Source organism: Brachyhypopomus gauderio, chromosome 2, assembly GCF_052324685.1.
Source record: "Brachyhypopomus gauderio isolate BG-103 chromosome 2, BGAUD_0.2, whole genome shotgun sequence".
Taxonomy (NCBI): domain Eukaryota; kingdom Metazoa; phylum Chordata; class Actinopteri; order Gymnotiformes; family Hypopomidae; genus Brachyhypopomus; species Brachyhypopomus gauderio.
In genome coordinates, this window is record NC_135212.1 from 13,004,060 (window position 1) to 13,148,238 (window position 144,179).

At 41.9% G+C, this 144,179-nt stretch overlaps 1 protein-coding gene and 1 long non-coding RNA gene across 4 annotated transcripts; both read right to left on the reverse strand.

The window, feature by feature from the left end:
* Positions 1-25,138: 25,138 nt before the first annotated feature.
* Positions 25,139-26,331, reverse strand: LOC143508781 (uncharacterized). The gene is made up of 2 exons (XR_013129465.1): positions 26,177-26,331; positions 25,139-25,289 (listed from the first exon to the last, which is right to left on the reverse strand). It is a non-coding gene; the product is annotated as an uncharacterized LOC143508781 (long non-coding RNA).
* Positions 26,332-33,327: 6,996 nt separating this feature from the next.
* mgat5b (alpha-1,6-mannosylglycoprotein 6-beta-N-acetylglucosaminyltransferase B) lies at positions 33,328-108,308 on the reverse strand. Of its 3 annotated transcripts, XM_076987499.1 has the most exons (17): positions 107,761-108,305; positions 106,419-106,531; positions 83,471-83,615; positions 80,380-80,471; positions 78,235-78,311; positions 77,671-77,838; positions 75,623-75,799; positions 73,640-73,809; positions 51,926-52,057; positions 48,798-48,931; positions 48,159-48,289; positions 39,209-39,364; positions 37,033-37,179; positions 36,558-36,674; positions 34,741-34,815; positions 34,373-34,644; positions 33,328-34,145 (listed from the first exon to the last, which is right to left on the reverse strand). In XM_076987499.1, exons 1-17 carry the CDS (start codon positions 107,826-107,828, stop codon positions 33,947-33,949), a joined length of 2,373 nt encoding a protein of 790 aa, XP_076843614.1. In that variant the 5' UTR covers positions 107,829-108,305; the 3' UTR covers positions 33,328-33,946. The 3 variants fall into 3 exon arrangements, with proteins under 3 accessions (XP_076843614.1, XP_076843604.1, XP_076843595.1); XM_076987489.1 differs by having other exon boundaries at positions 34,373-34,815; positions 78,235-78,308; positions 107,761-108,308; XM_076987480.1 differs by having other exon boundaries at positions 34,373-34,815; positions 107,761-108,307.
* Between the last annotated feature and the right edge of the window lie 35,871 nt (positions 108,309-144,179).

A 144,179-nucleotide genomic window follows, 5' to 3' on the forward strand; every position in this document is an offset into this window, starting at 1 on the left:
TGGCTGGATCCCCTGTGGTCAGACAGTCCTGTCACGGAGCTGTCAAATCATAGACTTATACATGGTCAGCAACAATATTCACATCGTCTGTGGCATTCATTCAGTAGTACAAAGCAGTTTATATTTCCATTTCCATTTAGGGTTTTTATCAGACGCTCTTATCCAGAGCGACTTACAAAGTGCTTTGCATCTGTTCACAGAATGCATCCTAATAGTAGAATAGATAGGTCTGAATTCAAGATACCCTTGAGGCAGACTACTACTAAACTACAGGAATCAATGTCATCACCTAGTGTTTCAATTAAACAGGCTCACTTAAACACACACATTACGAACAAGGACAACAAGTGCTGTCTGCTGAGTTACTGCTCATTTAAGGACTCAAACAGGTGAGTCTTCAGACTACGTTTGAAGATGGCAACAGACTCAGCAGCATGAGCAGCTAGTGGAAGATCACTCCACCATCTCAGAGCGGGACAGACAAGAGTCTGGAGTTTTGTCTTCTGTGAGACTTTAAGCATGGTGTTTTGACTCGAGCCATGCTTGATGTTCAGAGTTCAGTGGGTCAACATCAGTGTCAGTATTCCCACACCATTAAACCACCAACAGGAGGTCCAGGGATTTATGCTGTTTATGTCAATTTATGACCCTCATGTAGCAGCAGAAATTGACATTCAGTGTTTTCTCATCTTCAACTGTCCAGCCTCAGTGTGCCAGCAGTTCTGATGTTTGGCGTGAACATTATCTCTATAATAATGTTGTTTCTTAGTTTACATTGAGATATTTTCACATTGCTTGATCTATACACTTAAACAGTGCGGTGATTAACATTTAAACACTGGATTTGTGATAGAAATCCAACAATCCAAAATCAGAGTAAAAAAACACAGTAGACAAAATGACGAGTCAAACAAATCTGATAAGGGGCGGGGCAGAGGATAAATCAATGTAACAAATACGTGTAATAGCCACATATAAAGACAGCAGATACAATGCTTAGTATGCACAATATGAATCAGTGGAAGTCAGGACAGGCCAGACAATATAAAGGCACGATGAAATGGATATCAGGTATATTTAATAATCAGGCAATGAGGAACACTGGGATGCTCTGTGATAACTTTCTTTGCTCAGTTCAGCATTCTGGGAGTTGTAGTTGGGGAGGACCTCCCCAGATGAGGATGCAGCAGATGGCGTGACAGTAACGCACCTGGGGAATCTGGTCAGCTGTTTTACATCTGACTGGATGTTGACTCAGCCAAGCCAATAACAAAGGTCATGATCTCACTGGAATTCTCCAAATGCTGTTAAATTCCATAATGGAATAATTGTCATGATCTCCCCCTCCTTGGTTTTGTGGTTCCCATGACAACACCCCTCCTGTCTTTATTTTGGTTCTCTTTCTGTTTTTTCTTTCCTTGTGTCTTGTGTTGTGGCCTTGGCCTAATGCCCCAGGCCTTGTTTGTGTTTACACCTCAACCTTGTTTCTATCATGATTACGTCTATGAATATAAACACTGCACACCATTTTCCTGGTTGTCAGTCACTGACAGGTAATCATTATTTCTTGATTGTTGTGTCCTTCCTGTTCTTTGTATATGTACATGTGTTTTTTTTTTCTGTTATATCGCCAGCACTTTCAAAGTCGTGACGGGCAAGGAGTGCAAAAATCAAAAGGAAGTGATCACGCCAGTCTCAAGGAAAAGGGGGGATTTAATGAATAAAGTGCACAACACAAAACCTGTGACTTAATCCAAATCAAGGATACAATAACCAGCAGTCAACTGGTACAAAGACAAGACACTCACCGGCCACTTTATTAGGTACACCTGTCCAACTGCTCATTAACGCACGGCACATGGCAGCAACTCAATGAATTTAGGCATGTAGACATGGCCAAGATGGAAAGCATGAATCCATCCTGCCTTGTATCATCGGTTCAGGCTGGTGGTGGTGGTGCAATGGTGTGGGGGATATTTTCTTGGCACACTTTGGGCCCATTAGTACCAATTGAGCATCGTGTCAACACCACAGCCTACCTGAGTGTTGTTGCTGACCATGTCCATCCCATTATGACCACAGTGGACCCATCTTCTGATGGCTACTTACAGCAGGATAACACGCCATGTCATAAAGAGCAAATCATCTCAGACTGGTTTCTTGAACACGACAATGACTGGTTTCTTGAACATTGTACTCGAATGACCTCCACAGTCACATATCTCAATAGAACACCTTTGGGATGTGGTGGAACGGGAGATTCTCAACATGGATGTGAAACTGACTAATCTTCAGCAATTGCGTGATGCCATCATGTCAATATGGACCAGACTCTCTGAGGAATGTTTCCATTACTTTGTTGAATCTGCTATGAAAGATTAATGCAGTTCTGAAGGCAAAAGGGGTCCAACCTGGTACTAGCAAGGTGTACCTAATAAAATGGCTGGTGAGTGTATATATATATACAGACAAACAACCCTCTAGTGTCGGGTATCCTAATGGGTCCTGCCCAACTGAGGGCTGAACATACTGCACCAACAACAAGACAACAAGAAGTACTGCCACAACAGACGGAGGCAGCCAGCACCTCCGCGCCATGACAAGAGTCTTTTATCTTCTACTGTAGTCTGTTATTCTGAATCTTTGTGTTATTTGCCTTTGCTTCTTGGTTAGTATTCTCCATTGGTATATTCTTGTCTCTCTAGTCTGTTCACGTTCTTGGTCTGTTCCTCTCCCTAGCATGTCGATATGTCTGGTGGGTTCATAACCCTTGACTGTTTCTTATTGCATGTTACATTCTAAGCTATGTGAGTTGTTTGGTGTTGCATCCTGTTTAGCCCCTGTGGAGTTTTTGATAATGTTTGTTTCTAGTTTGATTCTCCCCATTGTTCAAACCTTGCCCGTATGTCTTTAGGATTTATTCTTCAATTCACTTCTGTGTATTAGCTTGTTGTGTAATTATTAAAGACCCTCCTGCATCTGCACATTCTGCTTCCTTAAGACAGCACAAGAGTTCATGCTCAACGTGCCTTAACCATCACATTGATAATCTTAATCACATTTTAGCTTAATATAAACACTGACGTTTTCTTGTCAAGTAGTGCTTCATTATGAACCACTCAACCATGCCCTCCAGTTCTGTAGAGGATTGTTTACTGGAAAGCGGTTTTGTTATTATATTTTGCAATAATTCCTTAATGTCTAAGAGGTGATAAATTGTACCAGCTACATATTTGTATGAGCACACACAAATATATGAAAAAGCTACCTGAGCTGGGCTGAGCAGTTAAATGATTACATTTTATTAAATTTCCTCAGCTAATCAGTGTGCTGGAACATGCTGGCGTATATGTTCTGAGAGACTTTAGTTGCAGGTACTTGAGCTTATTAGGAGGTGGAAGTCCTGTATGTTCACTACCCAGAGTAAAAACTCTACGGGTGGACACAACTCTTTTTATCTCTAGATCATTGGTTTGGAAGAGTGAGAGTCTGGGATGTGGTAAGGGTTCCCTAGAGGGACAGAAACCATGTCATTTTCATTCCAGGAATCCCTGAAGTCAGACTGATCCATATGCATGATGCCGAATGATTTTTTAGGAAAAATATGGTATATAGATAGAGAGAGAGAGAGAGAGAGAGAGAGAGAGAGAGAGCGAGAGAGAGAGAGAGAGAGAGAGAAGAGGACAGGAAGAGAATTTCTGGTACATAAGCCAATAGCTGACACCATCTCTTACATTGTATATTGTTAATACATAGCTCTTAATCCTCTTAATCATTATGAATTTAATTATTCAACCTCCTTGGGCAGTGTGTCAGCAGAACAAAACACACAACGTACATAGGAGCAATGTGACACCCATTATGCTTCCACTTTATATGCAGTCCTGCTGGTACCACTGCTGGAGAGAGAGAGAGAGAGAGAGAGAGAGAAGAGAGAGGGAGAGAGAGAGAGAGAAGGAGAGAGAAAGAGGGGGAGAGAGAGAGAGAGAGAGAGAGAGAGGGAGGAGCGAGAGACAATATGCAGACAGAGCCTTATTTCTGAAAGTAACAGCAATGACATTGTGAATGTTTTAATTCAAGATGCCAAATTAGGAAGGTATAAACAAATACAAACAAAGACAGAGACAATACAAACAAAGGCAACATAAACAAAGACAGAGACAATATAAACAAAGACAAAATAAACAAAGATAGTCTAAACAAACACAACATAAACAAAGACAACATAAAGACAAACAGAAGATAAACAAAGACAACATAAGCCGAGACAAACACCTGAACATGTTGTCAACAGAAGTGAGGAGGTCACCCATGAGGTCACTGCTCATGTTTGGGTCAGTGGATACTGATCTGTTTTCTGGGGATGTGGAAGTACGTTTCACTTCATTATCCTGCAGTAAGATCTGACCCTCTTAGCCTCATGGCAGAAAGAACATCTGGTCCACAACCATCAACAATACAGCAGGTCATAATTCATAATACAGACCCATCATTACACTTAACAGTGAGTCTTACATTACAGACCCACCACTACACTTCACACTGAGACTTACATTATAGACCCACCACTACACTTCACACTGAGACTTACATTATAGACCCACCACTACACTTCACAGTCAGTCTTACATTACAGACCCACCACTACACTTCACACTGAGACTTACATTATAGACCCACCACTACACTTCACACTGAGACTTACATTATAGACCCACCACTACACTTCACAGTCAGTCTTACATTACAGACCCACCACTACACTTCACACTGAGTCTTACATTATAGACCCACCACTACACTTCACACTGAGACTAACATTATACACCCACCACTACACTTCACACTGAGACTTACATTATAGACCCACCACTACACTTCACAGTCAGTCTTACATTACAGACCCACCACTACACTTCACACTGAGACTTACATTAAAGACGCACCACTACCCTTCACAGTCAGTCTTACATTACAGACCCACTACTACACTTCACAGTCAGTCTTACATTACAGACCCACCACTACACTTCACACTGAGACTTACATTATAGACCCACCACTACACTTCACACTGAGACTTACATTATAGACCCACCACTACACTTCACAGTCAGTCTTACATTACAGACCCACCACTACACTTCACACTGAGTCTTACATTATAGACCCACCACTACACTTCACACTGAGACTAACATTATACACCCACCACTACACTTCACACTGATACTTACATTATAGACCCACCACTACACTTCACAGTCAGTCTTACATTACAGACCCACCACTACACTTCACACTGAGACTTACATTAAAGACGCACCACTACCCTTCACAGTCAGTCTTACATTACAGACCCACTACTACACTTCACAGTCAGTCTTACATTACAGACCCACCACTACACTTCACACTGAGACTTACATTATAGACCCACCACTACACTTCACAGTCAGTCTTACATTACAGACCCACCACTACACTTCACACTGAGACTTACATTAAAGATGCACCACTACCCTTCACAGTCAGTCTTACATTACAGACCCACTACTACACTTCACAGTCAGTCTTACATTACAGACCCACTACTACACATCACAGTCAGTCTTACATTACAGATCCACCACTACACTTCACACTGAGTCTTACATTACAGATCCATGACTACACTTCACACTGAGTCTTACATTACAGATCCACCACTACACTTCACACTGAGTCTTACATTACAGATCCACCACTACACTTCACACTGAGACTTACATTACAGACCCACTACTACACTTCACACTGAGACTTACATTATAGACCCACCACTACACTTCACAGTCAGTCTTACATTACAGACCCACCACTACACTTCACACTGAGACTTACATTATAGACCCACCACTACACTTCACAGTCAGTCTTACATTACAGACCCACCACTACACTTCACACTGAGACTTACATTAAATACACACCACTACACTTCACACTGAGACTTACATTATAGACCCACCACTACACTTCACACTGAGACTTACATTATAGACCCACCACTACACTTCACACTGAGACTTACATTATAGACCCACCACTACACTTCACAGTCAGTCTTACATTACAGACCCACCACTACACTTCACACTGAGACTTACATTATAGACCCACCACTACACTTCACACTGAGACTTACATTATAGACCCACCACTACACTTCACAGTCAGTCTTACATTACAGACCCACCACTACACTTCACACTGAGTCTTACATTATAGACCCACCACTACACTTCACACTGAGACTAACATTATACACCCACCACTACACTTCACACTGAGACTTACATTATAGACCCACCACTACACTTCACAGTCAGTCTTACATTACAGACCCACCACTACACTTCACACTGAGACTTACATTAAAGACGCACCACTACCCTTCACAGTCAGTCTTACATTACAGACCCACTACTACACTTCACAGTCAGTCTTACATTACAGACCCACCACTACACTTCACACTGAGACTTACATTATAGACCCACCACTACACTTCACACTGAGACTTACATTATAGACCCACCACTACACTTCACAGTCAGTCTTACATTACAGACCCACCACTACACTTCACACTGAGACTTACATTAAAGATGCACCACTACCCTTCACAGTCAGTCTTACATTACAGACCCACTACTACACTTCACAGTCAGTCTTACATTACAGACCCACCACTACACTTCACACTGAGACTTACATTATAGACCCACCACTACACTTCACACTGAGACTTACATTATAGACCCACTACTACACTTCACAGTCAGTCTTACATTACAGATCCACCACTACACTTCACACTGAGTCTTACATTACAGACCCACCACTACACTTCACACTGAGACTTACATTACAGACCCACTACTACACTTCACACTGAGACTTACATTATAGAACCACCACTACACTTCACAGTCAGTCTTACATTACAGACCCACCACTATACTTCACACTGAGACTTACATTATAGACCCACCACTACACTTCACACTGAGTCTTACATTACAGACCCACCACTACACTTCACACTGAGACTTACATTACAGACCCACTACTACACTTCACACTGAGACTTACATTATAGACCCACCACTACACTTCACACTGAGACTTACATTATAGACCCACCACTACACTTCACAGTCAGTCTTACATTACAGACCCACCACTACACTTCACACTGAGTCTTACATTATAGACCCACCACTACACTTCACACTGAGACTAACATTATACACCCACCACTACACTTCACACTGAGACTTACATTATAGACCCACCACTACACTTCACAGTCAGTCTTACATTACAGACCCACCACTACACTTCACACTGAGACTTACATTAAAGACGCACCACTACCCTTCACAGTCAGTCTTACATTACAGACCCACTACTACACTTCACAGTCAGTCTTACATTACAGACCCACCACTACACTTCACACTGAGACTTACATTATAGACCCACCACTACACTTCACACTGAGACTTACATTATAGACCCACCACTACACTTCACAGTCAGTCTTACATTACAGACCCACCACTACACTTCACACTGAGACTTACATTATAGACCCACCACTACACTTCACAGTCAGTCTTACATTACAGACCCACCACTACACTTCACACTGAGACTTACATTAAAGATGCACCACTACCCTTCACAGTCAGTCTTACATTACAGACCCACTACTACACTTCACAGTCAGTCTTACATTACAGACCCACCACTACACTTCACACTGAGACTTACATTATAGACCCACCACTACACTTCACACTGAGACTTACATTATAGACCCACTACTACACTTCACAGTCAGTCTTACATTACAGATCCACCACTACACTTCACACTGAGTCTTACATTACAGACCCACCACTACACTTCACACTGAGACTTACATTACAGACCCACTACTACACTTCACACTGAGACTTACATTATAGAACCACCACTACACTTCACAGTCAGTCTTACATTACAGACCCACCACTATACTTCACACTGAGACTTACATTATAGACCCACCACTACACTTCACACTGAGTCTTACATTACAGACCCACCACTACACTTCACACTGAGACTTACATTACAGACCCACTACTACACTTCACACTGAGACTTACATTATAGACCCACCACTACACTTCACACTGAGACTTACATTATAGACCCACCACTACACTTCACAGTCAGTCTTACATTACAGACCCACCACTACACTTCACACTGAGTCTTACATTATAGACCCACCACTACACTTCACACTGAGACTAACATTATACACCCACCACTACACTTCACACTGAGACTTACATTATAGACCCACCACTACACTTCACAGTCAGTCTTACATTACAGACCCACCACTACACTTCACACTGAGACTTACATTAAAGACGCACCACTACCCTTCACAGTCAGTCTTACATTACAGACCCACTACTACACTTCACAGTCAGTCTTACATTACAGACCCACCACTACACTTCACACTGAGACTTACATTATAGACCCACCACTACACTTCACACTGAGACTTACATTATAGACCCACCACTACACTTCACAGTCAGTCTTACATTACAGACCCACCACTACACTTCACACTGAGACTTACATTATAGACCCACCACTACACTTCACAGTCAGTCTTACATTACAGACCCACCACTACACTTCACACTGAGACTTACATTAAAGATGCACCACTACCCTTCACAGTCAGTCTTACATTACAGACCCACTACTACACTTCACAGTCAGTCTTACATTACAGACCCACCACTACACTTCACACTGAGACTTACATTATAGACCCACCACTACACTTCACACTGAGACTTACATTATAGACCCACTACTACACTTCACAGTCAGTCTTACATTACAGATCCACCACTACACTTCACACTGAGTCTTACATTACAGACCCACCACTACACTTCACACTGAGACTTACATTACAGACCCACTACTACACTTCACACTAGACTTACATTATAGAACCACCACTACACTTCACAGTCAGTCTTACATTACAGACCCACCACTATACTTCACACTGAGACTTACATTATAGACCCACCACTACACTTCACACTGAGTCTTACATTACAGACCCACCACTACACTTCACACTGAGACTTACATTACAGACCCACTACTACACTTCACACTGAGACTTACATTACAGACCCACTACTACACTTCACACTGAGACTTACATTATAGACCCACCACTACACTTCACACTGAGTCTTACATTACAGATCCACCACTACACTTCACACTGAGACTTACATTACAGACCCACCACTACACTTCACAGTCAGTCTTACATTACAGACCCACCACTACACTTCACACTGAGACTTACATTAAAGACACACCACTACCCTTCACAGTCAGTCTTACATTACAGACCCACCACTACACTTCACACTGAGACTTACATTAAAGACACACCACTACCCTTCACAGTCAGTCTTACATTACAGACCCACTACTACACTTCACAGTCAGTCTTACATTACAGACCCACTACTACACGTCACAGTCAGTCTTACATTACAGATCCACCACTACACTTCACACTGAGTCTTACATTACAGATCCACCACTACACTTCACACTGAGTCTTACATTACAGACCCACTACTACACTTCACACTGAGACTTACATTATAGACCCACCACTACACTTCACAGTCAGTCTTACATTACAGACCCACCACTACCCTTCACAGTCAGTCTTACATTACAGACCCACTACTACACTTCACAGTCAGTCTTACATTACAGACCCACTACTACACGTCACAGTCAGTCTTACATTACAGATCCACCACTACACTTCACACTGAGTCTTACATTACAGATCCACCACTACACTTCACACTGAGTCTTACATTACAGACCCACTACTACACTTCACACTGAGACTTACATTATAGACCCACCACTACACTTCACAGTCAGTCTTACATTACAGACCCACCACTACACTTCACACTGAGACTTACATTATATATGCACCACTACACTTCACAGTCAGTCTTACATTACAGACCCACTACTACACTTCACAGTCAGTCTTACATTACAGACCCACCACTACACTTCACACTGAGGAAATCACAGATCCACTGCTATGCTTCACATAGAGGATTACATCACAGATCTTCAATAACACTTCACCTTAAGAATCATCTCACAGATTCACCATTACACTTGACCTTGCGAATACATCACACATCCCTGATTAAACTTCACAATGAAGATCACATCCTCTGTTCTCCACTTTTGCTAAATTTCTGGCATTATTTGCAGCTCATGTCTCATGTTTGCTGTTGAGGAATGCAGATCCTGTTTATACCACTGTTTTAGAACATTGCATCTGCTTCTAATATGCTTTCCAATACATATTAATGAATCCCTTAGTGATCAGGTCCTAATATTTGTGGTTTGACAACACCAGAGCCTTTCTTCTGGGAGGCCTTCTGGTCAGGTTGGAGATTGTTGTCAGATTTCTATGTAGATGCAATGTGCACAATTCCAATAATGTTTTATTAAACTGGATTAATTGGTTCTGCTCTTGGAACCATCCTCCTCTAGTTCTTTACTCTCTGGTTTAACCCTGCGGGGTACATTATTCTACTATAACCCTGCTGGGTACGGTATTCTACTATAACCCTGCAGGGTACGGTATTCTACTATAACCCTGCGGGGTACGGTATTCTACTATAACCCTGCAGGGTACGGTATTCTACTATAATCCTGCGGGGTACGGTATTCTACTATAACCCTGCTGGGTACGGTATTCTACAATAATCCTGCAGGGTACGGTATTCTACAATAATCCTGCAGGGTACGGTATTCTACTATAACCCTGCAGGGTACGGTATTCTACTATAACCCTGCAGGGTACGGTATTCTACTATAACCCTGCGGGGTACGGTATTCTACTATAACCCTGCTGGGTACGGTATTCTACTATAACCCTGCAGGGTACGGTATTCTACTATAACCCTGCAGGGTACGGTATTCTACAATAATCCTGCAGGGTACGGTATTCCACTATAATCCTGCTGGGTACGGTATTCTACTATAACCCTGCAGGGTACGGTATTCTACAATAATCCTGCTGGGTACGGTATTCCACTATAACCCTGCGGGGTACGGTATTCTACTATAATCCTGCTGGGTACATTATTCTACAATAATCCTGCTGGGTACGGTATTCTACTATAACCCTGCGGGGTACGGTATTCTACTATAATCCTGCTGGGTACGGTATTCTACTATAACCCTGCTGGGTACGGTATTCTACAATAATCCTGCTGGGTACATTATTCTACAATAATTCTGCTGGGTACGGTATTCTACTATAATCCTGCTGGGTACGGTATTCTACTATAATTCTGCTGGGCACAGTATTCTACAATAATCCTGCTGGGTACAGTATTCTACTATAACCCTGCTAGGTACGGTATTCTACAATAATCCTGCTGGGTACGGTATTCTACAATAATCCTGCAGGGTACGGTATTCTACAATAGTCCTGCAGGGTGTTGTATGCTAATATAATTCTGCAGTGCACAGTGTTCCAGCATAATTCTGTATGTGTAAGTATTCTAGAAGAGCTGTAAAATCTAGAGCTGCCATGATGATCCTCTCTAAACAAACACATTAAACAACACTGAGTTCTGAAGCAGCACTTGATAGTGTCATTTTGTCTGAAACTCTGAGTCTTAGCAAAATGGTATGTGAGATATGTCAATTCACCCCTCACCTTATTAGTCTCTAAATAGATTTCTGTGTTTTGTTGCCATGGTGTTTGGAAGATTGGTCATAGACCCAGGGGCCAGAAATGAAATAAAATGTGGAAAGGGCACTCTTCTGCAATTTCTCACCTGTCAATCAAAGTGAAAAATGCCCTCCCACTCAGCCTAACAAAACAAGGAAGCAGGGCTTTATAACACAGGTGAGAGATAAGAACTCTTCCTCCTGTCCCCAGCTACACCAGCAGAATAGCCTGATAGTGATAACATAGTGGACCCTCACAGTGGATTAACACAGTGGATTAACACAGGGGACTCACACAGGGGACTCACACAGAGGTTTAACACAGTCGACTCACGCAGTGGATGAACACAGTGGATGAACACATTGGATTAACACAGGGGACTAACACAGGGGACTTACACAGTGGTTTAACACAGTGGACTCACACAGTGGACTAATAGTGGATTAACACAGGGGACTCACACAGTGGATTCACACAGTGGGTTCACATAGTGGATTAACAGTGGTTTCATACAATGGACTCACACAGTGGACTCACAAGGTAGACTGACACATGTAAACTGACACTGTAAACACACAGTAACATAGAACACAATATTGCACTTGACTGGAATAGTGATATTGCACAATTTGTAAATTACTCTGGAAATGTAATTATATAATGAACATCAGTTATAATTGTTATGTGTTAGTAAAGGTAGATATGTTATGCATTTCATGGTGTCAGTTATGTGTGGCTATGGCTCATGTGGTTTTGGTGAATGTAGTTTAGCAGGTAATGTGGGATGTACAAGGCCTTGGTAACACCAAGGATATGAATTCAAATCCCAAGGAACCCACCTACTATCACACTAAAGAACGTATGTATATATTCATCTGAGATGGAGTCATTTTCCATCTCAACCAACTAGACTAATTGCATGTTAAAATGTGTCAAGTGTTGCCTGTGGTTTGGGCTGTTTCAGTGTCGATTCAGTAGGTCCATTAAGAAATGCATGACTGAATGAAGAGGCTTATTTCAAACACATTTTCTGCTTGTGTGCCTCCCATAGCTGTTAGTCTCACATTTCTGGAGCACATTACACAAAATACACCCATCAAATTGCATTCAATCATCAAAATAAATTTCTGGAACAAAGAATTCTATGCCACAGATAGCATTTTGGTTTAATAGAGTTGATTGTAGTTTTTAATGTGATTGAAAGTTTTTAATACAGAATAAAAGAAAGTAGTTGACATGGCCTGTAGATCTATGCTTCAGGTCTACTTCTGCAAGTCAAATGTGAGACTTACTTTACCTCAGATGAACAAATAAAATTACAAAGGACACAAACCATAAAATTGGAGAGAGGGACAATCTATAATTGAAGAGTAGTCTTTGTGCAAAACAAATAAGTCAAACAATGGATTCCACCAGTGAACATGAACTCAGAGGGTCTGTCACAGTAGCAGAGGGGACAGGGGGCTTTTCTCCATAACCTGAACATGTAGTAAAGCATCATAACTGGAAAGGACATGCTCTCTCTCTCCCCTTTCCCTCTCTTCCCCCTCCATCTTCCCCTCCCTCTCTCTTCCCTCTCTCGTTCACCCTCCCTCTCTTTCCATCTATTCCATTCTCTGGTCATTTCTCTTCCTGACATACTAAGAGAAATGCAAAACTGCTACGCCTTAGTTAGCAGCAGTTAAAGTGTGGTCTCTAGATAACGTGGCTGTACTGTGTAGGATACGTTCAGAGTGGAATCCACTCATGAAAGACACACAGTGAGGAAGTAAAATGAGAAACGCTCAAGAAAGTAAAATAATGGATTCAGTTCAATACGAACCTTGTGCATCCCTACAAAATCCATTACATGTTTTCATACTTGCAAACCACTGTGTCACCAAGAATGATCTTCTCTGTGCAAAAGTGCTGGACATTTTATAAGCCTGATGTAAGACTGCCATGAGCTGTGCTCTGCCATTAGCAAACCAAAGTTTAATTGCACAGTTTAGCTGAATTGCACTGTTTGCTGCCGATATTACCAGAGCATTCTGGGAAAAGCCATTGGAAATAAATTAAAGCCAATAGCTGTTGGAAATAAAAGCCAAGGTCCTCTCCACCTCCAGTCTTCCCAACAATCTCAATCCGGTTCCATCTGCTCATTCTGAGAAGAACACTACACCTCTCTGGTCTCCTCCTCCACCACCTACGTACCTTCAGACAAGCTGCTTGCAGTATTCAGATCAGCCCACCTGGTCCTGCAGATTCAAAATAACAGAAGATAATGTTTATTAAATACCTCAGACCTCCTGCCCTAAAATCTGCTGACCATAAAAGTACGTGAGCCTAGTTGTTGGCCAATTAGAACTGTGCACATATGGATTGATTGTGGTTTGGCTATTGAACCAGCAGGCCTGTTATTAATGTCGGGCCCCATTCTGCAGTACATGTATTCTCCCAACACCTAGGCCTGCATTCATCAGTTCATTACTTAATGCAGATATGCTTGTAAAAACAGTTTTTTTTCTATACCAGGACAAGAAATCCACATAATCTTAAAACAGCCACTTTTGGGCATATAGTGATATGACTCCTCAGTGCTTAGTAACTATAGAGCAATCTAACTTTCAATTTCTCACTGAAATTATTAAGGCAAGGCACGACGGTTTTTTTATATGGTATCTTTCATACACAACAGCAATTCAAAGTGCAGGTAGTTTTGTTTGAATTCTTTTCAGTTAAATGTTTATCATAATGCCAGTATCATTAAATCAATTTTAAGCATAGTTCTTAGGACTCCCACAGATATATAACAAGACATCTTAGGTTTAAATGATTTATGAGTTATTAGTGACTCAGCTGCACTCTCTGTCATATTACTTCTAGATGTCAGCACTACCTTTGATACAAGATGCAAGATACATTTACTGCCACTGCATAATTACCCTGAGAAATAGTTTGAGGCAAAGTTATAGATTCATAAAGTAAGAAAGTTTTATAAAACAAGAAGAAATACAAATTAATTCAGCTGTTCATTAATTAATCATTATTTAATCTAATCATCTTCCAAACAATCTGTAATGCCAGAAGCGTTTTAGAACACAGACACTTGCAGAAGTTTTGGTGATAGTCATAGTCATAGCCAGCAGAATCACAAAAACAGTCCAAGTCAAAATACCAGCAGATAATCAGAATCAGGTAAAAGCACAGAGGCCAAAAGACAAAGTGAAGGAACCAGATAAACCGATGATGGGCTACAGAGGCTCAATATGCTTCTCAAACAGCTTTGTCAGCAACACTTCACAATGAGTGTGAGAATGTGACTAAGTGCTATAGTCTGTGCTAACCAGAAATAGGTGTAGACTAGCAATTAGGGGAGGATGAGGGCAAGTGGTGTTGGGAGTTTTGATACTTGGAGATCTTGGGGTCGGGTTATGACACCCACTATATCCAATCACGGTTGCTGTAGGTTACACCCACTTTATCCAATCACGGTTGCTGTAGGTTACACCCACTTTATCCCATCACGGTTGCTGTAGGTTATGAAGTGCTACAGAAATAAAACCTCAAGATATTGCATTTAGAAAATATAAACATTTTAATAAAATGCACATAGGACATATAGGATTGTACATGGGTGTGTTGAGAATGGGCTGACGTTTGTTCTTCAGAGCATTGAAAGGTGTAATTGTCATGGTAGGCGGGGCCAACCCCACAGGGGAGCCGCCCACTCCACTTCATTCCACCTCCCGTTCACTCCCACAGTCTACCTCACCCACTTATTCACTAATCACTTGCACCTGTTCCACATCAGTCTCACGCCCTGATTTAAGCCCACAAGCCAGTGCTGTTGGTTCCTTGTGCCTGCTGGAGACGTCTTCTGCTGCACCTCTTCCTGAGAGCCAAGTTTAGTGACTCTGTGCTTGTGTACTGCCTCATGCCGTTTGTGTGTTGTGCTCTTTTGCTTTCTCACTTGTATTGAACTGTTCTATGGATATTAAAGAAACCATGGCAGTGTATACCACGACTGCTGCTTCTGTCACCCCGTCACAGTTATGATGGAGGGCATCAAGCAAGATGGTGGTAAGAAAATTAACAGCTCTGGGGAAAGAAATCGTTTTTCAGTCTGGCTCTTCAGGTATACAGGGCTCTATAGAATTTTCCAGATGGCAGGAGGATAGAGATTCTGTCGCTGGGTGAGTTGTGTCCTTGGAGATGCGAGTGGCTTTGTGGGTGCAGTGGGTTCTATAGATTTCTTCTGAAGATGGAAACAGCAACCCACTGATGCTTTGAGCTGTATTGATGATGCGGTAGAGTGTGTCCTGTTCATTTAGGTGCACTCTGAGTACCACATTCTTGTACAGTAAGTAATTATAGTAATTATGGACTCATTGGTACTTGGGTAGAGGTTAACAAAATATACTTTTACTTCATCAGCTGTGATTCTCTGAGGAATATAGTCAAGGACCACCTCAGTTACACCGTTGATTGTGATGGTGTGGTGATAACTGTGTGTGTTCTGATGTCAAGGATTTTCTTTTGTTTGAATCCTAGGTTGCTGTCATGTGTTCAAGTTTCTGACCTTCTCTGTACAGAGAGAATGATTTGTGGCCATAAACAAAGCATTCAGTCTGGCTATAGATATGTCCATAACCCCCGTCCAAATGGTCGTGGAGGTGTTGTCGCTATATGACTCCGATATAGGCGTCTCTCAAAAATCAGACTACAAGTTACTACTAGTTCTGATGAATACCTCATTTTCACTGTGTCCAATTTGTACCCAACTAAGAAAGCATCAATTATGTTAATTTGTCTTTACTGCCCCCCTGTCTAATAAAGTGCTATCGGCTGATAACATAATTATAGTTGATGATTTTAATATCCACTTTTCAAAATGCACACGATTCTTTTAAAATTTACCTTTACGCTATTCTTAATTCAATGGAATCACTCAGAATGTGGAGGGGGGCCTATGCAAAATTATAACCATACTTTAAACTTGGTCTTATTGTTTGGTATTGACAGCCAGATTCCTCAAAGTGAAGCAGGTTCTGATCACTCCCTCATAAGATACGAGTTGTGTGTTTGAACGATTGTATTCATTGGCTATCCTGATATCAAAGTAAACAATGTTACATCTGCTACCACAGCCGCTTTACAGGATGTGTCCAACGATGATCTACCTGTTGCTACTGAAGAGCTGAAGTGAATAACTGGGGATGTTGAGAATCGTCTCCGTGAAGCCACAGACAAGGTGGTGCCATCGTGATCTGAGTGAGAGCGAGAGAGTGATTTCTTCTAAAGCCTCCACATGTATGCTGGATGCTGTACCAACTCGTCTTCTACTGCCAGTAATATAAATCCTTTGCTCACTATAATTATCTCTTCTCTGAACCTAGACTACATCCCCAAATCATGTAAACTTGCAGGCATTAATTATAAAAAAACCTGGTCTTAATCCACATGAACTAACTATAGGCCATCTCTATAGGACTATCTCTAATCTGTCCTTTATTGCAAAAGTTCTAGAGAGTACTTTCCTCACAACTGTCATTTTTGCAGAGATGTTGAGTTTTCACTGTGAATTTAGACCCCACCACAGCACTGAAACCACATTGACCAACACTATGTGTTAAATGGTCTTGTCCCACAATGTCTGAGTGAACTCATTGCGTACCATAACCCATCTCACACTCAAAATGCTGGATTTCTCTTAGTTCCTTCAACTACATATGAACATACATTTGGTGTGAAGCTCAAGGGTCATTGAGTCTTCTGGTAAGCTGAGATGTTGATTCTGTCATCCAGCCATGTCATGTGTTCACTCTAGTTGTGATAATGATTTGGGTGTAAAGCAACGTCTCAGTGACCCTCATGACTGTGGTCACTTCCAGGCCCCTCCCTTTAGTTATGCTGCTATAGATTAACCTGCCTGAGCCAGATCCAATTCCATTAACTGGTCTGGCTTGCTAGTGCATGCTGATTCTGTGAATGAATGTGCTGATGCCACCAGTGGACACGCCGGTGCTGACTTTTACCTGAGAGATAATATCCTCATTGAAGGGACTGTGACTGCTTGGCCTGACTGATGGCTTCCGTTTTTAGTCTGGAGTCCTCCCAAGGTTTCATCCTACACCACGCCTAGGGAGCTTCTCCTAGTCACCTTCACCCTTGGCTCATCTTTAATTATTGTATTGAAGATGAGATGTTTGTGTATTAAAATGTCAATATTTCTAAGTAGACCTTTAGTTCTTATAGCTATTGACCCTAAAGGTACAGGAATTTTTAAAGACACCTCTCTGTTGCGAAACATCATAACCTGTTTAGTTATTTATGTACTCCAAACAAGTGTTTTTACTGTTCCATAATCATGAGGTTAGAGAGACAATTATATTTGCATATCATCTGCATAACTCTGACATTTTGATGTCTTGTAGAATTTGGTCTAGTGAGAAGATAAAGGGAATGAACAAACAAACCCTGATAGCTGATTCTGCATGTTACAACCATCCCATCAAATTATTAACTGCTGATCCTGACAAACTATGAACCTTATAAATATGACTTAAATCATTTACACACAGTTCCTGATAGTCCCGCTTAGCTGTTCTGACCCGAATAGAATTATTCAGTGCTGTGCAGTGTCAAAAGCAGCAATACCAGAACTGACCAGAACTCTCATGGTAGAGGAGTCAGTACTCAAGCCTGCTATTTAATACCTTTTATAAGGCAGCTTCTGTACTTTGAAAAAATCCAAACCTCTTTCTAGAGTAGCTTATGTCCATCTCCCCGTCCCTCTCGCCTAGATGATGGCCATGTGCCTTTGTGTTTGTGTGGTGACTTGTCGCTTATTGCCTACCACGTTTGGATGTGTACATTGATGTAAGAATGCTCCTAGGTGTCTTCTACTCTCGTTTTCAATTAATCATCTTTTTTGCTCTGAGACTTGCACCTGCATCCGGCCCTATCCCCAGTCCCTCATGGTGCTTCATAGCTTGAAGCCAGTTTTTTTGTGATTTTGGGAACGTTCCCGCTAAGGGTTATTAACTACTTGCAGCAGCTCAGCAGCTACTTGAGTACTTTGTGAAAGTCAGTTGTCAGGTTGCCATGTTTCTTAAGGTAAAAAGTAAAAGTTTTGTTTATTGATGTCAGTGGATTTGAAGTTTTTTTTTTTTTTTTCCATTTAGACCTTTGTGAACTTTCACTGCTATGGTCTTTCAACATGGAGCTTTCTCTTCTTTGCCTTTACCAGTTAAGCAACATCAATGACATTCAAAATGTTGAGTCAAAATGATCCAGCAGTAATAGAGGCTTCCCTTATGGTGATAAAGCATTCACTAACTGGTCATGTTCTCAATTGTACACCATTATTTACAAACGGAGCTGTTTTAAATGCCATGATTCTATTAGCATCTTGGTGTGTATATAATATATATATATATATATATTATTGCAACTTCTGCTCTTACAGGAACGGTTTATCCAGGAGTTTTTCAAAGAGGTCAGACGTCATCTACATCTTCTGTGTTTAGAATCTAGGGTCTATGTCAGCCCAGACCTTCACACAGAGGATCCTGGGATAGTTTGTTTGCATTAGAAGTTACTGAATGTCACGTCCCCTCAGCGACATCCATTTGTATTTTCAAGTATGCTAGTACCCTTGATATTAAGAATATCAAAAATGAAGCTTCTAAATTAATCTCTGAGCATTCTCAATCACTACATCACTACACCCTCTTCCTGGTGGAACTTATACCAGACACTTAAGGAACAGTTAAGGAACTTAACTCCTAATACATTTTACTCCAGAGACCTTAATGTCACTTTTCTGTTTTACCATATTTTTTCCAAATAAAATTTGGGACATAACATTTTACATTTGCACTTCTCAGATCAGACTACAATATTTACAGTCACTGCTGTGTAAAAATTAGCTATTTTTCATTTAACAAGGACACACAAAGTTCTTTGTCATCTATTCAGACACTTTTCAAAGCACAAAAGTTCTTTGTCTTCTATTCACACACACACACACACACACACACACACACACACACACACACACACACACACAAGCACATACAGTGTGTGTACATTTAATACAGCACTCCTTCATCTAAATCTTCATGTTCAGGATGAGGGGGATGTGGTGATTGTTTTGAGATGAAGATTTTTTTAGGATCATCTTATAATGACAAAAATGACTTTCAAACGTGCATTTTAGTGTTTAGAAGGCTGGAGCAACTTTGCTTTACTACCGACCATCTCTGCCAAACCCAGCAGGCGTCTTTACCTACTGAAAGTTTCACCAACAATTCTTACCTTAAATAAGAGTTGTGTGTGTTTGCGTGTGTGTGTGTGTGTGTGTGTGTGTGTGTGTGGGTTGAACTGCTCTGGATGATCAGCTTTTGAGGAGTTGTTTAACTCTGGTATTTTCAGAGGTGATGAGTTTGGCATGTTGTTGCTGCGGTGTGTGCAGTGAAGAACAGAAAACTCATGAGATCTTTCTGACATCCTTCACTCACAGGAACATGATGGCTCCACAGAACAGCCAAATCCAACTTCTGTGCATGGATCAACAGACAGTCTATTCTTTCACATCCCTCTTTTTACATCCCTCTGTACATCTCTCCCTCTTTACATTCCTCAGGAGCGCCACACATCACTCCTTCCACAGCCCATTAAATAACTCATGAGAGCAAGATGGCAGCCGACATGCTGACTGTGAAAACTTCAAGACCAACTTTGATCCCTCTCATACTTTCACATCAAGGCAACACCAACCACTGATTCTTTATGGAATATGTATGATTTTCTGAGATGTCCACAGAGGCCATGATAACTTTTTTCTCTCAGCTGCACAGGAATTCCCTTACTACAGTATTTTATAAGATATACTGGGTTGGGAGATGTTCTTCAGAGTTGGAGAAGGCCTTCAGAAGAACATCTGCTTTGGCAGAATGCCTGCATAACTTTGAGGTGTGTAAAGGTTAATTTCCAAAATGAGCATCAATATCTTCCTACAGCTATTTTCCAGAAAGTCTTGGGTTTCTGAACTAAACCATTAAGTTCCTCTCTCCATTTTTCTACATTTGCTTAATTTCTAGGTAGATAAACATACAAAGCAAATAACATAACAGTAAATAAAATGAAATTAAGCAATTATAAAAAATAGTGTACATATAGTCAATGTAGAACAAAAACAAAAGCAAACAATAATTCGAAGGATAAATGTAACGGACCCTACTGAACAAACCAGGAGCAACAGTGGCAAGGAAAAACTCCCTAGGTGGGGAATAGGAAGAAATCTTGGGAGGACCAAGACTAGGACCCGCTAGTACAAGTCCATATTTATTTTTCCATTTCTAGGCCAAACAGTCACAGTCCCTCCAATGTGCATGTTGAGCCTCAGGTAGATTCGACATCAATTCATCCACTGGTGACATTGGCACATCCATCCACGGCCTCTGCACATCAACTGGCAAGCTAGACCATCTTATAGGTGCTTTTATGAAATTGTCTATGTAGGAGCATGTAACCAGAATATAAAATACAGGATAAGTATGTAAACATCAAATTACACATCCATATGTGCCAGTGATTAGCATGTGGCTCCTGTAGGTTCATCTATAGCAGCTTAAAGGGATCTGGAGGTGACCACAGTCATGAGGGTCACTGAGACGTTGCTTTCTACCCAAATCATTATCACAATTAGAGTGAACGTGTGACAGGGCTGGATGACAGAATCAACATCTCAGATTACTTGAAAACTCAATGACTGGGGGCTGCAGCATTCTGTACAAATTCTTTAGTGACTGTTTAGAGTAAGAAATTAAGACAATTACAGAAGTCAAATCTTGATGAGACAAAGCGTGTACCAGTTTCTCTTTATCTGCACTTAGTTGAGTCCTTCAAAAAGTTGAACAAATATGTGAAGAAATATATGAAGAAACTTAACTAAGTGTTTTTTTTTGTTTGTTTTTTTAAAGTCAGTTTTCTGCTGAAAATAGAAATGAAAATAGAAATGAATGAATATTACATCTGCAATTTAGAAGAACTACGTAATGAGAAAGTGGTTGGACCACAAAGCATCATAACGTGATTTGTGTTGCTCAGTTTTAAATAAAACAAGAAACATTTAAGCTTTGTCTTTTTTTATATACTTTAGTATTTGTAATATATTAAAATTTTTCACCTTAGTAACATATTGCAGTGCCTCCCAGATGACAATTCACACCATATCTTCCATAGAATGTTACAATTTTCCTAATCTAGTGGAAAATATATTTTTTATTTTATAGTATGAAATAGCTCTATCCATGATTATTGATTGACATGTAACATGTAACAGTTTTTGGATAATTACTTAATTTAAGACTCAAACATTACATTGAGACCACTTCTTGTGGATGGCAATGAAACACCTAGAACTAGTTTCAAAAAGTCGATGAAAAATGAAACTCTTAAGATTGAGAAAAGAACTTGAAGAGGCAAGATTGCCAGTTGTGGGCACATTTGAAGTATACTTGTACAAAGTATGACAAAACCCAGGATAAGTGTTTGAAAATATAAGTAGGACCTCCCAACCTGTGGCCAGCCTCTATGAAACATGAACATGTCTTACAGAGTGTGTGCCTGAACATACCATTTAAATGTCATGTGGATTGGTCAATTGAAAACCTAAGAAATATGTGCTGAAAGCTGATTGGCTGATGGTGTCTGCCATTTTGTAATCTCATGACCTTATACAGTCCGTGTCAGACCTGAATTAAAGAAGCTGGGAAGTATGGGGAAGTTTATTGGATGGTCTAGTGCAACATAGTAATGGAGGTACACCAAAATTGTAACATCTGTAACACTGTAAAACATTGGAAACAATTGCAAAGTTTTCACCAATGGAAAGCATTTTAGTACTACTAAGAAAGCCAGTGTATTCATCGCATTTGTTATTTAAGAGTTCTGAGGGCATGGGGTGAGGGGTTAACTAATGTATTGACTTTGCTAAGGAGGAATATAGGGTGGTCATTGTGGTTGTTACTGGTGCTTACCAGCATTAGTACTTGAAAGCATCCCAAACACACAGCTGAGAACTGAAATTACAAATAATAAAAACCTTTATGGTATCATGCTGCTCCCCATCATAGCATCACCAGACTCTATTTCTCCAACTGTCCCAACAGGTGTAGAACCAACTGACTCCACCAATAGACGCCCTAAATCGACATGCCCAGACTTCTGATTATCACAACCTGTTAACTACTCAGCATATCTAAGCACCTTCATATCAAGTATTACCGTTGTTTTGTCTATGCATACTAAGCATTACTCCAATATACTCTGTTCAGCTGTACTTTTTGTTCTGCTAAACTGTTTGTTCTGCTATACTCTCTGTTCTTTGGCTATACTCTGTTCGGCTATACTCTGTTCCGATATGTTTGTTGTGCTATACTCTATTTGGCTATACTCTGTTATGCTATACTGTTTGTTCTGTTATACTCTCTGTTCTGATATAATGTTGTTGTACTATATTCTGCTATACTCTGTTCTGCTATACTCTCTGTTCTGATATAATGTTGTTGTACTATACTCTATTCTGCTATACTCTATACTGCTATACTCTGTTCTGCTATACTCTCTGTTCCGATATACTGTTTATTCTGCTATACTCTGTTCTGATATAATGTTTGTTGTGCTATACTCTATTCTGATATACTCTGTTCTGCTATACTCTTTGTACTGCTGTAAGAATTGATTAGAGCATTAAACCCAGATGTACAACTGCCACATGAACCATTCTTCTCCCAGCATGCTCAGCTGTGGCGTCATTAGTTGTTTGTACTATCCTATGCTATTTATAAACTACGGAAATTATAAACTAAAATTTGTCTCTGTTGTCTTTACAATAGATTATATAGCCTGCTAATTTGTATGAACAATTGATCACATTATAAAATGTTCATTTGGTTTGTTATTTAATGAGATTTTCACAGTAGTGGGTATGATTAGCTTATTGTGTGTCTCTATTTCTTTTAGTGAATTAGTTTGCTTTTTCACAAACATGTGATGGAGAGGGTCATGTAGATTTAGTTTCTTCCTGATGAGTACTTTGTGTAGAAGACAGTAGGGTCTGTTGACACTACTTCTGTTTGTTTCTGTTTTGCTGTCTCTCTCGTTCTCTCTCTCTCTCTCTCTCTCTCTCTCTCCATCTGTCTCTCTGTCATGCTGTTTATCACTGTCTCTTTCACTGTCTCTCCCTTCTCTCACTATGTCTCCTTCCCCCTCTCTCTCTTTTTATCTATCTCTCTCTTTCTCCCTCTGTTTCTCTCTTAGTCACTCTCTCTTTCCCTCTCTCTCTGTCTCTTTGTGTGCCCTCACACTTACACACACATGCACAAAGCCAAACATTCTCTTCACTCTCTCCCTCACACCTGCATGGCCACTTGCTCTGTATGTACATCCATTCTTTTACACAAGTATTCAGCTTAGTTCGGTTTAAATCCAGGAATTATTCAAGATTCTGTTTCTCTTGTGATATAAGTACCAGTTTTGGATCATTTTCAAATACAGCTTTCATTACACTGCAGGATCTCTGAACAGGAACCTTGACTGTGTCACATCACTGCTACTGTCATTAATAGTGTTTCACTCTGCGCTAAGGTGTTCAGTGGCAGAGCAGAAATCCATTTGCATCTCATTCAAAATTCAACAGCCTCTTCAGTGTGAGTCAAGCACCTTGGCAAGGATCCCGGTCAGGGGTCCAGCACAATAGAAACTGTATTGGAGAAAATAATTAACTCATGACAAACAGAGCAAGATGCATCACATGCTCCCTGTTGAATGGAGGGAGGGCTGTTGAACAGAGATGTGGCTGCAGCTTACGCCAAGTCCAAAGCCTCTGGCCAGCTTACTGATACTTATCTGAAGCCCCGGGCAAACTTTTGCACTGGCGCTTTATCTAACACACCTGCAGCCATGACCAATGCACAGACTGCTAGCATGAGTTCAGCACCATGGACAGCGGTTATGTATCTTACCCATACCTTCAGTCAAACAAAGTTAGTGTCAAGGACATGACACATGATACTTATGTCATGACCTATGTCATATCTCAGGTCGACACTCCTGCAAGTGATTGAGTAAAGTGCAAGTAATGAATGTGATTGAGAGTACTCGCAAAAAAAGATAATGTCGCCACCAAAAAGGTCACACACTAATATTCCATTGAACCGCCGTTAGCTTTGATTACGACATGCATTCACTATGGCATTGTTTCAGTAAGCTTCTGCAATGTCACACAGTTTATTTCAGTCCAGTGTTGCATACATTTTTCACCAAGATCTTGCAGTGATGATGGTAGAGTCTGACCACTGCACAAAACCTTCTGCCTTCTCCAGCACAGCACAAAGATTCTCAACGGGGTTCAGGTCTGTTTGGGCAAAAATGATGTCATAATGCAGGTTAAATATGAAAACATTCAACATTCAAATATATATATATTCAAATATAACATTCAAATATATATGGCACACATACAGGTTTATCTATAACATCAGGGGCCGTTGTGCAAGTGACACTGCAAAAGTTGTATAGGCCAGTGCACTGTATATATTATATAATATGTGTGTATGTATGTAGGTGAGGCAGTTTGTGTTGCAACATACAATGAGCCTCCTAGGGAAGTGTAGTAGTTCAATAGTGAGGACGGCTCAGTGATCAGGATGTCAGTGATCAGGATGTCAGTGATCAGTATGCCAGTGATCAGTATGCCAGTGATCACTATGTCAGTGATCACTATGTCAGTGATCAGGATGTCAGTGATCAGTATGCCAGTGATCAGTATGCCAGTGATCACTATGTCAGTGATCACTATGTCAGTGATCAGGATGCCAGTGATCAGGATGCCAGTGATCAGTATGTCAGTGATCAGGATGCCAGTGATCAGTATGTCAGTGATCAGGATGCCAGTGATCAGTATGCCAGTGATCAGTATGTCAGTGATCAGGATGCCAATATATATGCAGCCTTGGAGCCAATGGACCCTTGAGAACAATGTTCCCCAAAAACAAATCCATATGATTCTCAGCCCTTCACCCTCTACAGGACACAATATAATTACAACCAATACATTCTGTGTAACACAGTGTAATGTTGCCTATGAAATCTCCACTAGACACGCAGGGCCCAGATCACCCTATTCACTGGGAATGGTAATAGACATCTATAGGAGACTAGCACATAGCCGCTAGCATAGGTTATGACAACAGTCTGAGGTCAGCAGCATGGACAGGGTCAGATGGCCTTCACATCACTTACATGACCTGATATGTCCACTCTTCCTTATGGGCAGATCTGATGCAGCTGACCTATTGGACAGCTGTTCTCAGCCCCCAGGCCCTCAGAGGAGGACACCCCATGCATGGATGGAAGGTTCTCGTCTCCGTTAGTTGGAGAGACTGTGGAGCATTTTTGGATCTGAGGACAGAAGAACTAAATGACTGCAGCTCTTATTCTGCAGAAGCCCATCAAACACATCGCTGCTCTGATTTCATCCTAAACGAATGTACACCCAAAACATGAAGCAATTACTCAACTGAATTATTCTGTGTATGATTTTTTAATAATTATGAATTTCAAGGAAAAATGCAAAGTGTATCACCAGCATAAAGCTGGACCTAACTCATATATATATTCATAAAAAATATTGTATGTATTTGGTTGATATATTACTGGAGACCAGCAGAAATAAATCCCGCCCCATTTAGGCTATACAGTTCATTATAGTGGTGACTTGTGTTTACGAAATCCTTTTGAAACAATTCAACAAATAATTTCAGAACTAGATCTGATCTATTTTCTCAATGATGCAGAAACTGTCAGCATCTTTTTAAAAATCAATTCAGAGAGTCAAATCTCCTGGAGTGTAGAACAAAGCGCCCAATTAATTTCTGTATTTCCTCTAACAGCAAGATCTTTTAGTTGGAAAATAAAATGCACACTGCGGGTGTACTGGGAGTTTCGTCTTTACAGAAAAAAAAAAATAATATTAATCTGTGAGATTTTGTGAACACAGTGACAGTGTCCATCTTTTAGTATAATGGCTATGTCTACCCATGGGACAGCTGAACTCATTTGACACAATGTTTTAGTCATGGCTGCTTTTGCATATCCTGTTTAACGGACAGAAAGGACCAAGACCATCCTAACCATGAACGGTCTCTCAGCCCTGCATAAACATGGTTTATTCAGCTGAAACCCGCTTGGTAACTTGAGAGTTACTGATGAGCCAATTTCTCCAATTAGGGAAAAACAAGCACAGTTCATTCTCATACTCAGAGAATGGGAGATAGGAAACCTCTCACAATCTCACCTACAGACTGTACAACACACCTCTCACAGTCTCACCTACAGACTGTACAACACACCTCTCACAGTCTCACCTACAGACTGTACAACACACACCTCTCACAGTCTCACCTACAGACTGTACAACACACACCTCTCACAGTCTCACTTACAGACTGTACAACATACACCTCTCACAATCTCACCTACAGACTGTACAACACACACCTCTCACAATCTCACCTACAGACTGTACAACACACACCTCTCACAATCTCACCTACAGACTGTACAACACACACCTCTCACAGTCTCACCTACAGACTGTACAACACACACCTCTCACAGTCTCACCTACAGACTGTACAACACACACCTCTCACAGTCTCACCTACAGACTGTACAACATACACCTCTCACAGTCTCACATACAGACTGTACAACATACACCTCTCACAGTCTCACCTACAGACTGTACAACATACACCTCTCACAGTCTCACATACAGACTGTACAACATACACCTCTCACAGTCTCACCTACAGACTGTACAACATACACCTCTCACAATCTCACCTACAGGCTGTACAACAAGCATAAAAGCCTCTTATGCCATGTGAAAGTTATCTTAGCCAGGTGTTAGTTTCATTGGTGTTTACTGGCAAGCTTTTGTCACTTACCCAACAAAGCCCCAGGGATAGTTAGATAAATATTGTGGTCAGGGGAGCATGCAGAAACATCAGCCCCTCAGCTATAGCACTTAATCCTCTTTACAGATAACAGTGAAAGGTTTAAAGGACTCTGCGCAATTTCTATTTCTGCTTCACTTCTTTATTGTACGTTAGGTACATGCTGACAAGTCCATTGACTTTTAAAGGAGAAAAAAACATATTTTGTGAATCTCACATCTGCTGTATGACATTTACCCTTGGGGTGTTTTTGCACTAATTGACTGACTGGGTTGAGAAAAAAGCCAATGTTGTGTCCTCCATGCTAAATATATAGGATGTGTCCTGCCCTCATTTTAACCATTAAACAGGAAGTGAGGTAGGAAAGTCAGCATGACTTTACAGTCTGTGCTGCTGCCATGAGTTCCTGGACTGTGTATCGTGTAACATGGCGAGATCGTCTTGAAACACGCAACGTTTATTTTAATACACGGAAACACAACAGCGGCACGAAGTCAAATAAAGACTGACAGAACGCACACAACACGAACACGTTTATACACTCACAATAACAAGAACCAAGTGTCGTACATAACCATAACAAGAGACGAGTGTGACGAATAATATGAGTATTCATGTAATACAAAGAACATGACTGACACAGTCCAAGAAAAATGACCATATACACTCGAAAATGACCATATACAAACAAATGTAAATGCGTAGACATGCCCGGGGGAGAGGGTGAAGGGCTGTACCATGACACAAAAACATTAAATACCTGTACATTCCTCCCCCCAAATAACAATTCAAATGTATTAATTTTAATACATAGAATTTAACATTCAAAATGAGTTTTAAAGTGACCGTATGCTTTATAAAGATCACACTTTTTAATCTTTTTTTCTGTAACACACATTATGGTAATTTCAAGCATGTCTCTGTCTCTGTCTCCATCAGCATGAAGTCTTTGAGAGATGTATAATGTCACAGTTCCTGAACGGACACCAAAGGCTCCTTGTCAATCTGAGACATGTCTTTGTCTCTGCCGGAGACGGAGCCCCTCCATATTCAGGATGCTACCGGAGCTTTGCCCACTCACACACAGTGATGTTTGACAGATCACAGACCCCTAGAGAGCACAGTGCACTCTTAAGCTCACAACTGAATGTAGGACTTGGATATTGTTTCTTGGGGCCTGAGGATCCGCAACTTGAGATCCGCTCTCCAGGGAAAAGGTTTCATACATCAGTGGACCTCAGCTGCAGGAGGACAGGAGTGCTCCTCTTATTCCCACTCCTTACCTACTGCGACTGTAACTGTACCTGAGATCACATCTCTGTAGCTTTATGGCCAGGCAGTAAACGATGGGCAGGTGAGATTCTGTGACTTGAGTCCTTCAAGTCCAGAAGTGCAGGAGCTGAGTGGCCAGTTGAGGGTGCAACCCCAAACAACGCTGCCAGATGCACAGTGAAGTGAGATGCTGGCGTGATTTGTGAAGCCTTGAATTCCACCAATGTCCTTATTCTGCAGTTAATTTGTTTCCAAGTTCAGAAATAAACAGAAATAAGGAAAAAATAAACAGCAAAAATAAGTCATTTTGTAGAACATTAGGTCTATACACTAGCATTTGAATTCCAGTAAATGATTCAGTGAATGATTCAGTGAATGATTTAGCGAATCAGTGGGCAAGGAGCGTGTGAACACGTTGAGTCTCTTGGGGAACTGAAAGGATCCACAGGCTTCATATTTAAAGGAACGACATAAACCCCCAGCAGACTCACTCACTCTCTCCTCATGCACCAATATTTCACCACTGCATTTTTATACCCACAAAAAGCACAGCCAGGTCTTCATGCTTTTGTTAAGAGAGAACAAATAAGGTGAGATAAGTGGACCAGTCCTGTGATTTATTTAGATTGATCAGTTCAGTGCAGGTGTGTTAGTGTAGCTCCATGTTGAGTACAGTACTAACACTCTCCTATCCTGTCTCTTATCTCAGAGCAGACCGGCAGATAATTTTTTCCTGCATTTTAATGATAATGTGTATACCTGTGAGCTATCCAATATAGAATATGATGAATATTAATAAATGTTTATATTAATAAGAAAGGCAAGGCACAATAAAAAAAAACATTACATGGAAATTATGTGTCTAATAATAATAATAATAACAATAATAATAATAATAATAAATAATAAATTTTATATGATGGTGCCTTTCTGACACTCAAGGTCACCTTACATAATCAAAAATAAAAAAATATGACAATAATAATAGATACAACAACAAAACAGAAAGAGAGTATTCAACAAAAAAAGATAATGATTCTGCTCACATTTTCATGTGCATCTAAACAAGTGTAGAGTAGATGTATTAATGGTGATGGGTGCAGGGAGGCACCGAGTTTGGACCGTCTTTATTCTCCATTAGTGAAGCTAAACAGAGCCAGTCGTGCACTGGCCAAAAATAGAAACGGACACAGTGATGGCGGTAGAACTGGATGCAGTAGAGACGTTCTCACACACACACACACACACACACACACACACACACACACACACGCACACACGCGCACACACGCGCACACGCACACACCCACACGCACACACCCACACGCACGCACGCACACGCACGCACACACATGCACACACCCGCGCACACGCACACACCCACGCACACGCACACGCACACGCGCACACACGCACACACGCCATGAGGAGAGACGTTCTCGCACGCACGCACGCACGCACACACACACACACACGCGCGCGCGCGCGCACGCACGCACGCACGCACGTGCACACGCACACGCACACAGACGCACACACACACGCCATGAGGAGAGACGTTCTCACACACACGCCATGAGGAGCGATTCACATCACTGGACAAGCGCTCCTGTGGGATTAAATAAGGTGGGAAATAAAAGGGCAAATGAGGGACAGGTGGAAGCAATCAGTAATTATGGGCCTGGGAATGGGAATGTGTGTGTGTGTGTGTGTGTGTGTGTGTGTGTGTGTGTGTGTGTGTGTGTGGCAGCAGGCGTGTCCCTCACGCATGACTTTGCGTAGGTACAGAACCAAACCACTTCTTCATTCAGAAGTGCCAAACTTATCACTATTGGAGATTATTATGAAAATAACGTTTGATCATATTTTTGAGTGTGGTCTTCTATTAAAATCTAAAATAGTTTGTATTGAATTTGCATGAATTCAGATCCTGGCACAGATATTTGCTTTTGTGGAGATTCCCATGAGGTTTGACTCGCTTAGAAATGAACGCCCCATTTTATATGGTCTTTGAAACATGCATCCAAGATACAAAATGCAGGTAAAAAAATATATATATAATTAATTTTATGCAAATTGTATGCTAATCACATGCCAGTGATTAGCATGTGTCTCCTGCAGGTTAATCTATAGCAGCATAAGTAAAGATAACTGGAGGTGACCACAGTCATGAGGGTCACTGAGACGTTGCTTTACACCTAAATCATTATCACAACTACAGTGAACGCATGACATGGCTGGATAACATAATCTCAGATTACCAGAAGACTCAATGACCAGGGACCTCTGAGTCAGACACATTTAAATGAAGTATATTAACTGAAGGCTTGAATAAATAGTATTTAAGACTAGATTTAAAGTTTGCCACTGTGTCTGAGTTTCAGATTGGAGCTGGAAGGTTATTCCATATTTGAGGGGCTTTAAAGGAGAAAGCTCTGCCTCCAGCTGTAGTCTGGCAAATTTTCAGAACTAAGAGAAATCCTGCATTTTGAGAGTGCAGCAGGTGAGATGGGTTATGGTATACAATGAGTTCACTCAGATATTGTGGGGCAAGACCATTTAATGCTTTATAGTTCAACAAAAGAATTTTAAAATCAATTATATATTTATCAAATGTAATGCAGCCAATGTAATGCAAATAGAGTACGAATGGGATTGAATGTTCTACCCTTAGTTAGGACACTGGCTGCTGCATTGAGTATGAGATGGAGTTTAGGGACGTTTTAGACCATCCAATTAAAAGACAGTTACAGTAGTCCAATCTTGATGAGACAAATGCGTGGGCCAGTTTCTCTGCATCTGATAATGAAAGCATGTCTCAGCTTGTCAATATTATGTAAATGGACAAAGGCAGCCTTGCACATGTGTGTGTCAAATGAAAGATCAGAATCAATAGTGACACCTCAGCTTTTGACAAAACATTCCAGGATGAGAGGAACATTAACACAATTGCTTCTTGTGGCTTTGGATCCAGGAATTAACACCTCTGTCTTATTGGGATTTAGCAGAATGAAATTAGATGGCAGCATTCAGCATTCATTCAGCATTTTTTTTTCCTGGATGCAGGTCTGGATTAGAGGACAAATACCACTGAGAATCACCTGCATATGGAAGCTACTTTCATGCCTATGAATGACTGTGTGTAATGGTAGCAAATATAATAAGAATAATATGGGGCCCAATACTGATCCTTGTGGGACATCGTATTTTACTTTTGAGCTGAACATTTATTATTTACAAGCACAAATTGGTATCGATCCATCAGGTAAGGTTTAACAGTATAAGAAAAGAAATGTATCCTTTATCAGAGGATATTAAGATATAATTAACTATTTTAGTCAGTGTAGATTCAGAGCGACTGACTTGAGGACATGTTCTGTCTGTAAAAATGTAGAGTTGCGGAGAAATTACATGGTGAAGGACAGATTGGCCTATAATTTGACACTTCATAGGGATTAAGACCAGTTTTTTTTATTAGTTACTTAATGACTGCAAGTTTAAATGAATTGTGGATGTAGCCTAGGCTAAGAGAATAGATAATTTAAGTGAACAAAGGTTCTACATTAATAGGCAGTAGTAGTAATTGAGTAGACAAGGTGGGATAGCATCCAGTACACATGTGGAGGGTTTGGAAGAATTTAGTTTCAGACTTTCTTGAGTAGGACTGAACACTCCTGTTTCAGACTGTTACTGCTAAGACTGAACACTCCTGTGTCAGACTGTCAATGTTGAGACTGAACACTCCTGTGTCGGACTGTTACTGGTAAGACTGAACACTCTTCACAGTCTCAGACTGTCACTCCTACACTTAATAGATGATGACAGTACTGTGATGCATCTGTATTCACCTCCTGCTGTGTATCGGTTTATAATGAAAAATCAACAGAGAACATTTACAATTCAAAGCTGATTGCAGAGGCTCTACATAACGCAACTTACTGGCATGTGACGTTTGATCTGTGAGCCACTCGCTAGTCTTAACCTCATTATGGAGACAGGTCGGCAGGTCTGATGTACTCAAACCAGCTCAGGCTCCAGATGACATTTATAACTGGGTTTTCCCAGCACATGAAAACAACTTTAATTAATGTTAGACTAAAACAGAAGATAACAAAGGAAATGTATCTTTGCCCGTAAAAAAAATGCAATAATATTGTTCGATTATTGTTTGATCATTTATTTTCATTTCAAAATGAAGGCATTCATGTCATTTTGATATAACAATAGTCAAAGAAAAGTAGTGAAAGACACAGTAGTGACAATAGTTTGTTCCTCTCTACATTAAAGAATTACAGAACTTTCAAACTCTCTTTAGCAGTCCACCTCCTATGGCTGGTTCATGCTGAGGTTCTCACAGACCTGCACTGGTAGGCTGCTAGCCGATCGCATGTGTGCCATGTTCCTCTGACCATACTATACAGATCAGTGGTCTGCCATCTGACCTCAGGACTGCTGTGCTCCCTCTGTCTGTGGTGTAGATGTAGAGATCAGTGGTAGTCTGCCATCTGATCTCAGATCTGCCGTGCTTCTTCTGTCTGTGCTGTAGAGATCACTGGTAGTCTGCCATCTGATCTCAGGTCTGCCATGCAACCTCATGCACAGATCCACATGATAACAGGAGAAATTCACGGGCCTTCAAAACATCTTGGATGTGACCGGCCTCAATCTATCAGCATGTCCACCCTTGCAGACCATGTCTCTCCTGGGAGGGCTGTCTCCCGCCCCCAGCTCAGGCCTGGCCTCGGTGTACCATGGCTATCCGCAGGTGTGTGCAGCAAGGTTAGAGGCAGTCCCTGCACAGCGCCACCTGGCCGCGGAGGAAGTCCCTGCAGGGACAGACACGTCGGTGCTTGGGACTCTCTCCAGCACAGCTGAACAGGAGTGACTCCTTCTGCAAGAAACACTCGCCCCTTTCCACAGACACAGCTGGGAACACATGCTTAGTCTCTACTTCCAGAGCCTGACACTGAACACCCAGACTACCCACACACACAAAGAGAGAGAGAGACAGACAGACAGAAACAGACAGTGACAGACAGAGAGAGAGGGAAATTTGCTGTTTGATCATGTCTAAAGCAAGAGATTAGAGGTTTAATAAATAATATTAATGTTATTAGGAAACAGCACAACAAACTCTGATGAATGTATAGTAGATGGGTGGACTGTACTGTTGCATTGTGGGTAATTTGAGGTATGAGGTACTCACCCACTGAAGGCCTCCATGATGTTGATGATGGGGAAGAAGACGGGCTCACAGACGAGACCCACATCCTGGCATGCCTTCACACACGAGCAGGCGTCTGGAGCCAGGAGCAGCCGCAGAGCGCTGACAGGAGGCCAGCAGGGGGCAGACGTGGCGTTTGAAGCCCAGGCCAGCACCGTTGAGTTTGGCAGTGGCGTGAAAGGGCTGGGCGGATTTCCCGGCCACGTCCTGGACTCGTTGGCCGAGGGAAAGGGCCCGTCCAGGTGGCAGAAGTCCTGTGGGTAAAGGGCAAACCCAGGGAGGAGGGGCACTTCCTTCAAGGTGAACCAAGAAGTGTGAATTTGTGTGTGTGTGCCTAATTGTAGGTATACCTGATGTTGGATGTAGGCATTGACTCTTTCTAGCATTCCATCACAGGTGTACTCATAGGGCAAGAAGGGTTCTACCTGTAGACACACACACACACACACACACACACACACACACACACACACACACACACACACACACACACACACACACACACACACACACACACACTTCTAGAGAGTAGGACTAAGCCACAGACACACTGTGAACCAACTGGTGATTTTGGGTGTCATTAAGGACATAATACCTCTGATGTAATTGTGAATCATCACTTTTCACTGTAATGGACTGCTAGTACACAGACTGCTTGGCCTTAGATGATGACTGATAGCCCACTATAAAGTATCTCTCTAAATTACTTTCACAGTAATTGCACTCATTCAGGCTTTGATTGAAATCGATATTGCCAGCGATGGATTAGGCTGAGAAGCAGCAGTGAGTGTAATTATACGTTAAATTAAAAGAAGAAAGTGGCTGCAGTGCTCAAGTCCCACAAGTCTGTATTTTTAGTGCTCTGAACTGTCATATGCTGACTGGCAAACACAGAGATCCTTCAGCTCATGTGGATTTCCATGCCATAAAATACGAGCACATAACAGTGATCCATGTCCTGTAAAGACCTCAGAAGCATGCGGGGACTAACAATTTTCTTTCCTGTTTTCACAATGTAATGAAAAGCATCAGGTGCTTTATCAGAGTGTGAGTCAGCAGGGAGGCAGCGTGGACCGGAGTGGTAGCTGGTGGCAGCGTCTCCACATGAGGAGATAGTGACTGGACTGGTTTGGTTCCTCCTCAAAACAACATGTTGTAAAATGACCTTTACAGTGATGCGACTTGTGCCCTTCTTCGTGTTTCATGCTGGGCTGATTCTGAACATATCGACCGGTTCTGTGTAACAGCATCGACTTGTAATGCACAATTACTGCTGCAACTATTACTCCAAAAATAACTGCAAGTTGTGCCTGCTTTCCAAAAGGCACGCGGTGTCCAGTCAAACTGCCCCAGAAATGTCTGTACTAACATCATACACTGCTTAAAGGATTTCACAATGTAGAAAGAATGCCAATTAGATACTAAAATATTGTTCCCACATTCATATGTACCATCAGTAAATTTGACATATCTATAAAACTATAACAACTCTGATTTCATGTTTTGTACAGTCCACTGTAATTATATTAAAGCAACCGTATTGCTCTTTAAGAAACAACAGTGATCATCTCAGCTCACTGAAGGATAGTTTTAATGATTAACTCAAGCTTAGATTTGAATAAAACACCCAGCCGTGTGCAATGTAACAAACCATAAACACCATAATGATGCAAATCATTTCAGTCATCTTCAGATTTAGAATGATGACTCTTATTATTAATTCATTACTACTGCAGCGTGTTCTGTTTACCAGGCAGGGGTTGCTCTAGAGCTCAGCCTGTGTCTCCCTGCCATGGCCCTTAATTACTGCTCAGTTCCTGCAGGCTGCTGTGTGTCTGGGGTTCAAGCACCTGGGAGGGGAGGCATCCATCACTCCTCACAGGGATGGATTGATTGAGTAGGCCTGCTGGTTGCAGAAGACAGAAGGAGCACTCTGTGAGCGATTAGTGTTACTGGCCTCCCACAGGTGGAGTTCAGGAGGTAGAGAGAGCCTGGGTGTGGGTGAGTGTGGGACGAATGGGCTAACGGTGCAGGTGACATATCACCAGGGGCTGGCAGTGTGTGGGTCACGGGGTGGTATATCTCACTGGGAGTGGGCAGAATCAGAGCTGGATCAGCTGATGTGTGAATTCCATTGATTATGATAAGGCTGCAAATTCAAGGACACCTTGGCTTTTAGGATTTCCCGAATGGCGGCTTCGACCTCCTCTGAGTTGTTGTAGTCCACGGTGATGACGCGAGGCTTGCCGATGTACTGCTCCGCATACGGATGTTGAGACCCCACCTGATTCAACATGAGGGATGGAGGTTGGTGATATCAGCTGGCCACATGAACATGGGGCAGACATCTCTCTGACTCCTCCTCCCACTTAGCATAACAATGACTACTCCCCCACTATTAGAATAAACATGACTCCTCCCCCACTATTAGAAAAAACATGACTCCTCCCCCACTATTAGAACAACATGACTGTTGCACTTAGCATAACAAATAGGCCTGAATGTTCTCTCATAGCAGAGTGACTCCTGCAAGTGTCTGATAATCCCAGCATCCTTGTTTACTGGATGTTACAGGTGTCTGATAATCCCAGCATCCTCGTTTACTGGTTGTTACGGAGATGGTGTTGCGGTCTGATGCTCACCTCTCTGGATGTTGGCTTCCCTCTGAAGAACTCGTTGTTGAGCGAGGTGCGAGGAGGATGAAACTTGGGCTGCAGGAAGATGCATCCATTGGCTATGGCCTCCAACGGGGCGGGTCCTTCGTAAGGAAAGCCAAATCCTACAAAAAGCTGAAACACATTTTCAATGAAGAAAAATACAAGAAGGCGCAAACAGCTGTAAGGCTTAAATTTTAAGTGCTGTAACAGAACACGTAACTATTAACACTCCATATTGCAGTTTCACCTCTGACTGACCTTAACAACACGCTTCTTAAATGATCTATTATCCCTTCAAAAACCCACAATGGGCCCACAGAACTTTTATTATCAGACTCACCAGGGTCTTGGTATGAGGAAATAAGGCTTCCCCCAGGACAGAGGGTACCTGTTTAAGGCCTGTCTTGTTTAGCTTGGTGCATTCCTAACCATAAAGCATCACCTTTGGAATTCACAAACAGACCTATATCCAAGAATGCCCAATTTGACCATGATTCTTATAACTATATATTCCGAGATAGAGATATAGAGATAGAGATTTAGAATAGAGATATTCTAACCATTCCCAGAGGAAACACTTCAAAATTGGAAATATTCTAATAAAGAAAAGGATAACTGTTATAGATTAAGAATAGAAGATCATCAGATAAAATCCTGTATCATTATTATTTAAATGCTACCGTAAACTGTGTTCCATATTGATGCATATTGATCATATTTCCCATGTTATTCACTTATACGACTATCATCACATCTTTATTCCTCCTATTAGTGTAATGTTCAGTATGTGTATTGATTGTTACTGCTAAATTGATTACCTCCTCAGCTCCAGTATGGTGAGTTGAAGAAGCCTGTTAAGTCATAGATGGCTTTAGTAGAGTGCCATCTATGCCACTGAAATGCCTTCACTAATATATCCTGACAAACCATTTCCTCGTTATGTCTAAATGATATACCTGCAGACGTATACACATTTCAGTGTCTGTTGATATGTAATTTGGCTTTTTCTATCCTTGGCATACTTGTGTCTTTGTTGTTTCATTCTTTTGTTCCCCCCTGGAGGGAAGTACCTTGAATATTCATAGGCATGACAGCTAGTTCCTCTCTTCTCACAACACCCCCGGATCAACGCTTAAATATCAAAACCTAGTACAGAAGAGTGGTTCTCACCCCAAAAGATACGGGCCTGGACTTCTGTGGAGGCGGCAAGAGTAATGGAAATCCAGGAATTAAGAATTTATGTTTTTAAAAGACTGACATCTGTTTAGTCCAAGAGTTTGTTTAAACTTACTTAACTTGCTCTACCGCGTTGTCAGTAAAGTTATCTTGCCTCCCGTTTTCATTTGTAGAGTTCGGGTTAGTTCTGTTCTTCGGTAAGTAATTCATATAAATTCTACAGTAGCACATCAAAGATTCAACTCTACAAAGGCCTTACTTACTCAATCAAGTGGATAGAGGTTCTGGAACGGACCCATTCACACATTGTCGGCAGATCTCAAAATACGGCAGATTCCTACCGGCAGAAGTGGAGAGCCACCCGAACCTAGAAGACTCTCACCCTGAGTACGGCGCCTTCATTCATCATGCCGCTTTGATGTCAGCCTTGATGTTCGCTGCTCTTATTATAATCCTCACTACAAGATTAGCTATAACGTCAGTTGGTTTGTTTCTTCCTCTCATTCTGTTAATGAGCTCTGTGGACTAAGCCAAGGTCTTACACGTTCTATGCATTATAATGTTAACTGATATCCATTAATCAATACAATTTACATTTATTTACTAAACTAATCATTGTGTCAAATCTTTTTTAACCAAAGGTATCAGGTCACTGCACAGACTATGAATTTCACCCTGAAGTAATGAGACTGATATAACATTATTTCACCTCCCCCATTATCAAACACTTCCCTGATAATCAGGGTGGTGCCTCTTATAAAAATGTATAATTGATCAATATTGCTAGACAGTACAGAGAAGTACAACAGTGCACAATTAGAGCAATGCTTAGATCAGTACTCTCTACAGAGAACTACAGGACTTCACTGTTAGAGCAGTGCCTGGATCAGCCCTCTGTACAGACAACTACAGGACTTCACTGTTAGAGCAGTGCCTGGATCAGTGTTAAAGCACAGAGATGAAATTCCGGCTGAGCTGGTAGCACCTTGGCTTTCCGCAGGAGCTGTTGGAACTCGTGCTGGGGCAGCAGGCCATGGTTCCTGACAAAGGCGGGAACCTCAGGAGGGCGCTGTGTTTCGTAGTAGACTGTTCCGTGAATGTCCATGTAGCGGTGTAAGATGGTGAGGAACCTGTTCTTCCCCTGCAGGAGGGATGAGACTGGATTTAGTCATGAGCTTTGGTGGGAAATGTCATGGCACAAAGTGTGAATCTCAGTATGGAATTGAATATCAAAGATCCAGGATGAACTAACAAAGGTCTGCCAAGTTGCATCACGTTAGATTTTATACCCTTTCTATAGACTGAATTTCACTCCATGGGTTTGCCTGATAAATATTTTTACAATGATAACTGCATGTTCCCTTAAAACCACTTACATCTTGTTTCAATGTCCCATGCATCCCAAATTCAAACGAATTCAAAATGTGAATGAAGTCAAATTAATCATAACAAATAAAGATGAAGACATTTATTATAACATACAACCCCTCTGCTGCTGTCAATCATGTTTGTGTCTGTGTCTCGCATCCGTGTGTCGTTTCCATTCGTGTTTAGTTCTTGTTTTCACGCCCCTCCTCTCCTGTTATTCTACTGACTCGTGTCTTGTTTAGTTCCCCATTTGTCTGTATATTTACACCCCTTGTTTTGTTCATGTAGTTTCTTGACTGTCGAGGTTTTGTTGCAGAGCCTCTGTTCTCCTCCACATCAACCCCCTCCTTGTACTTCTGTGTTTCCAACTCCTGTTTTATTACACTGCCCTCATATTTTTTGTTCATATTTTTGTTTATTTTCCATGCCATATATTTCCCTGTCTGGCTCGTGTTCTGTCAATGTGAATTTCCGACATACTTTGGATTTTGTTCATGTCTAGTTTTGGGTATGTATTCATTCATGTGTATTCTTAGTTATTTTTTCTACGTTATGCTATACTTCGTGTGCCATCTTGTTTAGTTAGTTTATTTACTTTCATTCTGCCACATCATTCTGTTAACTTTGTGTCTGAAGTGTCTGTCAGTCATCTGTCTCGTTCCTCCTCTCCTTTCCTCCTCTCCTTGTAAACCTGCTTTCTCTCCACGGTTGTGTCCACCCCCCTACACTCCTTGATTTACTCTGGAGAACACAGTTTCCTAAATGTCAAGATCATTGTGTAGTCCTATGTGAAATTATCTTAACAGGAGTGAAATAACAGTATTTTAAGCTTATTTCATAAATTGTAAATATTCTAAAGTAAAGTAAAAACTTAAATTATATTATTAAAGAAAAACCTTGATCAGGTTGTCCAGATGACTGTCTCATCATACAGTGTCCCAACGTTTAAGAACATTTGGACTGAAAGCCCACACGCTGCAGTGACCAAACCTCTCATTAGACTCAAAAAGCTAGACGCACCTTTGCTGAGGAGCATGTTGTGTGGACAGAAGTGATGAAATCAGGTTAACTTTATTTGGGTTTGATGGGAAACATTTGTCGACAAACTGGACAAAGACTGAACCCAAAGTGTGTAAAGAAGAAGTGAAAGGTGGAGGAGGACGTGTCATGGTTTGGGAGATCTTTTCAGCAGGAGTTGGACCTCTCATACATGTACATGGCAGAGTGAACGCAAGTGTGGATCAGAACCTTCTTCAACAACACATGCAGGATAAATCCACCCATCACACAGCCAAACGGGTAAAGCAGTTCCTTGAAACTGAAAACATTGAAACAATGAAATGGCCCAGAGTCCTGATCTAAACCCAATAGAAAACATTTGGTCAATATTCTGGTCATTCTGGTCAATATGGTTTGTGTATTTGTAGTGCAATGATTTTGTAGTGTGATGGGTCATTCACCGTACTAAGGCACAGACAGCTGCCACAGTATGGGCCAATAGGAATGAAACATCTGCAGCTGACCTCATGATGTGGACCCGAGTGATCAGCCAATAGGCTTTGACTAAAGTTAAACTGCTAACATGAGCTCATCTGAACAAGCTAACATAGCAAACACAGCTCTAGATACATTAGAATGGCCATGACAGACTTGCTTTCACAGCTATGGGACATGGCTGACAAGAACACATCTGAAATATTTGCCTTGTGCCAATGTTTTGTTGCATTATTAAACATGATTATGACACATGGTATTACAGCAATCTAGTTATATAGAACCCATATCTACACTAATTACCCTTTATTTTATGACACCCAGAAACCCACGAGACGGAGACCCTCACTTATTCATGACTCGTGCGTTACATTGCAGGCCGAGGCGTCATGGTCTGGATGGCGTAAATGTGAAGTGAGGTGTTGTGCACGGTGGTGTAGATGGCGAAATTGTGAGGTAGATCACGGATGGTGCTGAAGCTCAGGGTGCCGTGGAGAATCATAACGACCCTGAGGAATATTACGCATGCAGCTAAAACAGCGTAAACACCACAGAAAGATAAAGGGTGCGTCGCACCTCATTTAGCCCATCAGGGTGTTTTATGGTCGGGTCTGTTGTAGGGAGAGAGTCAGTTCAAACTGAGAACCTAATAGCATCACGGCTGTGACCACTTCTGTCTCAGTATTTTCCGTCCTCCCTCCTTCCCTCACACACACACACACACACACACACACACACACACACACACACACTCACACACACACACACACACACACACACACACACACACACACACACACACACACACACACACAGTCTATGTTGATCATATTCAGAATCGCTGTATTTGTCAGTACTTTTCAGATGTAGAAATGCATTTTAGCATGCTGGATTACTGCTTAGAACAGTATGTGATTGACAAATATGAGTGTTGACATTACTACATGGGTTATCTAGATGCATAGACTGATTATCTGATTGGACAGATAATCAACATAAATGATAAACCGTTAAAGTGTAATGTATTTCTGCACCGTTGCTTTGTGTACTACATAGAGTACACTGTCCAAAAGCAACTTAGTAGATGCTTAGTGTGAAACACTAAAGAGCATTCACACTGTTTGCAAAACATTCGTTTATGCTAAATCTTCAACGGACAGGAAGATGTAAATTTTTAAGTCAGAAGCGACATAAAGACTCATCTCCACACGGAGATGGAAACATGGAGAGTCTACAGTCGTGTGTGTCACATGACAAATCAAGTCACACCATCACCCAATGAGCAATTAATTATACACTCAGCAAGGCACCTGCTGAGAGGGCTGTTGAAAGAGGTCTGGGGTGCAGGAGATTCTGCCCTGCGAAACATGACATTAATTAGACCGTTAGGGACACCAGTAGCTGTAGCTAGCTGTATACCGGGGGCCAAGGCACCAGACACTGTGTTTAATTTTAGGTTTTAGGTTTTAATTTTGAGGCAAGCATCTGTAAGATGGCCATTCTCATATGAAATCATGATATATGCCAGAGATGGTGATATAAATCAGCTCTTATCCGTCCTAATGCTGCGTGTCTTATGACAGACTTAGTTAAACAATGACAACACAGAGCAGCAGACAACGAAGCGAAACTGACCATCTTTTGATTGCTATGAAACACCACCCAATGTGGCAAATCAGGAGCAAAACAGAAATATGAATAAACATGCTAATAACCCAAGCAGTACTAAAGTAAATGATGCACAGCTAACACCTTTGATCTAAAGTTAGGATTACTAAAGGTTTGATCCCTCACATCTAAAGTGCTTATTAGGAATGAGATAATCAGTGATCATGGATTTAATGTACTCTGGCTAACATAAACGTGGATCAGGCCAAATGAGTTTATGGCTTTAATTGAAGCGGGTCCTTCTGGCTATGGAGGTGGCCTTGCAGTTATTTATAATGACAAATTAGATGTAAACAAGAAAATGTATTATGATCAAATCCCTTGAAACTCTTTTCATCAACATAAACGATGTAGCCAGCAAAAATAATAGTACTAAGTCCTTTGCTAATTAGTATAAACAGGCCACCAGGTCCTGTTCTGAATTTCCTAAAGAGTTTTTAGATTCAGATCCATCTAGGAATGTTGGTAGACAAAACTTACAGAACTGTTATTGTTGTAAATTAGAGTGTAAGCGAACCCACACATTCAGCAATTTTGACTGGGATACCCTTAAACCCTGCAGAATGTAACCAACTGTATTTTTCTAATTAACAATGAAATAAAGAGAAGTGTGCTGTCGTATAATGATTACATGAGTGCTGTAAAACACAACACTCACAAGATGTTATAAATGGAAATGGTGCCAGACTAATCTTGTAGACTTCTAACTCATGTGGATCGTGAGTCTTTTCAGTTACAGAAATGCACGTATTACTGCTCTACTGATATTATATCTGATATTATATTTTTAATCATAGATTTTTATTTACAGAGGACACTGCAGCTCCCAGAATTCCCATCAACGACTATATAAACCAGAACTTTCCCTTTCTACATGTGAAGTATTGCCTACAGTTCCTGGACAGCATATCGGGTGTTATATTTGTCACGGTCCCAACAGCAACTCCTCTTGTTTTGATTTAATTCTTGGTTTTCCTCTTGCTGTACTTTTATTTTGGAATTCCTTATTGTGTCTGTCTTCACGCCCGACCCTTGTACTCCGCCCCCTCGTCATTGTGTCAGGTGTGTCATTGGTTGGGTCTGTGTATTTAAGTCCTGTGTTTTGTCATCTCTTTTGTTGTTTAATGTGAATTCTTGGTGAAAGTTTGCATGCTATGTCTTTTACTATTTGCCTTGCTATTTATACATATATTTTAGATTCCAGCTCTGTGTTTGTCAGGTTTGCCTAGTTGTGTTAGAGTTTAGTTCAGTTTGGTTTAATTGTCCTTTATCCCTGATAGTTCCTTACTTTGTGTCTTGTGCTGTCTGGTAGCTGTGTTTATTTGTTATCTTTGGTTTGGTTTGATTTTAAGTTCCTTGATATTGTTGTCTTCTTTGTTTGTATTTATTAAATACTTTAACTTCTGCAGTTGTGTCCAGTTTGTTACAATATTCTCATTGGCCTCCCTTCATGGTTCAACCTGGTTTGTACTACTGAGTGGTCTTCCTTTCTTTCCTGGGCCGAGATGGCCCAGAACTCCCTTACAGAACCACCACAGGACAGCCAATCATTGCGCCCTGCAGTAGATGACTGGATAAAGAGACGTGAACAGGTATGTGAGGATACACACCGGCGAGTTGCCCAGGTATTGCAGAGCTGATGGAGGGCGGGAGACAACCTGAGCTACACGGTAGGGTAGAAGGTATGAACTTCAGTTCCTCCTTCCCTCAGTACTAATAAATACCTGTTGCCCATCACATCTAGTATATGAACCAGAACCTTCCCTTTCTGCCCTGTGAAGTATTGCCCACTGTTCCTGGACAGCATACGGAGTTATTCTCACTACCTACCCTTCATAGTCTAACCTGGTTTATAGTTCTCCTTTGGATCTGCCCTTTTGTACTTTTGCCTGGCTTCTGCTATTTCTGGATGAACCTGACCTGGTCCATTGTCAACATTGAGATTGGCTTGCATGTTTCGCCCAGGTTCCTGCTGTTTCCCCTGGCTCTGTTTTCCAATAAACTCTATTGGTATAATGTCAGTTCATTTGTGTACACCTTCACATGCCTTTTTTTTCAGTGAGAAATTAAATTGTCTGACAAGGGTGTATTTTGGGGCCCCTACTATGTTTATGTGGTCTATCTCTGGATGACATCATTCATAAACAGAGTGCACATTTTCATTGCTAAACTGATGACAATCAGAATAAATATGAACTTCATATTATTGAGGGAAGTATAAAAGACATCAGATACTGGATGTTGATATATATTCTCATTTAATCCTGCCAAAACTGAAGTGATCCTAATATACGCACAGGCAGCTAGGAGTAAGCCCTCTGATTATGTAAAAAAAAAACCTTGATGCTCTTCCAATTACACCGTGCTTAACGATTAAAGATCTTGGTGTAGTTATGGATGTCAGTCTCATTTGAAGCTTTTTTCCACCTCAGGAACATTGACAAGATTAGAAATATCCTATCATTACCTGATGCAGAAAAGATAGCTGATTGTTTTTAGTGCATCCAGACTGTAATGTTTTACTATCTGGTTGTACCATTAAGTGCATTTACAAGCTCAAAATGCAGCAGCCAGAATTCTTACTAAAGAACACACTACTCTGTTTGGACTACATTACACTGGTTCCCAGTAACATTTCATATTGATTATAAAAATGATTGCAGTGACCTACATTGTGGTCTTTCCCCACACAACCTTAACAAACCTTTGGTACATTGATCCCCTGGTTCTGGATCAACAGGTGCAGTGTCTTTATTAGTATGTAGAATAAGTACATCCATCTCAAGGGGCAGAGCCTAGAGCTTCCTAGAAAGCTCTCAAGTTATGGAATAACCTCCCTGTAAACGCTGGAGGCTCATTGAAAGGTATAGTCACCTGAGAAATTGTGATACTGTCACTATTTTGTCACTTTTTTTGTCCTTTTGTTGGCTAGGAGCTGTGAGCTTCAGTTACCTTCTGGCTCTACTCTGTTAGCTGTGCTGGTTTTAGCTCTCCTCGCACATTATATGCTTCACATTTCTGTTTTGGACGTTCAGCCCTTGCCTTCTTCTGAGGAACATCTACTCTGGTGCCATCTCAGCCACTGTAGTTCCTCCCACTGCTTCTTCTACTGTGTTTGCATGAGCCCAAATTATGAAGGCTCTGGTCTGACTGAAGAACTGTTTCTGGCCGTTCTTTCATCAGAAGGTTTCAGTGCTCATACTCACCCAGATTTCTAGGAACCTGGAAAAGACCGTGATGATTGGCCCCTCCCTGGCAACTCCATTGCCCTATTTACCTGTCTTGTGTATTTCTGTTTGTTCTCAGTTCTTCTTATTGTTTATTGTCTCTACCTCATATTAGTCCCAGCTGGTCCTTATTACTGCTTATTTGCATGTTTTTAAGTCCTGTGATTTTGTTCTGTTGTCCCTGGTGTTTGAATGTATGAATGTTTGCGTGTGCGTGCTTTAGTGTTCAGTTCCCTGTAGCCCAATGTGTATGTTCTTCATTTTCTCATTTTGTAATGTTTCCATATGCTGGCTCTAAATCACCCTAATTACAGATTTGCCCATAATAAGACTCACTCTTACATTGCTTCCTTGATCTTATTAGTCATTTTGTTCTTTATCACTTCACTTGTTCCTGATCTGGTGTTGGTGTTACCTGTCTGAATTACCTGTGTACACCTGTGTCTTGTTACCTGTCTCAGCAGTGCCCGTGTACACCTGTGCCTTGTTACCTGTCTCAGCAGTGCCCGTGTACACCTGTGCCTTGTTACCTGTCTGAGAAGTGCCTGTGTTTGTAGCTTTGGTGTTCTGTCTTCGTGAAGTCATGCCAGTATTAACTGCATTACACGCCTCTGTATTTTGTCTCCATGTGTTTTCTTCTACGGTGTTCACCATTCAGTCTTTCAGAGCTTTCAGCACCATGATTATAGATGTACCTGTAATAACTCTGTGAGCTTCTTGGATCCAACCCTATAAAACGGGTTTGAGATGAAAGGCCACAGCCTCTGGCACATTAATATTACAACCTGGTCTCCCCCTCCTACGGGTCTACACTCAGCACCCGAATATCACCACCTCCACCTCCCGAGGGGACGCTCAGCAGCTACTGCAGAGAAGAGGAAGTACTCAATGCCAAGGCAACCACGAGGTTGTTTTCATCTAACAACTCACTCAGGTGGAATCATGGATGTGGACTTGAAGAATTTTATTATTATAATTTTTTTTTTTTACAATTTTTAGGGCTTTTTGACTTCCAAGCATGACACAGTATGAATCTAAGTGGCACCTGCACTGTGTGTGAGGGTATATCCGTGTGTGAGAACATGTGTGTGACGGTGTGTGTATGTGAGATTGTGAGAGTGGGTGTGTGTGTGAGGGTATATCCGTGTGTGATGGTTTGTGGGTGAGGGTGCCTGTGAGTGGGTGTGTGTGTATATCTGTGTGTGAGGGCGTGTGTGACGGTGTGTGTGTGTAGAGAGAGAGAGAAGCTGCTCCTCTGCTCGGTGCCTGAGGCAGCGACACCAGAACGGCAGGTTGAGGGAACCAGAAGAGGCTCCCAGCAGAACCCTGATGTTCTGATGTTTTGGGCACCTGTTGCGCTAGAGTCCAGTCTGTTGCTCGTCAACTTTTGATAGAAACAGAAGAACGCTGGGTCCTCAGGCAGTGTTTACACGCTGCTCTCTCTTTCCTCTAATCTCTGCACAGTCTGCTCTGAACGCTGCTGTCCTGAACACCTCACCGTCTCTTCCTAACTCGCGTTGTCTCACACACCACACTCTTCCTCATGCTCCTTCATCCCAAATGCCACACTGTCCCATCCCACCACTGGTCCCGTGCCACACTGCGCCGGGCTATCCATGTGCCAAAAGGCCACAATAAATATCAAGATGATCTGTCTCTGAATGTTTCTCTCCTGCTGCTGTCTGAAAGCTCCAACTCCTTCAGTCACTCTTCAGGGACAAAAGCCTCCCTGTATTACAAGCAAAACTCAGCACTGTGTACCAGTTGAAGGCGTTTGACAATTCATCAGAGAGTTATTACCACAGTGGCTGCAGACTTCAGATTTATAATGCTCATAAACAGATGGGACCCGCGAGGACGCCTTCCTCTCTGGAGCTCCATTAGTCAGTGTGAAAAGAGCTCATTATGTTCTCGCGAGCCGTGGAGCTTTACAAAGCTTGACTAGTGCTCAGAGACTCTCTGCAGTCGAAACCCCAGCACACAGTTGTGCTGCAGAGAGCGTCTGTGAGAAATGAAGATGCTGATAACATAAATATTCATGATGGATGCCTCGTGCAACTTTTTTTGCGCACAAATGTGTGGACGCGTGTCTGTAAATGTGTGTCTGCATTTATGTACAAGTGTTTGTGTTTTGCTGTGTGTGTGTGTGTGTGTGTGTGTGTGTGTGTGCAGGCCTACCTTCCACATGCTGGTCTCTTTACCATAGACCACAGCCATGTTGTTGATTTTGTCTTTTTGCATGCGGATCCTCTCGGTCTGGTTGAGCTGCTCAGCCACAAACCCCATGAAGGAGTTGTCCGGAGTGTGTGCTGTACGAGGGAACCCATCAGAGACCCATTACACAAATGTTTTCCATCTCCTCAGTTGCCAGATTCAGTAGACACACCAGCCATAGCCCTCTTTAGCTTGTCACTGTGTTCTTTTATATGTAAAATCTAGAGGTATTAAAGGTTTAAGTTGTATTTTTATTCAGTGGGATCTTCTAGACTAGAGCATTTGGTCCTGGTTATAGCTTGACCCAGACAAACATTCTAGGTGTGACTATTGGCATCAGTAATGTTGTGATATTGTGACTATTGACATCAGTTACACTTCTGACACAAACACGTTCTACTCAATTTGTAACACAGTATGGCTGTGATTAAGAAGCAGCTGTGATCTGGTTAAGCTGTGAAAACACACACACACACACATACTCATGCACACATACACACACATAATCATGCACACACACATACACACACATTTCACACTTATCCAAGGTCTGTTTGTCTATTTGAAGCCACAGCACTGAGTGAAAACTGAAACCCTGCTTACGAAACATCGTCATGTACTGCCGCCCGATGAGGTTCCAGTAGCCCCAGTTGGTCCTGTATCCGTGTAGGGTGGCGTACTCCTCGTGGTTATACGCCGGCTCTGTGCCAAATGTGTCAATCACTCGGATATGGCACCTGCCAGAGAGCAAAGTGTCCTGTGTGTCACTGACATAAACCATCAAACGACAACACTGTCAACATCTGCTATACAACAGAGCAATTTATATTTTGGTGAAACAAGCCATATTTGTTGACAAGAGTTTGTCCTAATGCCAGTCTTGGTGAGTGTGGGCAGATGACGAGTTGGACCCTGGAAGGGCCGTAAACGGAGACAGAAAGGGCAGTTTTGTTTCAGTGTTGTGTTTTGGTCTGATACCAACTGAGACTCTGTTAGAACTGAGCATCTATGGTTGCTGGTTTAAAACATTAAAGCCATCTGACCATCCATTTAGCACCAGCTGCTCCCAAAGAGGGGGCAGAGGTGCCTGATTTTACATTACAAAGATCAAGAAAAGATCAAACCTAAAATTCACAGCAGACATCAAAGGTGTTCGGGGAGTGGCACCTCTTCTCACAGGGCCACAAAAGCTCGGTGTGGGAGATGCAGTCTGCTTCTCTTTCAGCTAACAAGACAGACACCGCACAGCCGTGTGTTGCTCACATCAGTTCCCGAGTGAAATGATTGGCCCACTGAGACAAGTCCAGCATGCAGGAGGAACAGACCTGCAGGCAGAGCTGTCTGTCTGTCTATCTGTCTGTCTCTCTTTATCTCTGTCCCTCTCCATTCTGAGATCAGCACTGGATCTATAATAGTATCAGACCTGTTTAGAGCTGTAGGATGTAAATAAACCAGACACTACCCCATACTGGAGGATTAAATCTGTTTAGGGCTGTAGGATCTAAAGTGATCCCTGTTTAGAGCTGTAGGCTTGAAGGCCCTTAGGCTCTTGAATGAGATTCTGAGATATGTCACTATCTGAAAACTAATACAGAACTGTGACGCCAGGAGACTATAAAAAAGAGACTATAACAGCTGCATGAGATCTGCAATAAAGAAAACAACAGATCGTGAGTATAATTAAAAAGGAAATGAGTTTGAAATGTGTCTACTTTGTATGTGGCGTTGACTGAGTTTAAAGGAGCTGCATTAGGGCTGGTTTCATAAACACCACCATATGGCTCAGATTAGTGCTGTGTAATCTGCACACAGTGGAGTCGGACCATAACCACTGTAGTGTGTTTACTGGACAGGAGGCCATCACTGTTGTAGTTTGTCATCTACAGGAGTCAGTCTGTATCTGTCGTGTGTGCCTACAGGGGTCTGTGTGTATTCATCGTGCGTGTCTACAGGAATTTGTCTGTAACTGCTATAATGTTACAGTAACTGTAACGCTATAGTTACTGTCTGTAACTACTGCACTGTGTGTCATCTATAGGGGTTTATCAGTAAATGCTGTAGTGGGTCATCTGCAAGAGTGTGCCTGATAAAAAACCATCTATCTTCAGTGTGAGCAAATCAATAGTAGAGCACATCTAATCTATCAGGAAAGAACATCAAAGAACCATTTGAGGCCAGGAGCCAGGAAATGAAAATCTCTCTCTCACACATACACACACACACACATACACACACACACACACACACACACACACACACACACACACACACACACACACACACACACACACACACACACACACACACAGTCAGCACTGCCAAGTATATAATATTAAGCAATATAAAAAAAAAACACCAGGGACAGCTGTACACAAGTTGTTCAGATCTCTGCCACCAGGGGAAAACACACCATAGCTGTGGGCCCACAATTCAGCTGTCTGCACCACCACTGCATTTACACTCAAGTTAAATAGCAAAACTCTCTCATTTAGATTCACTGTAGTGTTTCTGCGTGTGTGTGTGTTTATGTGTATGCACATTTGTGTGTGTCTGGGTGGGTATTGTTTACATGGGTATGTGCACCTTATGCATGTGTGCATGTTGGTCTTATTACAGCTTTATTGGTTTTGTGTGTTTGTGTCTGTGTGCACGTGTGCATATATGCACTTGTCCGTGCGTGTGTGTGCGGTTGTGCGCACACGTGTGGTTGTGGTTGTGCGTGTGTGTGTGTGTGTGTGTGTGTGTGTGTGTGTGTGTGTGTGTGTGTGTGTGTGCACATATATGTGTGTGTGTGTGTGTGTGCGCGCTTCCACTCCTGCACATTCAAGGTGAAATGAATAAAACACAAGTGACCAGGCCCGAGTCATCCACGGTGTTGAGGCAAAAGGCAGCAAAACTTCACATACTAAATACACACATACTAAATACACACATACAACGAAGCTGAAATCTAACAGACTAAACAGATTACACCATATGAAGCTATGTGAAATCTGACAGATTTTATGGATATATTACAGCAGATGAAATGTTACTAAGTGGATATACAGTATAGCTGCAGATGAAACTGAGCGAAATCTTGCAGACTAAGTGGACAAAATGGAGTGAAATCTAAAACACTGAATGGATTCATTACACCAGATGATATTGGAAACTGAAGGACTGAATGGATTTTATTACCCCACACAAAGCAGTAACATCTAAAGAAATAAATGAATTCATTACACCAGATGAAATGCAGTGAAATCTAAAGAACTGAAGAGATTAATTCAGTTCTTTAGTTCTTATTTCATTCCCTCCTCCTTCTGGACATAAGTCTCATTTTTTACAATCTTACACACACCATCTGATTGCTTCTAAGAATTACAGCCATTGCATTGTTTTATGCTTGAAGTAATGGGAGCTATGCAGGTTTGGTGAGCCAGGCTTGCTCAGCAGAGCAGAGACGTCTTTCCTGCTTTCCTGCTCTTTCCAGCATCACTGCTGATCTGAAATTTTGTTTCAGCTGTTGGAACAGCGACGATCTAATCAAACATCTTAAACCACAGGCGAAAGCAATCACTTGGTGATGATCTGATCAGACATCTTACGGCACAGGCTGAAGCAATCGTTAGTGTATGCACACGTGTTAACACCGAGTGCAGGATATTGAGCACGCAAAAATAACACACTACCAGAATGCAAGCCATGACATACTGACAGAGTCTATACGTACAAACACACACACTAACTTGTGCTTTTTGAGGGACAGGCCCATATGTTGCTTCATCTGCTGCAGTCCATGGTAGTCGGTATAGATGAGGTCAAAGGGCAAAGGGCCACGCAGCGGGCAGCTTCCTCTTCCTGGGGGCACACCGAGGAACCTGGGAAAAACAAACCGCTCATGTAACTGAAGAACCTTCGTTAACGTGCACAGAAGATGGAGGGTCAGATGAAGAACAACAGCACAAAGATCCCAGAACGCTTCTTCGTGTTTGTGGCGGGGGGGGGGTGGCGGGGGGGGGCTAGCCGCTATTAGCAGGCGCAGAGCTGCTCCGCTCTCTGAGGACTCTGCGTTGTTATGGTCCAGCTTTTAGCCTGGTCTTAACAAGCTGAGGAGAGATGCAACACACAGAAAATGCGGCAACAATTTTCTTTGATAATTTTGTTTTCTTTATCTTTTTTTAAACTTTAAATCCTACAGACAAGATCCCAGACAGCGTTAGAGATAAGAGGCCACAAAGTCCTGCGAAAGCAGACAGACAAAAGAAAGAAAAGGAGAAAGCTCCAAAACACGGGGTCAGGGGTCAGGGATGGCTATTGGTCAAAGGCTTGAACCTCTGCATACCCTGTGCCCACCTGGATCGGTGCATCAGCAGATAAAACACTGAACACTCTGACAAACTCACTTTTTGCTGAGCTCGTATGACGGGTGTCAAGTGAATTACTAAACAAATCACAGATATGTTGGAGATATTGCTCCCATGCGAAGCTAAATAATCATTTAAATACTGTGCACACCTTCTGGGCCTGCTACAACTCTATTAATCAACCGCTGAGATGTAGCCGCTATGTTACACAGATGAAAAGTCCCCAAAATGTTATAAGATTGTAATTCCTCTGGGGTCATGAAGGCAGACATCTCACTTGCATGCTCACACAATGGGACTTGCTAATAACCCTTTAGCAAACCAAATGTACTAATGAACTTAGCAGCTCCAGCCTGACTGACACAAATGCCAACTGTCAACTTGGCAAAAGAAAGCAACCTGAATTGGTAATGGTGCTTAACTTGTGATAGTCTGACCTTATCCGGTTTATTAGTTACCAGGGAAGGAGATGCCCAACTAGAAAACGTTTGACAGGAGATACTGCAACACAATAAATACAGTTATGAACGGTCATGACATAACCAATGTCATATTCAATCAGATGTGTTTGAGACACCCATTCCTTGATCAGACTAATCAATATTAACATATTTCAAAACCATCGGAAACTTTTAGGGACCCAGGGGGGTTTAAACAGCACATAACTCAGCTATATCAGGCTTGTTTACTTCCTGTCCACAGGAGCAACTTTAAGGGCAAGATTGTTGGATACAGAGTATCAACATAACCAGCTGTTTTACAACAGTGTAGTGTTCCTCCCATTAAAGGATTTTAACGCATTAACATGACCGAATTCTTCTTTTTCCTGATAGGAAAATGCATACAATAATTGGACTTCAATACGCAAAACGTAATTGCAGCCACTGAGTTTATCTTGGATCGGAGACTTTATTGCTAGCAAAAGAGCAATTGCTTGATCTCATGGCTAAAAGACTGAGCCTCAGGATGTCAGTCAAACAGCCATTTCATTTTATTTTGGGAATAATGTTTGCCCTCACCAGATTCCCAGCAGCATAAAGACTTCAAAACCAATCTCAGCTGTTTAGCTTAGGTAGTCCATCAGTAAACGCTCTGTTGTCCTGTTTAGCTGCTAAAGGACCTAATGTCCACAACCACGAGCATCTGCACTGAACCCTTTGCTCTCCTAGATCACCCCTCAAGCAGCCTGCAGTAACCAAGGCAACACTTCCTCCCAGTCTCTCCCAGGGTTGCGACAGGACGCTGGACAGCCTCACAGAGGGGAGGAGATACTACTGACATTGGGCAACAGTTCTGTAGACTACTGAATACATTTAAATACAAATGTGTACTACTGAACACACAGAAAAATGCATGTTTGAGTACTGAACACAAATGCACATATGGACTACTGAAAAAAACTTTCATTTACATGTGGATTACTGAAAATGCTGAAAATCACATATGAACAGGTGATCGATTTACAGGATCTTATGAAGAGTAACAAAATTATTTTTTGCACAAAACACAAAGGACATTTCTTCTTCCAGAAGCTAAATGTACCAGCAATCATCCTGCCTCTGACAAGAATCCTTTTGTCCACACACACACACAAGCAAGCATGCATGTACACACCACCCACAACTATCCACTGGAGGGAGGGAGGGAAGGAGGGAGAGAGACAGAGAGAGAGAGAGAGAGAGAGAGAGAGAGAGAGCCTCCTACCAAAATATGAATAATGAGCTTATATTATAAACCACATTACTATACAACCACAATGCTCTAAAATTATACTGGAGGCTTCCAGTGGGAGACCCTCTAAATGTTGGGTCACTTTTGTTTAGCAAAGAAATCATGGGAATAACAGGGAAATTTTCAGGCTTTACACTTTGGTTTGTTCCATCTGAAAATGAATTCAACTATGAACCATGAAAACAAAAAATAGATTTTTGGAAAGTTTTGTAAGTTTAGAAATACAGTAAATACTTAAGTCCCATCCTGGCACTTCACTACTGGGTAAAAGGCCCTTTGACAGCAGTGGCTGCCTCATATTGTTGGGCATGATCCCACTAGCTCCACACACCACTCGCTTGGACGTTTGTCCCATTCTTCTTGGCAGACTGATTCAAGCTGTGTCAGGCTGAAGGGGTAGACCTGAAACACAGCCATTTCTGTTTCTCCAGGTTTTCACATCCAAACACTGGCTGGTCCAATCCAGGATATTCACAGAGTTTTTCTGCAACCACTCTTGTGATATTTTGACTGTATGCTTCAGGTCTTGTTGACATGTAAACCTTCACCAAAGCTTGAGATCTCGGCCACTGGAGACCATTTTAATCCAGGGTTGCTCTATATTTTTGCCTATATCATCCCCTCTGTCCTGTCCTCCACCCCTGTGGCAGAAACACAGTATGATGCTGCCGTCACGACTGTAGGGACAGTATTAATGACATGATGTTCAGTGACTGACCTCCCTCATACATACCACAGGGAACCGTAGCCAAATAGTTTTATTAGATCTTGATTTTCATGGTCTGAGAGTTGTTTAGATGCCTTTTGGCAAACTACAATTGGGCTCTAATGCGCCTTTTAATGAGGAATGGTCTCGTTTAAGGCCTGATTGGTGGAGTGATTGTCTTTCTTTATGGTTGTCCCACCTCCTCAAAGGAACTCTTCAGTACTAAAGACATACTGCAAAAATCTGTCAATACTAAAGACTTCCTGTAATGACTGGGTACTTGAACTCAATATGAACAAACCAAAAACAGTAATTTCTCAAAACAAACTTGAAATCAAGTGTACAAACACTGGGAAGAGGGTACGGGGGGTGGAGGAGGTAGAGAGGATGGAGGGATAGAGGAAGTGAGAAGGTCTGGGTGGAGGGGTAGAGAGGGCACAGGGCATAGCAAAGGTGGAGGGGAGAAGAGAAGAAGGAGGCATAGGGGTATATAGAGTGTTCAGAATTATACATCTTTGTCCACTGCTCCTTCCCTCCCTATACACGCCTAAGAGATGATAACACTACAACAGAAACACACACATGCTTTGACCTGCTCACGATTACACAAGACTGACATTTTAGCTCTTTATCTTCACTACTTTCACATTTACCCTGGTGAGCATAAGTATCTGAAATTACTACACCAGCAAGCTGAGAACAGAATGTTGTAGCCTGAAGTGACTGAAACATATGCCTCAGTGCAGAGAGAGATTTTATTTCACACACTGGTGAGCCCATGGTAATTTCTACAGTTACTAAGTCTCTGTTCTCTGGTTTCCTTTGTGTCCTTAAAGCGGGTGGAAATGCAGGTTGCACAGATGCATGTTAAATTAATCAAAACTGGATCAAAACTGCATCTGTAACTGGTAAGATTAGCTCTTCACAGCTAAACTTCATCTCAACTCAACTCAATTACTTACCTGCCAGAACAGTTAATTAATTTCCAACATAACCACTAAAACTGCAGGTTGGTACTCACTGAACCCTCTTTGAAAAATGTACTCCTTGAATTACCAAAGAGCAGGTCCTCACCTCTCCTGCACCCAGCACACATATATTCACCCTACTAGAACATTTCACAATTAAAATATACGTGGGAAACCTGGTCCTCTTTGCTTGGGCTACTGCGGATGAAGATGGATGGATGGATGTTTTATTTTATTCCTTTTATATAAGGGTGAATGTGAACTGAAGACTCGAGCACCCATGCTGTGATTGTATGATTGTGTGTGTGTGTGTGTGTGTGTGTGTGTACTGCAGAGCGCCACCTTCTGGTCACTCTTCCACATGCCCATAAATGAATGTTCTGCTGTACACCAGTGTGAGGTAGAAGGTATATGCTGTGTCATCTGTGACGAACGGAGTTATGATTTCAACCGTGCTTGTCACTCGGAGAGAGTGAATGTGACATGATGAGAATCAGAGTACACATCCATTTACACATCCAGAAACAACTGCTCTGTGTGGCTGGAGGCATCAATTAGACGCGCACTAATCCCAGGGTTTGATGGGGGAAATAAAAACATGGTGAGGTGCTATTTAAAACCAGGAAGACAATGAAACGTAATGCATGCAGACACTCTGGGCTCTGTGTTTGTGGGCATTGAGGAAAAACAGAAATATGGCACAAGACTGTTGTCCAGACACATGGGGACTGATCACATGATCAGCGTGCGTGCTTAGGTGTGGCGCTGCCATATCCAATCAGATTAACGCCTCTCATCATTTTATAAAGATGAGTGAGAGCAGATGACACAGTACAGTTACAATGTTGTCACAGCACTGTGTAAACTTGCTGGAATAGTGACATGAAAATTCACAGCTAGGGAAACAGGCATACAGGGAGATACTGAGTAGCTACACCACAATTTATGGCACTTGAAGAAGACCTCTCAGATCTGATGAGCCTAAACTTCCCTGGGAAGAAATAGCTGAGCGGGGGCGTTAAAGCCAACAAAATAATGATATGAACTACCATCATCATTGTTTTGCTGTTTTCTCCGATGGTGCTAATTAATATTTAAATAACTGTGATATGAATTAGATCAAATTAAATGTAATTGTATACTTTTTCAACCAACTGTCTGATTCTCATTATTAATAATCACAATAGGATTTTCTTTCATTAAAAAAGATTCAATTATATTTAGTAATTGAGAGATTATAAATGGAGTGTTGTTCATGGTAACAACCTAGAGAAAAATGGATGTGTTTTTATATGTCACGTTTCTACCCCTTTCCTCTCAGTGCTGCCATTGCTCCTGTTTATTATCCTGCCTTGGTTCACACGCCCGTCATTATCATCTATCCTAGTCAATATTGTCCCCAAATGATTGAATGTATCTTGTCTTGTGTGTTTATAACCCTCTGTTCCCCGTCATCACTAAACAGTATTGCTTTGCCATTGTCTATTTTTGATCAAACGATTGTCCATTTAATCGTATCTGGACACTAGACTGTTGGAGCAATATGAAATCATTTAAATGTGCCGCCTCATTTGTCCTTGCTGTATTTATGGGCCTCAGTGTGACCTCAGTGCCGTGTTACACTTGTACTAAGAGAGCCGAAGAGGCGCATTAATACAGGAGCACCGGATTTTAAATGTTATGCCACACCCCTTTTTGTGCTACTCCACCCACCTGGTCACATGAGTATTTAGTATTTATTTCTACAAATAAGATAAGATAAGATAAGATAACCTTTATTGATCCCACGAATGGGAAATCTGACCAATGCTGATAAACACACGTGCTGTATGAGATTAATAAAATATGGTGTTAGGTGTTTCCAATGCCCTAGGAAATGGCCTGAGATTTAAGCCCTCTGTCTCACACATAAATGTACATGCATATGGTGGAACATTCGGAAAGATGTGGAAATATGGAAAGACATCTGGGGTTGTCTGCATTGCTTTGAGAGTAAAGGAAATAATATGAATGGATGTGTGTTTGTGTGTGCATGCGTATGTGTGCGTGCATGCACGTGTGTGTGTGTGTGTGTGTGTGTGTGTGTGTGTGTGTGTGCATGTGTGTGTGTGCGCGCTCTCAGACTCAGTATGTAGATGTTAGTAGGTGATGCAGGGTTCAATGTTGGGACCTCTGTCTATTGTCTGATAATAGTGGTCTGACCTCCTGCTGCTTGAATTAGCCATGATGAATGCAGAAAAACACACTCACACACACACACTCCCTGTTTATACTTTGTTGTTTCATGCATCTTTAGTATCATGATTGTAGCTAGAGTATATCCACAAAATACGCAAATGTAAAAACACTAAAAAACATTTGCAGCAGATTATAATTTGATCACTCATTTCATAAGGAGGTGAATTATACAAATATATTTGTCTCCAAGCCACATTTGACAACCAAAATCCCTACATCTCTCATCAGAAAACACAATTTAACCTTATCAGTAATATTAACAATATAGAGGAACTATTGTGGAACTTTCTTCTGACATCAGGAAAGACAAAAACACTATACAAAACTGTGATTTCACTATTAATGTGGTCACATACATTACAAATACATCACAAGGCATTAACTCTTTCATAAGGAAGAGATCTGGTTCTACTCCTCCTGAACCCTCCAACACGGAGACTGAGCACTATCGGCCCTCCTCAGCTCCCCACAATTCATCAGCAGTGTGCTGAACTGAGTTGCCACCTTGGGTAACTTGGAGACGTAATCCTCCAGAGTGCTGGGCCATGGAGAACCGTGCTTGGCATGATTCTGAATGGCACGGCAGGATTAAGATGGCTATTAGACCAGCTCATTCAATGCTGAAGTCAGATCTGAGCGGAAATTTGATTTTTTTTTTTAAGAAGTCTGCCCTGAGGCATATTTCAATAATTACTAACACCGTTTTCATCTTTGTGATTTTCCTCTACCCTTTCGTTCTCAGAAATGTGCCCAACAAATGATATCAGTTCAGTTTTCTGCATATGTCTCACTGCCTTTGTGAACATGTACATGTAAATTCCATCACTGTGGATGTATTAAAGGAAATTAAATATATATGCTGTACACAACAGCATGGTTCATATGCTAAACTGCATTGCATAATCTCACTTACTCTCATTTATATGAGTAATCCTCTCTCTTTTGCCCTATATATTCCTTTTTTAGCTATGAGTATGATTAAATTGTTGAATAATAGCTTTGCTTCACTGCATCCTTATGTGTTTAAGACATGGTGTTCAGATAACACTTCAAAGCAACTGGGAGGAGCAAGATGGAGCAAGAAGAGAAGGAACAACGATCACACTGACCACACTGAAGCCACCAAAATTATGAATCATTTCACCACCACAAGTCATTTCAACATAGAGAATCATTTCAAAACACAATGATTCATTTCAAGGGTTGTCATGCTGATTTGGGACCTCAATGCTGTGAGTGTACTGTGAAGCACTGTCTCCTTTCACACAGAGTTTAGCTTATACTGTTTGATTTACATGAACCACATAGTAGACGTTAGTGCCCAATTCAAAGTCTATAGTGAAAAAAAGGTTAATACATGTTAATATATGCTCTGAGGTTGATGTATTACAGGGTAATGTCAGCCGAGAGTCTGGTGTGTGTGAGGACTCTTAGCTGCTAAATTTGGTATGAACTGAAGTAATTAAAGCAATTTAGCAGGAATACCATTAGGGAATTGCAATAATCAATATGTCATAAAATTATGGTATTTACCAACAGTCTATGATCAGTATATACAGATTTAGTAAATGACCTAATATGTGTTAATTTAAACTGACCTAATAGATAATCCCTGATCATCATCAGTCAGTTTAGGATTGCAACTTTTTCACTCATTAACAAATGTATATGCTGAAAGACTTGAAACTGTGGGGGAAACTGTACTAAAGAAGACCTGAATATCATCAGCATAACACTGAAACCTCAAGCCATGATTGGGAATAATGTGGCCTAGGAATGAGGCATATTACCTGAAATTAGTGATTCAAGAACAGAATACAGTGATGCCCCCCTGGGCGACTGGCATACTGCGTGACTTATTCAGATAAATAAACAGTTTGCCTGTTAGTAAGATCATCCTGTAACCAGTCAAGTGCTGAGCCTGAGCCTGTACCTATAGATGAGAGCCTTGGTAATAACTATATAATGATTTATAGTGTTAAAATGTATAGTGATGTCCAGGAGGATGAGGATATTAAAAAAGCAGCATCAGTAGAAAACACAATCCCTGGCGTTTCTCTGGAGGGTAGACTCAGCTAGAATAACTTGTCTCGGTTTCTATTAATAAATCCTGAAGCATGAGACTAAAATTCTTCCCACCACTTTAGTTAAGACAAGGTAGACTGCTGAAGAAATGAAGAAATGACAGAACTAGAAGAGGAACACTGAATAAACAGGCATGCAAACTGAGAAAGACAGGATTTAACAACATAAGGCATAGCCATGCAGGCAGAAAGAGGAGAAACTTTTTGTTACGGAGGCCCCCTGCCAACCACCCCTGTCAGCAGAGGCAGTATTTCATGTTGATCTGCTGTTGTGATGCTGTGTTCGTTCCTCAAGTGGGCGTGGCCCATTAGGGAACCCAACACCTGAGGGTCAGTTGTCTGTCTATATATGTTTTGTCTTAGTACCAGTTGACTGCTGGTTATTGTATCCTTCATTTGGATTATGTCACTGGTTTTGTATTGGAGCACTTTATTCATTAAATCCTCCCTTTTCCTGAGACCGGCATGATCGCTCCCTTCTTTTTTTGCACTCCCCCGCCCATCAACAGCACAAGCACATTGCACACGTGCTATAATACATACATTATATTACCAAAAGTATTTGCTCATCTGCATGCATATGAACTTGAGTCACATCCCATTCTTAATCCGTAAGGTTTAATATGATGCCAGGCCGGCTTTTTACACAAGGAGTGTGTTTGTACCATTCTTCCAGAAGTACATTTGTGAGGCCTGACTGATGCTTGACAAATTTCCAGTAAAGTTGGGAGTTGGAATTGTCTAAAATGTCTTGGTATGCTGAAGCATTCAGACTTCCTTTCACTAGCACCAAGGGGTCAAGTCCAGCTCCTGAAAAACAACCCCACACAATAATCCCCCTTCTACCAAACTTTACACTTGGCACAATGCAGTCAGACAAGTACTGTTCTCCTGACAACCACCAAACTCAGACTCATCCATCAGATTGCCAGATGGAGAAGTGTGATTCATCACTCCAGAGAACGTGCCTCCACTGCTCTAGAGTCCAGTGGCAGCATGTTTTATACCACTGCATCCGCCACTGTGCATTGCGCTTGGTGGTGCAAGGCTTTGATGTAGCTGCTTGACCATGTGCTGTTTTTGAGCTAATCTGAAGGCCACATGAAGCTTAGATATCTGATGTAACGGATTCTGCAGAAAGATGCTGACCTCTGTACTCTCTGTGCCTCAACAACCGCAGACCCTGTTCTGACCCTGTTCTGACCCCACTCTGACCCTTCCATTTTGCATGGCCTACCACTATATGGCTGAGTTGCTATCATTCCCTATCACTTCCACTGTTATATTACCTCAGACAATTGACTGTGCAATATTTTGTAGCAAGGACGTTTTACAACTAGACTTGCTGTATAAGTGGCATTCCATCCTGTCATGTTTCTACAAATTCATTGAGCTCCTGAGAGTGACCCACTGTTTCACAAATGTTTGTAGAAGCGGTCTGCATGGCTAGGCGCTTGGTTTTATACACCTGTGGCCATGGAATGATCGGAACACCTGAATTACACTACAACTTTTGAATTACACTCCAATTATTTGAATGGCTGAAATAAAACCTTTGGAATAATATTAATACTATGATTAAAGTTATTACAGTTCTTTACGACTGCTAATATCCTTTTGTCCAATCTGTAGTCACATTTTCAAAACTAAACACAGTAAACACTTCAGTCTTCAGTGGCTATGCAATTAGTCCAAATCATGTTGTTTTTGCACAAAAAAGCAGTCATTTTACATGTTTCTATAATGCTTACATTTTCTGTACACACAAGGTTATCCAATAAAAAAAAATCTTATTTACAAATGCTTGCACACAGCGTGTCAAAAATGAAAACCTAAGGTTCAAAACCTTAAATATTGTATAAAATGCAAAGACAGCTGAAAAGCCCATTTGTGCAAACGGGCCGCCCAATGGAGGATGGGTTCCCTATTGGTCCTCCCGGGGTTTCTTCCTAATCCCCACCATCATAGGGAGTTTTTCCTCGCCACTGTCACCTTTGGCTTGCTCATTAGGGATCTGGACCCATACGATTGTAAAGCTGCTTTGTGACATGTGTTGTGAAAAGCGCTATATAAATAAATTTGACTTTGACTATTACTTTAATACACATTTTTTGCACATATAGATCAATTAAATAAAATTAAATACAGTAATGTACTGGGTCAGAGAGGAGCAAATATTACAATTTGTCCTGCAATCTCAAGTGCTGGTTTGGTCCTTCACAAATGCCAGATTGGTCCCTATAACAGTGACCTCCTTCTTTTATTTTTGAATGAATTCTACCAACAACTGGTTCCAGAGGCAGAAAGAGAACAGGTGGGAGGAAACACGAGAACATTTGTGATGGGACAATTACGCAATAATACACTCGAGGTTCGTGGTATAACGTGTAATATTGGCACTGCTGTGCTGAATCAGTTCAATTATCGCTGTTTATTGAAAGATTTTGAGATTAAAGAGGACGAGAAAATACGACCGGTTTGGTTAAAAACACTCCACCAGTTAAAATAGTTTCATTCAATGGCTCGCTGCTAAACTTACACAACACTGGAACAGCCTTACCCAATAAATATTATAGAGGTAAATATACACAAAACAACTGTTGATAAAATAGTTTTTATTAAAATACTAAAATCGACTGCAATGTCGCTGCTCTTTAACCAGGATGTAAATACATTAAATCAAATCAAAGTTTATTTGTATAGCGCTTTTCACAACATGTTGTCACAAAGCCCAGGACATTTGTTTTACGGTATTAACTTTGTTTCTCTGCATTTCCAGCTCATCCAAATCATTGTTTGTAAGCGTGACAAACCTTGGCTCATTGGAGGAATGAGGCTGGTCATTTATAGCTTCATCCTCCAGTTTCAGATCGAAACAAATGCTTTCGAAGCCAATAGATTTAACGAACTCCCTGTAATTCATTTTGATAATGTTGCTGCTTGTTTGTAGTTGCGCTGTTTGGTTTGTAAATGCTGCTTCGTTGCTAGGTTACCTGTATGTGGCGGAGTAATACATGGAGAGCATCGGTTACAGTCAGGGCTTAATTTGTAAATCAAACGATGCCGGAACGCATATTAACCTGAGCGCGGGGGGGGGGGGGTGGCGTTGGCGAACGTAAGTTGTTGAGCGAGGGGGGGCAATGAACGTAAAATGGACACAGATTAAGTGTTATATCGCCGGTGGTTGGCGCCAGAGCTAGCGAACTACTAACTCACACAATGTGTGAGAGTTGGCAGCCCTGCGGACAACATAAAATGTTACCGGATCGCACGCTTCAAAATGAAAGAGTTCCCGGATCCTGTTCCGGCAGGATCCGGCTCAAATTAAGCCCTGGTTACAGTGCTATAACATGTAATATTGGCACTCCTAGATCGCCTCTCAGCCAATCACATTGTAGGGTCGGAACTAATTGTGGTATAATGTAGCATTTTGTCATTCTCATGTCATCACAAACTGGTTTATAGACCATCCAAGAGTAATGTCCCTTTTCCTCCCGCCCATCTCGCCTTTCCTCAACCCCACTAAGGAACTTTTTTCAGTCTGGAAGTGGAAGGTGTATGATCATCGGCCCCATGACCAAATATCCCTCCTGGATGCAATGGATCCCGGCTGCACAGACATTTCAGCTGAAGACTGCCAGGGGTGAATAAGGCATACCAAGCTTTTCTATCCCAGGTGCATGGCAAGGGCCAACATCAGATGTGATGTGGATGAAAACATGTGGCCAACTGCTGAAGACCACTTACATTACACATAATGTAACATATTGAACAGGCAGAGAGGGATCCAAATGCGGAAGAACACCGCTTTTATTGAAATGAGACGCTGGTACAAACACAGGCAGGTGAATCACGAGCACTAGGACAAGTAGCAACTGCGTTTTCTTGGCGTGGTCAGGACGGTCCAGGGTCATACCGGGGGAGCAGAAGTCAGGAGGTACAGAGGGACTAGGCAGGAGACAAGGTCGGGGACGTAAGCGAGGGTCGGAACACAGGAGAGCAGACAGGATATAGAAAGGCTTGGTACGCGGCATGAGTCGGCAATACTTCCCGACTAGGAAGTGGAATGTGGGCGTTTAAGTAGAGATACAGGGGGGTGTGGTGATGAGCGTCAGGTGAGGCTGGTTAGGTGGAGATCAGGTGGCATTCCTTACACATAACAAGACTGTTCAGTTTTGTATCCTGTTTTTTTGTATATGTGTATTTTTACACATATGGGACCATGGCTAATTATGTTTACAATTACAGTAATAATTTTTTTGGTTAGGCTACAATTTACAGTAATGTTCCTAATATAGTAAAATATAACCTTTACTGCAAAACTGTTACTGACTCCTTTTTTTGTCTAATCTACATTTACACCTAACAGTAAATATCACTCATTGTGTAGACAGTATGTTGCACACATTTGCACAAATGCACACATTTGAAAAAAAAGTCCAAATGAAACGGATTACAGTAAAAATGAACGAACTAAGGAAACAACAGATGTTACTGTAAAATGTCTGTTGTTTGCTGGGAGAGAGTAAAATATTACATGTAATACTGTTTCTGTATTGCCATCAAATATTAGTTTTTTTTACAGTGGTTGTGCAGTGATTGATTGTTCATCTCGAATAGAGAATATGTGCTAGTGTTTCAAAGAATGATTGGATACTGAACCAGGTTTGCTGTGTTTTACCAAAGTTGGTGTTTAAAGACAAACAGTTGAGTTACGTAATAGACGGGCGGCGTCCTTCTCGGTCTGACGTGAGGAATCATCTCTGGGCTCAGAATTCACCAGCCTTACGTCTATTGGGGAAGGAAGCTTTTCCTTCTAATGAATCATCAAACACAGTATGAAACTGGGCATTAAAATCACTGTAATCTTGGGTTCTCCCCCTCTTCTTCCCAAGCAGCATTAACCCATTGTAGTGCTTTCCCATTTAATAAAGAAACTGTAGCGTCCAAGCTTGGGGGTGGAAGAACAAAATACAAAGAACACTGTAACAAAAATCCTGCAACCTGCAGGGGATCCATCATACTTCAGGAAATGGAGAGAAGGGTGACACGGGTGAATAAGGACTCTGGTCATACCTGTGGAAACCTCACCTGATGTGAAGATGCTAGGTGATTTGTCATCTTTTACAAAAGGAACCAAGACAAGCAGTTGTTGAGCCTTCCTTGATAAATCCTCCACCACATTCCCTAGTGAATGAAAGTGTTGATGTTGACTAAGTGGCTTTAGGCTGCTAAATTGTTAGGTACTGACCAACAACTACCTATCCACCCCTGTGATGGTGAAGTGTTCTGACATGTGTGGCCAGCACAACGGAGTCACACACACACAAACACACACAAAGTTTCAACTGTAGAATGATGCAACAAGGGAGATGCATAACAGAGTCAAAAACTAAAGTCAGTTAAAAAAAGCCAAGAGACAAATAGGCAGTCAAAGCAGGCAGGGGCTAGATAAAACAAGAAAAGCATGAACAAAAATACAGTAGTAAAAAAAAAAAAAACAGAAATTTAGAGGGCCGTACACAAATGGCTTGGGAGATATTGCAAAGATTAGGCTGAACCTGCAGGTTTAAACTGCGAATGTCATCAGAGAAACGAGACACAGATGCTCAATAAACAATAGTAAACCTTGCTGCACGATATATCAGTTTATTAATGTTATACCACCAAACAGATGCAGAATGGTCCTGTTTTATCTCTTTTTTATCTCGTTTTTTCTCTTCCATCCCCCAGAACACACAGATATCTAGTTAGCTGTGACCTGATCCACTGAAAGAAACATTTAAAAGTATCATTATTATTATTAGTGCATTGTAATTTGAAGACGTCATTATCTTCAGTTTATCATGGACCTGCTGAGCATGAACCTAAGACATTAATGCCATGAAATATGTCTGGAATTGAGAGAAGAAGGAGAGGAAGAAACAAAGAAAGAGAGATGAAGAGGGAGAGAGAGAATGGGGGTTAATAAAGGTGGTGTCTCTCTCTGTGTCTGACACTTGATGTATCTGGTTCAGGTGTTCTGATGTGCTAAAAGGCATCTGAGGTGAGACAAGAAAAAATACAGTCATTGTCTCCTGCCATGACCACACACATACACACACACACACACACACACACACACACGCACACACACTCACACCCACACACAAATGCATGCACACACCCACACACACCCACACACACACCCACACCTGCACACACACTCACACCCACAGTTCCATTGCCCCCTCTCAGACTAAGCTCTTCCATGTTAATGATTAGCCAGCTGCCACTCCAGGCTGAGAGAGAATTTCGGTCTGCGAGGATGTCTGTCTGTTTCTATCTCTTTTTCTCTCTCCTTTCCCTGTTGTCTTCTCCCCACCCTCCTGCACCTAAAAACTGAGACTAAGGCAAGGATGGATGATCACCCTTAAAACTTGTGCTGTCAAGGTTGTTCTTACTAGCATTTTAAAAAGTGTCAGTCAGAGTTTGTGGTACTGGACTTCATTCTAAGTTAATTAATCTTCTGACTTTTCCAAAGTTAGGCTCAAGCCCTAAAATAACAGAAAGCAGTATACTGAAATTACACAAATGTATTACAGTTTTTTTACGACTGCTAAAATGCGTTTCCCAATACTTGAGATACAATTTAAAAACTCTAAACACAGCAACACATTTACCTCATACAAATAGCCAAATAGTTAATATCCTGTTCAAAATACCAACTCTGCATTTCACAATGCAAACAAAGTTTTCTCTTTAAGTACAGCAATATTCCAACAACAGAACTGAACTGTCATTCCAGCTCTGACAGAATCTGCAGCAACTTCATTACAGAGAACCCATGAATCCCCCCCAATCCTGTGGGTCACCTGAGCTAAAGGTCAGTGCCTTGGATGACTGATCTATTGGATATTGAAGGAACATGTATCACACAATTCTCATCACTTTATGGTCCACTGCTACTCATGTTGTCATATTGGGCTCCGCCCCTCATGTCAGTCATGTCTTTGTTCTCATGTGCGATGTGCTTGTGCTGTTTCAGTTGTCACGCCTTGTTGTTGATATCTCCACCCTTGGTCATTGGTCTCATGTGTGTCTAGCTTAATTCGTTGATTATCTGTGCATTTGAACACTGTATGTTTCACTTGTTGTTTGCTGGTCATTGCACGTAGTCCCATCTTACTGATTCTTGGTTTTCTGTGCAAGTTTTGTGATGTGCTTGTGTTTCCTGATACTTCAATCTGTGTATTTCATGCTTGTGAGTTGATGTTTCATGGTTTGCTTGCCTTTAGTGTGTTTTGGTGTATTCTGGCTGTTATGTCTTCTTGTACTGTACTCATTGGTAAACTGTCCCTGCACTTATGGACTTACACAGTTAGGATTATGGATTTGCCCCAAATAAATCTCCCTCTTTTCAGCACATCCGTCCATCTTGCAGGAATTCACAGCTCCTCATCATCACACATATACAGCACATCTTCATTTATTGTAGCACCTGCACACGACTGAAATCTAACCTCCATATATCCTGCCTAATATCAAACTTTTAGTATTGTTTGCTAAGTAAACCTTTTATGGACGCTATTTGGGGTCTTCACTTGAAGTAAAGTATATTTGCTTTATCCTGAGGAAGACCTGAGGTCTTTAGTAAGGGGGAGGTATCACAGTTTCCACCACATCAATCTTATGATCATACTGTATGATCAGACTCCATTGTGGAGGTCTAGTTCATGGAACAATACGGAACAGTGGCTTTACCTCAGGTGTGTCTGACCCTCTAAATCCCCTTCTGTAATTAATTGGCCCATGCTCCAATTCTCAAGGAACTTCAGCAGTTCTAAAGATGTGTCCATTTTCAACAGCACTTCATATGTAATTAAAGCACAGTAGCTGCTCCATGGACAGCACTGCTCAAAGGCAGAGCCCATAATATAGGAATCTCTGCGCAGATGAAGCCTTTTCAGCTTCCAAGAAAGCATTCACCAGTCCCCCTGTGCAGACGCATGCTGACCCAGAGAACCCTGTCGGACGTAGATGCTTCTGAACCGGGAATAAGAGCTATGATATCACAACAGATCAGTGTGTCACTCAAGCTACATCATATTTCCTACCTATACAACTATCATGACCATCACCTGGACACACTCCTATCCAGCTATCATGACCATCACCTGGACACACTCCTATCCAACTATCATGACCATCACCTGGACACACTCCTATCCAGCTATCATGACCATCACCTGGACACACTCCTATCCAGCTATCATGACCATCACCTGGACACACTCCTATCCAGCTATCATGACCATCACCTGGACACACTCCTTGCTATCTTCGAGACATCCAGGTGAGACTAAAATGCTACAACTAATAAATTGCAGATATTGGTGGGAGTCGATGGTGACATATACTCTTTAATAACATCTTGCTCTGACTGAGCTCGATCCAAGACACCACATATATTCCCCGCTGATAAACCAGTTACTTTGCCCCTTCCTGAAAGACTTTGGTTTCATGTTCCAGACTTCAATAAAGACAGACCTCAGTACACTACAATTCTTATGGAAAGGCAGACTGAGGAACAAATCCTACTTTTTAAAGTAAGTAGATAGTAAAGATTTCATGAGATAATTAGGCTGTATGATATACCTGAGTGAACATGTATGGCTGAACTTATATCAGAGACTGGAACATGCCTTACAATTGCAAACCTGGTCCATCCTACTCACCTGGAAAATGAGAATGGGTTGCCCCTGTTTAAAATGTTCATGAGGAAATCTGCATTGACCCTTTATGGATGTTTGTAGGATATGAGGGACATTTAACTTTTCAAGAAGATTGTGATTTATAAAGAGGAAATGCAGATGTGCATAGTCAAGGTTTTATGAATACATTTCTTTTGGGGGGGATCATAACATTTCCTGTTATTTCTACACATACAGTCACTCCATACTATATTTCACTCTTCATTCATTATTTCTTTCTGCTGGGGTAATGGAGCTTTATAAAGATTTGCTACAATGCAAGTGATAATGTGAAATGTTTTGTTCAATCCACAGCCTCATGTTAGGACCTATTCACACTCTTAATTTACGTTGAGCCTTAGTTTCATTAGTGTTCCAAATAATTATTTGTCCTTTTTGTAATAATGTTTAACTCTAAACCTCTAAGCTGTTTGTTTATATTTAGATCTAAGTCTCTGGTAGTCTGAGGCTGTCAGGGCAAGTGAGCTTTACAACTGTAGCAATATTGATTAATTATGAATAATTATAAGGGACACCACCCTGACATTTCAGGGAAACATGTATTTAATAACTGAAATAGATGAAATGATGATATTAGTCTCATTACCGAAGGTGAAGCTCAGAGTCTGTGCAGTGACCCAATACCACTGGCTGAAATATATTTGCCACAGTAGTTGGTTTAATGAACAAATGCAAATTTTATTGATTAATAGATATCAACAATTTAACATTATAGACATTCGATGCATAAGGTCAAAAACTCTGTTTAGGTTTAAAGAGTTAATCAAGTTATTAACTGAATCAGAGGACAAAGACAAACCAACTTTAAAAACCTAAACTTACTATGACACAGAAAACTCCACAGTCAATTTAAACCATCGTTAACCAACCCAAAAGCTACGATGATTCAAGTAAATGAAAATGGAGGAAAATGCTTTAGGGATGAAACTATTAACTGGAAGATATTGGCATATCTATGCTAAAATTAGATGAATGGTAGGCCTGAAATGCAAGCGAAGAACTGGCTAAAATGTATGTAACACGCTGCTTTTGTCAGAGTAGCTAATCCTATAGTGAGTATTAATAATAACAGAAGCAAGACTGGCATCAAAGCAGCATGATGAATGAAGGTGCCTTAGTCAAGGTGAGAGTCTTCCAGGCTTGGATGGCTGTCCACTGGTGCCGGCAGGAATACGTGGTATTTTGAGGTCCAAAAAAACTTGCGTATACTTTCTGAGGTTGTACCAAGCACTCAGTGACCCAGCTGTTCGGTGAAGTTGAGCAACGATGTATGAGCGGGTCCGATTCGGACCGCTGTACCGTGGTTGAGTAATCCAGGCCTTCATGGACTTGGACAGTTGGGCTTGCTCGCAAGTCTTTATGCGCTATTGTAGAATTTGTATTAATTTCCTCCAAAGACAGAACAAATCATAACTCTACAAACGAACGTTGTGACATGGGCTGCAGCGTATTATGCTAACTTAAACAAACTCACAGGCTAAACAGATGTTGGGCTCTGGTTCTTGGACCATGACTTTCAGATGTTCTTCCACTTCGGTCATATAGTCTGTGGAGTAAAAAGCTGCTAAAATGCTTTCTTGAAACCAGTCCAGTTGTGAATTTGAATTTTTTCAGCCACCAGCTTTTAGCAGGTCCAGTTAAAAGAGCATTGCGTCTAGCCATAAGCTCATTGTCAGTTAAGAGTCTTAATGATAGAAAGTTCTCAAACTTTTCCATAAAATCCAAAACTCCTGCCGCATCTCTTGTTTCTGCAAGAGTTGGGAATTCCAGATGAATAGGTGGTTTTGAACACAAGGATGCACTCTTAACTGCACTGGGGCCTTCAACTGCAGGAGTCACTGGGAAGACAAATGCCTTGAGTTAAGGAGTGCTGGAGCCCAACGTGTCAACTCCCTTTTCCACTTCTCATCTCTGCATTACAGACACTCCACCACACGTTGCTCGAGCTGGGTCAGCCATCGGTTCATTAGTTCTTCCAGAGCCTCAAACTTCTGATCCATACATTCGCTGAGCATGACTTCCCTGTTTGTTTCACTTTCACTGGCTGTTAACAATTCCTCCTGCAAGTTCCTCATTTCAGTTTCTCAAAAACTGAACCGATTGGGACAGGTCTGCCACTTCAGACTCAAGACGATCTATGATGCTCCCTGTGGGTCTCTGGGAGATTTGTTCTTCCTCATCACTATTGATGTACAGCTCACCAAGTTAGGAGCTGATCTCAGCCACGGGGACTGAATTTCTATAAGTGACACCAGGCCCAGGGACAAAGGAGGGGGACCCATTACCCATTACTCAGATGATTTTCTCAAAAAGTATATGGCATAAAACACTCTACTTTTTATACATTATATTAGCACACATACACTGCTTTCTCAAAATGTGTGGACTGTATAGGAAACTGTAAATAACTCTAAACAAACAAAGTAACACCAATGCTAACAGGTGACCATTTAATAACTTGAAATCATTTAGATCGGAGGCGTGGCATCAGTATGTTCCAGCTGTGGTTTTGAGAGCTGTTTGAGTGCTGAGATATCTCCACCCAGCGTGGAGAGTGCTGAGATATCTCCAGACCCAGCGTGGAGAGTGCTGAGATATCTCCACCCAGCGTGGAGAGTGCTGAGATATCTCCACCCAGCGTGGAGAGTGCTGAGATATCTCCAGACCCAGCGTGGAGAGTGCTGAGATATCTCCAGACCCAGCGTGGAGAGTGCTGAGATATCTCCACCCAGCGTGGAGAGTGCTGAGATATCTCCAGACCCAGCGTGGAGAGTGCTGAGATATTTCCACCCAGCGTGGAGAGTGCTGAGATATCTCCACCCAGCGTGGAGAGTGCTGGTGTCGATGTAGAAGTGAAGCTGAGGACGGCCACAGCTGCAAATCTCCACAGGAGCTCATGGAGGAGAGAACTTGAGCAACAGAAGAGCGCTGCATGAACCAGCAGCTGCAGAACACACACCTGGGCTCTCCCTGTGGAGAAGTGGGCGGAGCAGAGAGGTGGGGGAGGAGCAATCAGAGGCAAGCAGAGAGTGGGAGATTACTGACACAGCTCTGCAGAGGACTGACAGGGCGCGCAGCCCTGCGAGAAAGGAGACCGTGTGAGGAGGAACTTGTACTGACAAGAAGGAGCGATCAGGACACGCTTTGCTGGGTTGGAGCCCAGAGAAAAGGGCGGCTCTGATTGGCACAGACCGTGTCTCTTGTGTGCGCAGGAATAACCTACTCACTCATCACATGCTGAGCTGCAGATGTGAAGTGATGGGGGGCAGTGAGACAGCAACCGAGGACTTGTGAAGAATCTTTTTTCTCCTTTAACAGCCTCTACAAAAGGATTAATGGGTATCCGGCTTCCAGCCCAATTTAAAGAGATGAGCTCATAAAAAAGACAAACACATCATTTTTCTCATAATGAAAAAGAACACTGAGATCCATTCTTCATTTTATCAATCCACACAGCAATAGATTAATTCATTTCAGCAAACCTTGCTAGGTGTACAATGGTAGAAAATTTAAGGTGTTGTAATGAGACTCTGAGCCTCACCATTCCTGGGTTTTATAGAGAAAAAAATAATTTTCAGTATTGCATTTTCTGTGGTCGGGACAGATAAGAGAAATGTGTAAAATATAGCCCTCCTAAAGAATGGAACCCTCTTTAAGGCCTATATCTAATAAAGGAACTTGAATAAATGCACAGAGCCTGAAGTGTCATTGACATCTTGATGCCCCAGATATATTTAGAGGTTGCTTTTATTTAAAAAAGCAGTACTACAGTAAAAATGTGTCAGGGAGGCAGTTGTAAATGAAGAACTCTTTCTAGGCACAACTGAAGTTGGAATGCCTGACGTGGAGCTCTCCACAGTACCACTGACCACACAGTTACTCTCCAAAGTACCACTGACCACACAGTCACTCTCCAAAGTACCACTGACCACACAGTTACTCTCCAAAGTACCACTGACCACACAGTCACTCTCCACAGTACCACTGACCACACAGTTACTCTCCAAAGTACCACTGACCACACAGTCACTCTCCGTGGTACTGAAAGACACAGTCACTCTCCACACAGTCACTCTCAGTGGTACTGAAAGACACAGTCACTCTCCACACAGTCACTGTGGTACTGAAAGACACAGTCACTCTCCACACAGTCACTCTCCGTGGTACTGAAAGACACAGTCACTCTCCACACAGTCACTCTCCGTGGTACTGAAAGACACAGTCACTCTCCACAGTACCCCTGACCACACAGTCACTCTCCACAGTACCACTGACCATACAGTGACTCTCCACAGTACCACTGACTACACAGTCACTCTCCGTGGTACTGAAAGACACAGTCACTCTCCGCAGTACCACTGACCACACAGTCACTCTCCGTGGTACTGAAAGACACAGTCACTCTCCACAGTACCACTGACCACACAGTCACTCTCCACAGTACCACTGACCACACAGTCACTCTTCATGATACTGAAAGACACAATCACTCTCCAAAGTACCACTGACCAAACAGTTACTCTCCAAAGTACCACTTACCACACAGTTACTCTCCGTGGTATTGAAACACAGTCATACAAAGACAGACTATTAAACGTACAGTTTTGCTGACTCACCCTTGCAGCTCTTTGACTGACATGGAGATCTTGAGGTTGTGCCCGAGCACATGAACAGCAGCTAGGATGTCTGCCCACTGCACCATCTCTCCCAGGGGTCCCCCCTTTAACACCTTAGGACTGAACACATCTCCAGACTCTTCTGTCAGAAAGCCCACATGCACCAGCACCTACATGAGAATGTAAGACACAGAGAGAGACACAGAAAGAGACACACAGATAGAGACACAGAGAAAGACATTTAGAAATGGAGCATTCAAAAACTACTTCTGCTAAAGGGAATTCTTGTGCACCCATAATACTGTCCATAAGTAACAGTCTGTATGTTGATTTTATTTAAAATGTGATGATTATAACTACTCAAAATAAGTAGTGCTTACACTGTTTGCACTGTTTATATTGTTTAGGTGAATCACAAGCATTTCTAAACATAGTTCCCCATTTCAGGGGATAACTTGTCAAATGAGTGATCAGTTGTGTCTCCTATTATTATTTCATGCACGAGAGGTGACAAAAGGTCTAGAAAAAAAGGTTTGTATTCATTCTGGATTCACTCAATACATATAAAGCCAAAAGTGGCATTCTGCATTTAAATCTCTTAGAATGAGGTTCAAATGAACACCAAGTGTTAACGTATACAGTGGTGATTAAGCAAGAACTTTGTGGTCATATCATCCTCTACCATGGCAAGAAATAGTAGTTGCTCTGTTTCTTCCCTTATTCCATCTGGTTTGTTCATCCCTCTCTCTGTTCGCCTTTATCACAGTGCTCAATTCCTGCTCTCTGCTGGGGTGATGGCCCCAGGGGTTCTGTAATGGACAGCTGCAGTTACTACTGTCAGACTCTGCTAAAGCAGGCGAATGCCAGGGTGCACGTGTCCCAGCTTGGTGGTGGGTGCAATCTGCACCTCACTGATCTGGAGTCAGGCGTTAGGAAAAAAGCCCCTGCTGTGGCTTTCTGTTTTAGAGTGAAACAGCAGGTGCTTGGCCCAAAAGGCACAACGGCTGACCAGCAAAAGTCTGGAATTTCATCATTCTCATTGCTGTCTGGATCGAGTGAACGAAGAATCTCATGCACCGTATGACTGCATTTCTCTCTGGTTGTAGAGATTACACCTTTTGATTTGTGCCTAGGCTGAGAATGACATGTGAAGACTGCACTTGGTGTATGGGTAATGCTGGCATGAACCATGTGGACTATACATGTCCGTCAATTCAGCTTAGAGGGATTTTGGCCGCTTGAGTGAAATGCATATTCATACGCACCCTTGCACAAAAGTGTATGACAAAAAACAAAGAGAGAAGATGAGAGAGAGAACAACAGAAATACCTCTGTGAAAAGCATCAAACAAAACCGCCATTCTGAGTCGCACTTTGTTCTACCGCCATCAGTGAGAGCTAAATGTAATTTTGTGTAATGAGCTGTAAGACTGGACTGAATGCACCACCCTGAATGTTGAGTGTGCGGATCAGTGTCTCACACTGGAGTGACACAAAGAGTGGAGGAGTGGTTGTTTCAGTGGGCTGACAACATCTGGGTCTGATAACTGCTGGGTCTGATAACAGCTGGGTCAGAGGACAGCCGGGTCTCACAATATCTGGGTCTGATAACAGCCGGGTCTCACAATATCTGGGTCTGATAACAGCCGGGTCAGAGGACAGCCAGGTCAGAGGACAGCCGGGTCTGATAACAGCCGGGTCTGATAACAGCTGGGTCTGACCTACTGCTTGAACAGCAGTGCACAGAAATGGAAATCACACTGACAACTCATGCTTTTCATCTGTGAATAAAATACTAATCAGTAATCAATCAAACCTGAAGTAACCGATCATAGTAAAACTGCATAATAATTGGACAGAGTGAAAGTCATGCCTCTGCTTGTTTAGAACCTGTGGCACAGTGTGAATCATGACCAGACTGGGGTGCACAGCTGGAGGTGGCATGAGCATGTGTGAGAGTGCGTGAGAGTGCGCGCTGGCTCACCCTCTTCTGTGGCCTGTTCTGTGGCCTCTGGGGGCCCAGCAGGCGTTTGTGCAGCCGGCGTGCAGCTGTGGCCCACTGTGGAGCCAGACGGCGTATTCGCCTCCTCATGAAGCTCAGAGACTCTTTCCCCGTGCCCAGCTGCTCCAACAGAGGACCCAGATCAGAGCGCACCACAGCCTGGAGGGAGAGAGGGAGGGAGGGAGGGAGGGAGGAAGGGAGGGAGATGAATAGGTAAAAAAAAGAAAATAATAAATATGAAATAACTTCAAGTGCAATACCACATTATTCTTATGAAAACATAATCGAATTTGCAGTACAGCTCTGTGCTTGTGTATCTAAAATGCAGAGTAACTATAGTGGAGTGAAACTACATTGAGTGCATTGACTTTAGTAGCTACAGATGGGTGTACTTGCAATGAAGTATAACTATAACTACAGTTATAGTTATACAGTATACAGTTCAATGTAAATTCAGCAGAGTGTAAATACAGTGGAATAAAATAACTTCAGTGTAAGTACTGAAATACTGCAGTAACTTCAGTGTAAGTACTGAAATACTGCAGTAACTACACTGCAGTGTAACTTTTTTTTTCAATATTTTATTCTTATCATGTAGTTTAGGGTTGTATTGATTATTTTGCTCCTGATGTGATGTCAAACAGAGGAGATGAACTCTAATACAGGCCTCAAAATCTTCCCAAAAGCATCTGCCCATGAGACTGCTCCACTGTAATGGTGAACACCACCTACTACGCCTGCTCCACTCTAATGGTGAACACCACCTACTGCTCCATTCTAACGGTGAACACCACCTACTGAGACTGCTCCACTCTAATGGTGAACACCACCTACTGCTTCACTCTAACAGTGAACACCACCTACTATGCCTGCTCCACTCTAATGGTGAACACCACCTACTGCTCCACTCTAACTGTGAACACCACCTACTAGTTCACTCTAATGGTGAACACCACCCACTGAGACTGCTCCACTATAATTGTGAACACCACCCACTGAGACTACTCCACTTTAATGGTGAACACCACCCACTGAGACTGCTCCACTATAATTGTGAACACCACCCACTGAGACTACTCCACTCTAATGGTGAACACCACCCACTGAGACTGCTCCACTCTAATGGTGAACACCACCTACTGCTCCAGTCTAACGTTGAACACCACCTACTGAGACTGCTCCACTCTAACGGTGAACACCACCTACTGCTCCACTCTAACGGTGAACACCACCTACTGCTCCACTCTAATGGTGAACACAACCCACTGAGACTGCTCCACTCTAACGGTGAACACCACCTACTGCTCCACTCTAACGGTGAACACCACCTACTGAGCACCACTTGGCCTGGTTTGACTCTACTATGCATAAAATCGGCCAGGTGCTAAACACCTCACCCGTGTCCCTGTGACAGCAGCACTATACTGTGCAGAGCTGCAGAAAATGAATCATTTCAGAGATATTCATGAAGCAAATGAAACTGTGTTCATCTTCTTTATAACATCATCTCTTTAACCTGACCAGAAGTAATATGGAGTGCCCACACGTCCATCTGTGTTCATTACCGAGTGAGAGGCTTTATCAGGCCACTTTCTCTCTTCTGTAATACACTGAAGGTCTTCATGCAAGCACCCTATTGCAACTGGGGAAATCCTACTGATTAAAGTGCTATGTCTGAAAACCATATTTATTATTGACTGTGTTATTCTGCAGGCACATGTTCATATAATTTGAATCGAAGCCAAAGACTTTGTCTGTAAGTGAAATAGTATGTACATGGATTGCATATCCAAAAGCAAAACACAATGAAACATTTCTTTAGCTGATAGAGTCCTTACTGAATTGAATCAGTTAATTATATCCCTCTAAATGTCAAGTGTAAGAGTTTACATTTCACAAGAGAAAGTATTTTTTGAAAACCATCCACTGAGCACACATGAAAGAACAGAACACGCTACCAACATATCTGAAACATGCTTGAGCACTTTCTGACATGCTAATGTGACACGGAGGCAAACACCGTCCCTCACCTGTCTTTTTGAGGCACTATTGACCGTAGCTTGGCTGCTATGGTTCCTCCATGCCAGCAGGGGGCAGAACCACTCTACCTCACTCAGGTAAATGAGGAAAGAGCAATCAGATCCATCCACTCCATAGAAGGCGTAACAGGGGTCTGACGTCCACCTCGCTCTCATCCACTGATACAGCAAAGATGAAAACTCAACTTCAATTTCATAATATGATGCACTAAAGCACTTAAGCTATTATCTTGCTGTTGAGAACGAGAATGCTAATGTTAATTCAAATGAAGATGTTTATCCTTTTATTTGATTTAAAGTACCTTGTCTACAGAAAATTCTATATAAACTTACCTTGCTTTGAAGCCAGTTAAAATCTTATATCAACATTTTGGCTGAAGGAGCCCAAAGCAAAGGGAGTTTAATTCTAAGGGAAGTGACAGCACGATGTGCTGAAGGTTATAAATTGCTATTGCTAGTGTTGTTCACTCATGCTTCTTGTAAACTATATCAGCAGCACTGCAGAGCAATGAGAGAGACTTTTAAAAGATCCTGGGATGCAACATGCCAACTCACGTCAACTTTACTGGCACAGTCTGGGTACCCAGGATCCTTTGGGATGTCACATTGGCCCACAATCCCATCTCTCCCTGCTGATGACAAGAACAGACATTCAGAGTGTGATAACATGCATGCATGAGAGAAGAGTCTGAGTATGGAAAGCCAGAGGGGTCAAAATTCTGAAAGCTTTAATGAGGCTGTGAGAGAGCAAACCTCATACTTCTCTGTCTCTCTGGTTTCTTTTACTTGGTTTGTAAAAGACACATTCTTGCCCTTTTTGGTGATGGTGCTCTGCACCGAAGCATCTATAGACACAGTTAAAATGCACATCTGACGCCTGGCACTCTCCCCACTGTGCTCTGAAGCAGTGGGGCCAAACAAGAAATTGTTATAATCCTTTTGCCTCGTTTAATAAAATTCTCTGCTTGGCGTTGCACTGTGTCCCTGATAGCCTAATTAAAAGAGCTAGTGAGGCTTCATTCAGAAAGCTGGTAACGTCCTCAGATTGGGATCACACACCAAAGGATTATGGGTCATTTGTTTGATTACAGCAATGATGGCTGCTGTGACATCATTGGACAATGTATTCCAGTAAAGTATATCTACGTCTACCAATGCACATGTATAATCATAAAGTAGGATATGTTTATAGGTAGATAAACATATACTCATCAAGCAGGATATGGTAACAAACAAAAACAGCAAAATAGCAAACCCTTTCCTATCCAAGCATTTTTCGTTCATTAATGTTTGAAATAAAATGAAATAAAAATGCAAAAGTCTGGCAATATTTTGTTGACTATGACAAGAAGAAGCATCCGTTCTATTAAACAATTTGTTCAACAGAACTGCCTAGAATTTAGCGTTACAGTTACAGTTAGATGCATAAATCAGTTTGTGATTCCTGCAGTTATGTAAGATTGAGACCAGATTGTCGTTCTGGGGTCCCGTTATTGTGCCTCGTGCCCAGTTCTACAGTCTCATCACCTTCTACTCCAGCTTTTCCAGCTCAGCACTGTTCAGTCTGAATTGCACAGCCGCCCTGTGTTGGCAGGACCTTCTGTTTTCTTTTTCTGTTTTCTTGTTAAGCCTTTATCGGGTTAGCGTTCTTGCGTTGTTTGTTTCAAGTGTTCATTGAGCATCAGCATCTTGCTTTGGTCCAATTCTTTTCATTACAGCTTGTAAGTTTCAGGGTTGTCGAACAATTAATGAAGAACAATTAATGAAGAACAATTAATCTGTTTGAATTTATCTAATGAAACATATTTTTAAAATGTGCTAGGGTATACCTTTAGAAATTTCACTATATGGAATGTTGTCATGTAATGCTTTAAATGTGAATTTTTCTATGTGTCATGTATGAGTAAACTTGCTTTTCCATAGACATATGTCATGATACAGCCCCGGACTCCTCCCTTTGGGAGTGTGTTCAAGTTGTCCAAGTGTTGTCATGTCCATATAGCCTATGTATCTCCGTGGGTGTGGTTGTATGTGAGCATGTTCATCGGTCTCACCTGTTGCTCGTCTCATTATCACGCGGGTCTCATGTAGTTTGTCGATTTAATGTGTGTTTACGCAGTGTCCTGTGCTCGTTTTTTTAGAGTCAGTGTGAGTCTGTTGTGTGTACTTCATACACGTTGCATGTCTGCTAACTTTGTAGCGAGTATCTGTCAATAAACGTGCGTTCTGGAGATCGACTCGACATCCTGCCCCATTCCACACCCATGACAGCATACAGCACACCTCTTGTGAGTGAGGCCAATTAGCTTAGCACAGGCACCTCTGCTGAGTGAATTAGCTTAGCATAGAAAGCTCTCTGGTGGGTGACTTATCGTTGAGTACTTATCTGCCTGTTTTCCAAATTAATTAAAATCAACACTTCCACTTGTGTGCTGGTCTCATGTCGCTGCTCTGCCTGTGTTCTCGTGAGTGAGCTAACAGTGTACACACCTCTGCCTGTGTTCTCGTGAGTGAGCTAACAGTGTACACACCTCTGCATGTGCTCTCGTGAGCGAGTTAACAGTGTACACACCTCTGCCTGTGTTCTCGTGAGTGAGTTAACAGTGTACACACCTCTGCCTGTGTTCTCGTGAGCGAGTTAACAGTGTACACACCTCTGCCTGTGTTCTCGTGAGTGAGTTTAGCATCATGTGCACTTACTCTTCTGTAAGATCTGCTCTATGCGCACTGTTATATCTGACACATTCTGGGCAATGGCCTGAATCCGCTCCACAAGGCCTACTGGTTGGAACCTGAGAATACAAAATACACACACACACACACACACACACACACACACACACACACACACACACACACACACACACACACAATCAGCATACTTCATATTTATTTAAACCTTTCCTAAAATCTTAACCCTTCATCCATACTAACTGAAAACCCTCTTGCTAAATTCAATAAAGTTTGAATTTATCTTATCTTTGTTTAGCTGTAAGTCTACTTAGAGTTGATAACACAGATACAATGTAAAGACAATGGCAATAAAACAGCGAAAAGAGAAATGGAAGAAAACATTTATTAAAACCACCTACACTCACTATGCCACCCAAATCTTATATCCATTTCTGAAAAGCCTTATAATTTTACATGTATAAACATGTACAGTTAGAGACTGTAATATTTTAATATTTTTCAGCCACCTCCAAACTGTGTATTCATCACTGGCCACTTTCTAACCATTCTATCACTTCTGACCAGACAGAATTAATAGGGTTTATATAGTGGCAACTTTATGGGTGGAGCTGGTACAAATTTAATCAGACACAACAGTGTTGCTGCAATTTTTACATCTGTTACTGTCACTTCTAGGTTGACAGTGGATGACAGTAATCACATGAACAGAAACTATCCAATGACGAGTTATGAGTTTGAAAATGGCTAACATGGACTGTGTATAGCAAAGATGGGCTATAGACTATGTAGCTGTATAGCTACAAGGTGTTTCTGGTAAAGAGCCTGCTAAATGTATACTCTATGAATCTGACTTAAAATCCTAGAATCATCCTTTCATAATTAAATCGTACTGGAACTGCATAGGTGAATCTGCCTGGAAGACTAAAAGAGAATCGTTCCCAGCATCATTCTGTACATGATTCAGTGATAATCTGGGCGAGACTAATAAACGGGTAATGCAGGACTAACAAGTGCATTGTAATGAACAGCCTTTCACACACAGCTGTTTGGGAGGGTTGACTGTAAAAGTGAGGTACGAATTTACATGATTTGGAGAAAAAAAGAATGAATATTAGTAATTCAGACTGCAAACATTTCGGATCACTTTGCAGTTCATTTTCTGTTCCGCATGTCCACTTCTAATAGGTGTTCATACAATATTTTGGAACTACCATGAAAACATTTGTTTTGTTTTCTGAACACTTGTATATTAATCTCATCCTGTCCACTTTCTTTTATATTTACAAACTGAACATAAAATCTGATTATAATATTGTAATGTTTATAACATTCAATGTTTAAACTAAATCTGAACTCACAAAACTTTCTATACAGATGGATTTTGTGGAACACCATGTGTGTTTATATTGTTGGTAGAGAAAACAGGCATTGCACCCAGAACGTTGAGTAATCTAACATTACACTGGCCACAGTAATTTTTTACAGAACTGTCCGGGTCTATAGGTCATGTCTGCATTACAAATGCGAGATTGGCTTGTATGCTCATCTAGGGGTCAAAGTGCACTGAGTGCATGTTGAGGTCTAAAAGTGTGGAAGGGAATGAAATTGCTAAGATGAACAGGCAGGAGAAGACACACCCCTTCAGACCCATGTGACATGTGCAGTGCTCAGTCCCAGCTGGCCAATCAGGGACATGCAGTGTAACCCCAGCAAGATTCTCTGGGGACTAGAGTGTCTCTACCAGTCCAGATCAGTTCCAAATAACACACACACACACGCACACACACACACACACACACACACACACACACACACACATACTGACCTTCGCATGCTGCATTCAAAACCACAGAGAATACTTTCGTGGAGAGATTGCAATGAATGTATTCATTCTTTTCCCTTTACTGTTCCTATATCAGGAGTCTTTGTCACTGCATTCTCAACATCCTCAAATATTTTATTATTCACTCTTTAATTACATGGAGAGCAAAAACATTTTTGCAAAAACAAATGTAAGATGTTTTGCACTTTTTAGAAAGGTTTTTATCTCTTAGATAAGGTGACAAGTAATGTCTATTAAACTGAAATTAAATAGTGCCAGAAATTATATAATTACAACCAAAACATATAATCATCAGTGTGACACCAGGCATAGAGACATCACACACTCACAAAATGCAATACATGCTATTACAAGAACCTGTAATTAAGAAATTGAGTAATTGTTGAAATTTACATTTTTTGCTATAATATACTGTCACGCCCACAGCATCTGCCCGATGTTCACCATAGTCCTCCTGTTCGTTGCTCTTCCCTGTTTATTAGATATCAGTCGTGTCTCATTATCTGCCTCTTTCTTCTCTACATGTTCAGTCCTTTTCAGTTTGTTGTTGCAAAGCTTGGTTTGCCCCTGCCTTTCAACTCTAAGCTTTGTTTGTTCTTGTTTTGTGACCTGTGGTTTTAGCTTGTTGTCCCTTTTCTTGGTTTGTTTGCTTGGTTAGTTCTGCACTATTCTGTTCGTGAACCGTGCCTGTTTTAACTGAGATTGGACTACCTCTTTGTATATTAAACAGCTGACTTTAACTTCAACGCCTGCATGTATCTTGACTTATTTATAGCCTTCTGCTTGCACAAAAGTGCCTATTGGGAACACCCACAAACACACACACACACACTACAAAGAGCCTATTAATCTAGTTCAGTGTGAACTGAGGTGTTTTAGAAAAAAAGGGCACAGTCACACCTCTCACCATGTCTTACTGTTGTGATGCTTGCGTACAGTTGTGGAATGACACAGTGAAGACATGACACAGTGATGGTATGACACAGTGATGGTATGGCACAGTGAAGGTATGACACAGTGAAGGTATGACACAGTGAAGGTATGACACAGTGATGGTATGACACAGTGAAGGTATGACACAGTGAAGGTATGACACAGTGAAGGTATGACACAGTGATGGTATGACACAGTGAAGGTATGACACAGTGAAGGTATGACCCAGCGTATGATGCAGTGGTGGGATGTCACTATAAAGCCTCTCAACCTGTAGTAGAGGAGGTGTGTGGCTAAAGAAAAAATGTCCATACGTCATACCTGTCAAGAGCAGAGCTCAACTCCTCAAGCCTGTGACTCCCACTGGTGTTGCTGAGTTTGGCGAGAGTATCGATCCTCTTCAGAATGATTTCCAACATGTCACTGATCTTTCTTAGTACTCCACGGGACTCCATACCTCCCTGTACTATATCACACACACACACACACACACACACACACACACACACACACACACACACACACACACACACACACACAAACACACACAAGCATGGACGAATAGACAGAGAAGAGCAAAAACAAAACAGTAATTATACTTAACTATATATAATTGCTTGATCCAATCAAGGGTTTGTTTTACGTGTTTATTTGGAGGGTTCATGTTTGCACTTGGAGGTGGTGGACAGCAGTAGCAGAAGATGTTCCCCGTGTGCCCTGTTCATCCTCCTACAGTCTACAGCTACGTTAAGATGATCTCCACGTCCTAATACCTTGTTTGCTTTCTGGTGTTTGACTCTTTGTCTCTTTGTCTCGAGAACATCTGATTTGAGTGTCAGGGTGAATCACATGGGTACAATGCTGACCAAGTTGAAGTTGCTGGTCAGGTATCAAGACCCGTTAATCACATACTGTCCAGTGCGCTGCATCATGACATAACCTACTCCCTAACCGGTTTGGTTCAATAGCTTGACAGAAAATACAAAGATCACACGTTAACCTGCCATTCACCACCAAAAGGCAGAATGCTGTAAGCCATTTTGTACCTACTGAAATAATAAAGAACACTATTTTAATACATTTGAGCTGCAGAGACGAGGTAAACTGGGTAAAAGTCATAACCCTTATAGCAGTGCGCTTTAGACACCGTACTTCTAGTGTTTCAAACTGCTGCTGCTACAGCAGGTTACTGCTTCAGAAAACAACATCCTGATAGCCATCACCTAACCTAGTCAAGTCATTTATATAGCACTTTATAACATGTGCTGTCACAAATCTTTACAAATGTTTTGTGTGCCGATCTCTATTATGTCACAGGAAAAACTCCCTGGGTGCAATTAAGGAAGAAAACGCATGAGGACCAAGACTCAACAGAGAAGCAACACAACCACGGACAGAGTCAACTATTCAGAGAGAGAGGGTGTTGAAAGTAAAATTTGTCATTATTTATAATAGAAAATCTACCCTTGATAAACATATAATCCGTGATGATAGCTTGATAGTATAATCAGTGACAGCAGTTAGTTAAACACATGGAAGTGAAGGGAGAAGAAGACATTATATAAAGCTTAAGTTTGTCTCCGTTTCTTTTGCATTATCAAAACCCTAAATACATAAATCGCCACATCCAAAGGGATTTCAGTGCAGCTCAAATTGAACAGTCTTGTCCAATTACTTCATTGAGGAATAGTTGTAAATACTTACAGGAAGTCCCTCTTATAGCATCCTATGCTCCTTATGGAGTCTGATTACTAAATAGATTATCTCTGTCCTTGTATATCTGTCACGGTGAGGCGGCCCCCTACCGGTCGCCTCCGTCCACAGCGGCTGTGTTGTTGTTGTTTTGTGATGTCGTGTACGCCCCTCAGGTGGGCGGAGCCCGTGATCCGTTCCCACCTGATGGTCGTTTGTCTGTCTATATATGTCTTGTCGTCGTACCAGTTGACCGCTGGTCATTATATCCTTAATTTGGAGATAGTGCACGGGTTTTAGGTTTGCACACTTTCTATTAAACCATCATTTTTCCCTGAGACTTGGCGTGATCGCTTCCTTTTCGTTGCTCACCCCCGCCCGTCACAGAATGACCAGCCACCCTTCGGAAGCCGCCGAGTCTCTTTTTCTTTCTCCTTCGTTCGTGGTCATGTCTCGTGGTAAGTGTTTGTCTGCGTGGTGTTTTGTGAAGAGTTCCGCCGTGCTTTTGTGTTGTGTTTGTGGCACGGCGTGGACCAGGGCTGTCTGCCCTGGGAAAACTCTTCGTGTCTGTTTGTTAGTTTGTCTGAAGAGCTCCGCCGTGTCTGTGTTTGTGGCACGGCGAGGACCAGGGCGTCTTCCCTGGAAAGGCTCTTCATGTTTTGTGTTTGTTAAAACGTGTGTTCATGTCAACGGATGTGTGGATCAGTGTGCGTGCTCGTTATGTTCTATGTTGAATGTTTTGTGTGTGACGCGGTCGCCGCTCGTCACCGTCGCCTCGCTCCCCGTGTGTCTTGTGTTAAATGTGGGGAGCGACTGCGACTCTGAGCGGCGCGCGTCACTGTGTGTTTATGTAGAGCATGCATGTGTAGGTCCCGTCTGTCTGTCTGTGCACCGTTTTTGTTTGCTTGTCTAGTCTTTGCGTGTGTGTTGTGTCCTAGCGTGTTGTCTACTGTTAAGTGTAATTCCACGCTTGCTCCTCCTCTTAAATGTGTGTTTGGGAGGGGGGCGGTTGTGGTCCCGTGCCACTGGGTAGGCACAGAGGGCGTCTGAGGCGCGTTTGTGTTCTATGTTGGTGTTGGGGTGTGTGTGTGTGTGTGTGTGTGTGTGTGTGTGTGTGCTGTTTCTGTGCAGGTGCTTCCCCCTGGTGGTGTCGTGGTGTTCCTGGACCTTGTGGGGGTCTCCACCTGGCAGGAGCCCCCTTGTGTTGTGGGGTGACCGGAGCCCGGTCATGAAGAGCCCCTCCCTAGAGGGCTGGGGCCCCCGGATGTTTGGGGACCATGGGGCTCCGGTCTGAAAAGCTCCTGCTGAGGGATGAGATCCTCCCTCCTGCCCGGGGTGACCAGGAGGCCCTTGGGGCTGCTCCCTAGCCTGCGTCGGGGGTGCTCTGGGCCTCGGTCTCTGGCGCTCCTGGGTTGGGTGGAGGAGTCCACCTTGTGATGAGGGACCCCGGGAGGGGTTGGCTCCCCCAGGAGGCTGGGGTGACCCCTAGCAGAAGGCAGGGGTCAGCTCTGGGAGGAGGTAGGTCCAAGAGGTGAAGAAGCCACGCCTCGGGGAGGTAACCTGCACACACACATACGCTAAGGACGACACAGGAGCCATAGCTCCTCGTCCTCACACCTGTGGGGCTCACCGGCCAAGGGCCGGTTAGGGCGCGAGGGCCCTGTGACCGACCGGGGCGTGGTTATGTGTTGTTAACGGCCCAGTCGGTCCAGGGTCCCGCCCAGGGAGGTGAGCTGACTAACGTTATGTGTTTTGTGTTTCAGCTCGTGGACTGCAGGAGGTGTATCCCTGCCTGTCCTTGCCTTCCTGCCCCTTTGTGTTGTGCAGCCGCTGTGTGCCACACACCCAGTGGAGGGGAGTGCGGCTTGGTGGGGGGGTCTGTCACGGTGAGGCGGCCCCCTACCGGTCGCCTCTGTCCACAGCGGCTGTGTTGTTGTTGTTTTGTGATGTCGTGTACGCCCCTCAGGTGGGCGGAGCCCGTGATCCGTTCCCACCTGATGGTCGTTTGTCTGTCTATATATGTCTTATCGTCGTACCAGTTGACCGCTGGTCATTATATCCTTAATTTGGAGATAGTGCACGGGTTTTAGGTTTGCACACTTTCTATTAAACCATCATTTTTCCCTAAGACTTGGCGTGATCGCTTCCTTTTCGTTGCTCACCCCCGCCCGTCACAATATCACTTATCACCTGGCAGTGGGGAACCGTCAGGGCCCTCTACGCCCTCTCAGAGGGCCTAAAATATTCTTAAAACATAAATATATATAATAAAATTTATCAAATTATATTCTATTTACTTACAGTTTGACAATCGACATCTAAACAATTACAAAAATATAAGCAAAAAAATTATTCAACCGTGTCTATTCAATCTGTGTTGAAAGGTGAGGGGTTAAGTGGAAGCCTGTAAACCTGTGTCTCCCCCTATCAGGACTGTGATGCCCACTGTTCGTTTACAGAGGGCCTGGTAGTTATAATTCAGCGCAATACCAGTTTCAAATGACAGTAAAATTGACCAATCAAATCTTCCCTCTTAGTGGGCAGGCTTAAATGTATGATAATTTCCGCTCGCTGTGGCGACGCTAGCTGTCGTTAGCGTACCACCGCTAGCTAGTTTCGATTCAGTCCTTTGATGCCCTCGTGTGCATTGATTACATATTCCGCTTCCGAGGAACACCGAGCTGTGAAACTTATTTTGCTTAAGAAGTTATCTAGTTCAGATGTTATTGTTTATTGCGTTTCTAAAGCTGTACTGTCGTCTCAATAATTTATTTATTTATTATTATTATTATTTTCTTTATTGCAGTTAATTAGGAGTGGAATTTTTTTTGGGCGGGGGAGCGGGCCCAGGTTTATGTTTTTTGTGGTGTATTCGCCTGTTTTAATTGAATTTTCCACAGCTGAAACTGACCGTCTACAGTCTCTGCCATTTCGGTATCAAAATGACAAAATGACGCACACTTCATGTTCACGTGATCAGATGCTTAGCCAATATTTTGAATTAGTTTATTGCTTACTTACTAAATGATTCGTTGTTTTCGTCCTGTCCCTTATGCATGGAAATCATTGCGTTGTTATTATTATAATTTTCTAGACTATTTATTAATTTGCGGGATTTTTCTACATTTTTATATGCTCCCGCCAATAAAAATTTAATTCTGTCCCGCGTCGCAAGATATTCTGACGGGTCCCGTGGGACCCGCGGGATTACCGCGGGAGTGCAGACCTCTCCTGTATATGATGATAATCTCTTCAGCCATTTCTTGTGGCAGACAAACACACCTCAAACATCTATACCTCAAACATCTATACCTCAAACATCAATACCTCAAACATCTATACCTCAAACATCTATACCTCAAATATCAATACCTCAGCAATCCCATGATGGTCAGTGCAGATGTAAATTGTGCAGATGCAGATGTAAATTGTGCAGATGCATATGTAAATTCTCAAAAATATTTCTCAAATCTAAATCCATAGGATTTACAATGTGTCATCACAGATTTCAGACTCTCAGACTGCTACACCCATTCAGACTTTTAAGCAACACTGTTTATGTGTGTAGATGTTCCCAGATCAGGCTGTGCTGGATTCATCTGGTGTGTTGGAAGGGTCACCATTGTCTTTGCAAGTGACAACAGAAATATAAAATCTGCTGATGTAAAGACCTAAGAAAAGTTGTATAATCCATCTGAGCCAAATTTTATAAGACCCAAGACACCTGAAGATGAGAATAATGGCCTCTTGGAGTTTACATTGCAGTGAACTTTGAGTATGTACATTTTTACATATTTGTGAGGCTGCTGTGCAAAACTTCCTCGGCTGTCTTTATGAGTTGAGGGTCACACCCATACCCACTGCTTAATAACATGTATGGTATGTAGCTATGTAGTCTCTAACACACACTGGTAATAGAACGGATCATACTGTAGACCAGGGGTACTCAACTAAATTTGTCCGCGGTCCAATTTTGGCAGATACCTGTGACCTGAGGTCCGGGGTGGCGACCGTAAGTTGTTGAGGGGGGGGGGGGGGTGGCGAACGTAAGTTGTTCAGCGGGGGGTGGCGAACGTAAGTTGTTCAGCGGGGGTGGCAAACGTAACACTCGTGACAGAGTGTTTTTTCAATAGCCCTGAAATAAATGCTCCGGTTTTTTTTGGTCCGTATCCAGTTAATCGGGAATGAGATTGGGTCCGGACAGGACTGCGTTCGGGTCCGGATCCAGACTGCTGTCAGCCAGTTGAGTACCCCTGCTGTAGACCCAAGTGACTTGAGACACGGCACTGTCATAGGATGCCACCAAGTCAGCTTGAAATGTTTGCCATGGTAACAAGGGTTTATATTATTTTTATATTTATTATTGATTGTTTATGAGAAACAATAGCTCAGCCATGAAGCTATAGTCCACATAATCTCAGTTGGTTTCTAAAGTGTGTTGCAAAAGCTTCTGGAAGCAACATCAGCATATCTATGGAGAGCTTCAGGAAATGGATTCTGTTTGGCTGAGCTTCTGGACACAAACCTAAAATCATTATGTACAATGCTAATTATCAGATGGAATATAACACTCTTTGGAGTGACGGATCCAGCATTACTTTTTGGGAATGACTTTGGGAGTGATGGGTGTCTACCAGATTCCAACAGAAAGACAATTCAGACAACAATTATATGCTTACAACTTCATACCAACAATTTGTGTCCTATTCCAGCATTACTGCTCCCCTGTGCAGAAAGTGAAGTCCATACCATGGTATGAAGACATGGTTTAATGTGTTTGGTGTGGAGGACTACCAGAGACCGGCACACCCCCCTGACCTCTACACCTCTGAACATCTTTGGGATGAACTGAAATGTTAATTGATAGTCAGTCTTTTCTTGTGCAACACTGGTTCCTGACCTCACAAATGCTCTTTTAATTGAATTTCAGTTACCTAGGTTAATTAATATGTGACATATTTTAATTGTAGAAGCCATATATTTCTGCATCCGATGCATGACATTAAATATCTCACACAAGAGTGGAAAGTGGAATAAACCAACTCGGAATTTTATTGTTGCTCTTTCTAACTATTTAGTTAAACCTAGTATAGTGACACTCAATTATTCTTAAACATTTGAAACCAATTGAAAATATTCATAAGGTGACCAGAATATAAATGACATAAAAACCAGGAGGGACACAAATTAGTCGGCAGGCTCAGTTTTTCAAAACACTCTCAGGGCTCCAGTTCGCTGTGGGCTAAAGAGAGGCAGGTTGAAGCTGGAAAAGGTGTATCTTGGGGCCAATTAAACAGCATCAGCCACAGCATACAGACCATCCTCAGCAAATAGACCACCCTCAGCATGTAGACCACTCTCAGCAAATAGAACGTGCTCAGCATGTAGACCACCCTCGGCACATAGACCATCCTCAGCAAATCGACAACCCTCAGCATGTAGACCACCCTCGGCATATAGACCACCCTCATCATCTAGACCACCCTCAGCACATAGACCACTCTCTGCATATAGACCACTCTCAGCATACAGTAGACCATCCTCAGCATATAGGCCATCCTCAGTGTCACAGTACAGAGGCCCCCTGCTGGCCGCCTCCATTTACAACCGCAGTATTTCATGTTGCCCTGTTGTTCTTGAGTTTTGTTCGTCCCTCAGGTGGGTGGGGCCCATTAGTATATTCGTCACCTGAGGGTCATTTGTCTGTCTATATATGTCTTGTTGACTGCTGCTTATAGTATCCTTGATTTTGATTAAGTTACGGCTTTTGTGTTGTGCACTTTATTAAATCCCCCCTTTTCCCTCAGACCGGCGTGATCACTTCCTTTTGATTTTTGGACTTTTTGCCTGTCACACTCAGCATATAGGCAATCAAGGCATGATAAATAAATAAATTAATGTTATTTATGTTTTATATGTTATATAAGAAACATCAGCTAATCAACAAGTACAGCTTGGCACAGTCATTTGCATGTTCGTGGTATTAACAGCATGTGGTTTGACAGTGACCAGACTGTAGCTCCGTGGTGTTTTAGTGCAGGATCAAGACCCCTGGAGTTCCCTCGTGCATTCACTAATCAATCCCACTGACGAGGGGAGCAGGCAGTGTGAATAAACATGCCCTTCCTTGTGGCCTGATCATTCACCCACAGCCATGAGAAATTAATCAGAAAGGACGTTCCCATTATAATTCAGTCTCTTTCGTATGCAACGTGTCTTTGTGTAAAATAACCATTCCTACAGCTTTAATGAAAAGGCCATTTAATGTACTTTAGCTAATCTTCTTTAACTACTTCATTTTATGTGTACTGCTACAAAGTCGATTTTATGAACACATTCCTTTTAAACAGCTCTTTGGATTGTACCCTGTGGGGGAGCAACTGATGTCTACACATGCTGATGTGTCTCTGCCCCCCCGCTGGGACGCACCATTTTAATTCTTGTACCACTCTCCACCCCCATTTTACACCCTGACCACAAGCAGGAGGGGCAGTTTAGAAAATGACATCAGAGAAAAAAGACCAAATGTACATTGCATTTGAATACGCATGTGTAGACAGTGCATTTGAATACGCATGTGTAGACAGTGCATTTGAATACGCATGTGTAGACAGAGCATTTGAATACGCATGTGTAGACAGTGCATTTGAATACGCATGTGTAGACAGTGCATTTGAATACGCATGTGTAGACAGTGCATTTGAATCATGTGAATATTTATTACGTTTGATTTTCAGGAAGGCAGTGCATCAGTGTTTATCACACCGGAATGTAGTAAGATTAAGTGTTTAAAGAAGCACATTTACACAGTGTAATGGGATTTAGAAATCCAGCACTGTTACTCTACCTGGATAATCAGCATATATCATAAAATCTTACTGAAATGTTTAATTCAATGAGGGATTGGCTACAGTTGGATGGCTATTGTAGGAGAATGACCAACTATGGGTGAGTTTCAGCGCCCTGTGAACGCTGTTCAACAGGGACAATAAGAGGAGGCTGTTCTATGGGGATGAACCAGTGTAGGCTGTTCTATGGGGATGATCCAGTGTAGTCTGTTCTATGGGGATGATCCAGTGTAGTCTGTTCTATGGGGATGATCCAGTGTAGTCTGTTCTATAGGTTTGAACCTACAGCACAGCTTCTGTGCAGTCTGAAGGCTTCACAGAGCTAATGCAGCTCTGGCCAAAGAAGAACAGCTGAATGTTGATTTGAACCTAAGCCACCCCACTGTAACACTACACTGAGGCCAGAGCACCCTGATGTATTTATTAGCTGAAAACATCTCATTTGTTCAGCAGTGGGTTGTGTGTTTTGACTGATAAACTGGATTCATTACCTCCCCATGCAACACGATCAATATGTGCCAACTGGGCGGATATATGGGGGAGATGCCAACGTGTGTGTGTGTGTGTGTGTGTTTCTTGAATGTTAATTAGAACTAAATAGAGGAAATGACAAGAAATACAGAGGAGTTGATGTGATATGTTACAGGTCCACCAGGGTGTGATTGAAACATGTTGTTACTCTTCTAGCAATTACACCACGAATGCACTGCGAATGGACTGAGATGTGGCTCTAACACATAATCCTGAACTGCAGACTTGACCTGTGTATACAAAATAAAATGAATTGTGAACATGGATATGTTCTCTTCATTTTTATTAAATAAGACAATTATATAATAATTCAATTCCATCATATTTAACTTTGTCATTATACCAATACATGGCTGTACAGTACAACAAAACACTGGTGAGATATTTCTCTAAGTGCCGGTCCGAACTAAAACACAGGCAACTAAAACTGTAGAACAGAGAGAGAGAGGCAGACAAAACCCAAAACACAAAAATCGCGGAATACTCAATGTGTGAAATAAACTCAACCACAAAATTCACGGGAGAAAATACTAAATGCAAACACAAAGGAATGCGGAATACTCAACGTGTGAAATAAACTCAACCGCAAAATCAGAAACAAAAGACGCCAGGGGAAGTAGCTGGCTGGCTGGCAAACGTCGCAAAGAACAAAAAACCCTTCGCAAACAAAAGCAGAAATGGATACGAAAATAATAGCGGGAGGAAAAGTCGAGGGAACCCAGAAAGCAGAAGGTAAGAAAACAAGAGAGAGCAAGAGAAAATTGTGACTAAACACCATCAATGTAGCACAAGACCAACGTGAAGAGGAAACTGAGATCGCACAACATGGACCAAACGATTCAGCAGTGACCTGCTACAACTCTCCCTAAAGTAGGAAAACAGCTGCAGCAGATCACCGCTGATTGTGGGGGCTCCGCCTGGAACCGACCCATGGGCTCGGACCGCACTGGAGTCAGCCCTGACATAGCTAATGAAAACAGAATATGTGCAGAACACAGAGAATTAAAGTGTACACTGTGATTAGACCTTCAGTGTTTTACAGCTTATTGTTTTTAAGTAGGAGTGTCCTATATTTTGAGGTAGCCAGGACCGTTGTGCAAATTATAGTACTGTTGGAAATGGCATCACAGACCTACACAGTACAGTGCAGCTAAGCTTGAATGTTCAAGTATTGAAAGTCCCATTTAAAGTATAATGTGCATTCAGGTCCATGAGATGAAGGTTCTTGGTAAACCAGGTGGGTGAAAGTACGGGTTTGGAGCTCTGACCGTCTGTAGTGACTCAACAACTCATGAAAAATGTTCCAGAATTTGTTGGTTCTGGCTCAGATGTTTTGGTGCTTTTGCCTGGATGGGATGATGAAGGAGATGGGAGGGGGAAGGGGGGTGGGACCGGGGGGGGGGGGGGACCAGAGGAGGAGGGGGGTGTGGGACCAGAGGAGGAGGGGGAGGGGGACCAGAGGGGGAGTGGGACCAGAGGAGGAGGGGGAGGGGGGGGACCAGAGGGGGAGGGGGGGTGTGGGACCAGAGGGGGAGGGGGGTGTGGGACCAGAAGGGGAGGGGGGGTGGGACCAGAGGAGGAGGGGGGGTGGGACCAGAGGAGGAGGGGGGGTGTGGGACCAGAGGGGGAGGGGGAGGGGGACCAGAGAGGGAGGGGGAGGGGGGGGGGGACCAGAGAGGGAGGGGGAGGGGGGGTGGGACCAGAGGGGGAGTGGGACCAGAGGAGGAGGGGGAGGGGGACCAGAGAGGGAGGGGGAGGGGGGGGGCAGAGAGGGAGGGGGAGGGGGGGTGGGACCAGAGGGGGAGTGGGACCAGAGGAGGAGGGGGAGGGGGACCAGAGAGGGAGGGGGAGGGGGGGGGGACCAGAGAGGGAGGGGGGGGGGGGGGGTGGGACCAGAGAGGGAGGGGGGTGTGGGACAAGAGGAGGGGGGGGGACCAGAGATGTTGCTGACTTTCCTCAGTAATGCAGTAATTGTCCTTTTTCAGTGTCAGAACAATCGAATGTTGGCCTGTGTCCGCCGCCCTCTGCAGGGTCTTGGATTCCAAGACTTACCAGACTGTCATGCAGCCAGCGAGTTTGCTCTCCACAGTGGATCTGTTGTGTTGGGTGACCATAATGTCATTAAATGGACACTGGAACACCATGGTGTTGCTAACATTAAGGGGGAGAGTGTTAGTGGTGCACCACTTTGTAAAGATCTTCATTTCCACCCCATATGGTCCCTCATCATTTTTGCTGATGTCGCCAGTAATTATTGTGTGTCAGCAAACTTGAGGAGTTGGAGCTGCATTTTGGAATTTTTGTATTTTACATATTTTCTTTCTGGAGTGGATGATGATGTGGAAGGCATGGCTAAAGTCAACAGACGGCATTCCTACACAGCTGTTCACACTGTCCAGGTGTGCGGTTTGTGTTTGTGGGAGATCTTTTTGTGTGATATGCAAAGTGAAAGGGGTCCAAGAAGCCAGGAAGACAGTTGCTGACATTTGTTTAACATGAGATAAAATCTCTTTAAGCACTTAATCACTATGGTTGTTAATGCAATGGGGCAGTAATTATTCATGCATGAGATGGATCTCTTTGCAACTTCGATGATGGTAGCAATTTTAAAGTAGGTGGGAATGGTGGACTTTGCCAGGGGAAGGTTAAAGATGTTCAGAAATGGGCAGTCAGCTGGTTGGCACATGCTTTTGGGCCTGACATGGTCCCACTGCTTTCTGAGACTCTCGGCAGTGCTCTCCTCACCTCATCTGCAGCCTGGATCAGAGGATGCTCCTCGGCGGAGGGAGACAAGGCAGTGGTGGTTAGCTGAGCCAGAGAAGTGCTCCCAAAGTGAGCACAGAAGTTGTTCAGCTCAGCAGAGAGGGAGGCGTCTATGCTTGTTGAGTTACCGAATTTTCGCCTACAGTCTGCGATTGCTTGAATCTCTTTCCACATGTATCAGGGACCTGGTGACATGCGTCAGGTCTCATGCCCGGCGTCAGGTGGTGCTGAGGCTGCAATTTGTGTGCACAGTTTGTTTTTTTGGAGCTCAGACATCACATACTCACAGTTCTCACAGTTGGTTTAACATGAACTTTGTGGCGGGATAACTCCATTTGTTTTGAGTGATTCAGCTTAATGGTCCACGTGGCGTGATGTTAGCCCTTCTAACATGATTGCCCAATCAGGCTGCTATGAGGCCAGGTTTCAATAAAAGTAAAACCCTGATATGAGGCTGAGTTGGACATTAGTGAGTACCAGGCTGAGGTGTTCTGGTTGGCTTTGCTAGTCCTGGACAACCACTCAACTACTCCACTTCTGTTTACACTTGTCTATCAGCAGGATCTTCTCGTCTGCTGTAAAACCACAGTCGACCTCTGGGGCAACCGATGGTCCAGATAAGATCACGCAATGGTAGACTGAATATTAATCCTTTCGTTCTTTTCCAATGTGCAGTAGTGCTTGGCAGTCACAGAAGATGTTTGGCTTGAACATTCCTGACAGTGTGTGAAATCAAAATATAGATAGAGCTGCTCATTAGCAGATGTTGCCAAGCTACTGGTGTTGAATGATGTGGTTTGTGGAAATATCGTGGCTTGAAATGGCGTGTAAGTAAATATTACATGTACTCCAATGACATCAGGATGTCAGTGTTATCAGACTGAGATGTCTGAGTAAGTAGTGTCACAGAGTTTGCAAAGAAACTGTTTTTAAATCTATTTGTGCAGACTGATCTGAGTGCCTGGTGGGAGGATCTTAAACTGGTGTTCAGGGTGTGTAATGTCTTTTATGTTCTGAGTTCTCCTCACACAGATGCTATAGTGATGGCAGTTTTATGCGAATAATGTCCTGTGCTGTTTCCACAACATGCTGGAGGGATGCACGTATATTTATTACACTTTAGCACAGCTGTTGTCGCAGCTTTACTGATGTCCAACTTCACGCCCCCAGTGAGCAAGATAAAGATGACAGTGGCGAAGAAGAACTCCCTAGGAGCATGAGAAAGACACCTTGAGAAGAACCCAGACTCGTGTGGGGTGGGCGGCATACTCCTCCGATACCACAACAAAATAAGCAATAAAAAACAAAAATAAGCAATAAGAACTACTAAGTAATAGTAATCTTCCCTAAAGGTCCTAGTCTGGGTTGCATGAGTGTAAGTGTGTCCACAACACCTTGGTTTTGTTTTTCATGACCTGGTTATTATTTGTGCATCACTTTTGTCAATATATGAAACTATTTCTTGTGTGTGGTCATTTCATCTGCAGATTCAACAATACTGTTTTTGTTGTGGATGGGTTAGCAGTGATGTGGAGATGGTGAACAAGAGGGACTCAGCACATACACCTGGGGGACGCCTGTGCTCACGGTGGAGGTGGCGGGTGTTTGTTTGCCCTGTCATGTGGGGGTGGTCAGTGAGACAGACCGGGGATTTAACTGCGTGTGGAAGAAGTTGGTCCTAGTGTGTAGTTTGTCAAATGCCATCTTTGCTATGACAGTATTTAATAATAGGCTGTGGACAAGAGCATCCTGTTATAAATGTCTTTCTAGGAGGGTTGTAGTGAGAGCCACACACATGGAGTGCTAGATCTCTTTGCCTGGTGGGCCAAGTGGTATTGGTCTAGATTGGGTCCAGTACAGATCTGGAGTACACACACTCTACACCAATAGAACCAATGCAGATCTGGAGAACATGCCCTCTATACCATTAGGTCCTGCTGTATTTCATGTGTTGGCGGTCTGGATGTCTTGCTACATGTGCCACATCTGGAGTTACTCTTGAAATCCTCTTCTGTCTGTTGTGCTTCTGTCTGTCGTGCTGTCTGTGCTTTAGAGACCCGAGACCTCTTAAGGTCCATTCTGGTGATATTACAGACCTACAGACACTACTCCACAGTTTTGAATTTGTGAACATTTGGATCCATTTGCTAACAGTCCTGGAGATGACCAAACTTCAAATGTGCTGCTGATTAACTTAACACTGTTAGCAAGAACTTTGTTTCGGAACAATGAACACTTGACTGTCCGAGGTAGGAGACAGTGCATATGCCCATAAACATCCATCATATTACTATAAATGTGATATAAGGTGTTTTACACTGGATGTACATTTGACATGTTGCTAGATCAGGAAAGGAACATTGCCAAAATTTGTTGATAACTCGTTTTGGGTGTTCTGTTGTTTACCAGTGGTGTCATATATGCTTACCATTACCCAGTGGTGATGTGTTTGTTGCCATGCCAACAAAAACAAGAGTTTATTCCCCTGGTCAAACAAAATGGTCTCCGCTGAAGATGTCAGATATTTGGTCGACATGAACATTAGAAGGCAGCAGTCCTTTCTGCAGCAGTTATCAGTCTGAGCTGATCCATTTTGCTGATGAGTGATCTTGCACTCTTGAGTAAAACACTAGGGAGAGGAGATTTGCATGATGCAACTGTTACCCAGGCGTGTAAACCTACTTTCTTCCCCTGATCCAGCTTCCTCTCCCTGTGCCGTATGTCACCTCCCGCCAGGAATCACCAGTTTGTCATGGTGGCCTAAGGATTTCCTGCAGGGTTGTTTCTGAACTGAGCCAGTGTTCTGTGCGGTCCAAACTGAAATGAAAACACTCATGGCAGCTGTAGTGAACATTCCCCTCATTTTCCTGACCAACAATGATAAAATATAATAATATTAACAACAAACAGCAGCGGTAAATGATCACGAATCCGCCGCACCTGTGCATGCCTTCATCTTGGTCTCACTAAACAAGTGAGTAAAACATTGAAGGTATTTGCTGAATGTTCATCTTCAAAGAGCAGAGATCTACCGACTCTGCACTAGCTCATCAAGGACAAACGGTCTGCTCCATGTCTACTGTGTCCTAGAAGGTGTGTCTAGTGAACGCAGTCACGGCAGCAGAGTTCGGACAGACACACACTTCACATCTGACGAGATTGCTGATTGGAGGGAGAGAATTCTGCTGCTGACTGACACATATGGACAGGCATGTTAATAATAGTCTGTGCTTACTCTAATGTCTTTTCTGAGCTACAAGGATTCTGGGTAGAAGATTTGATAGAAAACATGCCACAGAATGTAATTGTGTGTCTGTCTGTCAATGATAAAAGGCCCAATCAATTTATGATATGTAAATATGCAAAAAGACAATAGCCATTTCAGAGTTACTATAGTTATTTCAATTATAGCTACTTCAATAGAAAATATGTAGATATGCATATCAGCAATGGTGTGTGTGTGTGTGTGTGTGTGTGCGCGCCATTGATTTGTTTCAGCAAACACATTTGACTGTTACTCTTTGTCTCATTTACTTTAGTAGAAATGATCTGAATGAGTGATAACAGCTATATACACTTGGTGCTTTTACATTCCATTTACACTGAGATGCCGTTTTATTACTATAACTTCTGCCTTCACACAAGTTACAGAGATCATGTGTCACATTACTACAGTGTGTGAGGTGTAATCAAACACACCAGCTTTTCTAGACAGCGTTCACTTGAGCGTGTGGCCTTTGGGACTCTAAGCGTAGCGTGACGATGGTTTAGTTGTACCAGTGCGAGGGTCTCTCACATGGCTGTATCGTACTGTTCGCTCACGACTGTTTCAGTGGTTTAACTGAGAACTGAAGCAACAATCAAACAACATCATGTTGTGCATGAAAGCTGGTTACAAAACTGTCAGTGAGGAAGATGACCACTTGGTTGCAGTCTGTGCTTAATGGACACTGCCAGCTAGACAATGCAATGTCACCCAGTGTCACTCAGTAACGATACCCCAGACCTGCACCACTCATCCAGCACAGATGAGTAGGTAGAGTGCAGGCACACATACATGCTGTACTGAAGACCACAAGGAGCACCACACTGGGTGCACCTACCAGACGACACAACACTGGGCGGGTACACCTATCAGATGACACAACACTGGGTATGCACCTATCAGACGACACAATACTGGGCAGGTGCACCTATCAGACAACAAATTACACTGCATAGAGGGGTTTCCTCTCCACAAAAATTCTAACTCTATTCAGCATTTACAGTGTGTGTGTGTGTGTGTGTGTGTGTGTGTGTGTGTGTGTGTGTGTGTGTGTGTGTGTGTGTGTGTTAGAAAGAGAGAGAGAGAGGTAAATTAATTTGAAACACTATTTCTGAGCATGATAATTGCTTTGGTAAGAAAGAAACAGCATTGCTTTGGTAAGAAAGTCAAAACATACAGCAATATGTGCCCAAGGAATACATGAGATGCTTTCATACATATTCATAAATTTTCATTGACACATACTGATTCATTCATTGATATTTATTTATACCTTAGAAAAAAATAAGCTGCTGGGTAGGTTATTTAGTGAAAATAAGGAATCACTGTGCCAGTGAGTGTGAGCACAAAGCAAACACAGAAGAGCATGATGACGATTAGAATAATATATGGGAGACGCGTCTAGACTGCATTCTGTGATCAGCAATGCATGGAAATTCAGGGCACGTTAAATAGTGTTTACAATGGAACATGAGAAATGCAATGTTCATGTGAGTTCACCTTCATAATGCTGTTTCATGTCACTTGGTCTTGAGTAGCTGGGTTGAATGTTGAGTAACTGGGTTGATAGTTGACTAGCTGGGTTGGAGTGAAGTTATCCTGACTTTTGGGACTTGGTGTGCCAAGTTATGCATGGCAGTCTAATCTGGAGGGATCCAATGAGGATCTTGACATGGTTTTGGTTTGATACAGCTGAGCAGATTACACAACTGGGTTTCATTCTGAACACACCCTTGCAAAATCAGCCTTTCCTTTGTTAAAAGAAAAAAAAACTATGTAATGATTTCTCAACAAAAGGGCACTGAATAAACCTGAACATACATTGGTTATATGTAATATTGCATGAGCAATATGCAATATGTGTAATGTGGTTATAAGTCCTTAAAAACAGAATATTGGTGATAAGGTGAACAGAGCGATGTAAGTGTGACAAGACAAATTAAAGGAAGTCCAAAGCTTCACTAATTCAACAAATTCCACCTTAAATCTCCCTTCTGCCTCATCAGTTCATATTTAATCTCCATTCTGCTACTGTAAAATTAAACAGCTCATCCAGTTTGTGTACAAGTGTTTCTGCCCTTAGCCACTCCAGGCGTCCCTCTCTCCTGATTTTGGTAGTTTGGTCGTGTCTGTCTCCCAGCCACAGCCTCTGCTCCCTGGGCAGCTCTCCAGGCTTATCTGCTACCTATTAGCACAGAGAGGGACTGGGCCATGACTGGGCCATGCAGTAAAGCTGCTCCTCTACACTCACAGAGACTTTGTCACATCTCCTCCATGTCTCCTCTGCGTCTCACCGCTCACACACACACAGATAACAGGACACACATGGGGACAGAGGACACAGTGAATTCAGCCACACTGGGATGAATAATGCGGACATGGTGAAGTGCAGGGGACACGGTGCAGGGGACACGGTGCAGGGGACACAGTGCAGGGGACACAGTGCAGGGGACAGAGCGCACTGCACAGCAAGACAAAGGGAGGCAGATGAACCACAGAAGAAATGAAGGAGAAAGAGGGGATAACGGGATAAAGTGTGAGAGAGTGTGCATCTGTGTGCATCTGTGCGCATCTGTGAGCATCTGTGCGCATCTGTGCATTCCCTGTTTCCCCAATAACTGCTGGAATCTCCTAGATTTCATCCATAAATATGAATTTACCAAACCCTCCTTGGAGTACAAAACCAAATTAAATGTGCCTTGGAACAACAAAGATGTAACAGTTCTGTGAGGTCCAGTGTTTAATAACTGCCACACACTGCCCCTTAATGTCCTGTCATGGTCGTTTCTAATGTCCTTCAGCACCAGAGACCAGCTCCAGCTCCAGACTAACTCCTCGTATCTTCAGTCTCTTCTCTTCCAACTACTTCCCATTAGGTTCACTGTGCAGATTGAACACATGATGAATGGAAGATTCCTCTGATGTTACTGGTTTGAGGATGAGGTGCTTACAGGTCATGAGGGGGTTGGTTACTGTGTCTCCTGGGACCAATGGTGTCTGAAACCATCATTCAGCATGCTTCAAAAATCACAAATACTTTTAAATGAACAGGACCGTGAGACGTGGTCAGCAGCACAGCCTCATTAAACACTCCACATCTGAAATCAGCACACCACTGTGGGGCAGCGAAAAAGCTCGTCACTGTTTTTGTATGATTCATTTTCAATCTACCAGGGCTATTGTTGTAATCAGGCACAATACAGGCAGTAAATTACAGCCATTGTGTTTGGAATATTTCAGGTAACGTGTTAAAGACAGCTGGGAAATCATTAGTCCCAACTGGACTCGAATGAAATGAATGAATTCAGATTGCGGGCTACGGATTCTTCAGAAAATGTCTGATAGACTCCTTTGTTGTCTAATGTTTGTCCTTGTTTTTTTGAGTCATACCTATGCTGTTATGTGATTGGCTGGATTGGCTATTTCTCAAATAGGAAAGACACGGTGTCTAGGGAAAGTTTGTGGCCACCTCCCTGGTTTCAAATTCAACATCATTGCTCTATTTCCTCAAAGCAGTAAAGCTCAGGCTACAAACACTGGAAAGCCTGTACAAAACTGCGTAAGTGGTACTTAGCTTTGAATCTGTTTCGATTTAAGGCCTGAGGCCTTGCTTAGTACCTCCACTAAATACCCACATGCTCCCTCTTCTTTAGTGGAGACTGCCATCAGCTCATTCACACCTACATTTTCAGCTCTGAAAGGTGCTTTTGCCGAAAAACTGCTAAATGTGATACTCTACTTAAAACATCCACCAATAGCAACCACCACTTTCTCTGTAGCTATTGCCCTGAGCTGATGCCTGAAAGGTCGTTTCACATGGAATGGGTGGCCCTGTAGATGGTGTTTGTTCGGTGTGAATTTATAGATGTCTTGGTTTAAAGGCATCATTTTTTTCAAGTGCATGTGTATGAAACAACTTGAAGCCGTGGTCCCTGTAGACGCGGCCTCAACCCAAGGCCAGTCTCATCAGGTGTACGACCCAGCGGGGCTCTTCTCTCCTGCATCACATTCAGGATGCACTGTGAGTCTTAACATGCACAACTGCACAAACCTGGCGCATGCCGTATAAATCTACACAATTGTCATATACACGCAGATAGGTGCACAAACCTGGTACACACATTTCTGCAAGATAATTTGTAAAGGCATTACATGTTTCTCAGAGCATGTTTTCTGTTCTGATGCTCACACACACACACACACACACACACACACACACACACACACACACACACACACGCCTCCTCATTAAAGGCAACATATCATTGTATACTTCATAATGCTGGTGATACTGCATCTCTAGGTCTCACATATTAGATTTTGAGCCCATCTAATATCATAATAGCACATCCTCCTGTGATGAGCCTGTGGTTCATCTGCTGTGAGCCATGCCTGGACTGTGTTTCAGCCTGGGGAAACTTGATTCTGAAATGTCACCGCCAAGGATCTCCAGCGAATGCTCTGGAGAAAGACTAATGCAACTTTAATGAAATGAAGCAGTAGTCAGCCACAGCTCAGTTCCAACAGCTAACACGTGGGCGTTAGCTTAGTCCTACAGCAGTTACTCAGTCCGTCACAACAGCAACAGTCCCCCACAGCTCAGTCACTTGGCCTGGAGGAGCAACTGGCCAATCAAACCCGTGGAGGGAAAATTACGGAATAAAAATGTTATGTTTGATCTCAGTGTGATGTCAGTGCCTGTTATGAGGCTGTTGGGCTGGTATTCATGCACTACCCTATGTTGAAGACCACACACAGTAGAAATCACAAGCAGTCTAACAAGGAACTCGGACACAAGGAGTACAAGAAACCAGCAGATTAGCAGATCAGAGCAGATTAGACAAGGATGGTATAAACGCTCAGTAGTCTACAACCGTCATTTGTATATGTTTGTTTCATTTGCACCCATCCGGCCACGTTTCCCAACACGTTTCCCGACACGTTTCCTGACACCCTGCTCAGCCCTGGTGACAACATGATCGTGCTACATTGACAGTTAAGAGTTTGCTATTAAAACTGCCATCATAAACATTTGTCTCCCTAAACATTTTCAATGTTTAACAGCACATTTGGGTTAACAAATGTTAATATAGGTTTGAAGAAAAATAATGCTTTATTCCATGCAAATCCAAGCTACAAATGTTAGCTAGGAATTGACATCCCGGTTAAATCTGTACAGGTTTGGGTGTACTATAAAGCATACTTTCTCTTCAAACCTATATCAACCCTTTGACATTTTGACCTAATATTAAAATGTATCTATTTTTAATAGACCCACGACTGGTGTGGTAAGCTTTAAATAACTTACTTTTGTAAATAACTTTTGTAACTTTAGGATGTATTACCCAACAGTTGTAAAATGAATCATTCAAACACATCAAGACTACAGTTTCATCAACATGTAAAAACCAAATATGTGTTTCAAATATGTCAAACTTCAAAACAAGGGAAGACTAATGTTGATAAAGGTTTTTAGCTTGTTCTTAAATGGCCAAAAAAGATGTAAACAAATGTTCACTTAAAAAGTTTTTTTGTTGGAGAGAGCTGTAAAGTTAACACTTCAATGATACAATTTCCATAAAGATAAAAACAACAGCAAGAAAAGGAGAAATATATTCTTGAGCAGCGCAGACCCTATCAACTAACCTAACCAGCAACATATCAGATGCACATTTAAAATGCCATTGCATAACGATACAGAATTGTGGATAACAAATGTGGGTCTGTGTAAGTTTCAACTAGGGTATCGTATGGGCAAGACCTGACAGTGACTAATTATGATGATGTACCACCAGACCTAAACAGCAATGGCTATGAATCTGAGATAAACGTCAACTAGGAAGGTCTAATGCTGGAGAATCTGCACGCATTTCTAGCAGGACCTGAGGAGAAATATTTGCTTGCACATCTTTCTTAGAATGGAGAATGTATGAATCCAACACCTCCAGTCTTATGTTGTCTTTCCAGACTTCACACATCAATAAGACAGCTCTGAGGTCAGCTGAGCCATTATATGTTATCTGAAACTTGGGAAACAGAGCACCTCACTCACTGCTTTCATATCAGAACCAATTAACCTCACCACTAACAGCCTTCCAGACGGGCCACTAGCAGAAGATATAGAACACTGATATGGACCTGCAGCTTGTGATTGGGGTTTCATATTAGTGAAGGTATTTTAAATACGGGGAAACGAGGAGCGGTGAGAGTGTGTGTGAAAGCTAAGGAAAGCTCTTATAAGGATCACCAGGGTCTTACCAGATCAGCACAGCAGTGAGGCAGATGACAGCTCATTTACCACACACACACACTCACACTCACACACACACACACACACACACACACACACACACACACACACACACACACACACACACACACACACACACACACACACACACACACACACACACCCCACTGCTCACTAAGTTCTCACTGCACATACTGAGAGAGAGAAATGAGAGAACTTGTACTGTTCAGAGTTGATCTAGGGAGCACTGGAGATATCTAGGCATGGAGGATGGGTGGGGGAATGGAGGGCAGAGAGGTGGAGTGGTGGAAGGATGGAGGGATGGAGAAGTGGAGGGATGGAGGGATGGGGTGGTAGAGAGATAGAGGGAGGGAGACTCCTGTGACTGACAGCTGGACAGCATTTAATGGGCACGAACTGGCTGCTTTCACAAGAACAGCAGGATCAAGTCTTTAATTAGCCAGCCTTGCTCTCTCTCTCCTTCTCTCTCTTCTCTCTCCTCTCTTTCTTTCTTACACCTCTCCTTCTTTCTCTTTCTCCTTCTCACTTTCTTTCTCTCCCCTCTCCTTCTCTGCAGCATTTGGTGATATTAAACCAAGATTATTTATCACTTAGCGAACTAAGCCAGGCTCGGGAGATACACAGACGGATCCTGCTTACTGTGGATTTTTCCCCTGTACACAGCTGAGGTCTACGTGCTACTGTTTTCCACACATGAGGTCACCATTTATAGCCTGTGGCTGTGTTCTCTAGGCCACAAAGAAAGCATATGCGGCAAGATTTTATATCTTTATTCCATAAACCTAGAGTCAGCTTTCTGCCCAAAAAATCTTTGTTTCCTGGAAGCTGTTAAATATCTCTGTAGCCTGCAACTAGACAATATGTAGATATCTAGGAGATATGACTGGAGTTTATAAGCTACTACTGTAGGCAATGAAATGTTACTGTAGTCTATGACATTCTACATACTACAAAATGTAAGATATCTGGATAGTCTGAGATATTACTGCAGTTTGAACGATTACAGTAGGTTATCACTGAAGGACATGAGATATTTCTGTAGATGTCAGGCATCACTGTAGTGTATTACTGTTGGCTGCAAGATACCGTAGTCTATTACAAGACATCTACAAGATATCATCTGATCTTGCATGAAGTGTGCTTTACTAGAAGAGATGAAAATGACAACAGCTCACAAACATGAGACCGTTCACAGCATTTAATATGTGTTAATGTTCTCAATTAAGTTAAACAATTTGGAATAATTTGAATAAAGTGCATATTCCAGTGTAGTAGTATTACATTGTTACATTTAAAAAATCATCATAATAAATAAATGAATTCTCTGCAAAGATATGGTTACAGTTAGCCTAAAAAGCTTGACATGACTTAACCAATCAAATGGAATGGATTAATCATTTACATATATAAGCAGCTTTGAATAAAGCCAGACTAGAGTGACTCCACTGATGTGTTAATGACCCCAGCCGGTGTTCATTTAATAGGAACATACTGACATCATAGTTCAAGCTAGTAACTTTGCTTTGTTGGCACTGGATATAGAATGAGAGATGCACACTTATGTTTTTGAAAATAATTATTCATTTATTTATTTTTATACCAACAGCTGTGCTAATGCCGTGCTTAGAACTAGCGTGAGTTTTTAAAGATAATGAGAATTAGTGAAATAATTGTGGTTCAGAACACACTTAGGTTGCGATGTTAGTTACGAAGAGTTTTGGGAAATGCTCGGAAATTTAATAACTGTATATTCAAGGTTACGAATTAGCATTATGAAGGTTTTGGGAAACCCACTCATGTCCATACAGTCTGATGCTCGTAGCCAGCATGGATAACACAACCGGAGTCCATACAGAAATCCGCCTTTGGTGATATTAGGCGTGGGGGAGGCTGGCGTACCTTCAGTGTGGATGGTGAACGGTGTGTCCCTGAGACGCCTGGGGGAGAACTGGCCCCCCAGAGAGGTCATCAGAAAGCAGACGCTAAAGAAGCCAATCCCCGCCACAAAAATCCTGCACACACAGAAACATTCATGTGAATATGATGGCACGAATGGATCTCAGACACCTGCCTGTCAAACAAACTAAATAATATAGGCTCGATGCTTTTCAGATATAGTGAATAAAGTCTAAGAATGTTACACACTCTTCCTTTGACTTTACCGTCTAATTTCTTTTCTGCATTTTGCCAGTCCAAGTAAATAGGATAATTCACAACACCTTCCGTAGGACGCTTGAAGTCGACTGGATGAACTATAAAATGGGCAGTGAACTTGCGGTCTGTTCAACACACTTCATATTTACCTGATCGTCTTCCCTAGTTTTCTGATCACTCCGCGGACTCTATTACTACAGTTTCACATCATGTAACAGAACAGGCTAAGGGGGGGTTGCTATTTACAGATTCATTCGATTCTTAACAAGCTGTTTTAAATACAGTGTATATGTCTTTGACTGACAGCAGCGTACGTTCAAGTGATATTTGCATCATTCTGTTAAATGTTTATGATAAATGCTCATTTGATCTCATGGAAATAAGGTGCGGGAGAAGACGTCAGTGTCTTCGAAGGGGAACGCGACTACTGGTGTTTGTCACCGTCCCCGCGCGCTATTCGATCGCCACCGGAGCACCGCGGTCAGCTGCTGCCAGACTGTGACTGGGGGGACACGCCAATAAAACCAGAGACGCTCCAGTATTGTCTGATCGCGCGCAGAAGCAGGCACAGTGTCACAACCCTGCTGCTACATCCAGATCTGAGCCCACACATGAATTACAGCAAAACCTGGAGATTCAAATTTCCTTTTTAAGTATCCCATCTCTTACGTGGTCTACATCGTAATTCATATATTCACTGTAGTTAAAACATGTGCTTTTAAAAGTTTTCGTACAGATGAAACGACATATGGAATGACTAGTACGCATATGTTTTTGAGAACATTCAATCATGAAGGATGAATAAAAATAGCGTTGCATTATTTTCGTTGCCCACGCGCTACTTGTTCCATAGACTACGTCTGATTTTTAGATGACAGCACGTTTCGAAATAACGTCATTCGACACCTGAAAAGTAGATTACTGAGCTAGTAAACGATACAAATTATTGAGCTAGTAAACAATACAAATTACTGAACCACAAAACAATACGAATTACTGAGCTAGTGAGCGCTTACATTATAACTTTAAAAATGTTTTCAAAAAAGCTTAACGACATGTATGTAATATACAAATCAGTTCTGTTTACCTGAAGGGCTTGAACGTCAGAAGACATCTTCTCATCATAGTTATGCGTTCGGGGTTAAAAGCAAACATTTTCAAGCGGATCAGACCACATGAAACTAGGTGTCAATTGCGTGTTTTCATTTAATCATTTTTTTCCTGTGTGTGGTGCTGCGCCGTGGTGTTAAATATCTAAGTTTGGCTCGCGAAAGAGTTCTCTGACGCGCGAATAAATTCTCGAGCACCTGTAAATAATGCCACACGGTTAAAAAGAAAATACTGCGGCTAGTCCATAGAGAGACGCAAAAAGTATGCTTGTCGTCATTTCTTCAGTGAAATTAATTCCTGGCATAATTCGGCTGAAATTCTCAGAGAGGCACAATACCAACAGTAAGTTCCGTCGTTGTAGCGCGCTCATGACGACAGCAAACGAATAGCAAATTCGCATTTAAAGGGAAGCATCTCTCGCGTGCCCACTGCGCACAGATCGGGTGGTTCAAATAAAATGTCAGTTGCACAGCGCCATCGTTCGTTTGGATTCAATCAACATCGTACAGCCTACATTTGTGTCGGCGCGCTGTGAGGAGCTTGTGTAAAGACGATTCCCGCACCTTCAGCACCATGGTCAGTTCCACTAGACAACGTGAACTCTAGAATTTCATACAAAAGGCAGCCAGGCTTAATTTAAAGACAGTCAGTTGTATACGATCTATGTGTGTGTGTGTGGGGGTGGGGGGGTGGGGTGGTGGACGGCAAGGCAGATAATTATCATACCTCTCTGTACTGTTTCATCTTTTACTTTTATTTCAGTCTTTAACACAAGTGGCTAATGAACGCTGTTTCTGCCACCATGTCCCTCAACTGACAGAGACTCAGACAGAGACTCTCTGTCTCTGAACTGCACATCCTCGGAGGCCCTTACCCAGACGTTCCTCTCCTTCCAGCTGGTGTACAGCCCTTACAGTGCCTCAAGCACTGTGAGGAGTCTTCTCGTCTTGATATCAGCAGCTCCCAGATCTCTCCTCCACCAGCGTATTGTGCCTGCTGGGTATCTGATGACTGGCAGAGCATGTGTGTTTATGGCTTTGATCTTATTGTTGCCGTTCAACTCTCCAACTCTTGAGGAACTGCACTATGGAGGTACTTGGATGTTGCCAAGTGATTGGAGAATCCATGGATTTTGAAGCTTTCATGGCCTTGTGGAAGTTCAATTCCTTCTGTCCTGTTATTTTTCTCAGTTTCCTATTAGCTGACCACAGTTCTACAGCCCAGATTACAGAGATTAGAGTCACTGTTCCCTGTCATATTGGTTTACAGCTTCAAGTTTACAGCTTCACTGTTCTACAGCCCAGATTACAGAGATTAGAGTCACTGTTCCCTGTCATATTGGTTTACAGCTTCAAGTCTTCCATGTAGAGGAGGTGGCAGATGAATCTGAATCTGTATCGATGTTCTTATTGATGCTCTGACTGAGAGACTTCAGGCCTATTCACAACAGCAGTGGGAACTGCTATCTTCTTCCTATATACTACAGTTTTCCATGACCTGAGCAGTTATCTTCTAATGTTGCCTCAAGTGTGCCATTGAGTTCTACATGAAGGCCTCTATGATGATATTGACATACTGAGCTATACATTCAGGTATCCAGGTGTGTTTGTTGTTAGATGGTGATGTTGTTTGTTCAGATCTTTTATGACTGGTACTTTGAAGTTGGCCAGCTTGGATGGGACTCAGGATTCAGGAGTTGGTTCATTTGTTCTTCTAGTCGGCCATGCTGTTCATTTCTTTAGACAGTAGTCATAGATCATGTCAGGATCAGGAGCTGTCCAGTTCTGACCTCCACTTGGACATCTGCTGGGGCAGTGCTGAATCGCTCCTTCTTTGGGAGAATGAAGTGCTCTGCTTTGAGATCTCTAAACCACTGAGAGCTGATGCACTTTTGTATTGTTTTGGGTTTTGTTGTACTGTAACCGAGTAAAGTTTGATTTGTGTTTGAAAAACAAAGCTTTTACTCTCTTATGTGTGTCTCTTCAGTCTGGATGCCGGTGCTTAACCTTTGTTTAGCAGACTCCAGGGTCTCACATGTGGGCTGTCCACTTTATGTTTTCTGTGCTCAGGCACCATCTTTGATCTTTCTGTCCTTCACAAGCACAATTGCAGCAGTGGAATATGCCCTTTGTTTTTGTTTTTTTTTCCATTAGCAGTAGCTGGTTTTGTGCTTAATACTGCATTATTGTCTGATAATATACTGTCTGATGATACCTTGATGATACTGTCTGACGATATCTTGCCACTATGGCAGGAGATCCTATAGAAGCAGCTAACAGTAGATATTTTTCTAACATCATATTTGTTTGAGAGTAAACAGTTGTTTTCTGAATGACTTCTCATTGGGCCCTGTCTCATTGTCATGCAGTATCACCAGGAGGACCACAACTCCCAGAATCCCATGTGGCATCTCTCTGTCCTCCCCCCTCATTATTAGACATGCACCTGTTTCCACTTAAGTTTCCCTCATATAACCCACTACATGTGTGGAAGTGTTCTCGAATCTCTGTGTATGAAGCATACAGAGCGTATTTCTCATTATCTGTTTCATGGTTCGACCTGGTTTTTGTCAGACTTTTCTCTTTTGGATTTGCCTCTTGATACTTTTGCTGGAGTTTTTTTATGCTGACCCGGATTACACTTAACTCTATGTTTTGATTTTGGTTGCTATGGATTTTTGATTAAAGTCTGTTTTTTCCCTCATCTGCACGCGTGTGCGAAGTGTTGTGTTTCAACCCTCACACTCATCCTCAATCACATGCAATGTTATGTGTTTATAAGCATCCATCAGTTAAATCCCATCAAAGTGTCTGTGTGTATATGTGTTTCAGTGATTATGTGTGTTTACATGTGTGTGTGTGTGTGTGTGTTTGTGCTTGTATGAGTGTTTGTGTGAGAGTGTGTATGTGTATGCATTGATTTTACTTGCCATTCAAGAGTACTTTCTGAATTTCCATGAAGTCACAACACAAACAGGTTCTCTATCTATAAAAAAAAATCTGGAGTTAAAAATGGATTTATCAACCTCTTTTCCTCGTACATTGAACAAATGAAATATATTTATGCTTCATGGTTTATTGTACAGGCTCATTATGTGAAAAATTGGTTTCTAATTGAGATACCAGAAAGTGAAATGCATTATTCATCAGACTGTCTTAGTGTGAGCTATGAGACACAAAATACATCAATAACATATTGCTTGAATTTCCTGATTACATTACTCAAATCACCAAGGCTTTGGTGCGCCACGGTGTCTTGGAGGGAAGATTCAGGGAAAAGGATTCTGAAGTTATAATTAAATGGTCATTGAACTGATTTTTTGGTTCTTTTTCCCTTCGTGTGCGTCAAAGAACCCCTAGGGACCGTCTTCAGGAAACACACATGGATGCATTGCATTGTGTCCAAAATAGTTATGAATTAGTGTAACTATTATTATTAACAAGTCTAATATACTGGAATTAGTTTTGCATACATACATTCACAAAGTCATGATTCAGATTCTTCACTCTGATGCAGTTCCTTTCAAATGGGACCCTGTATAGCTGATTCATATGTAAGTGATTATTCTGCAGGACACAATGGACAGTGGACAAGCTTAGTGTGTCCATGTTATGGAAAACAGTTGCATCGTTGACTATGTGGTGCTGGATCTCGTGGATTCATGGTTCAAAACAGACATCTTGACATTTGACCTATTTATAGGCCTATACTTAGCCAATGATCAGAGGTGGGCAGTAACGAAGTACATTTACTTAAGTACTGTACTTAAGTACAGTTCTTGAGTATTTGTACTTTACTTAAGTTGATTTTTTTTTAAATACTTATGACTTTCACTTCACTACAGTTGAATAACAAATACAGTACTTATCACTCCACTACATTTCTGTCCAGCTCTCGTTACTCGTTACTTCCACACACAACTCTCCTCCCTTCCCCCGATAGTATTTTCACAGGTGACAGCCTATCAGCAATCAAGGATGTGTCTGTGAGGTGTAAAATCAAGTTCGGTGTCGCTAGTCGTTCTTTTCCTAAATAACAGCAACATGAGCGGAGACGGCGGTGATGGAGCATGCCAGGGTTGCCAACTTTTCAAGATCGCTTGGAGGGAGATTTGAACCTGGACTTGGTGGCGAGTGTAAATTGTTGATCGGGGGGTGGCGAACGTTACCGGGGCGGTGTAAAATGGACACAAATTAAGTATTATATCGCGATCGCCGGTGGTTGATAGATATAGATCAGGTAAATAAACTAGATTTTTTTTCGGCGTGAGATATCGGAACTGTGGCGTGAGAGCGTGTGAAAACGGTCAAATGCGTGTGTCTCACGCTCAATGCGTGAGAGCTGGCAACCCTGGCATGCTCTTTTGCACCCATGGCCGTATCTCGACAAAATGTTCCAGTTTTCTGAACGGATGAATCATTCCTATCGTTTTAAATGCATGCTTTGTTTGCCAAAAACAAACTATATCACTGCATACCAAAATTCACCGTCCCACCTGAGGAAGTATATTACGGTATGCAGCCTAAATGTTTTGTTAAGTGACTATGTAGTCAGAGGAGCTTTGCAGTAAGGCTAGTGAAATGACTTTGCCTGCTCACTCCACTGCTAGGTCTGCTAGGATCACTATAAATAATGTTAACATTATATTGGCAAGTAATTCAAACTACGGAAACATCAATAAGGGAAACCGTGTGGGTTAATCGAATCCTGTCAAATAATGTTTCCATTCTAATGTCAGTGTAGAATTAATGTCAATAATTCTAATGTGGCTGTGATTTCTAGTTTGAAAAGAGTTTGTTAGCATGTTGGGTGGCATGGAGTTGGTGGGCTTTAGCCATACTGCAAAAGGTTGTAGCAAGGTTAGACTACCAAGATGCCACACTGCTAATTTTACTTTGTCTTTGTTTATATTGACTGTAGCATAATGTTGTATTGGATGACTGAATACCTAACTAGCAAAGAGAGAAAACCGTCATTTTATTATTGACTTTTAATATGGTAACATAATTTGCTTAAACATGTTAGGCTAGGCTAATCAGTGAATTGTGGTTTTAGAAAATGTTTTTGTTCCTTAAACTAAAGTGTAGGTTAAACTTTTCTGCTACCACTACCTGAATGATGTACATCATTGGAATATGCCTTATGGATTATTATCAAAGACTGTATGAATATTATGCCCAAAGAGGATTTGGTAGGATGTATAATACTTTTAAACTATAACTTTTTTACAAATGTGACGGAAGGTGTACTTTAATACTTAAGTATTTTTAAAAGCAAGTACTTCAGTACTTTCACTTAAGTAAGATTTTGAACATGCAACTTTCACTTGTATCGGAGTAGCATTTGACCAGTGGTATCTGTACTTTGACTCAAGTAATGAAATTGAGTACTTCGTCCGCCTCTGCCAATGATTGGTTGGTGTTCAATAAAGTAATGAGTGCTTACACATATGAGGAGTGGGAGTGAAGCACTGGTGATTTAGTGTGGCATTTTGATGGTTGTGTTTGAAAGATGAAATCAAGTAACTTCCTGTTTGATCTTTGTGTGTTAGGTAGAAACTTATGTGTAGAGTTTTGCAAAATGTGTGTTTGGAAATTCAAAACTGAGTCAGACACTGAGAGTTAGTGTATGGTTTTGCAGATTTGGTGTGGGGTTATGGTGTTTGAAGGGCATGTTTAGAAAATTGTGTGAGAAGAAAAGATTTAGTGTGTAAACAGTTGAAAAAAACTGTAATCACCAAATTGTCAGTACTCACATTTTGGAAGTGTGCTTAAAATATCCCATTATCCTGTACACACCAGAACAAGCCATCCACCTGTTGGAAGTGGCAGAGGAGAAGCTGATTGGCTAATGGAGTGCTTGGAGAAGTCTGGTCCTCCTTGAGAGCACCATAACGTTTAGCTGTGCCAAACACTCTGAGTTCCATGGGATATTTCCAGACAGAAGACAGTGAGCTCAGAGGCACAGGACACACTAATGTTCTTCCTTCTGCAGCTGCACCCTCACCATGGCATTTCAAGTCTAAAATCTACATACTTTCTCTTTCAGTTTCACCTGCATCTGGAAGACAGAGCATGGGGGTGAAGATCAGTGTCCTTTAGATGCCTGATTCATTCATGAAATACGTGGGCAGACTGCAGAATGATCAATCTGTTCCAACAGAGGAAGAATTCTCTGATTTGGTTTTATGGTAGTCAGCATTCACAATAATTGCTCTGCTTTGCTTATACTGAGATTTCAAATGCTGTCAAAGACCAAACAGATCCAATAATCAAATGGCTTTCATCCAAATTCGGCTGCAAATTAGCAAACAGCTCAAATACACACATTTTCTACTGTAACAACACAAGAGGTCTCCTTATTTAAACAAAATGAAACTACAGAGCAGAGCAGTACTAAAGAGTCAAATTTCAGAGTAAAAACTACAGAGCAAAATTACAGAGCTAAAAGTGTCAGATGTAACGTATTGACCAGGCAGAGAGGGATCCAAATGCGGAAGAACACCGCTTTTATTGAAATGAGACACTCGTGTCACAGGTGTATCACTAGCACTGGGATCAGTAGCAACAGCGTTTTCTTGGCGTGGTCGGGACGGTCCAGGGTCATACCGGGGGAGCAGAAGTCAGGAGGTACAGGCAATACTTCGCGACTAGGAAGTGGAATGTGGGCGTATAAGTATAGTTTACAGGGGGCGTGGTGATGAGCGTGGTGATGGTGAGGCTGGTTCAGGGGAGATCAGGTGGCATTCCTTACATCAGAGTCATAGCTGTTTGCTACAGACTGGCAAATTCATGTTTCACAAGCACAAGACTAAACTTTCTGTCTCTGAAGGATTTCTGTTGAATATGTTCTTTTTTTTTTTTAATATGCTCGTTGAATATGTTTTTACATTTTGTTTATGTGGTTATGCACTTTTTTCAGATAGGGTCACAATAGAGTGTTATCTGTTACCTACTGAAGTATGTAGCAAAATAATAGTTGTGTGTGTGTGTGTGTGTGTGTGTGTGTGTAGAGAAGCTCCAGCTGGGCTCTTATGATGCATGACCTGAGATGAGCCACTACCATCAGAGTGATGATGCATGACCTGAGATAATCCACCAGTCAGACTAATGAGATGACCTTAGATGACCCATGACTTTGACATTATGATGATGACCTGAAATCAAATGTCATTGGATTATGAAGCAGCTGAAGGCCATGGAGAAATGATAAGATGAAAAACCACAGCACACAGAAGTGTGTGTAGAGTCAGCAGAGGTTCACACCCTGATGTCCTCCAGAGATGACTCACTCCTGTGAGCACACACTCCTGGGAGTGTACACTCCTCATGGGAATGGACACATCTCTTCTGAGTACACTCGTCCTGTGAGTGCACACCTCTCTTCTGAGTACACTCCTCCTGTGAGTACACACCTCTCTTCTGAGTACACTCCTCCTGTAAGTGCACTTTCACTCATCCTCTTACTTCTAGAGGTACTAGGGTTACTTGACCTGCTGAATTATTTTTATCACTTCATTGTTTCAACTTTGTACCCATTTTATGAATTTAAAACATTACCACTATTTTGCAATGTTCACACCTTTGCACGATCTGTACCTTTGTAGGGTATGTTAGGGGGTCAAAGATTTTCAAAATGCTGTATATTTATTTATTCACATGACTTGGAATGGGAGAACCCATGAGGTGAATCTTTTCTCAGTTATGCCCAAGCTGATTATTTGTTACCTCCAGTAGTTTTGGTGCTGTGGGGACATAATGTGAAAAACTGCACATTTCAGCTCTAACGGTCGTCTCTGGAAATGTGCAAATGGTCATTACAGGGAGCAGTGATTACATCAGGAAGCACTTATTTCTATAAGCTGTATTTCACAGAGCTTCTAAACTGTCTGCACAAATACATCATCTGAGGAAATGTAGAGCCCAAATAACCTGATTATGCATCTGGGCTATTTAAAACTATTATAAATTCATACAGGCTGTTTTAAAGCTGTAGAAACTCTCAGACGTGATGATCAACTCTGTGTGGCCCTGGACTTTGTGTCCTAAACAATTGTCCAGTTGTTTTCAGCGGTTAGAATTAGGGCATGGGTAACTCATCCTCGGGGCCATTGTGTGGATATATGTGAGGATCTTTCACGTAAGACGTTTGCAGACCCGTCTCCCTCCGTCCACCTGCTGTACAGCTGTTGGTTGATCTTGACTGGAGTGTCTCAAGCGCTGAGAGGACATTTCTGAGTATGACATCAGCAGCTTCCAGATCGTCCCTTGACCAGATTATTATTTCTGCTGGGTATCCGATGACTGGCAGATCATAAATGTTTATGGCTTTGGTCTTATTTCTCCCATTCAACTTGAGGACCTGCACCACACTATGGAGATACACCTCAGATCTTACTGTCCTTCTCGTATCTGCATCTTGTGTACCATGTGACTGGAGAACTTGAAGGCTGTATTCCGAGTTATATGACCTCGCGAAATACCAGTTCCCTCTGTCCTCATCACTTTAACAAACAGTCCCAGAGTACATATGTCCTTTCTGTAGATCCAGTGTCCATTTTATGTTTTTTAAATTGATATCATCCATGAACAGGTGGCTGTCAGTAGCTACCTGTCACGGTGAGGCGGCCCCCCTACCGGCCGCCTCCGTCCACATCCTTAATTCGGACTATTACACGGGTTTTTGGTTTGCGCACTTCTTCATTAAACCATCCTTTTTCCCTGAGACTTGGCGTGATCGCTTCCTTTTTGTTCGCACTCCCTGCCCGTCACACTACCATTCTTACTGATGAGGATTTAGGCAGAATGCAGAACAGTAGTGGGGACTAGGAGCGTATCTCAATGGTATATATACTGTATATATATATAGAGAGAGAGAGAGAGAGAGAGTGATTTTTATTTTTCTGTATTCAGTGGGGCAGTACTATGTGTATTTGTATTTGAATAAAAGGGCATCGCATTGGAACTTGGGGTAGGAGGGGGGGAGTTGGGGGGGGCAGGAGTGGGCAAGAGTGCTTGGCTCACTATGGATGTAGCTTGACAAGATGATGGAGCTAACAATGGCACCATGAGTCCTGCTGTCAGCAAAATGTAGAGCAGTTAAAGAAAGTAGTTCTGTTTTACCTTCTCTCTCCCCTCAACTCACCTGTAGTCTTCCTGTCACTTCAGCACAAATACATTCCACCAACAAATATATATATATAAAAAAAGATTTGCATTCTAAAAACTATGTCAAATCCTGCATTTTGCTCTATTATATACCACACTTTATGATCACCTGAGCAGTTGTCGTCTACTGTTGTTATCACTTTCTCCATTGAGTTTTGTTCATGGTTGCCATGGTATCCAGGTATGTGGCTGTCACATCTGGCTCTGCCAATCACGTCTTTGTTTTCTTGCACCATGTGCCCTTGTTTTGGTTTCCCATATGATTTCTGTTTTCACAACCCGTCATTTCTTACTCCCCCTTTCGTTATCATAATCACCTGCTTCTCGTTAGTTCTTACTCCCCCTCTCGTTATCGTAATCACCTGCTTCTCGTTAGTTCCCTTGTTACCCCTGGTATATTTATACTCAGTCTCCTGCTCGTCTTCTTTGCTGGTCATTGCACATAACCCCATGTCTGTGGATCTTTATTTCCAAGTGCCTTTATCTCCCTGTTTGCTTCTTGTTTCGTTTGAGTCCTGTTAAATAGTTGTACCTTAGCGTCTGTTTAATTTCTGCTCCTGTTGCGTATCTGGTTTCTAATTTGGTCTCTTAATGTTGGTCTAATGGATTTACCTCCAATGAATCTTCCTCTACCCAGTGAATGTGTCTACCTCCATGTTGCTACTTCATGACCGGTACCGTCCTGCCATCTGCTGGCCAGTCGGACTGGGGGCTTGTTTTCCGCAGATGGTTTCTTTGTTCTGCTAGTCGGCCATGCTGTTACTCTCTTTAGCCAGTAGGCATGGATCACGTCAAGGACAGAGGCTTCCCAGATCTTTATGTTTCTGACCCGCTCTTGGACATCTGTTGTTGTGATCCTGGGTCCTGCTCTCTGAGTGTGCTTTGACATCTCTTAACCACTGAGTGCTGGTGTTATGTGATGATTCATTCTCTCACATGCTCTTGAGCTGCTGTTCTTTTAGATATGGGTCCACAGTCAGGGTTTGGTAGCACTGTAACTGAGAGGATGCTTTGGATGGTTTATAGGTGAGGAGTCGCTTTATACAAAGCAGATTTGCAGATGTCCAGGTCCAAGGTCTCCAGTGAACAAGCCATAAGGTAACAGTGACAAGGAAAAACTCCTTAAGATCACAAGGAAGAAACTAGAGGAGTAAGACTAAGACTAAACAATAAAAACGGTGAAGGAAGGGGTCAGGGTTTAGGAGGAGCCCCAAGATCTAAGATTGGCTGATGTTCAACAATAGACTGACACCAGGACCTCAGCAGAAAGAGAAGATGGATTAGTAGAAATGTTCAACTCTTAAGGATGGACTCTGGTAGATCTAGCTATGACAGCACAGCTAAAACGCTCTCTGAAACATCAGCCCTCCATTGTACTACAACACCTGAATGATGAGACAGCATCACACGTTTATCATAGTTTACAAACCCCCCCAGATCTATAGGTGAGGGGTGTTTCCAGATCTACGGGTGAGGGGTGTTTCCAGATCTACGGGTGAGGGGTGTTTCCAGATCTACGGGTGAGGGGTGATTCCAAACATGAACATGTTTTCAAACTATCCTTCAATACGAGATTGCATCTGAATCACCGTGAGGGCGTTTACTCTGTTCCTGTTTCACTCCAGTCCGGACGGACGTCAGTGCTGTAAACTTGTGCTGCTCCTTATTTTTCAGTAGCCAAACGTTCATCATCTTTTATCTTGTAGTGTTTCTGCAGCTCCGTCATTTTGCAGACTCCATCCATATTGTGTTTATCTTGGTGTCCAGCCTCTGTTTCCAAGAGGAATAGAGGGAGTTTGTTGGTGGTTATACTGGCTGATGGCAGTTAATATTGTAGTGGCAGGATGTGTTACTGTGGGGAATCCAGGATATGGAGTTCCTGCATAAAACCATGGGGGAAACAAAAGGTGGTTTGTCAACAATGTCCCATAGAAATAAAATAAAACTGACCATTTGTGTGTTGGTTACATCAGTGTGTTTGTGTGACATGTTTAGTCTCATTTTGCAGCATGTTGTGTAGTGGGAAAGGTTATGCTATATGGTAAGAGTTGCATCACTCACTGAGAAAGATTGCTGACTTCACCTCAAAGGTGTAAGTCTTGTGTGGAAATGTACTATGTATGCAAATGTACACAATATGTCAAATGTCAATAGCATCAACCTAATTTCCATTGGTTAACCTGGTTTTTGTAACTGCTGTCCCTGTGATATGCTGGGGGTATAAGAGAGAGAGAGGATGTTGGTGTAGGGTTTCTTCTCTTCTCCTCTTCTACCTCTTCTGCTTCATTCTCTTTCTTTTTCTTCCTCTTCTTTGGCTTACTCTTTGTCATGTCTAGCCCTGCATCCAACTGTCAAGTGTACCTTTATGCTACCACGTGCTTGCTGTCATTACAATTCCCTCCTTGTGATTTGTAACCCCTGAGAGTGGCCCATTCTTTCAAAAATGATTGCAAAAGCTGTGTGTGTGTGTGTGTGTGTGTGTGTGTGTGTGTGTGTTCGTTCATCGGAGTCATTCGTCAAACCTGTCACTTGTGTTATTTCCATTGTGTTGCACTTGTTCCTTGTACAGTGCAAGAGTATTTAATGTGTGTTGATTTGTGCCTGTTCACACAAATCTTAGCACACTAAATCCTTGAACGCCTGACAGGACAAAAGCTACCTGCATTACCATTTTCCTGACTCAACATCTGAGAAGAACCCTCCTACAGAGATCCTCTTCAGACTGGCTGAACTTGTGTTGAATCTGAACTGCTTCACGTTTGACTCCAAGTACTACTCACAAATAAGAGGAGACATTTCAGATGGAGGTCCTTCATCAGCTGTGCAAATGCTTCTGATTTAACTGGAGGAGGAACCAGTTATATATGAAAATGTAAATGCTTAAATCATCACATTCATTCATGAGGTTGTAAAGTTCCACGAGTGGAGATCATTTATTTTTCCTAGAATTTCCTAATTTCATCAACAGATATGTCGTTAATACAATGTCCATTAAAATGCATTGACACAGGAAATGACACATCCTTAACCCTGATGGTCTGAAGGTGTTCAACAAACCCATCAGCAAGTCTTCACTTGGTTTCTCCAGTGCTGATTACATCTCTTACAAGTAATGCAATAGATAACTCCTGCTGTGGTGCATGTAGATGAATGAGATATATAAACATTGATCCTTTTGTACCAGTTATTTTAGTGGTTGTGTTAATAAGTGTACATGTAGCACATCTATGGTTGCAGGTTACAGTACCAGAGTTGGCATCTGAATTAAGGTGATTAATTAAATCATTCTTGACATGGAGGATCCTTAAAAAGGGGATACATTATCAAATCAAATCAAATCAAATCAAGGTTTATTTGTATAGCGCTTTTAACAACTCAGTTGTCACAAAGCAGCTTTACAGGGTTTACAAGGTTAACAATACTATGGGTCCAGAACCCTAATGAGCAAGCCAAAGGCGACAGTGGCGAGGAAAAACTCCCTATGATGGTGGGGAATAGGAAGAAACCTCGGGAGAACCAAGACTCAAAAGGGAACCCATCCTCCATTGGGTGGCCCGTCAACACACAAATACCACAATACAGACAAATAGACAAGTCACACACAAATCACACAATCAGACTAAGTAAAAGTTAAAAATGAAAGTTATCCTGCAGGAAAACTGAAGTAAAGAAGCACTGTCACGGCTGACTCCTCCACCCTCACGCCTGACTCCTCCCCCCCTCACGCCTGACTCCTCCACCATCACGTCTGACTCCTCCCCCCTCATGCCTGACCCCCCCCCTCATGTCTGACTCCTCCCCCTCACGCCTGACTCCTCCACCCTCACGTCTGACTCCTCCCCCCTCACGCCTGACTCCTCCCCCTCACGCCTGACTCCTCCCCCCTCACGCCTGACTCCTCCACCCTCATGCCTGACTCCTCCCCCCTCACGTCTGACTCCTCCCCCTCACGCCTGACTCCTCCACCCTCACGCCTGACTCCTCCCCCCGTCACGCCTGACTCCTCCCCCCCTCACGCCTGACTCCTCCAGCGTAGTCGTGTTTGTTTGTGTGATCTGTCTGCTCCTTCCGTGTGCTCTGTAACTCCGCCCCTCATTCCAGGTGTTCCTTGTTTAATCTCATGTATTCATATTCCTTGTTTGGTCCATAGTGTTGCTGGTTTTGTGTTAGATATCCGTTTTTTGTGCTGCAAATTCCCTGTTTGGTGTTCATGAGATATCCAGCTTTGTGTTCGTAGTCTAGCTTTGTTCTGTGTGTAATAGTATGGCTGTGTGTTAAAATGTATTTGTGTCATGTCATTTTGTTTCTCTTGACCATGGATTGTATACACAACTCAGACTTTGGATTTGTGTATAATAAATCTTGTTTTTCTCAGCATTTGTGTCCACGTTCTTTTCTCTTTTATCTCTCCTCATTACAAGCATGTCAGACAATAAACAGTGTTTGACAGGAGGGGTCAAGACTACAGTCATTTGTTTACATCTGGTCATGCTAATATATGTGGAGTTTTGCAGTTTTAGCTGTGCATGCTGTTATCACTATAGTGTACAAAAATCCTCTTTAATGTCCATTATGGTAGTTCAGCGTTAGATCCAGTGATTGACAGTTGATCCCATGTTTCTTGAACTAAATTCCTAATACTTAAGCCAAGTTCTGAGACAAAGTCAGATTTGAGGTGAGGTGCTCATTGCTCTCTCTCTCTCTCTCTCTCTCTCTCAGGGAAAACAAACCATCTCAGGCTGAAGATCAGTGTCAGTGCCACTGTGGATTTAGTGTCATTGCTTCTCTTAATTTCTCTCTCCTCCTTTCTCGCTGTCTGCCTCTCTGCTGCTGCTGGTTAATCATTAGTGTGGAACCTTGGACAAGGGCGGGAACCCCTGATGAAAGGTCACAGCAATGAATGTGTGTTTGTGTGTGAGAGATAAAGAGAGAGTCAGTGTGAATGTTTCTTATATGTGTTAGAGAGAAAGTGTATCACTGTGTGTGTGTGTGTGTGTGGTTGGAAAGGATGCTTCTTGGTTGAACATTAGAGCTGTGTGTGTGTGTGTGTGTGTGTGTGTGTGTGTGTGTGTGCGCGTGTGTTTGTTTATGTTTGCGGGCATCTGTTAGTGGTTCAGAACATGCTAGTATCTGAGCCACAGAGACATCGCCTTGACTAACCCCCCATTCTCTCTCTATAATAATAATACTGTTTTCTTTTATCAGTTCAACTCGTCACTAGTTCTGCTGGATCCAAAATGTATCTGATTATTAGGAATAAAAGGTAGAGTCAGAAATATTAATTCAGCAAAGTAAGACACTGCTGCAGCCCAGGTCTGGCAGCTCTGCACGCCTGCTGCTATGTGATGCATGTCAGATGACATTTAAGATAATGACGTTTCATATAACGTGGAACATATTTGTTGTGTGGGATGTTGCTACCATCATGTGCCTCATAAACAAAGCCAAGACTATAAAAGCACGCCGCCCACTCCCCACAGACGAGCATGAAATCGCCTCAACGCCACAGCGTTTGCAGGCGTCTTTGGCCCAGTGGAGTGTAACACTGTACATCCCACAGAGCTGCAAATAAGACAGAGTGAGGACACAGCTGTAAGTCTCCATGGGAACCCATGGAGGAGAGAGCTTGAGTCAGAGAGGCTTGCATGAACCAGCAGGTGCAGAACACACACCTGGACTCTCCCTACGGAGCAGCCAAGGAGGTCGGAGTGGGCGGAGCAGAGAGGTAGGCGGAGAGTGGGAGATTAGTCACATGACATTCCAGAGGACTGACAGTGCTGTATCTGTACAAAGGATCAGATCAGCTTGTGTATTTTAGAGTCAGCTGTCATCATCTAATAGAGAAATTGTATCCAAATACATCAGTAAGATGGATTATAGAAAAATGCATGATCTATGGCAGGGGTCACCAACCAAGGATGTCATGAGTCGCCTGTTCTAAAAATAGCTCACTAAAGTGCCACGCACCAATGAGCTGCATCGTTTTTTTTTTTTTTTTGCCACTATTACAGATTGACACTTGCCACCCCCCCTCCCCTCGTAAACAACTTTCGTTCGATTGATGTGTATCTATCTGGTAGCCCTCCGCAATAATTGGTATCCAAGAAGTAGCTCCCAGTTTCAAAAAGGTTGGTGACCCCTGATCTATGGCAAAGTGCAGAGATGAAGAGATAGTGAGGATGTGGATGGAATGAAAGAAGAAGAAGTCTGAGAATGTGAGCTGTTGAGTAAGAGATTCTGGGTTTTTCCACTTTTGTTATTTTCATTTTTAATATTTACATGGCTAATTAAAAAAACATGACATCAAAAACATAAGCTCCATGTGTCTCTGGTCTGGTAATGAACAACTAATTATTATCCAATTGCATATATTCCATCTTTATCCAGGAGCACTAATAATACATTCTTATTTTATTTTAAATTAGATGATCATATATCAGTTTTAAATGTTTCGGTATATGTATCTGCGGTGTATTGCTGTACATCTAGCTGCTTCTCCAAAATCACACATATGCTTTTGTAAAACCTGTCCAGACCTGTTCATGTTACACATGCTATGCAAACACTCATGAAATACTAAAGAATTAATTAAACCTGAGTTATATATCAATATCTGCAGCATCTCCCAAAAATACCAGAAACTCTTGAGTATCTTTCATACAGATGATGAGATGGAAAATGACATGGTGTCCTGTGACTTTTAATGGACAGATGGATCTGATGTCTTATCTCTGAAAATCAATATGGCTGTGTTAAATGAGGCTAATATGGAAAACAAGCTCAGAGAGTTTTCAAGGACTCTCAGTGGCCAAATAGGTTCTCTGTGATAACATGAAGATGTCACATGAAGCTTGCTAATGCCTGGAGCCGCTTAATTAACAAATATTGCAAAGAACTTGAAGGTTGCTTCTGGTTAGAGGGTTTGCCAACCATAGATTTGAAAATGAAAAGTAGACAGTTAAAGGAGGTTAAAGGTGCAAGCTAATTCTAAGAAGTAACGTTGTTTTTCTGTTACTGAGTCCAATGTGTTCTTCAGTGAACACTACATGTCAGAGGCCTTCTAGCCATTTATTGCATATTTTATATAGGGGCATAAGCTACATAAGCCAAGTCCTGCTTTGACAAAACCTTTACCACATGGCAATATATTATATACATTCACCTAACCGCTCATTAAGGCAAATGTGAAATCAGCCAATCACATGGCAGCAATGCATTTAGACATGTAGACATGACCAAGACGATCTGCTGCAGTTCAAACCAAGCATCACAATGGAGAAGAAAGTTGATTTAAGTGACATTGAATGTGGCATGGTTGATGGTGTCAGACCAGCTGGTCTGAGTATTTCAGAAACTGCTGATCTACTGGGATTTTCACGCACAACAATCTCTAGGGTATACAATGGTACGAAAAAGAGAAAATATCCAGGGAGCAGCAGTTCTGTGGGTGCAAATGCCTTGTTGATGCCAGAGGTCAGAGGAGAATGGCCAGACTGGTTCATGCCGATAGAACGGCAGCAGTAACTCAACCAGTCGCTACAACGGAGGCATGCAGAAGAGCATCTCTGAGGCGGATGGCCTACAGCAGCAGAAGACCACACCGGGTGCCACTCCTGTCAGCTAAGAACAGGAAATTGATACAGTTTACACAGGCAAAATAGGACACTAGAAGATTGGAAAAACATTGCCTGGTCTGATGATGGTCTCGATTTCTGCTGCGACATTCAGATGGTAGGGTCTGAAATGTGGAAGTGAGGGGCATGGCTGAGTGACGTGATTGATGGGAAGGGGGTGTCTCCCCTGAGCCCTGGGACCGGCCTGCCATGACAGTGCAAACCTGACACCCGTCCGACTGCGTCAACTGCAAAGAATGTACCGATATATCTGAATAAATAAAAATATGGGATATTTAACATACAACAAATAGCACCAAATTCTCTTCAGGTAGGCCAATGCTATCTGAAAAACAGCAGCCTACCCTACGAGACAAACAAAACTATAAATCAACAACAATTACATTGAACAAACATACACCAGAAACATAATCAAACATAATCATAATCAAACAATTACAACCGCAAACAATTACAACAATTACAATTACAGCAAGAGCGATATAACATTACCATTCCAGGACGCTTTAATAGAACTGCATTCCAATCCCGTCGTGACGCCACCCAGGAACATGTGATGCTGCAATTACTTGAACACGTGCTGAACGAGATGGTTAGACACTCCACACAAACCACAAGAAACATAACACTGCTCTTGGGCCGCTCTGGATCTAAGCACTGGCGCTCTGCACTTACTCCGGCCCTGCAGGTGGCGCTTTCACGACGCGAGGATCTTTCTCAGGTCAGATCTGAGGCAACGAGGGAGCTGGCCTGCCAGGCTGCTCCAAGCTTTGCTCCACGTTTCGCAGGTGGTCACAAAAGTAGCTCGAAGGTTTGTCAGTCATCACAGTTCATCCGTTTGCTATCTTGACGTTACCTACACTGAATGTTAAACTAAAATCAATAGCTGTCAGCCAAACAAAATTAACTTTAACTTAATGAGGTAAAATTACTTTAAAATACGACATGAAACAAAATGTAATTCTAAATACTTACGCTTCTTCTTCTTGAGAGGCTCTTAACTTGATTAAGTGTAACTAAGATTTTTCTTGCAAGTTGGAGGTTCAAACTGGTATCGTTGTTCTGGTTTTGGTTCAACTCTCTGACTCCTTCTTGTGAACCCGTATTTAACCCCCCTTTAGGGACATGATCATAGTAAAACTACTGGTCTGTTTCACTGCTTGTCAGGATGCACAACCCTGGGGCCTCCAGAACTTCCAGCGACACCCACCCAGAACCTCCTCTCCTCATTACTGAGCTACACTTGTGATCGATTAGACCTTCCCTATATACAGGGCGTGGTTCTCTCCATCCAGTGCAAAATATTGCCTTCATGCAGATGGAAAGTGTACCGAGCATTTATCAAACAACGATGTTCATGGTTTGACCTGGTTTATGTATTTTTTCTTTTGGATCATCCCTCTTGTACCTCCTCTACGTCGGACTGATATTACTGGAGTTCAGATTAGTATTGTTGATACTCGCCTTTGGATTGTGTCATTACACTTACTGATTTATTTCAGTAATTCCTTTCAAAAAGTGAAACTTCTATATTATACTCATTCACTACACGCAAGCTGATATATTTATATTTGAAGTGTTCATTTCTTTTAATTTAATGAGTATAACTGACAACTAATGAAAAAATCTAATTCAGTATCTATTAATTGTGAAATGGTTCAATGGTCTGTGGGGCCATGTCATCTGCTGGTGTTGGTGCACTGTGTTTTCTGAGGTCCAAGGTCAACACAGCTGTACTTCAAATCAAATCAAATTTATTTGTATAGCGCTTTTCACAACACATGTTGTCTCAAAGCAGCATTACAGGATATTCAAGGTTAACAATACTATGGGTCCAAATCCCTAATGAGCAAGCCAGAGGCGACAGTGGCAAGGAAAAACTCCCTATGATGGTGGGGATTAGGAAGAAACCTTGGGAGGACCAAGACTCAAAAGGGAACCCATCCCCCATTGGGCGGCCCGTTAACACACAAATTACACCTAATACACTATACACTACACTAATACACTACACTATACAGACGAATACACAAGTCACACACAAATCACACAATCAGACTAAGTATAAGGTAACTAGAATGAAAGTTCTGGGTGTTGATATTGTTAATGTAAATGTCTTGTGTTGAACGCCAGGATTTCATTCCGTGTCAGGGCGATGATACTGATATTGTAGGCTTCAACTGCAGTGATACTGCAAAGGCCAAAGTAAACAGATAAGTCTTTAGTTGAGATTTAAACATTGAGACCGTGTCTGAGTCCCGAATAAAGGCAGGAAGATTATTCCACAATTGTGGAGCTTTTAAAGAAAAGGCTCTTCCACCTGCTGTGATCTTTTTGATCCTAGGAACAGTTAATAACCCTGCGTCCTGCGAACAAAGTGAACGTGCTGGGTTGTAATGATCAATAAGTTCACTAAGATACTCTGGAGCTAGGCCATGCAGTGTTTTATATGTTAATAAAAGTATTTTATAGTCAATACGGAATCTAATTGGCAGCCAGTGTAATGACGATAGTACGGGACTAATGTGATCAAATTTTTTAGTTTTCATTAGAACTCGCGCTGCTGCGTTCTGGACCAGCTGGAGTTTGTTTATCAATTTACCAGAACATCCAGCTAGAAGACTATTGCAATAATCTAGACAAGAGGATATGAATGCATGGATTAGTTTTTCCACATCACTAGTATTTAATATGTTTCTAATTTTAGCAATGTTGCATAAGTGAAAGAACGCTACCCTAGTTATATTATTAATGTGTGTATCGAACGAGAGATCTGGGTCTATTGTGACGCCCAAGTTCTTTACCTCTGCGCTGGGGGTTATAGTAAAAGAATGTAGATTCAATGCTACATTACGTATCTTGTCTCTTGCTGCCCTAGACCCAACTATTATTAGCTCTGTTTTATCCAGATTTAGTGCTAGAAAGTTACACGCCATCCAATGTTTTATCTCTTCTACTTCTCGTGTTCTGACTGCTATTTGGTTGTTCCCCTTTATAGCCACTGGTGGCGCTGCTAACGTCATTAATGCTCTGTCACTTAAGTCTGATTTGCTAGCTTAGTCACATGGTGAGGTTCATAGGTCAATGTGGCCATCTTAGACTCAGCTGTGCACGTGATGAAGTAGGTGTAATGACTCTACAAACATCTCTATCCATCCTCACGTTTTGTGCCTTATCTTTCACTGTTTGTAAGTAAAACCTTTTGCAGTATGTTTTAAGATATGTATTAGTAGAACATTACATATATCTGTGACCTGTTAGTACAGTTAACTGCATTTCTGTTTCATGCTCTGTGTGGATACATGGTCATGGTGCTTTACAAATGTTGGTGTACACTGTATTAAGATATGTGATGTTTGTTTGCAGTTTCACAAGTGAAATGGGAATTTGGAAAAAGTAAACACTGAAGACACTGAAACGCCTTTGGTCCAGCTCTTTATTCAAACCCTATTGTTTAGCTATCTGTCAAGTTGTATTAGGCTACATGCAATAAGGACAGAATATCTCGATTCTACTGTTTACACCTAAATCATTTGCCGATAAATATAGTTGGGTGTCGTCTGCGTAGGAGTGGAAACTGATGTTGTGCTTATGCATAATCTCGCCTAAGGGTAACATGTAAAGTGTAAATAGAAGTGGTCCTAGGACTGTCCCTTGTGGGACACCATATTTAACCTGCACAGATTTAGAGGTTTTATTATTAACATTTACACATTGGAAGCGGTCGGTCAAATAAGATCTAAACCAGGAGAGTGCAACTCCTTTAATACCTACCATGTTTTCTAGTCGATCCAGCAAAATGTTGTGGTCTACAGTATCAAAAGCTGCACTAAAATCTAACAGTATAAGGAAGGAGACAAGCCCATTGTCGGACAATATAAGTAAATCATTCACTACCCTGATTAAGGCTGTTTCAGTGCTGTGGTTTGGTCTAAATCCTGATTGGAACTTTTCATGGATACTATTTGATTGGAGATAATGGTTTAACTCATTGGAAACTGCTTTTTCTAGAATTTTAGAGATAAATGGGAGATTAGAAATTGGTCTATAGTTGGCTAAAATCTACGGATCAAGATTCTGTTTTTTAATCAAGGGTCTAATTATGGCGCATTTTAATTGTTTGGGCACATATCCTAGGTTAAGGGAAGAATTAATCATATTAAGTAAGGGCCCTGCAATAGCTGGGAGTAGGTCTTTGAATAGACGGGTTGGAACTGGGTCGAATATACATGATGTAGGCTTAGACAAATTAATTAGTGTTGTGAGCTCTTTTTGCGATATGGGATCAAAGCCATTTAGCTCAGCAATATTTTCGGGTGCGTAGTTACTAATACCTATACTACTGGGGTTGGATTGGAGGTTAGGCTGTGATGTATTATGACTCTGTAGTCGGATATTGTCTATTTTATTATTTAAAAAAGTTTAAAAATTCATCACTAGTAAGTGTAAGTGCTGTATTAGAACTAGTGTCGTTGATATTTCTTGTTAGTTTTGATACGGTCGCAAAGAGAAATCTGGGGTTATTTTTGTTGTTTTCTATTAGTGTCAAATAATATGAGGCATGTTTATATTTGACTACGGTGTCTTTACATGCGATTCTACACACTTCTAGTGAGGTGGATCTCCATTTGCGCTCCGCTGCTCGAGCTGCCTGTTTTAGAAGACGAGTGTGGTCGTCATACCATGGTGCAAACTTTTTCGCCGTAATTAATTTTGTTTTAACTGGAGCTACACTGTCTAAGGCATGGGTTAAAGTTCTCCGTCACTACGACGGATTTCCGTCATTTGATTTTTTGGGGGAAAAAATCCGTCAACTTGCTGCGTCACATTCTTTTTGCAGTGTAGTCCGAAGCAATATGTGGTAGTATAAAGAATCACCCTTCAAAACAGTGGAATGAACATTTACCTGACCAATTGTAATGTTGCATTAGTGCTGGAATTTAGGCTAAAGTACTTTAAAATGCTTGAAAATGTAACTACTTCGTTTCACAACAAATATCTGTCTGACTGAACAGTTATTACGTTAACAAATACGAGCCTCTTGTAATTCCAGGACGAAACATGAGAGAACGTGAAGTCGTTAAGATTGGGCGTTTTGAAAATAAACCACCACTAAATAATGTGATAAAAAGCCAATTATTTCGAGTCATTTCGAGTATATGTATAAATATTTAACTTAAATTTAACGTTGAGAACGCGTTGAAATGGACCTTGAAAGTGACGTACAAGTGCTTTAATTCCACCTTATAAAGGTGTATGAACCCGGCAAACATGACTTGGTTCACTGCGCTGAAGCGCTGTGCGCGCGAAGTTACAAAACTGCGAGGCTCTCGCGCACGGGTGGAGCCACCGCGATTACGTCGTTTTCGGCGTGCGGACCCTCGCGCTGCTCACGCCACTCGTGCTGCGTCAAGTATAAAGGCTTAAACCAGGCTTAACATGGATGGTGTTGTTCTGTTTGTATTTAAAAGCTCTATCCAGTGGTGTTAATTTTTTGTAACATACCTACTTAAAGCATGTATAATCTTACGGCTTATGTTTTTGCGATGGTGAATCTGATAAAAACAAGAGAGCTTCATACCTCTCACCAGGATTCACTAAATTTGACTTGATCTTTAAATAATTTTCTGGAAGAGGACCCCCAGATAACTCCATTATATAAACATTTATGTATGGGCAGTCATGGCCTAGCGGTTAGGGAACTGGTCTTGTGACCGGAGGGTCGCAGGTTCGATCCCCAGGCCATGACTGAGGTGCCCCTGAGCAAGGCCCTTAACCCTCAATTGCTCACTTGTATAAAAAATGATATAAAAATGTAAGTCGCTCTGGATAAGGGCGTCTGACAAATGCCGTAAATGTAAATGTACATTTATTGCTCAGGTGTTCATTAATTCTCTCTTCTCTCCTTACACAGGCTGTTTAGATAAATATACTTTATAAATGTGTTTATTGTGTAGAATTAGGCAAAAGAGGCCGTGTCCCAACTACACTACATTTTCAGTAATTGCTGGCATTGTCTTTTGCCAGGAAAAATTTTTCAGTCAAATGAAAATTTCTTGCTTTAACCCATGGTCTAAGGTATTGGTGAGTTTGAAATAAAACTGTTGTGTTGCCTGTTCTAGTTCATTGGGCTGCAGTGGTACAGTGTTCGGTAGCTCTGGCAGTATGTTTATTAATGTTGCTGCGGTGTTGGATATGATAGTGCGTGTGGTTTTTGTATGGCACGTATGATGTACATTGTATAAAGCTATTTCATATATCAGTAGGGAATGATCTGAAATGGCGTCATTTTGGGGGATGATTGCCAAATGTTCTATGTTTGACCCGTAAGTAAGTATTAAGTCTAAGGTGTGTTTACAGCGGTGAGTAGGCCCTGTCACATTTTGGGCTATACCTACTGAGTCTAGGATGGAATCGAACACGGTCTTCAGTGGGTCTGATTCATTTTCATAATGAATGTTGAAATCACCCACAATTACAAATTTTTCAATGGATGTTCCTGGAGAGGACTGCTGAGCCTAGGCGACTGGGGTGAAGTTCATCTCGGCGGTAGAGTGATGGACGCTGTTGTCGACGTAGTCCACGCCAACGCTGCCACAGGTGTCCCGGAGCCAGCTGTGGAGACAGAAGAGACGACTGAATGACTCGCAGTCTCGCCGGAATGTTGGAAGCAGCGAGTCGGAGACGACGACGAGATGACGTGTCTGGCCGACGTCTTCTTCCGCGCGGTGTCCAGAAGCGAGTGGTAGTGCGAGCGAAGGTGTCGACAGCCCCCACGTGAAGGACGACGGTGCCGAAGTTGTCTCGCTGCTTTAGCGCCGAGGGAAGCCGCCTGGCCACGTCCAGGACATGAGCACCTGGAAAACAGGACACAGTGGGGTATACTTATAAAATGTAGTGATCAGTTACTCAACAATAAATCAAGCTTCACTACACAAAAGCTACTACCCATAGATACATACTGTAGCAAGCCAACACAAATATGGCAAAAGTACCTAATCTATTCAGCAGTTACTTCACATTGTACCAACATAATGTAAGTGAATATTAAGTGATAAAGAATGTAAGATCTACAGTCTCTCTATCAATAGGCCAACTGATACATGCTGATGTAAAATAGTTGTAGAGTAGCACTTGGCCACATTGACCATGTTCGGTTCTTGTAAGTTGGTATGTTTGCTTTCTCGGTCATCAATACAAATCCTGTATCCCGCTTTGTTCTATGTTTCTGTTCTAGTTCCTTTCCTGTTGAGTTGCTCCTAGTTCTGTGCCTTTAGTGTTTCCCACATGTTAGCTTAGGTTTGTGTTAACATTTTGCCTTGAGTAGTGTGTGCTTACCATTTATGTTTGTTAGTTGTGGTTTCATATTATGTTTCTCCATGCCTGTTTTCTCTATACTGTTTATTGTTGTTGTATTTTCAAGTAGCTGTCTTTATTTGTTAACTGTAGTTTGGCTAAGTGTTTTATCTTTTGATGATGATGATAATAATAATACATTTTATTTACTGTAATATAGAGCTTTTCAGGATACTCTCTTTACAATTTGTAATGATGTCAGTGTCATTGTCACCATTTTGTTAATTATCTTTATTAAGTTTTAAGCTCCTGCCAGTCCAGTCTGGCCATTGATCATTACAACTTCGATCAGAGATGGTGGATAAACTCTATTAGTGTGACAGAGGGATTAATGGAGTTGGTAAAGTAGACTCTGTCTGAAACTCTTTAATGTCCATAGCACCAGTAGAGAGTTATAACACAAGAGTAGTGCATAGGTGATGTACTGAAAGTCAAAAGTGTGATAGGCACGCAAACAATAATGACTCGAAATAAAGGCATACAGAGAGGCGTCCTACCTCCTAAAGGCTTAGATGATGGGAGTAAATATCCAGCACTGGAGGCTAAGACCTGTGGGTGTACGAAGGACACACTGATGAGGGTGAGATCAACAGCTGGTATGGGAATGTCAATAAGTGTAAGACTGTGAAAGAGGGAGTGTATTGGAATGAATGGGCGTGGGCGTCTCCCTGTTAGATGTCTGGTTAGATGGTATTAAATGTCTTAGATATCGACAACCATTTAAACACTTCAAACACATATTTTTTATCTGATGATTCGACAAATGTCATATTTTTGCAGATATGGCCACAGCGTGACTTCAGTGGACTGCTCCTCTCTCTCTCCTCTTGTCTCTTCCTCCATCCTCTTGTGCTGTGTGTGAGTGAGTGAGTGAGTGTATGTGTGTGTGTGTGTGTGTTCTAGCTCTCCTCCTATCTCTTCCTCCATCCTCTTGTGCTGTGTGTGTGTGTGAGTGAGTGAGTGTATGTGTGTGTTCTAGCTCTCCTCCTGTCTCTTCCTCCATCCTCTTGTCCTGTGTGTGTGTGTGTGTGTGTGTGTGTGTGTGCTGCTCTCAGCCAGTCTGCTGGTTCCATACGCATGCACATGTTGCCATAGACAGGCAAGCTGAGTAGGAGCTCGAGCATGACCACCTTTAATCTGTCTCATTGTTCCATTTCAAAATCATACTGCAGAACAAACCTGTTTTTCTCAGACATGTCCTGGAAAGTGTAGTTTTTGTGGACACTATGTTGCTACTTGATAAAAAATATATAATTACCGGAAAGTTATTTGATTCAGAAACGTTACAACCAAGCTACAGGAAAATGTAGTTGAACTGATAGCTTTGCTACGTGTAGCAGTGCTGCCGCCCATCACTGTTCAAATGAATGTGTGCTTTTGTTCCTGTTTTCAAAGGGATTTCCTCCTGTCTTCCTTCATGTAGTGTCCAGTTAATCAGACTAGCTCTTCCAAATCTACACTGACACTGGACTGAAACTGAAATCCATTTGTACGGTAGTGTACTGGAAAGGGAACACATTATGTCTGAGGTGCAGCTTCATAGCAGGGGGTAAATGTTCAGTGACCATGAAGCCAGAACAGTTATTTCTGTATGTTGTCATGGTTTATATATTATAATTTAATAAAGAAATAAAGCTATGCTATGTGTGATGGGCGAGAGAGTGCAGAAAGAAGAAGGGAACGACCATGCAGTCTCAGTGAAAATGGAGGATTAAATGAATAAAGTGCACCAACCCATATTAAGGAAACAATAACTAGCACTCAACTGGTACATAGACAAGACATATACAGTAGAACCCCAGAACTCAACTGTCTTGGTACTCGACATATTCCAACTTTGAAGCAAAATTTAGAGAAAATTGTCTCGGAGCTCGAACAAAGCTTTGAAATCTGACCCGACTCACGTGACATCACGTAAAATACAGTTTGTGTTTCGGTCACATGCCGCTAGTTGGTGTTAGTATTCAATAGGTCTTAAACCATTTTGAGGCTGTGCTCCAAGCTTTTGCTGTATTTTTGTTTTTTTTTGCGTTTTTTGTACTGTACTGACAAAAAACATCGGCCCCAAGAAAGACATAGCAGAAAAGCAGAAGAGGAAAACGGTAAGAACATTAGAGATCAAAAAGGTGATCATAGAGAAGTATGAAAAAGTTATTCGTATGACGGACTTAGTATTGGAATTAACTGAATATGTTAGATTATTTTGTTAAAACATTAGCTATATACAGTATTACTTACCTAAGAGTGTAATTGTTGATCATTTTTGTAGGGAAATTTATGGTAAAATTTGATGGTCGAGAACCAATTAATCGGTTTTCAGATATTTCTTATGGAGAAATTCAATTCGGAACTCGACCGCATCAGTTGTCGAGGCAAGTTCCGGAACGAATTACCGTCGACTTCCAGGGTTCTACTGTATAGACAAACGATCCTCATGTGTGGAATGCCTTAATGGATCATGCCCACCTGAGGGATGAACACAACGCAAACAACAAGACAACATGGATTACTGCCACTGTGACGGGGGTGTCCCCTGGGGGCCTTCGTAGCCTGACACTAAGTGATTTGTTTTTGATAAAAACAGTGAGCGTTACAGAATGCCAACTGTATAAAACTCTCGTAGTTTATGTAATTTTTTACTTTGACATGAGGTGTAAATATTAAATGTAAGTGAATAGGCCTTATAGGCACAGGGACAACAGATGAAGTGTCTGGAGAAGAGACTGATGCAGCCCAGGCTGATGAAGACATGAGGCTGACAGCCTCGATGGAGAAGGTTGGCTAGCTCCATGAGTCATAGTCGAGGCACAGGGGCATGGACGTAAGCATGGAGTAAGAGACGGGCGTAAGTATGACAGGCATGGTCATAGCTAGAGCCACCAAGGGGTTGGACAGGAAGTTCAAGTGTTGGTTGGATCCTAGCGAATAGCTGGGACCTTAAATATTGCCTTCTTGTACTGCCCAACTGGAACTTGCAGAACATACAGAAACCCAAAGGAGAATATAAAGTGCTATTAAAAGCTTCAGTCCTCCCTCTGAGCGAATAAGCAGAACTGGATCAAATACACCGGTGGATTACAGTTTGAAGTAAATGAGTGAAATGGATGAATTGGTGGTTAAGTTGGTTTCTCACTGAAGTGGGATCTTGAGCATTGGGTGATGGTCATTGTAGTCTCTTGTGGCAGAGCACTGTGGTATTTGAAGTTGTGGAGTATACTGCACTCATGAATGCAAGAAACACTCAGACTAGGTTTAAAGTATTCAAAGACAAAAAGGAACAGAGGGGTATAAATACTCAGGCAGGAGACTGGGTTAACACAACCAGCTGAGGACTGTAGTTAGAAATAAATGACATCAAGGAGGGAGTGAATAAAAGTTGGAGCTAAGATATAAACAGAAGCACATCCTCTCAAAGACCGGAACGTTCCATGCCAGCTGTTTGTTCCCACAGAACAGTGCTCTATAGTAATGCAGGAATCATTTTTTACATGCTGAGGCAAATGGTGGATCCTATGTTGGATTTACTAGGACTGTTGATCTTTTGCCAAGAATGAATTTGTGAGGTCTGTTTATTTTGGCTCTGCATAAGCAACTTTTATTGAAATTAATGTGACTTGCAGTGAGTGTAAAATGAGTTATTAAACAACATTCTCCTCACATTTTATTTAAAGATAAATGCTGAATGCTGTATGCTCAACAACCATTCTTCTTGTGTTCTGGTTTTGGACAACCAATGGGGCATGTCTCCAGAAATTCACTGGAAAAACCTCATATATTAAAAAAAAGTTTAACTTTCACATTATTTCCTTAAAGCATGTGATCTGAATTTCAACCTCACAGACATACAAAATAAAATATGCTTAAACACATACATTTTTTCTCAAGCGCTTAACCTCACTGACCTAAACATAACCACATACATTAACCCACTAGCACAGCCTGCAAAACAGCACATTCTCAAAACAACACTTCTCATCCTGTCTACAATAAATACATCCTATAAGTGTGATGGAGGGATTAAGGGAGCAGTTGAAGTAGACAGTGTCTCAAATTCTTTAATGTCCTTAGCACAGGCATAGAGTGGCAACACACGACAAGTGTGAAGGCGTTGTACTGAAAGACAAACAATAACGACACTTATAGGCTCAGAGGACTGAGTAAATGTCCAGCACTGGAGGCTAAGACCTGTGGGCTTAAGAAGGACACACTGATGAGGGTGAGATGAAGAACAGCTGGAAGGGAGTGTCAGTAGGTGAGTGAGAGAGACGGAGTGGCTTGGAAGGAGTGGACGTGTTCATGGGCGTGTCTCCCTCACAGGCTGGGACCAGCCTACCATTACAATAAGACTATGGCTGTGTTCGAAATAGCCTACTACATACTACTGGCGTACTGATCGAGCCCCAAATCAGTATGTCGTATGCAGTATGTGACCAAAATGAAAATTTCCGCTACTTCCGCAAAATATTCCAGTACGCGAACAGAGCTGTCTTCGTGGTGTACTGCAACCCATCATGCAACGCTACGATCACGTGACCCCGTAGTATGCTTTGCTTTTGTCGCATACTGGAAACTGTACTGCATACTACTACGAGGACCAGTATGCAATATCCAGTATATACTGAGTCCAGTATGCAGTATCCAGTATGTAGTAGTCTTTTCGAACAGAGCCTCACTGCTACCCAACTACATGGTTCAGAGACACATATCACAGCCTATGGTCAGGTCTAAAGTAGTTTTATTACTGTACAATTCTAAATGACACCTACTGTAATTCACCAGGGGGTTGAAGATTCTGGTTGTGAGTACACTGTACAATTGGCTGCCACTTCTACCCGAGGTGTGACTGGGTGTAAAAATGTTCTGTCTATGTTAATTATAAAGTGTCCTTGGGTATGTAAAAAGGATATAAAATTCATACCTTTATTCACCATGACTCACTACAGTTACATTAAAATCATTAGTACACACACAACTAACTCCAACAAACTGAAATGCGAGAACTCATCTTCGCTGTAAGTGTATTGGGCTTCATGTAATATGGTACTGCATAGTCAAACACAAAATATCAAACAACCAAAAATACTGTAATAAATTACAGAAAAATACAAGACAATGGTCTGCTATTTGCTTTACTTTGCTTGATTTACTCTGTCCCTGATACCGGTTCACATGTGTTCATAAACATCACAATTAATATTGTCTCTGGCATATAAAAGTGCAATATTTTCCCTGCCATCTAAAAGCGTCATTGGAACAGTCATCATTTTTCATATAAATCATATAAAATCATATATTTTCCATCTCCAAGAAGAAAATAAATCCCTCACAGGACTTAGGGATTAGGGAATATGGAGACAGAAAGTCAATAGACATGCATGGATGAGCCCTAATCCAGTCCCTCACTGCAGATATATACATGATAGAATGAACACTGTCTGATATGACAGTGATGTTGGTCATTCACCCTTCTGTCATGCTCATTCTATCTGGCCTCAGTCTGTCTTGTTCCATTGATGTGTTTTAGAGTACAGTCACATAACCACCAAACCCTGTTATGTTGTATGAGCATCTGTTGACTGATGTTAGATTTACAGCTAGTAGTTACAGGTAGTAGTTGAGCTTTTGCAAATTGGGCAAAAGTTGAGGAAGTATTTTGGAAATGGTAAATAACAGCTGTAGCCATTTTAAACAGAAATTAAGCAATTGTAATTGTTGTTTACTTGATCAGACACTTTCATGAGAAAATTGCTAACACAATTGTGGGTCCGCTTGTCAGTACTGAACATGTTTAAACTACTTGTTTAGAGTTTGTGAAACATTTGTGTGTGATGAAGACAAAGGCGATGCAGGAAGCTGAGGTGAGAGCATGTTTGTCAGATTTGTATTACCATATAGTACAACAGTGCTTGTAGGGGAGAGAACACACCCTATTCACACTCTCTCTAGCAGTTTCAACTTTGACTGACCCTAACAACACCCTGCTTAAATGGCCTGTTGTCCCTTTGAAAACCCTTAATAGGCCCACAGGACTGAGGAGACCCTAATTATCAGACTTACCCGGGGTCATGGTTAGCCCCTCGCCCAGCTGTCAATATGTTTTGTTCATGAAGCCATGTGCATTTGTAGTCCCTCCCTGTATTTTGTAACCCCGCCCTCTCGTTATTGTAATCATGTATTGCTCATTTGGTCTTGTCTATTTAAACCATGTGTTTGGTCTTTTGTGTTGCTGTTCATTGTTGAATGTTATTGCTAATGTTTGAGGTGTTTGCTTGTTTATCCCCGTGTACGATCCGGTTTTCGTATTGTCATCATGTCTATTTGTGTTGGATATGTGTCATGTTCGGGCTCATTAACATATTTGACCGAAGCTTGCCTGTACGACCCTGATTTTGGAATACCGTTTAATAAATCTTGCTCTTCTCAGAGTCTGTGTGCGCCCTATCGCCCCATGACGCAGCAGACGTTACAACCAAGACCTTTATATGTGGAATTATGGATTTTCAAGAAATTGCTCTTCAAGACCAATCCAAACACATGGAATTTGGAATTATTCTACTAAGAAAAGTATAACTGTTTTAGATAAAGAATACAGAATCATCAGATCATGGAGTCCAGCAGCATTCAGGGTCTGGAACATAACCAGATAATCATACACTATCACACATGGTGTTTGAACATGAAGATTAAATCCTGTATCATTATTTTTTAAATGCTATGCAAACTAAGTGATCCATATTAATGTATAATATTAATTATACTGTATACTATTGCATATTTCCACTGTTTTGCCATGTTATACCAGCTGTAGCCATTATTGTTATTCACTTATGAGATTATTGTCACATATCTATTCACTGTAATACACATCACAATGTATGTGTATTAGTCTGGTGTTACTACTAAGTTGAATACTTCCTCAGCTCTGATTAATAGAACACTAACATTAAAATTAGTAACACCATCACTAACGTTGGGTATATTTTCTCCATATAAAATTCCAGATAAAATATAGTTTTCATCAATTTATTTTAAAAGTACAGCACTGTCTGACAAGTTTTGGAACCCTTCTTTAATTTTACAACATACAACATCACTCAAAAAAAGGTATCATGGATGATCCTATAAAAAAACAGAAAAAATATTGGATAATCGGGTAACCCTTAACAGGTAATGTCCTAACAAAAATAATAATGCTGCTGGGAACTTGGTCTTTTATCCCCCTATTCCTGGGACATGTGAGTCCTGTCTGATAAACGTTCAGTCACCAACATCATGTAAACTCCACCCATAAAATATGGTACCCTCTATCACTAATGCTGGGTGAAAATCACCCAAACGCCTCTTGAAGAAACCACAGATGGGAGGAGGGAATCAACCACACGATTAATGACACCAATGAGTGCCCTGAAGCATCCAAAGACCCATGCAACTCAGCAGCAACACAACAAAAATTGCATGACAAAAATTGTGTGGGTGAAAATCACCCGCCATTAGCTTTCTTGGGTTAAGTCCAATATGGCTTTGGTAGAGTTAATGCCACTGAAAGGCATTAATTAATGTATCCTGACAAACCAATTCTTTATTCCTAACTGATACACCCACAGGAAAATGACATACTTTTCAGTGTCTTTTGATTTTGATTAATTTAGCTTTTTCTATCCTTGCCATGCTACTGTGTCTGGGTTGTTTAATTCCTTTTGTTCCCACCTGGAAATGCCTTAAGTTGGAATAAGCATGACAGCCAGTCACAACACCCTCAGATCAACACTTAAATATCAAATCCTAAGAAAGTTCACAAGAGAATTCTAACCCAAAAAGAAATGTGCCTGGACGTCCATGGAAGCGTGAATAGTAATGGAAATAAAATAATTTAAGTACTTATGCTTTTACAAAATTGACATCTGTTTAGCAGAGATGTTCAAAAGTCACAAAATACAAGTCCAATCCACGCTAGAGTCCAAGTCAAGTCATGAGTCTATACCAGATGTAATAAGAGTACTGAAAAATTGTAATTGAGTAAAAGTATCATTACTTTGCCTAAAATCTACTCAGAGTAAAAGTAAAATTACCCATCTCAAAATTTACTCGAGTAAAAGTACAAAATTATTTCATCTAAAATGTAATTTGAGTAAAAGTTACTTAGTTACTTTCAGTTATTTATTGCATGGATGAATCATGAACCAAATTCAGCTCAAGTTGTTTTAATCGATTTCAAATCGTATTTAAGTGCACATCCACACTTGCAAAAAGATCAGCTGGGCTCAGGAACATACTTCCTCACAGCACAAGGACAGTCACAACCTGTACCATAAAGTGCAAACAATTTTCAGTCCTATTGTCCAACGAACAACACTATGATAAGAATAAAGAAATTTAAATTACAAATTATTCAAAAAACAAAATGCACACAAAATTAAGTGCCCACAAGATGCCACAAATCAAACTAAAATGCAACAGGATTCCACTACTCACAATAAAATGCCCACTGGATCCCACATCAAAAATTAAAAAATGCTCATAGGATCCCACAATTTAAAAGTAAGTGCTCACAGGATCCAACTATTCAAAATACAATGCCCACCGGATCCCACTATTCACAATAAAATGCCCACAGGTTGCCACAACTAAAAATAAAATATAAAATTACCACAGGATTCCACATCTCAAAATAAAACAAAATGCGCACAGGATTCCACTATTAAAAACACTCACAGGATCCAACTATTCAAAATACATAGCCCACAGGATTCCACTTTTTACAATAAAATGTCCACAGGATCCCACAGAACCTGATAGATAGAAGATTTAAAGATAGAACAATCTCATCCTTTTGGAAAAAAAGTGCACCAGATTACGACCTGATTATGAGACAATGGAAAGGGTGCGTGCAAGACAAGGCCATGCAATTGGCCTTCAGTTCTGGGACTCAGAAGTTTAAATTTCTGCCCGCATTTAAGTTTTCACCATCAATATTTTTTTACTCAGTAATGTGAGGGTGTTCAAATGTAGTGAAGTAAAACTACTTGGGTCAAAATGTACTCAAGTAAAAGTAAAAATTACATATTTCAAAAACTACTCAGAAAATTACAAATTACTCATAAAAAGTACTCAATTACAGTAATGTGAGTAAATGTAATTAGTTACTTTCCACCCCTGTGGAATATACCAGGATAAGCTTAGGGACAGGATATGGAAACTTCCACATAATGTGCATTTTCAGTGTCTCATATCGCAAATACTGTAAAAAAAAAGGGCAAACTCCCTTAAAATGTCTTAATATTAAAAACATTGAAACTTTATTTTAGCAAAAACTCACATCTGCAAACTAAATATCACAAATTTTGCATGCTCAAAACTGTATACAACGCATCACTTATTTTCATTCCGTGGTGGTTACACTTAATTATACTCAAAACTTGAACTGTCGATGGTTGTTTAATATTTGTTTACAAGTGGCTACTACGTTAATTGTGGCTACTACACTAGCTGTATAATGGCTAATGTAAACTAAACAAACCTATCCGGGTGTGTTTTCGGGTGCCATATGAAGTTTCATGTGGTGTTCCAGTGTCTCATTTGTTTCCCACATTCATTAAATGTTAGATCCTTCGGTTCTGTCCAAGGATTGTAAACTGCGAATAGCCAAAGGCTCCATGTACGGTGCTCCAGCCGAAGCCATGGCAACCTCTCTTGTTTACATTTGACACTTCTCTTTGATTTCCCGCTCACAATGTTGTGATACGTAATAAGAAAAGGGGTTGCATCCCAAATCACAGAAAGTAACGTCCTGACCTGATGATGCCAACATGACCACATCATTTGCAAAAAGGAAACATGGAATCCTGAGGCCACCAAACCAAAACTCCACCCCTTGGATCCACAGAGAAATACTGTCCATAAAAGTAATGAAGAGAATCGGTGACAAAGGGCAGCCTTGAGTCCAGTGGAAACCAGTTAAGTCTGACTTACTACTGGATATGTGAACCAAGCTCCTGCTTCATTTATACAGAGACTGGATAGCCTGTAGCAGTGGGCCCAGTGCCGTATACTCCCAGAGCACACCCCGAGGGACACGGTCGAATGCCTTCTCCAAATCTACAAAACACATGTGGATTGGTTAAACAAGCTCCCTAGGATCCTTGCAAGGGTCAAAAGCTGCTCCTAACCCTAGATTGAAAAATTCTCAAAGTATGACTTCCACCGCCTAATAACTACCAGTCAAAGTCTGCAGCTCCCCAGCCTCACTGTATATAGTGTTGGTTGGTAACCGCTTAATTCCACTGAGATGCCTGACAGTTTTCCAGAATATTCTCGGAATTGACTGGCATGCTTTCAGTATCCTCTCCAAGGACTCCAAGAAAGCCAAGCATTCTGCACTAACACTTGGTGCATAACAGTCAGAGCCCATTTCTCAACCCAAAGGCACAGGGAAGCAACCCCCTTGTCTACCGGGGAAAGAACCAACACACATGCGGCGATGGACAACTCCAGAAAGGGATGAAGTCCAGCCTCTCTCAAGAGGAATGGTTCCAGAACCAAATCTGTGTGTTGTGGTGAGCCCAACTACATCTACTTGGTTTCTCTTAGCCTCACTCACCAGCTCAGACTCCTTTCCAACCCGAGAGGTTATGCTACATGTCTCAAGAGCCAGCTTAAGTAGCTAAGGATCAGAATGCCAATGTCCACATCCATAATGCACCGAACCCCTAATTCTGCCTCTCTCACAGGACGTGGGCCTGTCTGAATGCCTCAGACAGATGGGGTATGTGATCCTGATGGAAGCAAAGGAGGTGACAAGACAGGATCTGCCAGACTTTGCATAGGAGCCCCTGAGAAATTCCATCACATCAGCTTAGTGCTTGATGTTGGTGGGTAAAGCATACACTGAGAGACACAGCATCATGGACACACAACACATGAGCATATGAGCTGCACATACCCAAGTCCCAAAGGGAGGAACCACAAAGAGGGGTGGAGGAGAACTACAAGGCTAAATCCTGTAGGACCTTAAGACGCTTAAAGAGCAAATCGAGAGATGGGGAGATGATAGTGGTAATATGGACCTGATGACTGAGCTGAAGCAGAGCAGAGGGCAGAACCAGCGAAGGGTTTCAGGAGTCTCACAGAAGGTTAAAATAGTTCTAGTACTACAAGTACTACTAATGGAATAAACCCTAAGTTTGTATGTCTATATAGAATCAAGCAACCGGTTAGCTTTTGTTGACTCAATTCAATTGAGGCCATTCAGGAGACCAATACTAATTCAGGCACTAATTCAGAATTTCAGATTCAGGTCTGAATAGTAATGTAAATGGATCCAGATGCGATTTTCTTAAGTAAAGGTGTTAGTTGTAACTGCCCCCAGATTAGTGCCACTTCTTTGTAAGTTTGCTTGAGAAAGCCCTCACTGCACTACAGAATAACTGACGAGGTTCCTGATACATTTACATTTAGATGGAATAAACTAATAAGTGAATGACGCAGGAAAACATTAATCATTTTTTAAAGCCAAAGTTCTCCTGAGGCTATAGAAAGAGTTTGGGTGTTACTGTATAATGAGAGAGGAGACTCAAATACATTTAATGATAGCTATTAATATAATAGAGACACTTGTGAAAGAGGACACAAAAATATGGGGCTTAAAATGTGAACCAGTTTTAAATCCTTTCATTGTCTATAAAATTATATTCAGTCAACGGTGTGCTCTATAAGTGGTTGTCAGTCTAACTTAGTGTTTTAATATAATGATTTCATCAAAACCATAAAAAGGAGTCAATATGAATATTATTTATTAAGATATATGGTACCATTTATTATAATCTCTTTGGAAACTTACATTCAATCATAATGGTGACATTTCTAATTAATTTAATCACCACATCTGTTCACAGTGATGGATCGGTAGAAATGTTCTTACTCATGAAAATTATACATGAGGCTTATGGTGTGTAAGAAAGAGTGATAGAGTGAGACAGAAATGCAGAGAAAGAGGAAGAGTAGTAAACAGAGAGAAACATAATCAGTTGCATTTTAATGTGTTTCATGCTGTAGACATGGTCAAAACAAACACGGCAGAATCTGCCCTTATATCCACATAGGGGTTACCATGCCTACCAACCCTCATACACAGCTAGGAGTTGCCATGCACTGCACACAATTTCATTAATGAGAAATGAATTCTTGCACATTTCATCTGAATAAGTTATTCACATCCACCTGTTGCCTCCTGCTACATCTGG

Excerpts from the sequence above, each read along its gene's own strand:
- mgat5b (XM_076987480.1), bottom strand. The coding sequence starts at position 107,828 with ATGTTTGCTTTTAACCCCGAACGCATAACTATGATGAGAAGATGTCTT. Across the intron at positions 106,532-107,760 it reads CTGACGTTCAAGCCCTTCAG|GATTTTTGTGGCGGGGATTG; the intron begins GTAAACAGAACT and ends CTGTGTGTGCAG. Across the intron at positions 37,180-39,208 it reads AGCTCCTGCGGAAAGCCAAG|CTTTTTGTAGGATTTGGCTT; the intron begins GTGCTACCAGCT and ends AATGTGTTTCAG.